The sequence below is a fragment of the Mytilus galloprovincialis genome, chromosome 10 (genome assembly GCF_965363235.1).
Source record: "Mytilus galloprovincialis chromosome 10, xbMytGall1.hap1.1, whole genome shotgun sequence".
Classification (NCBI taxonomy): Eukaryota; Metazoa; Mollusca; class Bivalvia; order Mytilida; family Mytilidae; genus Mytilus; species Mytilus galloprovincialis.
Genome location: NC_134847.1, coordinates 16,426,033 through 16,541,486, shown reverse-complemented (window position 1 = coordinate 16,541,486; position 115,454 = coordinate 16,426,033). Strand labels below are relative to the sequence as shown.

The window sequence follows — 115,454 nt, the reverse complement described above, 5'->3', positions numbered from 1 at the left end:
ATTTCAATAGCCAAAAAATATTCCCCATTTTAAAGCTGATACTAATTTATAATTTCCTTTTGTTACAGATACCCATATATGTTCCACTCCAACGAGAGGGATTTCATGGAAGATAACGCACCAGGATGAGTCACATGTTAGTATTTGCTCATTAAAGTTGTACTTGAAACTATGTTTTACTGTAACAATAGCTTAGAATTTTATGTCAAATTTGGTCTTAAATCAATTTCTTTTATTAAAATTTCGATTCGAATGCGGCATTTTTTAATTAGAATTGATAGTAATTGTAAATTAAGTGTCGCTGATTTAAAATTTGACATAAAACACATCACATTAATTTCAATAGCCAAAAAATATTCCCCATTTTAAAACTGATACTAATTTATAATTTCCTTTTGTTACAGATACCCATATATGTTCCACTCCAACGAGAGGGATTTCATGGAAGATAACGCACCAGGATGAGTCACATGTTAGTATTTGCTCATTAAAATTGTACTTGAAACTATGTTTTACTGTAACGATAGCTTAGAATTTTATGACAAATTTGGTCTTAAATCAATTTCTTTTATTAAAATTTCGATTCGAATGCAGCATTTTTTAATTAGAATTGATAGTAATTGTAAATTAAGTGTTGCTGATCTAAAATTTGACATAAAACACATCACATTAATTTCAATAGCCAAAAAATATTCCCCATTTTAAAGCTGATACTAATTTATAATTTCCTTTTGTTACAGATACCCATATATGTTCCACTCCAACGAGAGGGATTTCATGGAAGATAACGCACCAGGATGAGTCACATGTTAGTATTTGCTCATTAAAGTTGTACTTGAAACTATGTTTTACTGTAACAATAGCTTAGAATTTTATGACAAATTTGGTCTTAAATCAATTTCTTTTATTAAAATTTCGATTTGAATGCGGCATTTTTTAATTAGAATTGATAGTAATTGTAAATTAAGTGTCGCTGATTTAAAATTTGACATAAAACACATCACATTAATTTCAATAGCCAAAAAATATTCCCCATTTTAAAGCTGATACTAATTTATAATTTCCTTTTGTTACAGATACCCATATATGTTCCACTCCAACGAGAGGGATTTCATGGAAGATAAAGCACCAGGATGAGTCACATGTTAGTATTTGCTCATTAAAATTGTACTTGAAACTATGTTTTACTGTAAAGATAGCTTAAAATTTTATGACAAATTTGGTCTTAAATCAATTTCTTTTATTAAAATTTCGATTCGAATGCGGCATTTTTTAATTAGAATTGATAGTAATTGTAAATTAAGTGTTGCTGATTTAAAATTTGACATAAAACACATCACATTAATTTCAATAGCCAAAAAATATTCCCCATTTTAAAGCTGATACTAATTTATAATTTCCTTTTGTTACAGATACCCATATATGTTCCACTCCAACGAGAGGGATTTCATGGAAGATAACGCACCAGGATGAGTCGCATGTTAGTATTTGCTCATTAAAGTTGTACTTGAAACTATGTTTTACTGTAACAATAGCTTAGAATTTTATGTCAAATTTGGTCTTAAATCAATTTCTTTTATTAAAATTTCGATTCGAATGCGGCATTTTTTAATTAGAATTGATAGTAATTGTAAATTAAGTGTCGCTGATTTAAAATTTGACATAAAACACATCACATTAATTTCAATAGCCAAAAAATATTCCCCATTTTAAAACATACTAATTTATAATTTCCTTTTGTTACAGATACCCATATATGTTCCACTCCAACGAGAGGGATTTCATGGAAGATAACGCACCAGGATGAGTCACATGTTAGTATTTGCTCATTAAAATTGTACTTGAAACTATGTTTTACTGTAACAATAGCTTAGAATTTTATGACAAATTTGGTCTTAAATCAATTTCTTTTATTAAAATTTCGATTCGAATGCGGCATTTTTTAATTAGAATTGATAGTAATTGTAAATTAAGTGTTGCTGATTTAAAATTTGACATAAAACACATCACATTAATTTCAATAGCCAAAAAATATTCCCCATTTTAAAGCTGATACTAATTTATAATTTCCTTTTGTTACAGATACCCATATATGTTCCACTCCAACGAGAGGGATTTCATGGAAGATAACGCACCAGGATGAGTCACATGTTAGTATTTGCTCATTAAAGTTGTACTTGAAACTATGTTTTACTGTAACAATAGCTTAGAATTTTATGTCAAATTTGGTCTTAAATCAATTTCTTTTATTAAAATTTCGATTCGAATGCGGCATTTTTTAATTAGAATTGATAGTAATTGTAAATTAAGTGTCGCTGATTTAAAATTTGACATAAAACACATCACATTAATTTCAATAGCCAAAAAATATTCCCCATTTTAAAACTGATACTAATTTATAATTTCCTTTTGTTACAGATACCCATATATGTTCCACTCCAACGAGAGGGATTTCATGGAAGATAACGCACCAGGATGAGTCACATGTTAGTATTTGCTCATTAAAATTGTACTTGAAACTATGTTTTACTGTAACGATAGCTTAGAATTTTATGACAAATTTGGTCTTAAATCAATTTCTTTTATTAAAATTTCGATTCGAATGCAGCATTTTTTAATTAGAATTGATAGTAATTGTAAATTAAGTGTTGCTGATCTAAAATTTGACATAAAACACATCACATTAATTTCAATAGCCAAAAAATATTCCCCATTTTAAAGCTGATACTAATTTATAATTTCCTTTTGTTACAGATACCCATATATGTTCCACTCCAACGAGAGGGATTTCATGGAAGATAACGCACCAGGATGAGTCACATGTTAGTATTTGCTCATTAAAGTTGTACTTGAAACTATGTTTTACTGTAACAATAGCTTAGAATTTTATGACAAATTTGGTCTTAAATCAATTTCTTTTATTAAAATTTCGATTCGAATGCGGCATTTTTTAATTAGAATTGATAGTAATTGTAAATTAAGTGTCGCTGATTTAAAATTTGACATAAAACACATCACATTAATTTCAATAGCCAAAAAATATTCCCCATTTTAAAGCTGATACTAATTTATAATTTCCTTTTGTTACAGATACCCATATATGTTCCACTCCAACGAGAGGGATTTCATGGAAGATAAAGCACCAGGATGAGTCACATGTTAGTATTTGCTCATTAAAATTGTACTTGAAACTATGTTTTACTGTAACGATAGCTTAGAATTTTATGACAAATTTGGTCTTAAATCAATTTCTTTTATTAAAATTTCGATTCGAATGCGGCATTTTTTAATTAGAATTGATAGTAATTGTAAATTAAGTGTCGCTGATTTAAAATTTGACATAAAACACATCACATTAATTTCAATAGCCAAAAAATATTCCCCATTTTAAAGCTGATACTAATTTATAATTTCCTTTTGTTACAGATACCCATATATGTTCCACTCCAACGAGAGGGATTTCATGGAAGATAACGCACCAGGATGAGTCACATGTTAGTATTTGCTCATTAAAGTTGTACTTGAAACTATGTTTTACTGTAACAATAGCTTAGAATTTTATGTCAAATTTGGTCTTAAATCAATTTCTTTTATTAAAATTTCGATTCGAATGCGGCATTTTTTAATTAGAATTGATAGTAATTGTAAATTAAGTGTCGCTGATTTAAAATTTGACATAAAACACATCACATTAATTTCAATAGCCAAAAAATATTCCCCATTTTAAAACTGATACTAATTTATAATTTCCTTTTGTTACAGATACCCATATATGTTCCACTCCAACGAGAGGGATTTCATGGAAGATAACGCACCAGGATGAGTCACATGTTAGTATTTGCTCATTAAAATTGTACTTGAAACTATGTTTTACTGTAACGATAGCTTAGAATTTTATGACAAATTTGGTCTTAAATCAATTTCTTTTATTAAAATTTCGATTCGAATGCAGCATTTTTTAATTAGAATTGATAGTAATTGTAAATTAAGTGTTGCTGATCTAAAATTTGACATAAAACACATCACATTAATTTCAATAGCCAAAAAATATTCCCCATTTTAAAGCTGATACTAATTTATAATTTCCTTTTGTTACAGATACCCATATATGTTCCACTCCAACGAGAGGGATTTCATGGAAGATAACGCACCAGGATGAGTCACATGTTAGTATTTGCTCATTAAAGTTGTACTTGAAACTATGTTTTACTGTAACAATAGCTTAGAATTTTATGACAAATTTGGTCTTAAATCAATTTCTTTTATTAAAATTTCGATTCGAATGCGGCATTTTTTAATTAGAATTGATAGTAATTGTAAATTAAGTGTCGCTGATTTAAAATTTGACATAAAACACATCACATTAATTTCAATAGCCAAAAAATATTCCCCATTTTAAAGCTGATACTAATTTATAATTTCCTTTTGTTACAGATACCCATATATGTTCCACTCCAACGAGAGGGATTTCATGGAAGATAAAGCACCAGGATGAGTCACATGTTAGTATTTGCTCATTAAAATTGTACTTGAAACTATGTTTTACTGTAACGATAGCTTAGAATTTTATGACAAATTTGGTCTTAAATCAATTTCTTTTATTAAAATTTCGATTCGAATGCGGCATTTTTTAATTAGAATTGATAGTAATTGTAAATTAAGTGTCGCTGATTTAAAATTTGACATAAAACACATCACATTAATTTCAATAGCCAAAAAATATTCCCCATTTTAAAACATACTAATTTATAATTTCCTTTTGTTACAGATACCCATATATGTTCCACTCCAAGGAGAGGGATTTCATGGAAGATAAAGCACCAGGATGAGTCACATGTTGGTATTTGCTCATTAAAATTGTACTTGAAACTATGTTTTACTGTAACGATAGCTTAAAATTGTATGACAAATTTGGTCTTAAATCAATTTCTTTTATTAAAATTTCGATTCGAATGCGGCATTTTTTAATTAGAATTGATAGTAATTGTAAATTAAGTGTCGCTGATTTAAAATTTGACATAAAACACATCACATTAATTTCAATAGCCAAAAAATATACCCCATTTTAAAGCTGATACTAATTTATAATTTCCTTTTGTTACAGATACCCATATATGTTCCACTCCAACGAGAGGGATTTCATGGAAGATAACGCACCAGGATGAGTCACATGTTAGTATTTGCTCATTAAAATTGTACTTGAAACTATGTTTTACTGTAACAATAGCTTAGAATTTTATGACAAATTTGGTCTTAAATCAATTTCTTTTATTAAAATTTCGATTCGAATGCGGCATTTTTTAATTAGAATTGATAGTAATTGTAAAATAGTGTTGCTGATTTAAAATTTGACATAAAACACATCACATTAATTTCAATAGCCAAAAAATATTCCCCATTTTAAAGCTGATACTAATTTATAATTTCCTTTTGTTACAGATACCCATATATGTTCCACTCCAACGAGAGGGATTTCATGGAAGATAACGCACCAGGATGAGTCACATGTTAGTATTTGCTCATTAAAGTTGTACTTGAAACTATGTTTTACTGTAACAATAGCTTAGAATTTTATGTCAAATTTGGTCTTAAATCAATTTCTTTTATTAAAATTTCGATTCGAATGCGGCATTTTTTAATTAGAATTGATAGTAATTGTAAATTAAGTGTCGCTGATTTAAAATTTGACATAAAACACATCACATTAATTTCAATAGCCAAAAAATATTCCCCATTTTAAAGCTGATACTAATTTATAATTTCCTTTTGTTACAGATACCCATATATGTTCCACTCCAACGAGAGGGATTTCATGGAAGATAACGCACCAGGATGAGTCACATGTTAGTATTTGCTCATTAAAGTTGTACTTGAAACTATGTTTTACTGTAACAATAGCTTAGAATTTTATGACAAATTTGGTCTTAAATCAATTTCTTTTATTAAAATTTCGATTCGAATGCGGCATTTTTTAATTAGAATTGATAGTAATTGTAAATTAAGTGTCGCTGATTTAAAATTTGACATAAAACACATCACATTAATTTCAATAGCCAAAAAATATTCCCCATTTTAAAACTGATACTAATTTATAATTTCCTTTTGTTACAGATACCCATATATGTTCCACTCCAACGAGAGGGATTTCATGGAAGATAACGCACCAGGATGAGTCACATGTTAGTATTTGCTCATTAAAATTGTACTTGAAACTATGTTTTACTGTAACGATAGCTTAGAATTTTATGACAAATTTGGTCTTAAATCAATTTCTTTTATTAAAATTTCGATTCGAATGCAGCATTTTTTAATTAGAATTGATAGTAATTGTAAATTAAGTGTTGCTGATCTAAAATTTGACATAAAACACATCACATTAATTTCAATAGCCAAAAAATATTCCCCATTTTAAAGCTGATACTAATTTATAATTTCCTTTTGTTACAGATACCCATATATGTTCCACTCCAACGAGAGGGATTTCATGGAAGATAACGCACCAGGATGAGTCACATGTTAGTATTTGCTCATTAAAGTTGTACTTGAAACTATGTTTTACTGTAACAATAGCTTAGAATTTTATGACAAATTTGGTCTTAAATCAATTTCTTTTATTAAAATTTCGATTCGAATGCGGCATTTTTTAATTAGAATTGATAGTAATTGTAAATTAAGTGTCGCTGATTTAAAATTTGACATAAAACACATCACATTAATTTCAATAGCCAAAAAATATTCCCCATTTTAAAGCTGATACTAATTTATAATTTCCTTTTGTTACAGATACCCATATATGTTCCACTCCAACGAGAGGGATTTCATGGAAGATAAAGCACCAGGATGATTCACATGTTAGTATTTGCTCATTAAAATTGTACTTGAAACTATGTTTTACTGTAACGATAGCTTAGAATTTTATGACAAATTTGGTCTTAAATCAATTTCTTTTATTAAAATTTCGATTCGAATGCGGCATTTTTTAATTAGAATTGATAGTAATTGTAAATTAAGTGTCGCTGATTTAAAATTTGACATAAAACACATCACATTAATTTCAATAGCCAAAAAATATTCCCCATTTTAAAACATACTAATTTATAATTTCCTTTTGTTACAGATACCCATATATGTTCCACTCCAAGGAGAGGGATTTCATGGAAGATAAAGCACCAGGATGAGTCACATGTTAGTATTTGCTCATTAAAATTGTACTTGAAACTATGTTTTACTGTAACAATAGCTTAGAATTTTATGACAAATTTGGTCTTAAATCAATTTCTTTTATTAAAATTTCGATTCGAATGCGGCATTTTTTAATTAGAATTGATAGTAATTGTAAATTAAGTGTCGCTGATTTAAAATTTGACATAAAACACATCACATTAATTTCAATAGCCAAAAAATATACCCCATTTTAAAGCTGATACTAATTTATAATTTCCTTTTGTTACAGATACCCATATATGTTCCACTCCAACGAGAGGGATTTCATGGAAGATAACGCACCAGGATGAGTCACATGTTAGTATTTGCTCATTAAAATTGTACTTGAAACTATGTTTTACTGTAACAATAGCTTAGAATTTTATGACAAATTTGGTCTTAAATCAATTTCTTTTATTAAAATTTCGATTCGAATGCGGCATTTTTTAATTAGAATTGATAGTAATTGTAAAATAGTGTTGCTGATTTAAAATTTGACATAAAACACATCACATTAATTTCAATAGCCAAAAAATATTCCCCATTTTAAAGCTGATACTAATTTATAATTTCCTTTTGTTACAGATACCCATATATGTTCCACTCCAACGAGAGGGATTTCATGGAAGATAACGCACCAGGATGAGTCACATGTTAGTATTTGCTCATTAAAGTTGTACTTGAAACTATGTTTTACTGTAACAATAGCTTAGAATTTTATGTCAAATTTGGTCTTAAATCAATTTCTTTTATTAAAATTTCGATTCGAATGCGGCATTTTTTAATTAGAATTGATAGTAATTGTAAATTAAGTGTCGCTGATTTAAAATTTGACATAAAACACATCACATTAATTTCAATAGCCAAAAAATATTCCCCATTTTAAAGCTGATACTAATTTATAATTTCCTTTTGTTACAGATACCCATATATGTTCCACTCCAACGAGAGGGATTTCATGGAAGATAACGCACCAGGATGAGTCACATGTTAGTATTTGCTCATTAAAGTTGTACTTGAAACTATGTTTTACTGTAACAATAGCTTAGAATTTTATGACAAATTTGGTCTTAAATCAATTTCTTTTATTAAAATTTCGATTCGAATGCGGCATTTTTTAATTAGAATTGATAGTAATTGTAAATTAAGTGTCGCTGATTTAAAATTTGACATAAAACACATCACATTAATTTCAATAGCCAAAAAATATTCCCCATTTTAAAGCTGATACTAATTTATAATTTCCTTTTGTTACAGATACCCATATATGTTCCACTCCAACGAGAGGGATTTCATGGAAGATAAAGCACCAGGATGAGTCACATGTTAGTATTTGCTCATTAAAATTGTACTTGAAACTATGTTTTACTGTAACGATAGCTTAGAATTTTATGACAAATTTGGTCTTAAATCAATTTCTTTTATTAAAATTTCGATTCGAATGCGGCATTTTTTAATTAGAATTGATAGTAATTGTAAATTAAGTGTCGCTGATTTAAAATTTGACATAAAACACATCACATTAATTTCAATAGCCAAAAAATATTCCCCATTTTAAAACATACTAATTTATAATTTCCTTTTGTTACAGATACCCATATATGTTCCACTCCAAGGAGAGGGATTTCATGGAAGATAAAGCACCAGGATGAGTCACATGTTAGTATTTGCTCATTGAAATTGTACTTGAAACTATGTTTTACTGTAACGATAGCTTAAAATTTTATGACAAATTTGGTCTTAAATCAATTTCTTTTATTAAAATTTCGATTCGAATGCGGCATTTTTTAATTAGAATTGATAGTAATTGTAAATTAAGTGTCGCTGATTTAAAATTTGACATAAAACACATCACATTAATTTCAATAGCCAAAAAATATACCCCATTTTAAAGCTGATACTAATTTATAATTTCCTTTTGTTACAGATACCCATATATGTTCCACTCCAACGAGAGGGATTTCATGGAAGATAACGCACCAGGATGAGTCACATGTTAGTATTTGCTCATTAAAATTGTACTTGAAACTATGTTTTACTGTAACAATAGCTTAGAATTTTATGACAAATTTGGTCTTAAATCAATTTCTTTTATTAAAATTTCGATTCGAATGCGGCATTTTTTAATTAGAATTGATAGTAATTGTAAATTAAGTGTTGCTGATTTAAAATTTGACATAAAACACATCACATTAATTTCAATAGCCAAAAAATATTCCCCATTTTAAAGCTGATACTAATTTATAATTTCCTTTTGTTACAGATACCCATATATGTTCCACTCCAACGAGAGGGATTTCATGGAAGATAACGCACCAGGATGAGTCACATGTTAGTATTTGCTCATTAAAGTTGTACTTGAAACTATGTTTTACTGTAACAATAGCTTAGAATTTTATGTCAAATTTGGTCTTAAATCAATTTCTTTTATTAAAATTTCGATTCGAATGCGGCATTTTTTAATTAGAATTGATAGTAATTGTAAATTAAGTGTCGCTGATTTAAAGTTTGACATAAAACACATCACATTAATTTCAATAGCCAAAAAATATTCCCCATTTTAAAACTGATACTAATTTATAATTTCCTTTTGTTACAGATACCCATATATGTTCCACTCCAACGAGAGGGATTTCATGGAAGATAAAGCACCAGGATGAGTCACATGTTAGTATTTGCTCATTAAAATTGTACTTGAAACTATGTTTTACTGTAACAATAGCTTAGAATTTTATGACAAATTTGGTCTTAAATCAATTTCTTTTATTAAAATTTCGATTCGAATGCGGCATTTTTTAATTAGAATTGATAGTAATTGTAATTTAAGTGTTGCTGATTTAAAATTTGACATAAAACACATCACATTAATTTCAATAGCCAAAAAATATTCCCCATTTTAAAGCTGATACTAATTTATAATTTCCTTTTGTTACAGATACCCATATATGTTCCACTCCAACGAGAGGGATTTCATGGAAGATAACGCACCAGGATGAGTCACATGTAAGTATTTGCTCATTAAAGTTGTACTTGAAACTATGTTTTACTGTAACAATAGCTTAGAATTTTATGACAAATTTGGTCTTAAATCAATTTCTTTTATTAAAATTTCGATTCGAATGCGGCATTTTTTAATTAGAATTGATAGTAATTGTAAATTAAGTGTCGCTGATTTAGAATTTGACATAAAACACATCACATTAATTTCAATAGCCAAAAAATATTCCCCATTTTAAAGCTGATACTAATTTATAATTTCCTTTTGTTACAGATACCCATATATGTTCCACTCCAACGAGAGGGATTTCATGGAAGATAAAGCACCAGGATGAGTCACATGTTAGTATTTGCTCATTAAAATTGTACTTGAAACTATGTTTTACTGTAACGATAGCTTAGAATTTTATGACAAATTTGGTCTTAAATCAATTTCTTTTATTAAAATTTCGATTCGAATGCGGCATTTTTTAATTAGAATTGATAGTAATTGTAAATTAAGTGTCGCTGATTTAAAATTTGACATAAAACACATCACATTAATTTCAATAGCCAAAAAATATTCCCCATTTTAAAGCTGATACTAATTTATAATTTCCTTTTGTTACAGATACCCATATATGTTCCACTCCAACGAGAGGGATTTCATGGAAGATAACACACCAGGATGAGTCACATGTTAGTATTTGCTCATTAAAATTGTACTTGAAACTATGTTTTACTGTAACAATAGCTTAGAATTTTATGACAAATTTGGTCTTAAATCAATTTCTTTTATTAAAATTTAGATTCGAATGCGGCATTTTTTAATTAGAATTGATAGTAATTGTAAATTAAGTGTTGCTGATTTAAAATTTGACATAAAACACATCACATTAATTTCAATAGCCAAAAAATATTCCCCATTTTAAAGCTGATACTAATTTATAATTTCCTTTTGTTACAGATATCCATATATGTTCCACTCCAACGAGAGGGATTTCATGGAAGATAACGCACCAGGATGAGTCACATGTTAGTATTTGCTCATTAAAGTTGTACTTGAAACTATGTTTTACTGTAACAATAGCTTAGAATTTTATGTCAAATTTGGTCTTAAATCAATTTCTTTTATTAAAATTTCGATTCGAATGCGGCATTTTTTAATTAGAATTGATAGTAATTGTAAATTAAGTGTCGCTGATTTAAAATTTGACATAAAACACATCACATTAATTTCAATAGCCAAAAAATATTCCCCATTTTAAAACTGATACTAATTTATAATTTCCTTTTGTTACAGATACCCATATATGTTCCACTCCAACGAGAGGGATTTCATGGAAGATAACGCACCAGGATGAGTCACATGTTAGTATTTGCTCATTAAAGTTGTACTTTAAACTATGTTTTACTGTAACAATAGCTTAGAATTTTATGACAAATTTGGTCTTAAATCAATTTCTTTTATTAAAATTTCGATTCGAATGCGGCATTTTTTAATTAGAATTGATAGTAATTGTAAATTAAGTGTCGCTGATTTAAAATTTGACATAAAACACATCACATTAATTTCAATAGCCAAAAAATATTCCCCATTTTAAAGCTGATACTAATTTATAATTTCCTTTTGTTACAGATACCCATATATGTTCCACTCCAACGAGAGGGATTTCATGGAAGATAAAGCACCAGGATGAGTCACATGTTAGTATTTGCTCATTAAAATTGTACTTGAAACTATGTTTTACTGTAACGATAGCTTTGAATTTAATGATAAATTTGGTCTTAAATCAATTTCTTTTATTAAAATTTCGATTCGAATGCGGCATTTTTTAATTAGAATTGATAGTAATTGTAAATTAAGTGTCGCTGATTTAAAATTTGACATAAAACACATCACATTAATTTCAATAGCCAAAAAATATTCCCCATTTTAAAGCTGATACTAATTTATAATTTCCTTTTGTTACAGATACCCATATATGTTCCACTCCAACGAGAGGGATTTCATGGAAGATAACGCACCAGGATGAGTCACATGTTAGTATTTGCTCATTAAAGTTGTACTTGAAACTATGTTTTACTGTAACAATAGCTTAGAATTTTATGACAAATTTGGTCTTAAATCAATTTCTTTTATTAAAATTTCGATTCGAATGCGGCATTTTTTAATTAGAATTGATAGTAATTGTAAATTAAGTGTCGCTGATTTAAAATTTGACATAAAACACATCACATTAATTTCAATAGCCAAAAAATATTCCCCATTTTAAAGCTGATACTAATTTCTAATTTCCTTTTGTTACAGATACCCATATATGTTCCACTCCAACGAGAGGGATTTCATGGAAGATAACGCACCAGGATGAGTCACATGTTAGTATTTGCTCATTAAAGTTGTACTTGAAACTATGTTTTACTGTAACAATAGCTTAGAATTTTATGTCAAATTTGGTCTTAAATCAATTTCTTTTATTAAAATTTCGATTCGAATGCGGCATTTTTTAATTAGAATTGATAGTAATTGTAAATTAAGTGTCGCTGATTTAAAATTTGACATAAAACACATCACATTAATTTCAATAGCCAAAAAATATTCCCCATTTTAAAACTGATACTAATTTATAATTTCCTTTTGTTACAGATACCCATATATGTTCCACTCCAACGAGAGGGATTTCATGGAAGATAACGCACCAGGATGAGTCACATGTTAGTATTTGCTCATTAAAATTGTACTTGAAACTATGTTTTACTGTAACGATAGCTTAGAATTTTATGACAAATTTGGTCTTAAATCAATTTCTTTTATTAAAATTTCGATTCGAATGCAGCATTTTTTAATTAGAATTGATAGTAATTGTAAATTAAGTGTTGCTGATCTAAAATTTGACATAAAACACATCACATTAATTTCAATAGCCAAAAAATATTCCCCATTTTAAAGCTGATACTAATTTATAATTTCCTTTTGTTACAGATACCCATATATGTTCCACTCCAACGAGAGGGATTTCATGGAAGATAACGCACCAGGATGAGTCACATGTTAGTATTTGCTCATTAAAGTTGTACTTGAAACTATGTTTTACTGTAACAATAGCTTAGAATTTTATGACAAATTTGGTCTTAAATCAATTTCTTTTATTAAAATTTCGATTCGAATGCGGCATTTTTTAATTAGAATTGATAGTAATTGTAAATTAAGTGTCGCTGATTTAAAATTTGACATAAAACACATCACATTAATTTCAATAGCCAAAAAATATTCCCCATTTTAAAGCTGATACTAATTTATAATTTCCTTTTGTTACAGATACCCATATATGTTCCACTCCAACGAGAGGGATTTCATGGAAGATAAAGCACCAGGATGAGTCACATGTTAGTATTTGCTCATTAAAATTGTACTTGAAACTATGTTTTACTGTAACGATAGCTTAGAATTTTATGACAAATTTGGTCTTAAATCAATTTCTTTTATTAAAATTTCGATTCGAATGCGGCATTTTTTAATTAGAATTGATAGTAATTGTAAATTAAGTGTTGCTGATTTAAAATTTGACATAAAACACATCACATTAATTTCAATAGCCAAAAAATATTCCCCATTTTAAAACATACTAATTTATAATTTCCTTTTGTTACAGATACCCATATATGTTCCACTCCAAGGAGAGGGATTTCATGGAAGATAAAGCACCAGGATGAGTCACATGTTAGTATTTGCTCATTAAAATTGTACTTGAAACTATGTTTTACTGTAACAATAGCTTAGAATTTTATGACAAATTTGGTCTTAAATCAATTTCTTTTATTAAAATTTCGATTCGAATGCGGCATTTTTTAATTAGAATTGATAGTAATTGTAAATTAAGTGTCGCTGATTTAAAATTTGACATAAAACACATCACATTAATTTCAATAGCCAAAAAATATTCCCCATTTTAAAGCTGATACTAATTTATAATTTCCTTTTGTTACAGATACCCATATATGTTCCACTCCAACGAGAGGGATTTCATGGAAGATAAAGCACCAGGATGAGTCACATGTTAGTATTTGCTCATTAAAATTGTACTTGAAACTATGTTTTACTGTAACGATAGCTTAGAATTTTATGACAAATTTGGTCTTAAATCAATTTCTTTTATTAAAATTTCGATTCGAATGCGGCATTTTTTAATTAGAATTGATAGTAATTGTAAATTAAGTGTCGCTGATTTAAAATTTGACATAAAACACATCACATTAATTTCAATAGCCAAAAACTATTCCCCATTTTAAAGCTGATACTAATTTATAATTTCCTTTTGTTACAGATACCCATATATGTTCCACTCCAACGAGAGGGATTTCATGGAAGATAACGCACCAGGATGAGTCACATGTTAGTATTTGCTCATTAAAATTGTACTTGAAACTATGTTTTACTGTAACAATAGCTTAGAATTTTATGACAAATTTGGTCTTAGTAATTGTAAATTAAGTGTTGCTGATTTAAAATTTGACATAAAACACATCACATTAATTTCAATAGCCAAAAAATATTCCCCATTTTAAAGCTGGTACTAATTTATAATTTCCTTTTGTTACAGATACCCATATATGTTCCACTCCAACGAGAGGGATTTCATGGAAGATAACGCACCAGGATGAGTCACATGTTAGTATTTGCTCATTAAAATTGTACTTGAAACTATGTTTTACTGTAACAATAGCTTAGAATTTTATGACAAATTTGGTCTTAAATCAATTTCTTTTATTAAAATTTCGATTCGAATGCGGCATTTTTTAATTAGAATTGATAGTAATTGTAAATTAAGTGTCGCTGATTTAAAATTTGACATAAAACACATCACATTAATTTCAATAGCCAAAAAATATTCCCCATTTTAAAGCTGATACTAATTTATAATTTCCTTTTGTTACAGATACCCATATATGTTCCACTCCAACGAGAGGGATTTCATGGAAGATAACGCACCAGGATGAGTCACATGTTAGTGTTTGCTCATTAAAATTGTACTTGAAACTATGTTTTACTGTAACAATAGCTTAGAATTTTATGACAAATTTGGTCTTAAATCAATTTCTTTTATTAAAATTTCGATTCGAATGCGGCATTTTTTAATTAGAATTGATAGTAATTGTAAATTAAGTGTCGCTGATTTAAAATTTGACATAAAACACATCACATTAATTTCAATAGCCAAAAAATATTCCCCATTTTAAAGCTGATACTAATTTATAATTTCCTTTTGTTACAGATACCCATATATGTTCCACTCCAACGAGAGGGATTTCATGGAAGATAGCGCACCAGGATGAGTCACATGTTAGTATTTGCTCATTAAAATTGTACTTGAAACTATGTTTTACTGTAACAATAGCTTAGAATTTTATGACAAATTTGGTCTTAAATCAATTTCTTTTATTAAAATTTCGATTCGAATGCGGCATTTTTTAATTAGAATTGATAGTAATTGTAAATTAAGTGTCGCTGATTTAAAATTTGACATAAAACACATCACATTAATTTCAATAGCCAAAAAATATTCCCCATTTTAAAGCTGATACTAATTTATAATTTCCTTTTGTTACAGATACCCATATATGTTCCACTCCAAGGAGAGGGATTTCATGGAAGATAACGCACCAGGATGAGTCACATGTTAGTATTTGCTCATTAAAATTGTACTTGAAACTATGTTTTACTGTAACAATAGCTTAGAATTTTATGACAAATTTGGTCTTAAATCAATTTCTTTTATTAAAATTTCGATTCGAATGCGGCATTTTTTAATTAGAATTGATAGTAATTGTAAATTAAGTGTCACTGATTTAAAATTTGACATAAAACACATCACATTAATTTCAATAGCCCAAAAATATTCCCCATTTTAAAGCTGGTACTAATTTATAATTTCCTTTTGTTACAGATACCCATATATGTTCCACTCCAACGAGAGGGATTTCATGGAAGATAACACACCAGGATGAGTCACATGTTAGTATTTGCTCATTAAAATTGTACTTGAAACTATGTTTTACTGTAACAATAGCTTAGAATTTTATGACAAATTTGGTCTTAAATCAATTTCTTTTATTAAAATTTCGATTCGAATGCGGCATTTTTTAATTAGAATTGATAGTAATTGTAAATTAAGTGTCGCTGATTTAAAATTTGACATAAAACACATCACATTAATTTCAATAGCCAAAAAATATTCCCCATTTTAAAGCTGATACTAATTTATAATTTCCTTTTGTTACAGATACCCATATATGTTCCACTCCAACGAGAGGGATTTCATGGAAGATAACGCACCAGGATGAGTCACATGTTAGTATTTGCTCATTAAAATTGTACTTGAAACTATGTTTTACTGTAACAATAGCTTAGAATTTTATGACAAATTTGGTCTTAAATCAATTTCTTTTATTAAAATTTCGATTCGAATGCGGCATTTTTTAATTAGAATTGATAGTAATTGTAAATTAAGTGTTGCTGATTTAAAATTTGACATAAAACACATCACATTAATTTCAATAGCCAAAAAATATTCCCCATTTTAAAGCTGATACTAATTTATAATTTCCTTTTGTTACAGATACCCATATATGTTCCACTCCAACGAGAGGGATTTCATGGAAGATAACGCACCAGGATGAGTCACATGTTAGTATTTGCTCATTAAAATTGTACTTGAAACTATGTTTTACTGTAACAATAGCTTAGAATTTTATGACAAATTTGGTCTTAAATCAATTTCTTTTATTAAAATTTCGATTCGAATGCGGCATTTTTTAATTAGAATTGATAGTAATTGTAAATTAAGTGTCACTGATTTAAAATTTGACATAAAACACATCACATTAATTTCAATAGCCAAAAAATATTCCCCATTTTAAAGCTGGTACTAATTTATAATTTCCTTTTGTTACAGATACCCATATATGTTCCACTCCAACGAGAGGGATTTCATGGAAGATAACGCACCAGGATGAGTCACATGTTAGTATTTGCTCATTAAAATTGTACTTGAAACTATGTTTTACTGTAACAATAGCTTAGAATTTTATGACAAATTTGGTCTTAAATCAATTTCTTTTGTTAAAATTTCGATTCGAATGCGGCATTTTTTAATTAGAATTGATAGTAATTGTAAATTAAGTGTCGCTGATTTAGAATTTGACATAAAACACATCACATTAATTTCAATAGCCAAAAAATATTCCCCATTTTAAAGCTGATACTAATTTATAATTTCCTTTTGTTACAGATACCCATATATGTTCCACTCCAACGAGAGGGATTTCATGGAAGATAAAGCACCAGGATGAGTCACATGTTAGTATTTGCTCATTAAAATTGTACTTGAAACTATGTTTTACTGTAACGATAGCTTAGAATTTTATGACAAATTTGGTCTTAAATCAATTTCTTTTATTAAAATTTCGATTCGAATGCGGCATTTTTTAATTAGAATTGATAGTAATTGTAAATTAAGTGTCGCTGATTTAAAATTTGACATAAAACACATCACATTAATTTCAATAGCCAAAAAATATTCCCCATTTTAAAGCTGATACTAATTTATAATTTCCTTTTGTTACAGATACCCATATATGTTCCACTCCAACGAGAGGGATTTCATGGAAGATAACACACCAGGATGAGTCACATGTTAGTATTTGCTCATTAAAATTGTACTTGAAACTATGTTTTACTGTAACAATAGCTTAGAATTTTATGACAAATTTGGTCTTAAATCAATTTCTTTTATTAAAATTTAGATTCGAATGCGGCATTTTTTAATTAGAATTGATAGTAATTGTAAATTAAGTGTTGCTGATTTAAAATTTGACATAAAACACATCACATTAATTTCAATAGCCAAAAAATATTCCCCATTTTAAAGCTGATACTAATTTATAATTTCCTTTTGTTACAGATATCCATATATGTTCCACTCCAACGAGAGGGATTTCATGGAAGATAACGCACCAGGATGAGTCACATGTTAGTATTTGCTCATTAAAGTTGTACTTGAAACTATGTTTTACTGTAACAATAGCTTAGAATTTTATGTCAAATTTGGTCTTAAATCAATTTCTTTTATTAAAATTTCGATTCGAATGCGGCATTTTTTAATTAGAATTGATAGTAATTGTAAATTAAGTGTCGCTGATTTAAAATTTGACATAAAACACATCACATTAATTTCAATAGCCAAAAAATATTCCCCATTTTAAAACTGATACTAATTTATAATTTCCTTTTGTTACAGATACCCATATATGTTCCACTCCAACGAGAGGGATTTCATGGAAGATAACGCACCAGGATGAGTCACATGTTAGTATTTGCTCATTAAAGTTGTACTTTAAACTATGTTTTACTGTAACAATAGCTTAGAATTTTATGACAAATTTGGTCTTAAATCAATTTCTTTTATTAAAATTTCGATTCGAATGCGGCATTTTTTAATTAGAATTGATAGTAATTGTAAATTAAGTGTCGCTGATTTAAAATTTGACATAAAACACATCACATTAATTTCAATAGCCAAAAAATATTCCCCATTTTAAAGCTGATACTAATTTATAATTTCCTTTTGTTACAGATACCCATATATGTTCCACTCCAACGAGAGGGATTTCATGGAAGATAACGCACCAGGATGAGTCACATGTTAGTATTTGCTCATTAAAATTGTACTTGAAACTATGTTTTACTGTAACGATAGCTTTGAATTTAATGATAAATTTGGTCTTAAATCAATTTCTTTTATTAAAATTTCGATTCGAATGCGGCATTTTTTAATTAGAATTGATAGTAATTGTAAATTAAGTGTCGCTGATTTAAAATTTGACATAAAACACATCACATTAATTTCAATAGCCAAAAAATATTCCCCATTTTAAAGCTGATACTAATTTATAATTTCCTTTTGTTACAGATACCCATATATGTTCCACTCCAACGAGAGGGATTTCATGGAAGATAACGCACCAGGATGAGTCACATGTTAGTATTTGCTCATTAAAGTTGTACTTGAAACTATGTTTTACTGTAACAATAGCTTAGAATTTTATGACAAATTTGGTCTTAAATCAATTTCTTTTATTAAAATTTCGATTCGAATGCGGCATTTTTTAATTAGAATTGATAGTAATTGTAAATTAAGTGTCGCTGATTTAAAATTTGACATAAAACACATCACATTAATTTCAATAGCCAAAAAATATTCCCCATTTTAAAGCTGATACTAATTTCTAATTTCCTTTTGTTACAGATACCCATATATGTTCCACTCCAACGAGAGGGATTTCATGGAAGATAACGCACCAGGATGAGTCACATGTTAGTATTTGCTCATTAAAGTTGTACTTGAAACTATGTTTTACTGTAACAATAGCTTAGAATTTTATGTCAAATTTGGTCTTAAATCAATTTCTTTTATTAAAATTTCGATTCGAATGCGGCATTTTTTAATTAGAATTGATAGTAATTGTAAATTAAGTGTCGCTGATTTAAAATTTGACATAAAACACATCACATTAATTTCAATAGCCAAAAAATATTCCCCATTTTAAAACTGATACTAATTTATAATTTCCTTTTGTTACAGATACCCATATATGTTCCACTCCAACGAGAGGGATTTCATGGAAGATAACGCACCAGGATGAGTCACATGTTAGTATTTGCTCATTAAAATTGTACTTGAAACTATGTTTTACTGTAACGATAGCTTAGAATTTTATGACAAATTTGGTCTTAAATCAATTTCTTTTATTAAAATTTCGATTCGAATGCAGCATTTTTTAATTAGAATTGATAGTAATTGTAAATTAAGTGTTGCTGATCTAAAATTTGACATAAAACACATCACATTAATTTCAATAGCCAAAAAATATTCCCCATTTTAAAGCTGATACTAATTTATAATTTCCTTTTGTTACAGATACCCATATATGTTCCACTCCAACGAGAGGGATTTCATGGAAGATAACGCACCAGGATGAGTCACATGTTAGTATTTGCTCATTAAAGTTGTACTTGAAACTATGTTTTACTGTAACAATAGCTTAGAATTTTATGACAAATTTGGTCTTAAATCAATTTCTTTTATTAAAATTTCGATTCGAATGCGGCATTTTTTAATTAGAATTGATAGTAATTGTAAATTAAGTGTCGCTGATTTAAAATTTGACATAAAACACATCACATTAATTTCAATAGCCAAAAAATATTCCCCATTTTAAAGCTGATACTAATTTATAATTTCCTTTTGTTACAGATACCCATATATGTTCCACTCCAACGAGAGGGATTTCATGGAAGATAAAGCACCAGGATGAGTCACATGTTAGTATTTGCTCATTAAAATTGTACTTGAAACTATGTTTTACTGTAACGATAGCTTAGAATTTTATGACAAATTTGGTCTTAAATCAATTTCTTTTATTAAAATTTCGATTCGAATGCGGCATTTTTTAATTAGAATTGATAGTAATTGTAAATTAAGTGTTGCTGATTTAAAATTTGACATAAAACACATCACATTAATTTCAATAGCCAAAAAATATTCCCCATTTTAAAACATACTAATTTATAATTTCCTTTTGTTACAGATACCCATATATGTTCCACTCCAAGGAGAGGGATTTCATGGAAGATAAAGCACCAGGATGAGTCACATGTTAGTATTTGCTCATTAAAATTGTACTTGAAACTATGTTTTACTGTAACAATAGCTTAGAATTTTATGACAAATTTGGTCTTAAATCAATTTCTTTTATTAAAATTTCGATTCGAATGCGGCATTTTTTAATTAGAATTGATAGTAATTGTAAATTAAGTGTCGCTGATTTAAAATTTGACATAAAACACATCACATTAATTTCAATAGCCAAAAAATATTCCCCATTTTAAAGCTGATACTAATTTATAATTTCCTTTTGTTACAGATACCCATATATGTTCCACTCCAACGAGAGGGATTTCATGGAAGATAAAGCACCAGGATGAGTCACATGTTAGTATTTGCTCATTAAAATTGTACTTGAAACTATGTTTTACTGTAACGATAGCTTAGAATTTTATGACAAATTTGGTCTTAAATCAATTTCTTTTATTAAAATTTCGATTCGAATGCGGCATTTTTTAATTAGAATTGATAGTAATTGTAAATTAAGTGTCGCTGATTTAAAATTTGACATAAAACACATCACATTAATTTCAATAGCCAAAAACTATTCCCCATTTTAAAGCTGATACTAATTTATAATTTCCTTTTGTTACAGATACCCATATATGTTCCACTCCAACGAGAGGGATTTCATGGAAGATAACGCACCAGGATGAGTCACATGTTAGTATTTGCTCATTAAAATTGTACTTGAAACTATGTTTTACTGTAACAATAGCTTAGAATTTTATGACAAATTTGGTCTTAGTAATTGTAAATTAAGTGTTGCTGATTTAAAATTTGACATAAAACACATCACATTAATTTCAATAGCCAAAAAATATTCCCCATTTTAAAGCTGGTACTAATTTATAATTTCCTTTTGTTACAGATACCCATATATGTTCCACTCCAACGAGAGGGATTTCATGGAAGATAACGCACCAGGATGAGTCACATGTTAGTATTTGCTCATTAAAATTGTACTTGAAACTATGTTTTACTGTAACAATAGCTTAGAATTTTATGACAAATTTGGTCTTAAATCAATTTCTTTTATTAAAATTTCGATTCGAATGCGGCATTTTTTAATTAGAATTGATAGTAATTGTAAATTAAGTGTCGCTGATTTAAAATTTGACATAAAACACATCACATTAATTTCAATAGCCAAAAAATATTCCCCATTTTAAAGCTGATACTAATTTATAATTTCCTTTTGTTACAGATACCCATATATGTTCCACTCCAACGAGAGGGATTTCATGGAAGATAACGCACCAGGATGAGTCACATGTTAGTGTTTGCTCATTAAAATTGTACTTGAAACTATGTTTTACTGTAACAATAGCTTAGAATTTTATGACAAATTTGGTCTTAAATCAATTTCTTTTATTAAAATTTCGATTCGAATGCGGCATTTTTTAATTAGAATTGATAGTAATTGTAAATTAAGTGTCGCTGATTTAAAATTTGACATAAAACACATCACATTAATTTCAATAGCCAAAAAATATTCCCCATTTTAAAGCTGATACTAATTTATAATTTCCTTTTGTTACAGATACCCATATATGTTCCACTCCAACGAGAGGGATTTCATGGAAGATAGCGCACCAGGATGAGTCACATGTTAGTATTTGCTCATTAAAATTGTACTTGAAACTATGTTTTACTGTAACAATAGCTTAGAATTTTATGACAAATTTGGTCTTAAATCAATTTCTTTTATTAAAATTTCGATTCGAATGCGGCATTTTTTAATTAGAATTGATAGTAATTGTAAATTAAGTGTCGCTGATTTAAAATTTGACATAAAACACATCACATTAATTTCAATAGCCAAAAAATATTCCCCATTTTAAAGCTGATACTAATTTATAATTTCCTTTTGTTACAGATACCCATATATGTTCCACTCCAAGGAGAGGGATTTCATGGAAGATAACGCACCAGGATGAGTCACATGTTAGTATTTGCTCATTAAAATTGTACTTGAAACTATGTTTTACTGTAACAATAGCTTAGAATTTTATGACAAATTTGGTCTTAAATCAATTTCTTTTATTAAAATTTCGATTCGAATGCGGCATTTTTTAATTAGAATTGATAGTAATTGTAAATTAAGTGTCACTGATTTAAAATTTGACATAAAACACATCACATTAATTTCAATAGCCCAAAAATATTCCCCATTTTAAAGCTGGTACTAATTTATAATTTCCTTTTGTTACAGATACCCATATATGTTCCACTCCAACGAGAGGGATTTCATGGAAGATAACACACCAGGATGAGTCACATGTTAGTATTTGCTCATTAAAATTGTACTTGAAACTATGTTTTACTGTAACAATAGCTTAGAATTTTATGACAAATTTGGTCTTAAATCAATTTCTTTTATTAAAATTTCGATTCGAATGCGGCATTTTTTAATTAGAATTGATAGTAATTGTAAATTAAGTGTCGCTGATTTAAAATTTGACATAAAACACATCACATTAATTTCAATAGCCAAAAAATATTCCCCATTTTAAAGCTGATACTAATTTATAATTTCCTTTTGTTACAGATACCCATATATGTTCCACTCCAACGAGAGGGATTTCATGGAAGATAACGCACCAGGATGAGTCACATGTTAGTATTTGCTCATTAAAATTGTACTTGAAACTATGTTTTACTGTAACAATAGCTTAGAATTTTATGACAAATTTGGTCTTAAATCAATTTCTTTTATTAAAATTTCGATTCGAATGCGGCATTTTTTAATTAGAATTGATAGTAATTGTAAATTAAGTGTTGCTGATTTAAAATTTGACATAAAACACATCACATTAATTTCAATAGCCAAAAAATATTCCCCATTTTAAAGCTGATACTAATTTATAATTTCCTTTTGTTACAGATACCCATATATGTTCCACTCCAACGAGAGGGATTTCATGGAAGATAACGCACCAGGATGAGTCACATGTTAGTATTTGCTCATTAAAATTGTACTTGAAACTATGTTTTACTGTAACAATAGCTTAGAATTTTATGACAAATTTGGTCTTAAATCAATTTCTTTTATTAAAATTTCGATTCGAATGCGGCATTTTTTAATTAGAATTGATAGTAATTGTAAATTAAGTGTCACTGATTTAAAATTTGACATAAAACACATCACATTAATTTCAATAGCCAAAAAATATTCCCCATTTTAAAGCTGGTACTAATTTATAATTTCCTTTTGTTACAGATACCCATATATGTTCCACTCCAACGAGAGGGATTTCATGGAAGATAACGCACCAGGATGAGTCACATGTTAGTATTTGCTCATTAAAATTGTACTTGAAACTATGTTTTACTGTAACAATAGCTTAGAATTTTATGACAAATTTGGTCTTAAATCAATTTCTTTTGTTAAAATTTCGATTCGAATGCGGCATTTTTTAATTAGAATTGATAGTAATTGTAAATTAAGTGTCGCTGATTTAAAATTTGACATAAAACACATCACATTAATTTCAATAGCCAAAAAATATTCCCCATTTTAAAGCTGATACTAATTTATAATTTCCTTTTGTTACAGATACCCATATATGTTCCACTCCAACGAGAGGGATTTCATGGAAGATAACGCACCAGGATGAGTCACATGTTAGTATTTGCTCATTAAAATTGTACTTGAAACTATGTTTTACTGTAACGATAGCTTAGAATTTTATGACAAATTTGGTCTTAAATCAATTTCTTTTATTAAAATTTCGATTCGAATGCGGCATTTTTTAATTAGAATTGATAGTAATTGTAAATTAAGTGTCGCTGATTTAAAATTTGACATAAAACACATCACATTAATTTCAATAGCCAAAAAATATTCCCCATTTTAAAGCTGATACTAATTTATAATTTCCTTTTGTTACAGATACCCATATATGTTCCACTCCAACGAGAGGGATTTCATGGAAGATAACGCACCAGGATGAGTCACATGTTAGTATTTGCTCATTAAAATTGTACTTGAAACTATGTTTTACTGTAACAATAGCTTAGAATTTTATGACAAATTTGGTCTTAAATCAATTTCTTTTATTAAAATTTCGATTCGAATGCGGCATTTTTTAATTAGAATTGATAGTAATTGTAAATTAAGTGTCACTGATTTAAAATTTGACATAAAACACATCACATTAATTTCAATAGCCAAAAAATATTCCCCATTTTAAAGCTGGTACTAATTTATAATTTCCTTTTGTTACAGATACCCATATATGTTCCACTCCAACGAGAGGGATTTCATGGAAGATAACGCACCAGGATGAGTCACATGTTAGTATTTGCTCATTAAAATTGTACTTGAAACTATGTTTTACTGTAACAATAGCTTAGAATTTTATGACAAATTTGGTCTTAAATCAATTTCTTTTATTAAAATTTCGATTCGAATGCGGCATTTTTTAATTAGAATTGATAGTAATTGTAAATTAAGTGTCGCTGATTTAAAATTTGACATAAAACACATCACATTAATTTCAATAGCCAAAAAATATTCCCCATTTTAAAGCTGATACTAATTTATAATTTCCTTTTGTTACAGATACCCATATATGTTCCACTCCAACGAGAGGGATTTCATGGAAGATAACGCACCAGGATGAGTCACATGTTAGTATTTGCTCATTAAAATTGTACTTGAAACTATGTTTTACTGTAACAATAGCTTAGAATTTTATGACAAATTTGGTCTTAAATCAATTTCTTTTGTTAAAATTTCGATTCGAATGCGGCATTTTTTAATTAGAATTGATAGTAATTGTAAATTAAGTGTCGCTGATTTAAAATTTGACGTAAAACACATCACATTAATTTCAATAGCCAAAAAATATTCCCCATTTTAAAGCTGGTACTAATTTATAATTTCCTTTTGTTACAGATACCCATATATGTTCCACTCCAACGAGAGGGATTTCATGGAAGATAACGCACCAGGATGAGTCACATGTTAGTATTTGCTCATTAAAATTGTACTTGAAACTATGTTTTACTGTAACAATAGCTTAGAATTTTATGACAAATTTGGTCTTAAATCAATTTCTTTTATTAAAATTTCGATTCGAATGCGGCATTTTTTAATTAGAATTGATAGTAATTGTAAATTAAGTGTCGCTGATTTAAAATTTGACATAAAACACATCACATTAATTTCAATAGCCAAAAAATATTCCCCATTTTTAAGCTGATACTAATTTCTAATTTCCTTTTGTTACAGATACCCATATATGTTCCACTCCAACGGGAAGATAACGCACCAGGATGAGTCACATGTTAGTATTTGCTCATTAAAATTGTACTTGAAACTATGTTTTACTGTATCAATAGCTTAGAATTTTATGACAAATTTGGTCTTAAATCAATTTCTTTTATTAAAATTTCGATTCGAATGCAGCATTTTTTAATTAGAATTGATAGTAATTGTAAATTAAGTGTCACTGATTTAAAATTTGACATAAAACACATCACATTAATTTCAATAGCCAAAAAATATTCCCCATTTTAAAGCTGGTACTAATTTATAATTTCCTTTTGTTACAGATACCCATATATGTTCCACTCCAACGAGAGGTATTTCATGGAAGATAACGCACCAGGATGAGTCGCATGTTAGTATTTGCTCATTAAAATTGTACTTGAAACTATGTTTTACTGTAACAGTAGCTTAGAATTTTATGACAAATTTGGTCTTAAATCAATTTCTTTTATTAAAATTTCGATTCGAATGTGGCATTTTTTAATTAGAATTGATAGTAATTGTAAATTAAGTGTCGCTGATTTAAAATTTGACATAAAACACATCACATTAATTTCAATAGCCAAAAAATATTCCCCATTTTAAAGCTGATACTAATTTATAATTTCCTTTTGAGAGTGATTTCATGGAAGATAATCTCTGAATTGAATGAACAGCAAATATTCTTTAATTAAAAATACCAATTTAAAACTTTTTTTTTGTTACAGATGCAGCCTATATATGTTACTCCTCGCCAATGAAGATAGTTTCATTGTAGATAGTGCATTAGGATACGTCACGGATACATCACATGTAAGTATTTCTCTTTAAACTATGTTTCTATTTGTTAGGTATTAAAAATAAATTTTCAGTAAGTGAAATACCAGATTGAAACTATATAACAAATTGGTCTAAAACTATTTTTATTTTTTAATAAAAATATCACTAATTGCAAATATAAATTTCCAATTTAGGATTTGACTTAAAACATGCATGCATCACATTGATTTTTGAATTGATTTACAAAAGCAAATCGTCTTGATTTTGAAACTGCAACAAATTTATAATTTTTGTTTCTGTTGCAGATGCAGCCTAAATATGTTGGCACTCCTTTACCATGAAAGATGCTTACATTGTAGTTTAACACATTAGAATGAGTTACATGTAGGTATTTGGTCATTTCAATTGTTCTGAAATAATAAAACAAAAGTTTTTCCAGGAACAACAGTTTGAAACTTTATTACAAATTGGTCCTACATTTCTTTTATTAAATTTATTTACTATAATGATGTATATTTTAATAAGAATGCTCAGTGATAGTAAAACTACTTTGTCTAGTCTCTAATTTCAGAATTGGCATTAAACATGCATCACATTAAGGAAGCTGGCTTGTCTGTTTTAGATTTTTAGTCAGATTTTCGGAATCCTCTGGTTTTATCCATTTGAATGCCTTGATAAAATTTGCCCGGTGACCCCCATTTTTCTTTTTGTTAATCTTTTATATGTATAATGATAAGCCATCTGTAAAAATCTTATAAAATTTTAATTACTTTTTAACAGTTTTTGAGAACTTCAGATTGTCAATGATAAAGCTATGAAAAGTCGAGAGAATATTTCCGGCCAAAATTTCAATGGCTTTTATCTCAAAAACAAGCACGGTGACCTATATATTTTTTTTGCTCTTTGGATTCATTTATTAATCCCCTATCTATATAAACTAGTGTTTTGAAAAGTTAATTACTTTGAAACTGAGAAGCGAACTCCCTTAATTTCTTAAGTGGTTTGCAACTGGAAATAGTCTTTTTTAAAACTGAAATTAAATTATGTATGTTTTTTGTTTTTGTTACAGATACAGCCTCAATATGTAACACTCCTATACCATGAAAGATGCTTCTATTGTAGAAAGCACATTAGGAAAAGTTGCATGTAAGTATTTGTTCATAACAATATTTCTCAAAAATATGTCTACATTTATTAGTTAATAAAACAATTTTTGCTGGAAACAATAAACTGAGCTTACATGTAGGTATTTGAGGGCACTGAAGTAAGCTTTATAACAGACATTGGTCTTAAATTTTTCTTTCATTCAGATTTATTCATGTGAAGTATATTTTTATCAGAATGTATAGAGATTGTTAAAAATATACCTGTCTCCAATTTAGGATTTAACATAAAACATCCATCACATTAATTTCCAAATTGTTTTTGTTACAGATTCAACTTAAAACAGATGATGTTTCAGTCGTAGCAGGTGCAGTTAGGCAGCCAAACATGTTGAACTGATTGTTGTGATGAGACAGTTTATTGCTTTGGGAAATCTAATAATATTGTTTATAGATTTATATAATAAAATTCTGTAATGTTCATAATATTATATGATAATTTGTTAAGTGCCCTCAATATGTCTTCAACGAAATATTAACATGCACAATTGAGGATGCACTGTAAAAAAATCTTCAATATTCTTATTTTTAAAAGTAGGTTCTGATTGTCAATTTTATAAGATATGTACATATTTACCTGAATTTATTTTTAAGGTAATTGGAACAATATGACTATTAAGATTGTTTGAAATTCATGTTGAGTTTCAATCATTTCTGTTCAAAATATATATATCACATTTTTCTGGTTTGCCAGCAACTTCAATTTTTGAAATTAGAAAATGATGTATAGCCAAAAGATCAGTTGAACAATGGTGTTGGTTGCAGTTAATACCAGCTCTTTATAGGATCTTAAAATGCCTAAAATGGAAACAATGTTTAAATTTAACAAGTTACCATATCTACTGATGAAGAAATTAAAATATTGTGTATGTTCCTTTTTTTGTACAAATGGATATCTTTTGAGTAATCGATTGGAACACCCAAACAATAACTTAATCATTTGGTTTTTTTCTTGTATATCCATCATTGTTTTTGTAAGATAAAAACAAAAAGAAAGTAATTTTTTAAAATTATTTCTAATTTTTATCAACACAATTAAAATTCTATTAAACTAATAGTTTAGTTCATGCTCCTTTAATCTATATCTTAAAAGTTTTGTGGTGGGCTAAGCAAATAGCAAATAATCATTTCAGAAATACACTTGATTGCAGCGCTGCATCTTCACTAACATTTAACATAGTTGGTTCTGAGTTACTGAGGTAGTTCCTATTGGTGTGTTTCTTGTTTTTTCAATGGAGGAATCAGTAGTTTCTATGTCTTCGGGATATGGTTTTGTCATTCAAAGGGAACTCGCAATCTCGCAATGTAATTCTGAAATGATATATATTTGATATTTTATTTTCATTGAAAAAGAAACAATATTAAATTTATTGCATGAACATTTGAACTATTTAAACTTTTTAATTCATAATTTTTGGAAATGGAAAATTCATATTGTAACTGACATATTTTGGAAATAGAATTCAAATTGTAACTGACACATTTTGAAAATTGAATTCAAATTGTAACTGACACATTTTGGAAATCGAATTCAAATTGTAACTGACACATTTTGGAAATAGAATTTAAATTGTAACTGACAGTTTGGAAATAGAATTCAAATTGTAACTGACACATTTTGGAAATTGAATTCAAATTGTAACTGACACATTTTGGAAATAGAATTCAAATTGTAACTGACACATTTTGGAAATAGAATTCAAATTGTAACTGACACATTTTGGAAATAGAATTCAAATTGTAACGGACACATTTTGGAAATAAAATTCAAATTGCAACTGACACATTTTGATGGATGGAATTTTAAAAATAAGAACATTTATGTACTTAATTAAAGCACAAGTGAAAACAATTCCTAAATATAAATTTTTGCTTCATTTGGTAACATGGATGTGCAAAATCACTGATGGCTAACAAGGTTAATTCCCTTATTGGTTAGATAATGAAGTATAGTCTACTGGACCCTGTAGACATCCTACTAAATGTATTGATATATTAAATGTTTTTTTTTTATATCTCAATCAATATTTGTACATGCCTCACACAAAAAGGTGCAAGCAGAGTTGCAAGTACTGGACAGAGTCAGCTATCAACTTTCTTTTTATAACAAACCCATTTCACAATCAATATTTGTACATGCCTCACACATAAAGGTGCAAGCAGAGTTGCATGTACTGGACATTGTCAGCTATCAAGTATTTTTATAACAAACCCACAGAACTGGTATCCAGGAAATTGAAATGAATCAACAAAACATTTATATTGTAGAAATGTCCCATCCCTAGATTTTCCATCATCTATCATGGAAAACTTCATGGAATTCCATGGAATATTTTTCCATGGAATTCCATGGAGTATTGGAACCTGTTTTCCATGGAAATCCAGGGAAAATAAAAAGAGAAAAAAAGGAATTAATAATATTTCCATCTGAAACATTTTCCATGGAATTCCATGGAAAATATTTTCCATGATGTTTTTCCATGGAATTCCATGGAAATATATTACATATAATTTCTTTTTCCATGGAATTCCATGGAAATATTTCCATCATTTTCATTTAAAATGAATTGCTCAAATTAACCTTTTGACAATATACCCTGTTTAACAATATCTGTAATAATGAAGATAATAAAAACTAGGTGCCATGCTTTTTTCGGTTTGGTAAGGTCTTTTGAGTCTTACAATGGTCAGTAATAAGCAATAGACTCAAACATCATTTTAACTTTTAATTCAAACTCATCTGATGTATTATAATAAATACAACAAACAAGAAAAAACTTTCAATACTGGTATATGTTTGCACTGCCTTTATATCAAGAAATTAAGGTTATAAATGTCACTTATGTCAGCACCAGGCTTCAGTAGATCCATCTTGTAGAACAGCATTAACCATTAGTTTGGTGTTTCATTTCTTCCTCATGATACCTAAAAATAATTTTACTGTTATAAATAAAGAGATATTCTTTAAATAATGACATTATCAATAATGGTTAACAACTTTAGTCTTTGTCCTAAATATTTTTTTTCATAATTATTATATATAAATGTCTTCATTGGTATTTTCCATATATTTAGAACTTAGTGTTGATCTGCAGAAAAGATACACTTTTTTTTCTTTTATGGATCTATTTTTCATTGGCAACCAATTTCAAAGGATCTTAAATTTTATAACCAAATTACTTCATTAGTGGATTATTAGTTATTATAATACACCATATACAGTTTGTCTTGTCTTAATACCCAATCATTATAAATTTATAATTATAAGTGAAAAATCTACTATAGGTGTTTTCATGATGTTGTTATGTTGAACTAAAGGAGCTTGCACACACTTAAAATGGTAGAATCTAATTCAGTGTACTTACCAAAAAATATGCTCCTAAATCCAACAGTCAATGCAAGTCATCAGAGAATAAATCTGCACTATTCGATGTCAAGAACTATTTGGAACTATTTAATCTAAGTCCAATATAAATTTTGCATTTTGTCCAGGAGAGAAGACATCTTTATTTGTTGCCTTCATATCCATTGCAAGTTCAAATTTTCAATGTGTTGGGGGATGTATGAGGAGTTATCTGATTTCTTTTAAAAGAGCCACAATTGAATACTGTTATTTACCAAAATCTTGGATATTTTATATATATTTTAATAAAAGATTGTCCAATTATTGTTTTTTTACCATTTTTATGTTTTTAGTAATAATAATTGCACAAAAATGTATAAATCCATGTTCTACCCTACATTTGGCCTCACACTGTATGGTCATATCGTTTCCTGTCTTCTACACAAAGAAAATTGAAAACCAGATGGCACTTTACATTTCTTTCACTGTCTAATTGATGATAAAGAATTAATGTATGTAATGTGTGTACATTTTTTCCATGACTTTCCATCTCAAAAATATTCTAAGTTAAGATTCTATAATTTTTCCATGTTAAAAATATTCTAAGTCAAGATTCCATCCTCTTTTCCATCTCAAAAATATTCTAAGTCCACTTTCCATCCTCTTTTCCATCTACAAAGTTTTATTAGTCTACTTTCCATCCCATTTTCCATCCAAAAAGTATTTTTTCCATGGAATTCCATGGAAAGTTTTCCATCTTATCATGGAAAGTTTTCCATCTTATCATGGAAAATGATGGAAAAAGTAACACATATAAGTTTTCCATCTGAGATGAATTATTTTTCCATGAAATTCCATGGAAATTCATGGAAAAAAACGAAATTTCCATCATTTTCCATCATTTTATCATGGAAAAAGTTGAACTGCATGGAAAATCTAGGGATGGGGTATTTTCCCGCGTTTCGGAGTATTATAGCGGGAAAATGTTGTCTAAAAGGAATGTTATATAAGAACAGTATGTTTTTGGCGGGTTTTGTTATGTGTAGTTCTACACGTGGTTACGTGGACCAATCATTTGGATTGTGTCAATAATTATTATTATGTTAATAAGGTGAAAACGGGTTTTTAATTTTCTTGTGTTTGAAAATCATTCTAGTCACAGACGTTCAACACTATAAAACTTGTATTGTATATTATTTTGTTGTTTTTTCTTGTGATGGAGTTTGGCATCAATGTCCCGAGGCGTGCCTTGCACTTGCTCCGAACACAGGTTTCCATATCAATTTCTTTAGTAAAGTTTTTGATGGTTTTTCCTGGGCGGTGAGGTTACGTTAAAGACGGATATATACATAAATACATACATAGAGATATGGGCTCTTATTGATTCAGACTAAACTTGTTTCAGATGTTTATTCTTTCTGTGTACTCATTTGGAATGTATTTGTATTTCATATATGTCATGATTTATAATATAAATATACATTAAACGCCGGCTCTGTTAGTCTGCACGGCTAAATGCATTGCTTTGTGTTTGTTATTATTGTAGTGTAGTTAAGACTAATATATTTCTCATTATACCTTACTTATGATGCAGATTCAAAGATGTACTACAGTGACATAACACTACAAGTTACAATATATTTTGTATTTTTTGTCATGATGCAGATTTTTGTCATGTTATTTTAAACATGGTGCATTACTTTTTTAGAGTTTTCTTTATGTGTTATGACGTATGCTATATTTGCTAAACTTGTATGCATGTTTATTATGTTGATGAAAATAAAATATGATGTCTAGGTTATCAGCAATATGAATATATTGTTTATTTTGTTTAAGCCTATAAATTATTTTGAAAGATTCTTAAATAAAATGTATTTGAAAACCGAGAATGTGTATAGTACCTGAGACTTGTAATACAATTATGTCTGATAGTACTATATGAATCCTTGATAAAACCTATGTAACATCTCATTACCCTCCTTATACGGTGATGTACATATTAAAAAGATGTGGTATTATTGCAGATAGGACAATTCTCCATTAGAGACAAAATGACACAGAAATTAACAACTATAGGTCACCTTATGGCCTTCAACAATGAGCTAAGCCCAAACCGCATAGTCAGCTATAAAAGGCCCCAAATGATAATGTAAATCAATTCAAACGAGAAACTAACGGCCTAATTTATGTGCAAGAAATGGAAGAAAAACAAATATGTAGCACATAAACAAACGACAACCACTTAGTTACAGGCTCCTGACTTTTGACAGGCACATACATATAGAAGGTGTCAGACCACCAATTAAAAGTCCCTATCTGTTCAACCAAATTTTGCAATTTTCATAGCTTTCTAAATTTTTTATCTTAAAGTTTAACCTCTTACAAACCAGGTATATCCTTAATCATTTTTTGGCAAATGGAAAACAATGCAGTACATTTTCGACCAATGACTTGTCTTAAGAAAGAGGAAATATACGACAACGGGAACATGTCTATAAAGTTTTGTAAAACAAACATTCCATAATGGTCAACCAAAAAATGTCATAAATTAAAAATTCATAAACCTTAATACAGACTTCAAGATGAAATGATGTGCTCTGTAAAAAATAAACAATTTTTAATCTGTGCATGGTATCTATTTAAACCATTCATCAAACCAACTAATGAGTCCTTTAACAAACAAGAAGATCACTGCTTTTTATAAAAAAATAAAATAAAATAAAAAAGTAACAAATAAAAATCAACAGTTTGAATTTTCATATACTACTACCAAAACTGGTCCGAGAACACAATTATTTCGTAGTGCATTTCTTTTAGAACATAAATGAAAATTAAAAAAATCCTACCTGCGCTTTCTCAAAGAAACTTTTACAGTGTGTTGTACTACTTTTGGGACAGATTATATCAAAATTATAGAAAACTTCATCGGCTCTAACTCAAAATATGGACAATTTTATGTTTAGGGCGTCTTGAAATCTTTTGACAGCTTCCGAAGTGCTAATTTTCAACCTTTTTCAGCTGGACCAAATCACTACTTTCCTTTAAAATTCTGGACCTAATTTTTTTTACAGTGTTACAATTTCACCCCCCTATTTGCAATTTGAGGCATTAAACATGGAGAAATAAATTTGGAAGGGGTATACAAATTAATGGCAAGTAACCCACTGTCAACACTAGGGACTATATTGAACAACGAAAATCAAGGGACGACAATTGTGGTCTCGGACCAACTCCTTTTCAAAAATATGCGATACTGAAAATAGCGGTGCCCTTATTCGTCGCGGGCATTGACTGGTACAGCACATCTTGTCCCTCTTCGGAATAGTAGGTCACATCTTCCTTTTAATCACTGGCAAATTTTTGTCAGGAAAATAACTGCATCTTGAATGGTGTTCAAATCTATGGGTTCCGCCATCAATAGCGGCGGCGAAGATGTAATATGGCGTTATTCAATTGTGATGTTATATGTTACTAGTACTCTCTCCCCCAGAACTGCCATAGATTTGGAGAAAACAAAAATCTGCCATAGATTTGAGTTGTTTGGCATTTGTAACGTCACATTTGCCATAGATTAGGAATCTGCCATAGATTTGGAACCTGCCATAGATTTGACTCCTACATATATAAAAAGGAAGATGTGGTATGATTGCCAATGAGACAACTCTCCACAAGAGACCAAATGACACAGAAACTAACAACTATAGGTAACCCAATGTCTTTAGCATGGTAAGAGGACATATAAAATAAAACCAAAAATTATTAGAATGGTACTGCTCACTAATGATACCCCCATTATAATCATGTTACAGTTACATGTAGGAGAAGAACACATTTGATGTGAAATAAGAAAGAATATAGAAGTAGTTTGCAAACTAAAAGTTAATCAGAAAAAAATGTAAAAATGCATCACACTATAAAAGCAGGTTTCCTGAAACTCTGATTTAAGGATTCTGAAAAAAAATGTGACTGTAATTTTAATACACAGCTATTATGAGTAAAAATATATATCAGAAATTCCTACTATGGACATATTAGGTAAAATATCAGGGGCGGATCCAGCCATTTTAAAAAGGGGGGTTCCTAACCAAGGACAAAGGGGGGGGGGTTCCAATTACATGTCCCCATTCAAATGCATTGATTGTCCAAAAAAAAGGGGGGTTCCAACCCCTGGAACCCCCCTCTGGATCCGCGCCTGAATATTACCAATCTTTATAACCTGCTTGTTCATGTGGGAATCTAACTTAAAAATTGCATTCAGACTTGACTTTTATATGAGTGACAAAAGAGATGATTTCAGCTTTCCAATTGTGAACTTTCCATTTCTGGGTAGCAACATTCCAGGGTATCTAGAATATAGTATGTGTTTTATTTTCTGTTACTTCAAAAACATGGTCACCATGGCTAAAAATAGAACATAGGGGGTATAATGCAATTTTTGGCTTATATCTCAAAAACTTAATTTAGAGCAAATCTGAAGTGGATAAAAGTGTCCATTAGGTCATGTTCATTCAGCCCCGATACTTTCAGATGAATCTAACAACCCATTGTTTGGTTTCTATTATTTTGTTATTGTCTTGAATATTATTAATTATAAAAATAAACTGCAAACAGCAAAAAATGTTCAGCCAAGTAAGATCTACAAATAAGTGCATATGAGCAAAATTGTCAATTGACCCCTTAAGGAGTTATTGCCCTGTAAAGAAATTCACAATTTGTTCATCTAGTTTGCTTTCTTTAAAAAAATCTTCTCCTTTGAAACTGCTGAATCAATTTCATCCAAATTTTGGCTCTCAAATGAGTTTCAGAGTATCCAGTATAAATTAAAAAACACTATGGCTAAAATGATACATAGAAGTAAAACGCATTTGTTTTGTTTTTGAAAAAAAATAAGACAAAGAAAATTTAAATGGAATTTTTAAACCACTCGTTAATATATATTCCAAAGCAAAGATCATAGATGATCGAAAGATTTAAGCAAAAAATTACAGGTGAGGGTTTCAGGCTCTTAGGAGCCTCTTGTTTTATTGATATTCAAAATGGCAGCTTTATTTTTATTATAAATATTCTGAATCTTAACAAATTGTTAAAAATGTAATTTTGATATTGTCTTTATAATTCCTCTTACATGGTTGAAAGCATTTATCTCGCACAGAAGATTGCATTGTTGCTTATGTGTACAGGTTTAGTTTCAACTTACTTATATAATATGTAAAGGCTTTACCAGGAATGTAAAAAGAGATTATGTCTGTTATAGTCCAATTTTCTGTGTGAAGATGAGGAGGTTAAAGATTATACAAGTGTAAAATATTAGTATTTGTAAAAATTGATAGCTTAATCATCTACAAGATAATATTGTCTAAATTTTTTTAGTGCAATAAAAAAAGTTATGACTTTGTTCAAATGCTGAAAAAGGCTTTGTCTTTTAATATATGCAGTAAATTATGTATGTATGTACATAAAAAACCTATAATTAAAGACCACAACCACAAAAATTTTTTGGGATCGTAAAATGGTATGACGTCGTTGTCTGCATCTTTATCTGAAGACACATTGGTTTCGGGACAATCACTTTATATATATATATATATAATTAGTTTAAGGGTATGGATCTCTATGAAATTTTTTAAGAAGGTTCAGTACCACAACAGGAAGGTTGGGGATGATGGTTCCTACTGTTTGGGAAAAAGGGGCCAAAAACAAACATTTTTCTAGTTTTATTATCATAATAATTTGTGTTTAAGTAGTTTGAATACTCTGAAACACATTGTTTAATACCCTACGTAGAAGGTTTGGATTCATTTTATTTTAGGGGTTATGGGACTAAGAGTTAAGAATTAAGGTCCAAAAAGGGCCCCAAAATAAGTATTTTTCTAGTTTCCAGACAATAACTTGTGTGTATGTGTATGGATTCATCTGACATTGTACCACAAGGTTCCATATCACAAAGAAAAGGCTGAGATTGAGTTTGTGGTTAATTGTCCAAAACATGTAATAATTAGGGGCCAAAAACAAACATTTTTCTAGTTTCCAGACAATTAAATAAACTTGTGTTTAAGTATATGGATCTCTCTGAAATTGTACTACAAGGTTCCATACTAAAAAGGAAAGGCTGGGATTGAGTTTTGGGGTTATTGATCCAGGGGGGGAAGGGAGATTTTTTTCCCCATTTTTTTTTTAGGGAACTCATATTTTTTTCAAAATTTTTCAAATTTCGAATTTTTGAAAAGTTTTAAAGAAGTAATCTCCAATTGTACAGTATTGCGCAATAGATTTGTAAGATCTTTGACCACTTTTTTTTTGTGTCAGAAACCTAAATAATGTCAAAAATTTGTTCACAATCCTAATTCAGACAGTATGAAGCTTGAATATTGTGTCCAAAGTTGCCCCAACTGTTAGACCTCTGCGGTCATATCAGTCTGCACTTAGCGAAGCATTTTATTATATATCATGCTATATGACATATGTAGAAAATAGTTACTACGTCGCCAACAGTGAGAGCAGATAGCTTTACCACTTGACTGAAGGGAAATGGTTTGCGATTTGGTTTACAGCTTGGTCACATTTTGAGATGTAGTATGTAAGCAATTTTAGGAAAGTTCAAGCTATAGAAATACTTTCCTAAGACATAGGCCTCAAACCAGAAATTTACAGACTATCACAAATGTACTACTCCTAGATAATGTCGTCCGTGTACATTTACGCCAAACATTTTTCATTTTAAAATGAAAAATAAATTTTCAAATTGCTCTGAAAATTTTTAATGTAGTTGGTTAGAAAAATGTAACAAAAATCTATTCAAATCACTTTCAAAAAACCATTTTCTCTAAAAGATTTGAAATTTGTTATTCTCATGAAATTACATTTTTGATTTTACGAAGATATTAAATCAAATAACAATAAGTTTGTGTTAAAAATGATTTTATTCTGTCAAAAGTTTAAATATATTTAAACATTTGCAATTGCTTGCTTTAGAAAACAAAACATATTTCAATCTCATTCTTAAAAGCAAATATTGCATGAAAATACTGACCTTTAGTATTTTTCAATTTAGTTTACAATATTGAAAAATGAAAAATACTCTAACGTGGAGCATTTTTCAATTTGACATACAATATTGAAAAATGAAAAATGCTCTAGCGTGGAGCATTTTTCAATTTGACTTAAAATATTGAAAAATGAAAAATGCTCCAACGTGGAGCATTTTTCAATTTGACGTTTGAAAATGAAAAATGAAAAATTGTTGAATTTTTCATTTTTCATTTTACTGTGCAATATTCAAATTTTAAAAATGTTCATTAACTATGAGAACAATAATGAGAACGAATTTGTTTCAATGTAGGCGTTTCGAATGTTTCAATTGTTCACACTTTTTATTAAATATTTTACTATTTCCGTTCTCTTCTTTCTTGTTTAAGTGCAATATATCTTGCAGATCTTTTTAAGGTGTGTGTCACTGTGTGTGTGTGTGTGTGTGTGTGTGTGTGTGTGTGTGTGTGTGTGTGTGTGTGTGTGTGTGTGTGTGTGTGTGTGTGTGTGTGTGTGTGTGTGTGTGTGTGTGTGTTAACTATGCGTGGTATCAACAAATTCCGAACAAGAATGATACACTGACAAGTACGATAATGACAATAAAAAATCATTCTTTCTTTTATATTTATATACCTAGTCGTCTTTGTAGCTACATGTTCATATATATCTTTCGATCTATCAATATGTCATTTATTGTATAATCTATCTATCTGAATTTTGTTTTTGTTTCTTTTTTTTTCTTTGAAAAGTCGGGGTCGAAATCTTTAATTCAGTCCTCTCAAGTGAAAAAAAGTACCTTGCTCACATACATGTACATGTTGTAAGAATGGTATATAACTTTTAGACCATTGATGTTTGATTCAACAAATGATACTTGACGTAAGAACACACCAAGACATTTCTCAACACTTGACTTCTTTAGAAATCAAGCATGCATCAGCACGAACAATAAGTCGTTTTTTGTTCAGAAAACGGAATTACTAGGCGATGCAGCGTAGACGAAGGAGCATTAAACCATAGTTAAAGATAGTCCGAAGGAAGGGGATGATGAATGGCTGACCCGTGATAAGAGAGAGCCATATCTCTTGCACGTTAAAGACACCCTTGTAGATTTCGAAAAAGAGTAGGCTAATGCCGCTACAAGGCAGCACTCACACCCGCAAAGTGGAAAGGGATTTATATAACTTGCAAAACTTGTTTCCCAATCCACTATAAATAAATATGTTTAAACTTATTAAACCATATCGTGGCTGAATGTGTCAAACATGTTAGGAAAGAAGAGAAAATATAAGAATATTTGAAAGTGTCCATGTCACTTTCTGTACATGCTAAAGGAACAGGGTTCGCGGGTGGAGTGGGTGGGGATGGATGGGTGTAGATGTTATATTATTCTGATCATTGCGCTAGTATTTGTCTTCAAATTTGTATTTTTTCTGCATTGTACAGCATTTCCTAATTTTGAATCTGTTTGATACAAACTTGTTTTCCCAAGCTTATAATCTTCACAATTCTCTGTCGCAGAGTATCAAATAAGCAGTATTTTATAAAAGAAAATATGAAATTAACTTGCATGCATGTAGGTGTGGTAAATGTATATTTCGAAGGATGAATGACTTCTTATATTTGCTTTTACCGAAACAAAATTTAGCAAAGACTATATCATAATTATGTGAATAGTATTTCAGCAAACATAAAACAGTTCCTATGAGGTTCTGTTTTATGTACATTCTATTTCCTTTTATTCAATATGATTTTACATCTTTAATATGTGAAAGCAAAACAAGTACTAGTAATATAGGACAAATATGTCGACACAAAAAATGGGTCTCAGTCAGTAACAATATTCTTTTGAAATAAAAGAAAGTAAAAAAAAAAACCAACCAGATCGACACTGATCGACACAAACGTATTCAAAGCCATATGCATTATGTACATGGAACATATACTAGTAAATTGTAGTTACATTTAAAACATGATGTGCGCACAGTGTGTGTTATTTTCAGGCTGGACCCACATACGGTCGGAAAATGATGACAGGCCATTTTTCAAGCAAAGGAGTCAACGTGTCTGAGGTTAAAGTTGGTAAAGCATTAGCGACAGCTAAAAGCAGTGGCGGGTCAAGAACTTTTCATAAGGGGGGCACTGACTGACCTACAGGGCGAGGGAGGGCTCCAGTCATGCTTTAGTGATTCTCTATATAATCAACCAAATTTTCCCCACAAAGGGGGGGGGGCACCAACAGAAATACATAGTGTTTCAACTTCTGCAATGATGACAGCGTATAATGCACATGGTCGACGCTTCTACAAAGAAAAGAAGTAAGAGACGATATCAAAAGTTCAATGTAGGAAAAAAAAACTTGATTCTCATAGTTTTTTAACTGACACCACCCTTTTTCTAAACTAAACTTGAGAAAAATTGATTGTAAAATATGGACATATGTAACATCGATTTTGGATAAACAAAACTCGCAGTGATTTTACAACCCCTCCCCCTCTCCCACCCCAAACTATTTGATTGAAGTTTTTCATCCTACATTCCTTCTGCTCTCGTGACTGTTACCATGATCGGTCATGGATTTTGCGTTTTATTCGGAACATAAATCATCTCTTTTGAATAGCCTTAATTTTTGTTTGCTAGTCAAAAGAAAGGTAAATAAAAAGTTAATATTTAATAGATAAATCTTTTGTCAATGTACAAGTTTTGTGTGTGTGTGTTTGTAAAAATCGTCCTCTATCGAGTCATGTCACTTTTTTCTTATATATCATTATCTTGGTAGCGTTTTGTACGACTCCGAAATGGCATGACAGAGACTTGAACCCGACTAATATTTTAAACTGCAACTTTCTTTTTCTGTACCTGCCTACTACATCCCAAGCTATTAATTTGTATATTTGTATGAATGTATAACAGTTGTGGTCCTTTTTCAATTTGCAGTCAGCTAAAACTTATTTTTTCATCGTTTTATTAAAATCTTGACCGTGGTTTTTTTTCGTTTCTTTTATTGTTTCAATTTTTGGGTTTGTTCGTGCTAATATAATTTTCTATAATAATGATGATAATAAACTAAAAGTTATAATCAGTTTATTTCTCTTCGTCTATCTATTATTTGTTTAGCAACCAACAGTCAATCAATCCAGCGCTTAACTATTTGTTACAAAATATATAATGGTCCTTTCATATTTTTTATAATTATCATTTCTCTGCAGGGAACGATGTTTTGAGAAATTGTTTCATATCATTTTGTGATACGCTTACGGAAACATGATTGTGCAGGGTTAAACTTAATGTAAATGGCAGAGAGTGGATAAACTTGGTAGCATAGCTTTCATTTCTCTCCTTTTTATGTAACAATATATAAAAGTTATTGAACTTTAACCACTGAAGGGTAAAATCAACTGTTTCATACTTTTTACTTTCCCCTGAATTATAAATTATAATAGGATCGAAAATTTGACAAAGAGACAGCAACCCGACCAAAAAGCAAAACCAGCCCAAACCCATTAGTGGGTCTTCAATAAAGCGAGAAAATTGGTAACACGGTTGGACCCTTTACACAAATGTGTACTATTTCATCGAAAATGGACGTCGCATTTAATTGTGAAACATATGAATAAACGTAAATAAATATATATTAACCTTGTTTATGAATAGTTTGTGCAAGCGAATGCACTTTCAGTGTGACTTTCAAAAATAACTTGATAGTTTTCCAGTGTGACTTTCAAAAATAACTTGATAGTTTTCCAGTGTGACTTTCAAAAATAACTTGATAGTTGCTTTAGGTATATCATACATTTCAAACGATTCGGAAGTTGACATGTGATGGTTTATAGGTTGGTATTCGCTTTGAATTTGATTGTGCACATAAAACGATTTAATCCCTAAGAGTTCTATACATGCACCGTAAAGTTATTTTTTCTCGAATCAATTAAATTGTTTGAAATTTTTCATTTTGGAATCTTTTGTAGCTTAATTTGCTGTGCGGTATTGGTTTTCCTCAATGTTGAAGACTGTACTATGAATTAAACTTGCTTACTTCATCATCATTTAATGTCTTGTGAAAAAACATTTTTCTATTGCAATCATACCATATCTTTTATTTTTATGAAATTATGAATAAAACAAACCTAGTATTCACGAATAGAGTAAATGAATAAACGGAGAGCGCGCGGCAGCTTTATATATTTTTATATGCTATACGTATATGAATTTTTATAAATGTACATGTATCAATTGGTTATGCTTGTTGTACTTGCTATAAGGGGAAACTCAGAAAAAATAAGATTGCAACGTTTCTTCGGTATTGATTATTTTTATTGATCGATAACTCATATAAGAAGTCATTTGACCTTTTTGACGTGGATGGACATTAGGTAGAAATTAGCATTCTAATAAAATTGAGAATGAAAACGGGAAATATGTCAAAGAGACAACAACTCGACCAGAGAGCAAACAATATCCGAAGGCCACCAATGGGTCTTCAACGCACGAGAAAATCCCACACCCGGAGGTGTATCAGCTGGCCCCTAAATATAATTGTGTACTAATTCAGGTAAAATGGGCGTCACACTTAACTCCAAAACATATAAATCAGATTAAATTAAATATATATATATATACAAGACTGGCCAGAGGGTCCTGGCTTGAGACAGACGCAAAAATGGGGCGAGGTTAGATATGTTTTGTGAGACCAAACCCTCCCCTATACCTATAGTAAATGTAGAAACACATTTGAAGAAATACACATAGTAAAACTCAAGTTAAAAGAAGTCCGAGTCCGATGTCAGATTAGGCATGTTTTTTACATAAGGTTTTCGTTATTCAAAGCGTTTTTCAATAGACAGCACTATCATTTTATCCCTATGTTTAAATTTTAGCCATGTCGGCCTACTTGGATGGCAGGCAGGGTTATTCAACACAGTTTTTAAACTAGATACACCAATGATAAAAGTTTAACCAAAACTATCAGGGGACTCCCTAAAAGACATATTTTCAATAACATTTGGTCCAGTACAATGTAGTTTCTGAGACCGAGAAATTTTGTAAAAGTTAACAAAGGCGAAATCGGACGACGAACCAGGGCCGTAACTACATTGAGGCAAATGAGGCAAATGCCTCATGTTTTAAATTTAAAAAAAAACAAAATAAATAAAACAAAAGATTGTCTTCATATGATTGTCTTCATATCAAATTGTTTTCACTGAAAGTGTCTTGCAAGAAGCAAGTTTTCTTCACTCTTTGATTTCGCCCCTGCAGATTTTTCGTAATCCATGTTTCTATTTAACTTTTGGTTTTCAGAGTTGATGGTTTATTGTTTGTACTTCTGTGTTCCGGGTTTGTCTTTTGTTCATTTATTGTCCTACTTAATGACAAGTTCGAGTGCTGATTTTCATTTGTAAACCTGTCACACTGTGTAATGTTGCATGTCCACCGCCCGATGTCCAGGCATTATGCGAGAAAATATTTTAAGAATATTCGATGCTACTGGACACAGAAAAAAGAGGTCGTTTCTGCATGGAGAATTATACTTGATATCAAAGAATACGAAACTGCCTTTCTTGTATATAAAACCATACCCAATTTGTCTTAGTATGGATTGAAAAAGTAGATATCACAGAAGTGATAGATATGTATTATAAATATAGAAAATTGAATATCAACAACAAAATTTAAAAAAAATAACTGTATCATATATCCAAGCGCCTGTGGATAAAACTAGATAGCTGACATGGTTTAAATTAAAGTAAGACCACCAATTTCCCGGTATTAAATCATTTGTTGAAAAAAACATCAATGTATTGCCATATGACCTTTTACATTCAAGGGTTAAATTTGCATTAAGTCGTGTTCAGACCCTTTAACAGAAAATAAAGGAATATGAAGTACACGTGCACGGGAGCTAATCGCACACAATGTAAATGTATAGTTAACAAATACAGATAATCAATGGTCAAAGTTTTTATTCCTGTTCTTGATAGTTGCTGGAGGGTCTTCAATAATGAAAGAATCATAAATACCGTAAAAGAAGGTCAATATGGTCCCTAGTGTCGACTTGAGCAGTACCAGTATTTAACGTATATTACTGCACTAATGACTGTCACTATTTTAAATCTAGTCATAAAAAATCTCAAGTCAGCACAATACAAGACAAGAACAGACAGACAGATCCGGTATTAATGATTATGAGAATTATGATTTTTGCCTTATCCTACTTATCGATCTTTTAATGTTTTGAATTTCCCTAAAACTTTAAAGTCTTTTAAAATAACAATGAATCTATGTTTTGGCTTTTGTCGAAAAAATAGCTAAAAATGATTTGCGTTTCTATGTAAGAAAGAGTCGGGGAAACGCGCTCAGAATGCACAATTTTGCGTTATTTTTCTCAGAGCTCTCGCCAAAACTTTTTCGCCTCGCTATGCTCGGCGAATATATTTTGCCTCAGTATTAAAAGGGGCTAGTTACGGCCCTGCGAACACAAAGTGACGGTGACCAATAGTTGTTAATTTCTGTGCCTTTTTTTGGTCTGTTGTGGAGAGTTGTCTCATTGGCAATCATACCACATCTTCTTTTTATATAGTCTCATCATCTCTTGGTATTATTTCAATACTTTATGCTGAAAAATCTTTTATTTTAAATTCATTTCTTTGTTATCAAGTTTCTTTCTTGTGAACATGTGTAAAACTATATAAAACATGCCTATGTAGATGAATAACCAAAAAGAAAAAATGTTTATTCTTTCTGTTTCCGTTTTCAGTTTCCGTTCCGTATTCCTTTCCGTTTCCGCCGTTTAGCAACACCCGATTTTTATCAGGTTATCTCCCATTGATTTACACGCCATCTTTTTGATACGTTTCTTCCAAATTTGAAATTTGCAACTTAAAGTACATCAATGTTTTACGCTATATAAACAATTTTAAATATGGACGACACTAAAGAAGAAGGTGAACTTTCAGATGATGATGAAGTCGATGCCCAACCTCAGAACAATACCGAAAAGACGAAGTCTTACAGAAGTCAGTATGATGACCAGGCAAGATTTCACAAACAACCAGAACATTACAGACATCCAGTGCGGGATACAAGGTCCGAAAATATGCGTCGTACAACTCACATAAATCCTCATTATTGTATGGATTACACAACTCGTTGTGGACCCCCTCCCCGACCACTTCGGTATGATAGAATAAGAGTAAGCCCACAGGAGCATCCAGTTCATATGTCAGACAGAGACCGAAGAGATTTCAAGCATTCTAGAGAAAGAGTTAAAAAGTCCTCTGTACAGAATGTAACCAATACTGGAAATAAAATCCAAATTATTGATTATCAACATCGAAGTGCACCAAACACTGCACCAAACACGTCTCCTGGATGTATCCTTTTTTCTAAGCTTCATAAATTTTTATTGTTCCAGTCTTCATGCCAAGGCCTGGAAAAGTGCTTTTCGTTCAAAACTATCTATACGGGCCAACAAAATCTAACTAAACTTTTCCAAAAATTGACCTTCGAGTCTAGATTTAAGTTTATTGTGAAGACTAGTAGTCACATTAAAAATATATAAATTTGATACATGTATAGGTAATACACCTTATTGCCATTTGTCCGCCATTACTGGATATCACAAAGGTTCCCGTAAAATTTTGATGTCATAGAACAAATATCTGATGCCACAATGGAAAAGTGATTATTGTATGCGTCAAAAGTTCAAGCGGCCGGGTCAGTGATTCAAGACTCTGTCGTGGTTGAACTATTGATGTCATACAACAATCACTTTTCCACTGGGGCGTCAGATATTTTGTATTGTGATGTCAAAATTATACGGGAACCTGTGTGATGTCCAGTAATGGCGAACAAATAGAAATAAGGTGTATTCAGAACTACATGTAGTTAAATGCTTTAGGGCTACAGAAAATAAAGAAGTTGCATGGGTTTACGGATTAAGATAAATTAATGTTTGAATTCAACAGATGACAACCAAACTGTTGCACTAAAAGAGTAACTTGTACAATATCACTATTGTTAAGTATAAAGGAACTGTATCATGCGCTCATGGCACAGCTGTTTATTTCTTCTTGCTTGAAGATATTGATTTGATGTTTTGGTATATTGTTTTATCATGACTTGTTACAGATCAAGTTCGAATTTTGTTTTGCCCTGATAATTTTGTTACATGTATGGTCCTTGTTTTACTTTCATTTTAACCTTAACAATATAAACAGTTTGGGCAAAAAGGAAACTAAGAAATGCCAAGATAGATAAAAATAGTAAGGAATATAAAGAGACAGTAGACAAATATAAATCAGAACTACAAGGTGTGGAAGACAGGATCAAAATGCTAGAACACAAAGACAAGATAAATCAAGAGAAACAAGGGTCATTAAAAACTACTGAAATTATGAATAATATACCGAATGAAAATTCATCTGATTCAAAAGAAAATACAAACAGGAATAATAATAGTGAAAACTTGACTGAGGTAACTGAAGTGGAAGTTGAGACTGAAAATCCTAATTCTCTTGAGTCGGGGAAAGTTAGAAATGAAGAAAGTATAGAAATTTTGAACACAACAGAGGAAAAAGCTGGAGATGGTGATAGTGACGAGGATAAAGATGTCATGATCATCGAACCTCCACCACCAGAGGTCATTGTATTAGATGATGATGATGTCACTGAAGGTCAAGGTCAAGATGATGTCACTGAAGGCCAAGGTCAAGATGATATCACTGAAGATCAAGGTCAAGATGGTGTCACTGAAGGTCAAAGTCAAGATAATGTCACTGAAGGTCAAGATCAAGAGGATGTCACTGAAGATCAAGGTCAAGATAATGTCTCTTTAGAACAGGTTTCAGAAGATGCAGATTCTGAGCAAAAAGTTGTGGCAGATGATGAAATCCAAACAGAGGTTTGCATTGTAACACATAGAGACCCCCCAAAAATAATAAAGATGAAAAATTCATAGAAAAGTCAGTTCAATTATTTATTGCTAATATTCTTTTATCACCATGATCTAATCTCTTGATTTCAGTTATCATATTTTTCAGGCTTCAAGAATAAATCTTGGAAATACATGCATTTAACTTTTGTATAGAAATGGTAAAATCATATGAGAATAAGGAGTACTTAACACAATGTACAACTGCATAATTTTTTAACGATTATAAAAAAAAGTTTAATGTAGAGTTTGATGTATGTATATATGCTTACAATTTCAGTGTGGTGTGATATGTCTTTTTTAGGACGAAGAAGATCTAGACGAGTTAGAGTTGAGAAGAATTGCTTTAGCATCATCACTTTCACAGACAGAAAAGTTACAAGTACAAAATGAAGAGGCCAAAAGACAAAAATCTAAATCTAAATCCCCCAAGAAAAGACCAGAAAATAGTATGTTTATGATTATGACAATGATCAGTAATTATCATGATTATGAAGTGTTCTAAGTAGGTCTTTCCACTTTTCTGTGGAAAGACCTTTTGCATTTCTTCTGATTATTATTATTATTTTTTTTATTTTTCTCCACCAAATTTTGTTCTTGCGATAAATGTTTGTTTCGCAATATGTCGCCTAGATATTTCTCATATTGTATCGTATAGTTAATGCACTTTTTAATTTCACCCTGCTAAGCCGAACCATTTTCTTTGTTAGAGTTATCTCCCTATTCACTGTTTATCATCTGTGTGCATCTCCTTCATAACAAAAAGAGATATCTACAAAATTCTTCGTACAAATTAATTGTTCAATGCTCAGGAATTTTTGGCTAATTTAGATCAAAGTTATTCAATGAAATTTTATAGGAGTTATCTACCTTAACATAATAAATTTGTCGGTATGTGTTTGCAACTCATCAACCATTAACCGTATAACCCTGGAACATTTTTATTTGAGGTCCTTCAGTTCTTACTTAGAAAATGAGGTCAAGGTCAAAGGTCAAGGTCAAGTTCTAAATTTTGATTTTTGCTTATTTTTGCATTATCTCAAACACTTTTTAAGATATATATAAAAGAACAAGTGCAAAATGTTTGCTTTATTGTAATGAAGATATGTTACATTTAGTCTGAAACAATCCAATAGCATGTTATAGGAGTTATTGTCCCTGAAATGTTTAATTATAAGGTTAATTAATTATAACTTTAACTTGGTTCACTATAAAGCCATAATATCTTTTACAAAAGGTTTGGTGACATATGACCTTGAAAAATGACAACCAGAAGTGACCTTGAGAAAACCGGAAGTAGCTATTCTTGCACTTTTTTCATGAAAAAGTACTCGGAATTCATATATTTTGTAATTTAGATAAATTAACCTATCACTCAAGCATTGAAATGAAAAATAGTTACACCGACCGTGCAAGGGCTGTATAGCCATTCAAGGTCGTTAAAATCTGTTTCATTGAAATGACTTTCCATCGAACAGAAGTGGCCAATTATCTCCTGGTTTTTAAAAAGGCTAAAGTATATAGAAACTATATATTTTTTGGAATCAGTGTGAAAGAAGCTATCATATGAGACCGGAAGAGAAATTTTATTCACAGGAAGTAGCAAATTATCTCTCTTTTTTCACTCAGAATTATATTGAAACCATTTATTTATAGCATCAGTATAAAGTACCTAGCTTCTTTTCAATATTTCTGTGATGTGGAAAGGCCTTCAATTGTTCTCTGAACAATTAGTTTTTAATTAGAAATGTTATTGTAAATTTTATGGGGGAAAAAGGGAGATTGCATAATCATATGATCATTGAATAATATACTGTGGATTCATTATTATACCTATTTTCTTGGATTTTACAGTAAAACCATAAATTTAAATGTTCAACAAAGCACTGCTTTTATTTTGGAAGATACAGATACTTAAGTAATGCCACACAATCAAATATCATGGAAAATGCAAGTTTTCCTCAATCCGAGAGAATTGATACACATGAAAATAAAATCAATTCATACTAGTCTGCTAGTACTGTATTTGTTTTGTAGTGTCACATGTATTAGTTATATGTAAATTTTGGTGAGGGGGCAATAACTTTACAATTGATGTAGAATCACATATATATCCCTTGAAAAAATTTAGCCTTTCTCTTAAAAATCGCAAAATTAAAAAAAAAAGTATCTCTAAATTATTTAAAAATTTGTCATATGACATTAATTGGTCTTCTTCCACTGAATTTGACTGTTGGTCTATAGTTTAAACATATTTTATTTGCTGAAATAAAGCAAAATGGATTAGACACAATATAAAAAAGAAGATGTGGTATGATTGCCAATGAGACAACTATCCACAAAAGACCAAAATGACACAGACATTAACAACTATAGGACAAGTAAATCATACTTATGAAGTCTTCTCTTCTTTGGTCTATATATACAATGTATGTGTAGACAAACAAACAGGAATGCCTGTTGTGAAGAACAAATACCTACTAAGTTTCACCGCATTTGCATGAGACTACACATGTTTTTTTCCTAATAAATTCGATCAGAAAATGAAAATCAATTGTCTCACTCGTGTTCTAATGCATGTAAAACAAGTAAAAATAAATATTGATAACAAGAAAAAGTTTAAAAATCATTTGCTGCTTAATTTACATAAAATTAATAATGTTAATTGATATTTTAATTGATTTTACCACATTTTTAATCCACATAAGTGATTGCCATACCAGTGAATTGTGTTCATTGTATATATATGCATCATCATGATCAGCTACATAAAATGCACACAAGTTCTAGATTCTTTGAAATTTTATTTATTGGGAACATTTTGCCAATTTCAACATATTTAAGTCCTCATTTTGCTAACTTATACACCAATTCTTCCTCGGTGGAAAGCTGTATCTATGGTAATCAAACCATATTTTCTTAATTTTTATGTACACCTATTTGAATGAGATTTGCGTGAAAAATTATTTAGCGTTTTTCCCTTAATGGTATCATTTTCCTTTTTGGATATCAATCTGTTTTATGAAGTACATTTTGATTATATGGATTATTTTAAACAGGAAGAGTAGCTGCACAGAGACCTGCAAGAGCACGAAATCAGTCCCAGAGAGTCATCAATCAAATATCACGTAGGCGTTCTGATGAGAGACGAAAGAAAAAAGATAATGAAGAAGTTGATAGAAGAAGATATGGTGATGACAGAAGAGATCATCAGAAACGAAATCGTGAAATCCAGAAAATTCTGACTATAGACGATCCTAAGGAACAAGTTCGACGTTTCTTGTTGATGTTGGGTGATCAGAAAGCATTAGATAGTATTGACCTGGCTGGATATAGAAGGGTTAGTACAGGGTTATCATAATTATCTTTCTTGACTCCATATTTCAAAAGATGTACCAAGATTGTAAAATGATGTATGTACTGGCACTGAGCCATGATATTCTTGTTCTTTTTTTTATAGCAAAAGTCTTAAAATTGGTCAAATTTGATTTAACTTGTCTTCTGTGCTGTATTTTGTCATAGAGATTTGAATTATAGCATTACATTTTTTCTTCTCACTGTTTGATTGGCAAACTAGTTATTTCTATTTTTAATTTCGAGTCTGTGGCTGTGATATAAATACTTAAGCATGTTAAATAGTGACATTTTCTATGAAATTGGGTTCATATTAAAAATATGTTTTCATTTTGTTTATAATCTTTATATGAAATTCTCCAATTTTTTTTTCTTCAAAGGAGTCTACCAAGAGAAAGAGAGTTGACAACAGTGAAGGACAGGTTGTGCCTCCTGTCTTACAAGATAATTATGAACCAGTAGAAATGGATATAGACAGTAACCCAGACTCTCCATTAGATATTGGACAAGGTATGGAAGATTTACAGATGGACCAAGAATTCTTCAATTTTCCACAGCAGTCTCTAATGATGCCGGTATGTACCCACTTTATAAGAAAAAAACATTAGTTAAGAATTTTTTATCTGTCAATAATATTGAGAATGGAAATTTATGGGGAATGTGTCAAAGAGACAACAACCAGCCAAAAGACATGACTGAGTAGACAACAACTGAAGGTCACCAATGTGTCTTTAACACAAGGAGAAAAACCCATACCCAAAGGTGTCTTCAGCTGGCCCCATATAAAAATGTATACTGGAGGGCAAAAATGGACGTCACTCAAAACTTGGAAACTGTAACATATAAATGAACCAAAATAAAAGAATTTATTGCACCACTTTTAATTAGTGTTATTTTCTCTGTAAATGTAGAAAGGAGTAGGTCCGGTAAGGGCCGATTTTGGCCTCAAATTTCAGATTCATCTGACGAAAGATTGTGACCACTTTTTAAACACTTAAGTGTCTATTTCATTTGAATCAATTAGTTTATGTGAAAGATTTTAACTGATTTAGTCATTAAAAACGACCCGATTCAAGCTCAAATATGAAAAATCTACCAAATATGCCGAAAAATGTCACTTTTCAGATGGTTTTTGTCAAAAATGAAAGTGGCCGCATCCGTGTTCATCCTCAATCTGTATATATGTAATGTATTATCATAAAATACACCTTACATTTTAATATTAAGGATGAACACGAATGCGGCCACGTTAGTTTCACACGAAAACCGTCTAAAATTTAACTGAAATGCTAGAATTGTGAAGATTTTAGTAATTTAGCATGACTTAATGGTGCTAATACCCGATATATGTGCATTGTATTGTCAAAAACAGCCCATATTTATGTAGCAGAAGCATTCTACTGTACAATAAATAACTAAAAGTTTACATTTTAACAATTTTGTAAAACTGCTATATTTTGGGGCCAAAAAGGGGTCTTACCGGACCTTCTCCTTTGAAGTAAATTTGCAGATGACAATGGTTTGAATACAGTAACATAACAATAACAAATAAAAAGTTAACACTCCAACACCTGATAAACATGCAATCTCTAAAAAAAAATCTATGACCAGCTTATTAAAGACAGCTGTATTTTAGTATCAATAATTTGAAAGATCTGTTAAAAATAATTACTTCTGGTCAAATAAAATGATCTGTTCTTAAACTATGTCAATAACTGTAAAATATTATTTATATTCATTTTCAGGGATATTATCCTGATTATATACCAGATCCCTCCTTTCAAGCATATGGCTGGATGGACCACAACAGACAGATTCCATTCCTGGAGACCATGCCTCTGATGCCTGTGGAACCCCAACCACCCCCACTTCCGCCACCTTTACCATCAGACTGGCCACCACCACCCCCACCAGAGGAACCTCCACCACTGCCATTAGAAGAATTCCCACCGCTGCCACCAGAGCCTTATTTACTACTACCCCCACCCCCACCACCAGGGCTTCCAATCCCCCCACCCCCACCTGAGGAAGAAGATGAAGTGGATGATGATGAGGAAGCACTGTTACGGGCCAAGCTATTACAGTCCTTGGCAAACAGGAAAATAATGATGGTTAGAGCAATGAATGAAGATGTAAGTGACCATAGTAGAACATTATGTTTTGGTGCCGCGTCCAGTACATAATTTTAGATAAAGTTGATGGCATATCATAATTTTTAAAGCTCAAAGCCACAAGAATTTAACTTTAGTAGGGATTTGTATATAGGGAGTTATGTAAACGGGGGGACAAACGTGCATTCAGTCGCCAAAGGTCAAACTTGTAGAATATAGTATCTGCATGGAAAAATATACAACTTTTTGGTTCTAGGAAATTGAAAAGTTTTATTAAAATAACCTGGAGTTATTCTTTTCTTTTACTATGAGTAAATACTTTACCTTTGTGGCAAAAAAAAAAACAACAAATAATAAAATATTGTGTCATAATAAGAGTTGAAATTCATTTTTGCAAAAGTTAAAGAATGATGATGCAAAATGTGCCAACCTGTGATTTTTTTATTTTGTTTTTCACAGTCATTAGGTGCAACTTCAGGAAGGTCTTCTCCATCAACACCATGTGTCCAATCACCAAGTTCTCAAGTACAGTCACCAAGCCCTAGAGTACAGTCACCAAGCCCTAGAGTACAGTCACCAAGCCCTAGAGTACAGTCACCTAGTCCAAGAGTACAGTCACCCCTTCCAAGTGATGCTGTCAAACCAAGAACAGTTGAGATAACAAGGATAAAGGTCAGTTGGAGAAAAGGGAAAGAACGGACATTAAGGTGGTACCCAACACTTTGACTAAAATTAATTTGGCTCGTTTAATTTTCTTAAAATTTTGACAAAGTATTTACTTTGACCCTTTAACAAAAATATAAAAAATTCAAAAAATTTGAACCAAGCATTTTATTAGAAAAATTACACTGGTTATATAGCAGTTTGACAAACACTAATTTTGATCATTGAGAAGCTTTATATTGCCTTCACAAGGCAATGTAATTAAAACGTTTAGCTGATATTACAAAGTTATCTCCCTGTAGTGTTAGGTACCACCTTAATGTGCTCATTTTTTGTTTTAAAGATTTATTATACGTAATTGGTAGAGTTTTTCATTTATTTAAATTTAAGCAAGCTTAATATTTTGAAAGTATTATTAGCGTAATTATACATGTTATATGCTGTCCTTGTTGAACATGGTTTTACTGCATGAACATTCAATATTTATGTGATCTTATTTTCCTCCATAATGACTCCTTTTGACGCCTGTGTAGTGCCTCAGTTGAAACTTCTTAACTGCAAAAAATCTGTATCAGACCTAATAAAATTTGTATCTAATATAAAAAGGATATTCAAGAGAACATCTGACTGGAATTTCATTAATGAAATATTCCTTTTCGCAATGCATTGATACTTTAAACCTGATGATTTTTTTTTTTATTGAAAAAATCCTATGCGAATCAAGTATGTACAAATAAAATATCAATGGAGGAAAGGGTTAATATCCGGCACTTTGCATAAATTATCACATGATGAAATTAGAAATGCCTCTTAAGTCATAAACAATTCAGTGTTACTATCAATCAATTTAACTGATATGATTTTTTTTGTAAACAGGGTTACTATTCTTTTAATATACATTTCATGAGTCTTCAATTTAAAATACTTATAAAATCGCACTTAAAAATTTGCATTATATTTCCTATTTTATCTAAACAGGTACCAATACATAAACCCATCATTATCAACCCTAATGAAGATACCACTAGTGAAGAGGATGAAGATGAGGAGGAGGAAGAACTGGAGGTACAATCGAGGGTTTATTTATTTTATTGTCATTCTTGAGGCCCGGGTGTCCAAGTAATCATAAATTAATAATCAAATAATGAAAAAACCAGTCCTAAATTATCAAATAATCAAATGATCTTGAAATTTTTTGTCTGGTAATCAAATAATCCCTATAAAACGGTCAAGTCATCACATAATCAAAAAACCCCATTCTTGTCTTGATTAGAAACAAAATGGGATATGGCCAAAATATATTAAATAAATAGATATTGTATGTTTGCCAATGAGACAATTATCCACCAGAGACTAAATGCATGGATGTAAGCAACTATAGGTCATCATACTGCCTTCTACAATGAGCAAAAAATAATTACAAAGGCAAAGTACTTCATGTACTAAGTCATGTCATTTCCAAAGTCAGATAATTTTATTCAGTGTTTTTTTCTCAAATTTGAGTAAGGACTCTCAATACTGATACTAAGATAATAAATCTAATTAGAAAATCTTATTCTTTTATGTTGATGTCTTACTTCAATTGGAGAAAATGGTTTCTTTCCTTTATTGCTAGAGTAATGTAGATAAACTCACCATAGATACCAGGATTAGAGCAGCAACACTGATCTACATGAAATGATCTGTTGCAGTTCCTCAAGTTTTAGTTTTATTATTCTATAATAACTGTTAATTGCATGGTCTTCAAAGCTATTATGGATGATATCAGATGACATTTGTGTTATTTTATGCTTTAGGCTTATGAACCAGGACAAGACCCGTATGAAGCATCTTTTGTAGGTCTAGGTCAGAAGATAGATGCCTCTCCTCTGCAGCCACTACAAAAACCACAATTTCAGGCCAGTGATTTTATTGGAGGGTTAGATTCATTTCTCAAGGAAGCAAGAAGAAACTCTGAGGTAATTTTGGGTCCTGATTTTTCTGCCTCTGCCATAGGGGCAGGGATACTATGGCATAATGGCAGGGATAGCCGCAAATAGTGTTGCCTCACTCATTTTGCTAGTATTTATTTGATGGATTTGGTATTGAATGAAAGGATGATAGATAGCTGTTATACATTTTGAAAGGGAAGTGGATTATTCAGAGTAATATAGAATTTTAAATGTTAAAAGGATGGGGTATAAATAAATGCATCTAGTTAATGACTAAATTTCAGTGAATTGATGTATGCCCAGCAGTATTCCATATTAAATACACATCTGGATTATAATGCACCCTTTTCTGATTGTTTGTTTCTGTTTTATTCGTTGAATACTTAGTTTTAAATTCTATTAGGGCTGCTATTAAAACATACATTTCACGCAAGGAAGGCACTTTAAAAAATGGGATAATCATCTACAGAGGAATTTAAGAATTTCTATTACGTTTTCAGAGTATAAAAAAAACCCACCTATAGATGAGATTTTGGTGTGCCTTCTGAGGCCTTAACAGAACAACCCTATTATATCATGTTTTGAATAACTTTAGTAGGTTACTGCAGCTGATATAGTTATTATTTGAATAACTTATAGTATGTTACTGCAGCTGGTATAGTTATTATTTGAATAACTTATAGTATGTTACTGCAGCTGGTATAGTTATTATTTGAATAACTTATAGTATGTTACTGCAGCTGATATAGTTATTATTTGAATAACTTATAGTATGTTACTGCAGCTGATATAGTTATTATTTGAATAACTTATAGTATGTTACTGCAGCTGATATAGTTATTATTTGAATAACTTTAGTAGGTTACTGCAGCTGATATAGTTATTATTTGAATAACTTATAGTATGTTACTGCAGCTGATATAGTTATTATTTGAATAACTTTAGTAGGTTACTGCAGCTGATATAGTTATTATTTGAATAACTTATAGTATGTTACTGCAGCTGGTATAGTTATTATTTGAATAACTTTAGTAGGTTACTGCAGCTGATATAGTTATTATTTGAATAACTTATATTATTCCATATTGATAAAATTTTAGTAGGTTTTTCTATATGAATGGGATTTTGAATAAATAAGCATATTCACCTGCGGAAAAGGATATTCACCGCGCAAAACGTCGCGTGCTTTTACGTGTATAATTTTGGTAAAAAACGTTTGATGTACAATTGGTTTTGCTAAATATTTTCCATTACATTCATTTCTCTCGGAATATGGAATAAAACATTTACTGTCTTTTGTTTCGGTAAATATGTGGTTTAATTGACTTTTGAAAAACTGATATTCACTTCGGCCGTTGGCCATAGTGAATATCAGTTTTTCAAAAGTCAATAAAACCACACATTTACCTCATCAAAAGACAGTAATTGTATAGTATGTTACTGCAGCTGATATAGTTATTATTTGAATAACTTTAGTAGGTTACTGCAGCTGATATAGTTATTATTTGAATAACTTATAGTATGTTACTGCAGCTGGTATAGTTATTATTTGAATAACTTTAGTAGGTTACTGCAGCTGATATAGTTATTATTTGAATAACTTATAGTATGTTACTGCAGCTGATATAGTTATTATTTGAATAACTTATAGTATGTTACTGCAGCTGATATAGTTATTATTTGAATAACTTTAGTAGGTTACTGCAGCTGATATAGTTATTATTTGAATAATTTATAGTATGTTACTGCAGCTGATATAGTTATTATTTGAATAACTTATAGTATGTTACTGCAGCTGATATAGTTATTAATTTATAGTATGTTACTGCAGCTGATATAGTTATTATTTGAATAACTTATAGTATGTTACTGCAGCTGATATAGTTATTATTTGAATAATTTATAGTATGTTACTGCAGCTGATATAGTTATTATTTGAATAACTTTAGTAGGTTACTGCAGCTGATATAGTTATTATTTGAATAATTTATAGTATGTTACTGCAGCTGATATAGTTATTATTTGAATAACTTATAGTATGTTACTGCAGCTGATATAGTTATTATTTGAATAACTTATAGTATGTTACTGCAGCTGATATAGTTATTATTTGAATAACTTATAGTATGTTACTGCAGCTGATATAGTTATTATTTGAATAATTTATAGTATGTTACTGCAGCTGATATAGTTATTATTTGAATAACTTATAGTATGTTACTGCAGCTGATATAGTTATTATTTGAATAACTTTAGTAGGTTACTGCAGCTGATATAGTTATTATTTGAATAAATTTAGTGTTCTGTATTACAGCTCCAGGAGTTGGATAATAAAAGGCCGGTAGATCCAAAGTCAGTTACTGAAGAAATTCAGAAAAAGATCATTCCAAAGCCAGCCGCCAGACAAATTCAGAAAAAAATAGTCCCAAAAACAGTCGGCAAAGAAATTCAGAAAAATGTTGATCCAAAGGCAACCAAGAAACTGAGTCCTAAACCAGTCAGTAGAGACTTACAATTTGTTGATCCTATGCAATCGGAGAAAACCATCATTAAACAGTTTGAAGATGATATTGTTAAACAGAGGTAGGAAACAAATATAATTGTGGTAGTTTTATCCGAAATGTTTTTTTCAGTAGTATATTTTGTGACAGTTGTTATTCAAAGTTTGTTTGCCAATTGCTGCAAGTTGACAATGGAAACTGGGAAAAGTACATAGCAGTATCATAGGCATATAAACCCTATATTTATTTATTTTCATATTACTGTTGTATGTTATGTAGAGGAATTCAAAGGAAAATATCACATTTCAATTGGATAAAAAATATAACTATATTTACAATATGAAAAGATATTCTATAGTTCCGAAATGGTAAAAACTTCACAAATATGTTTAGGTTCATCAAAAGTTTTTATTTACAATATGGACAAGAACAAAAAAGTAATCTTCCAATACCTATTAATGTAAAAAAAAAAAAAAAAAAAAAAGAAAGAAAATCCACATACCTTTGTAATTGTTAACCTGAATTCCTAGAAAAAATATTGCTAAAAGCAATCAAAGCATGGTATCTTGACGCTGGTTTTATCATGCTACTGGAAGTATTTTTTGTCATAAATTGAAACACACACATCCCATATTATCCAGTACAATGTCCGTTTTATTTTTAATATTAAACTTTTCTTTTTAGATCTGAAATCATAAAAGAGCAAGGCCAATTTAAAATATTGTTGGGTAATACAGCTAAATTCCAGAAACATATGAAACAGTCTCAGGAGAAAGTAGATATGTTGAAAGAGCAATTATCTAAAGCTGATAACTTGTTGACTTTCTTTAAAGAACATTTTGAAAAGAATAGAAAACAGGTAAGTGTTTATTTATAGTTTCATTTATTGAAAAAATATTTCAGTTCAGTTGTGTATTAATTATGAAGAGATACTTGATTTGACAAGATACTAATTCTTTATAGAATAACTGATTGAAGAATTCAAATAGAGAAAAATATTCAACGAGTGACCAACAACACATTAATTCATGAATGCGCGTAGCGCATGAGTTAATTATCAGTGTTGTATGGTCACGAGTTGAATATTTTTCGATATTTGAATTCTTTAATCAGTTATTCTTTTTATAACATTGGCAAACAGCTTTTTTAAAGAAATTAATGTAAAACATGTAAGGGACTATATCTTTTTTCAACGCATTCACAATTTGTTTTGATCCGCCGTTATCGACGTCTTGACAACGCCTATTGTTGTATGTTGTCAGAGAGTGAAATAACCACGTTTATTTCACATGTGAAATTATCGGTTTTTATTTAACTGGGAAATCAATGTTATTCATCGCAACCAATGTAATAATGTTATTTACGTACATGATAAATGTTGGATACACATTTAAGTGTTACATAAATCATATACTTTTAATTTAGATAAAGTTTGATGAAAGCTCAAAATAAAAATATTAATTTTCCTCAACTCGTGAAAATGGTTCCTTATTAAAGAAATTTGAAACCACAATGGTAAAATTGAGAATGGAAATGGGGAATGTGCCAAAGAGACAACAACCCGACCATAGAAAAAAACAACAGCAGAAGGTCACCAACAGGTCTTCAATGTAGCGAGAAATTCCCGCACCCGGAGGCGTCCTTCAACTGGCCCCTAAACAAATATATACTAGTTCAGTGATAATGAACGCCATACTAATTTCCAAATTGTACACAAGAAACTAAAATTAAAATAATACAAGACTAACAAAGGCCAGAGGCTCCTGACTTGGGACAGGCGCAAAAATGCGGCGGGGTTAAACATGTTTGTGAGATCTCAACCCTCCCCCTATACCTCTAGCCAATGTAGAAAAGTAAACGCATAACAATACGCACATTAAAATTCAGTTCAAGAGAAGTCCGAGTCTGATGTCAGAAGATGTAACCAAAGAAAATAAACAAAATGACAATAATACATAAATAACAACAGACTACTAGCAGTTAACTGACATGCCAGCTCCAGACTTCAATTAAACTGACTGAAAGATTATGATTTCATCATATGAACATCAGGCACAATCCTTCCCGTTAGGGGTTTAGTATCATACCATCATAACATATATGAGAAGAACATAACCCGTGTCATGCCAACAACTGGTACTTGCTCTTGAACCATGATAAGATAATACTTTGGATGAAAAATTAATAGAACAAATTATTTCTTACAAAACTGAAAATCACTGTGAGGTCTATTTATTCTAGTTATTCTTGTTTTGTCTTCAGACAGAGTACCACTAGACTCTAAGTATAATTTGTGGTCTGTGCAAGCAGAAATTCACTAACATTACTTAGAAATACCATCAAAACTCGGTTATTTACCATTTAATTGTCAATGGATGATTATGTAAGAAAAGTGAGAGAAAAAAATAAGAAATGAAAGATTTTTTGTAAATTTGCATTTAATTTCTTCAAGATATACATACTACTACTAGATGTTTTAATATATATACACTTTCAAGAAGTATATGATATCCTATGATGAACACATTTTTTACGTTTTTACAGGCAAGGCAGTTTAAAGAACAGGTTCAGAAAAAGATGACAATTTTCAAAGAGAAAGAAAAACTATTATTGGCAATGGGTCAAAGGGTGTATGGAGTATCTTACAAGCCACGGTCAGTAGTGGCTAAAGCAGGTGGCAAAAACCGAGTGGCTGATCTTTCTGTTACAGTTGTAAATGAGGTTAGTGGACCTTTAAGGATGTGCTTAGGTGAGGTTTTGGAATTTGTGTCAAATGTTGGGACTCCTTGGTGTTTTTCCATACAATACAATGTAAAATATTTTGCACCATAACACCCATTTATTTTTTCAAACAAGACTTAAGGTGGTACCCAACACTTTCACTGAAATTAATTTGGCTCGTTTAATTTTCATAAAATTTTGACAAAGTATTTACTTTAACCCTTTGACAAAAATATAAAAATTTTAAAAATTTTGAACCAACCGTTTTGTCAGAAAAATTACACTGGTTATATAGCAATTTGACAAACACCAATTTTGATCATTGAGAAGCTTAATACTCCTTTTACAACACAACGTAATTAAAACGTTTAGACTTTACAGAGTTATCTCCCTGTAGTGTTAGGTACCACCTTTATAGCTCATGAAAAATCATTTACCAAAATTTTAGAAGATTCTTGATTTTCTTTCTTTTGTTTTGAGACCCAAATAATACCAATGCAAATATAATGTAAAGGTCCGAGTCAGCCTTTTCCCGCCATATTTTAAATTTCAAATATCTCGAAAAGGAGTTCCATGACCTATCAATATTTTTAGCTTATCTTTATCCTTAATTGATGCTCTACCAGCTTATAGTATCAATTTTAGTTTCTTAATTTCTTAATTTTTACCTTACCTCACCTAAGTACATCCTTAAATTCCAATTCTTGATTTGATATTACATTTTAAATGTAGGTGCTAAATGTTATCAGTTATGGAAATTTATTACATAGATGATGGTGATTTTTGTATAAGTTTCCCATTGTGATAAATCAGATAATCTCACTGAACTATATCTTGTTGTGAAATAACTTGTTTATTTCACTCTCTAGACTATCTTCTTTTTCGCACTTTCAATCCAAACTTCCAACTGAAGATTTGTGCCTGGATACTAATTAATAAAGTGTGTAACACATCAACAGTTAATAGCCAAGATGCATTTAAAATGACGGTTGACCTCACAATTATTGTAAAAATTTGAATCTCTGCGTCTGTCCTAAGTCAGGAGCCTTTGTCCTTTGTTAGTCTTGTATGTTTGGTTTTTTTTTAATTTTAGTTCATTTATATGAATTGGATTTACTTTTCCTTGTCAAGCTCTGTCATATTAATTTTGTGTATCCATATTTTGTGTTTAACTTTTCAGAATGCAGCAAAAGGAAAAGAAAATATAAACTCTAGGTCCGAAAAATCTAACAAAGATTCATTAGTGAAAGAAAAAGAACGTTTAAAAAAAATGGCTGATGACTATAGTAAAAAAATTCAGGATCTTAAAGATTTACAAGCAAAACGTGATCAATTGATAAAGGAAAGTAGATCACCAGTGAAAAATAAAGCTAAGATTCCAAGACTTGAGAAAATCGAACTGGATTCTAATGTTCCAGATGATATTGTGATACGACCAAATAAGCGGCGCCTTTCTCTCAGGGAAATAAATCCAAGCAATAAACCTAATATAGAAAACAGTGGTGCTAATAATGTTTCTGTGTTAAATAAGACACTGGCTGACAATCAGTGTAAAGGTGCTGGAGATATTACACCAAAATCTAGTCCAGAAAATATCAATCAATTAGGGGTTTTACAACTTAGGAAGTTAAAAACATTGCAGGTATGTAATATATAGATGATATAAAAAAAAAAAAGAAGATGTGGTATGATTGCCAATGAGACAATTCTTCACAAGATACCAAAATTACACAGAAATTAACAACTATAGGTCACTGTACAGCCTTCAAAAATGAATAACGCCCATACCGCATAGTCAGCTTAAAAGGCCCTGAAATGATAATGAAAACAATTCAAATGAGAAAACTAACGCCCTAATTTATATATAGAAAATGAATGAAAACAAATATATGTAACGCATACAAAAATGACAACAACTGAATTACAGGCTCCTCAGTTCATATTGGTGAGAATGTATCCTTGCATTAAAAAAAATGATATCAGGACATAAACAGGAAATGTATATATATATATAACAAGATAAGCAGTTTCATTCAATAATTCTATGTAGGAAAGACAAATATCTTGAGTGGACATGGCTGGATGCACACTGTGGGTGGACAAGGAAATGTTTAATCCAAATAGATTGTATGTTGAGAAAGTTTCACATGGTTTTCACATGTTTATCATGTTTATGGTATTATTTCAGAATAGTAAGTTAATTTTGTGTTTATAATAAATTGTCTATAGAATCTAGTTTTATTTTTGGTAGAATATATAGATTTGTGCTTTATCTTTATTTTCAGATTGAAAATGTAGAGAAGTTCCTAAGTAATGTTGATCTTCCTGATTTATCATCACCCTCTAGTCATCCCTTACTGGTTCCACAGTACAATCAAGTAGGCATTTTTGTAACTTTATCTTTTTATTTAATTCCAATTAAAATCTTTGAACTTATCATTTAATAACGGCATCTTGTCTTACAATTTTAATTCAATATAAACAAGTATGAACATGATGAAAATATTCACATGTGATATAGGCCAAAAAGTCAGCAAACCAGTAAAACATATCAAAAAGAGATGTATAGTTCAATATATTTTTTTTCTTCAATCATATTTTCAATCCCAAACTTCTTGTAATACTCTATTCACTACATAGTAAGCTACAGAGAATTATGTACAGCATCATACAAAGTTGACCATGTGACTTTATTGCAGATTTCGTCTTTCACAGAACATCATATTTTATCTAGAATGAAATCCACCCATTCGTCATCCTCTAGTCCAAAGTTAAAATACAGTAGTCCCTTACTACACTTTAAGTCGTACAGGTATGTAACTAGTAACATTCAAAATGCAGAATCTAAGAAAAAAAAAATTGTTTTCTCTTCAAACAATTTTTGTTTCAGTAAAGTTTAATTGCATCAATGCTGTTGAGAGAGCCTTAAACCAACAAAAGAGTAGGACAAACTTTATAAATTTTTACCTTTTTGAGTCAATTTTTAAAATAAAAATATGTAATGTTTGTATTAAAATAAGGAGATGTCAATGAAAACTATCAATCAGAGACAAAATGTCAGAATTCATATTTACAAGTTTAAAGATACAGGAAATTGGCTATTTTAAGATTAGTTTAAAAGTTTACAAGAATATATATTTATTTTGTCAGCTTTAATGCACTTATAAAGTGGCATATGTATCTGTTGGTGAACAATGTGTCTCATTCAGGTGCTATACTATCCTTCTATTTATGTCATGGCACTTTATACAAATGACAGTGATATATCATATTTAGAAAACAATCTTCAAAATTTGGCAAAACCATGAACATACAATGTTTCCTACTTCCATGGGAATTTGTACCCAAGAAAACATATGAATCAAATATGTAAGAATGCAGGCTCACAAACATTGCACATTTAATTCATATGGATTCCACAAGTCAAGTTAATTTTAAGTATATTATGTAATGATTTATGACCATGATTTAGGAGTGGTGTATGTTTTAGGTTCAGTCCCTACTATAGGATCAAAGAGAAGATGTCTCTATCCTCACCAACAGTAGCCAATAAGATTAATCCAAAGAAAATGTTGTGTAGATTTGATATACTGGGTACATGTCACGATGAGGACTGTGCTGGGTAGGTGTTATATACATTTTACCTTTAAGGTATAATTTGCAATTAGTTGTGCCCTGGGAAAACATGTAGGTTTTGTACCAGTTATCACTTCATTCTGATTGTGACCGAAATCTTTCTTGTGATTGCACTTTACAATTGGCATAATATTTGACTCTGTGATATATTTACCTGGAATTTTAAAGTGGCAAAATATTTGTGTCTGTGACAGCTGGTCTGTGATATTTGTTGCTGCACCTTTAAAGTGGCATAATATTTACCTCCATGATATTTGTGTCTCATTCAAGTGCTATATTAAAGTTGTATTGTAGCGTAAGAAATGTGTGTCAATCACACAATTTTAGTTTCAATAACACACAGTGTTTCTAAAATTCTAGTTTTCATTTGCCTTAGGGCTATTCCAGAAAAAAATGTTGAGGGGGGGGGGGGGGGTTAGAAGGCAGTTTTTGTCAGCACCCGCCACCCAGACAATTGTAATTGAGAATTATAGTGCATTATAGTGTGAAAAGTTGCTCTGATACCCATCACCCATGTATTATTGATAAAATGATAAAATTCTTTAATTTTTAATCAACATTTCATGCTGTTTTCAAGGTTAACATTTGAGTTCAGATCTCATATATTAATTTATCTACAATTATTATTCTTGGATAAATCCATGAACGAGTGGTGAACTTGAGTGTTATATGAATAGAGAGTTACCCTGACCTACATTTTACACTTTATTGACTTAGTCAGAGTTTATTCTTTCTCCAAAAATCACAATAATAAATGCTTAAAAAAATGAACATTGTAAAAAATGATTAAAAAAACATGTTACATTGGAAAGTATTATCTTTATTTCAGACAGCATCAGTCCAACTATCAGATGTCACAAGATGAAATATTACAAGACATTATATCTTATTGTCCGTCTGTAGCAGATATAGATAAAGATACAAACCCTATCCATTATCAGGCAGAAATTGGTAAGATATTTTAAAGATGTTTAGATTTAACAGGAGATATGCAACAATTTAATCCATACACAGTTCATTAAAAAAAAAAGAATGGTCGAATCTTGTTTAAAAGCACGAGGAATTACAGAAACAATTTTGCTCATAGAAATATTGAAAGTGCTTGTTATATAAGTTTTTATGCAGTTAAGCTGCATTATGCGAGCACCCTAGATTTGTGTTCTACCCAATAAATCCTGAAATACTTGCCATTGTTATTATCTAGCCTGCTACTATGTTATATATAACTAATTGAACACTTTTTTAATACTTTTTATTCTGGATTTACAAAAAAAATGACCAGAAAAACCTTAAATGATCGTCGATTTATCCAAAAGTTTTAAAGTTACACATAGGAAGTAGTGCTTATTAAGAATTCTTGTGTAGTTCATTATGACTTGTGCTTTTAACTAAGATGTCAAAGAACAATTGTATGAAATATTTAATCGCCAAAAATCTCTTAAGACAAGTAGTTTAGATTTCCCAAATGACAAAAGTCGTAGGAATATTGTTTGTCATCAATACGTAGTACAACTACGTCAGTTGTCTATTATATAATAAGTTCAACTGTTCATGCTGTTGGCGGCAATTTCAAATTAGAAAAAGAAATTTTCGTAGCTTTTCAATTTGGAGGTAGGTGTGCAAATTAGCGGTGGTCAGAGGTCCGCGACCTTCCACTTTTGCAAGTGGAATTTCGTCTAGGATAGTTGGTTTCAAGCTACGCCCGACGTAGTCACCTTACATTTGAAAGAAAATAAGAAATTACTTTGCAAACCTTTTCACCATGTTCACCAAAGTCTCCAATTAAACGAGCTAAAAACTTATTTTTATCATTATTATTCATGACGGCGATGTTCATTTTGTTCAACCGCTAGCTTTATACAGAAAATCGCCGACAAATATTGTATAAATTCGAGTAAAATCGTATCTGATTGACAAAAACAACATTGTAAACACATAACAATGGCGGCCGTGAAGACAAAATTTTACAAAATCGGATCCGATTCCGGAAGCGGATAAGGGTAATTCCGGGTTTGGCGATCATTTACAAAATAAATCCAAGCAGGTGAAAAAATACATCTATGCATGGTAAATGAATATAAACACTATTCTTGTACACCGAAAGATATATGTAAAAGAAAGAAAAAGCAGAAAAATATTTTATTCAGAAATTCAAAATTACTTTTTGACAAATTTTAATTTAAAAATCCAATACAACGTGACAGCTGGGAACAGTATATCTAACAATATACATGTTCATGATCACAGTCTAAATTTTCTTTATAAATGATAAATGATGATAATGCATGTGAGATGCTTTTAAAGTGTAAACATATTACTGCAATTTCGAGGGGTTATTTGTTTTTTCTCAATTTTGAAGGTTCAATTAAAGTAGCTGAAAATTTCATTCTTTATTTTCACAAATAATGCAACTATATTATATATACCTTAATGTAAGTAAATCATATGATATATAGGTGGCATTTTTGGGCCACTTTACCCCCTCCTGTTTGATAACTTGGAAACGGTCGAGCTCCCCACCCCTAAACCATATGAGGGACAGATCCAGGGTTTTAGGTTAGGAGGGGCGCAAACGTAAATTTTCGCCGAGCAGAGCGAGGTTAAAAAAAATTGAGGTAAAATTATCGGAATATTCTTTATTAAGCTGAGAACAACCCATACTTTGCAAATTTAAGGGGGGTGCAAGCCCGCAATCCTCCCCCGTCTGAATCCGCCCCTGCATATATTCAAGTATAGGACAATATGATAAATAAAAAATGAAATATAGGGGGAATCCCTGGAGTACCCCACCCCCTCCTGTTTGAGAACTTGGAAACGGTCAAGATCCACACCCCTTAACCATATATATTCATGTTTGTGACAATATGAAAAATCAAATGAAATATAGGAAGAGTTGCTAGGGGTCACCCACCCTCCTGTTTTAGAATTTAAAAATGGTCGAGATCCCCATCCCTAAACCATATATATTCATGTATGGGACAATATAACAAATCAGATGAAAGATAGGGGGAGTCCCTGAGGTCACTGTTCACCCTCCTGTTTGAGAACTTGGAAATGGTCAAGATCCTTACCCCTAAACCATATATACTCATGTATGGGACAATATAACAAATTAAATGAAATATAGGGAAGTCCCTGTGGTCATCCCAACCCTCCTGTTTGAGAACTTGGAAACGGTCGAGATCCCCACACCAAAACAATATATATTCATGTATGGATCAATATAACTAATTAAATGAAATATAGGGGGAGTCCCTTGGGTCACCCTACCCCTCCTGTTTGAGAACTTAAAAACCGTTGAGATCCCCACCCCTAAATTATATATATTCATATGTATGGGACAAAATAACAAATCATTTACATTTACTATGGGCAAGTCAGTCAGACCTCACCTTTGATCCCTGTTGTAGTGAACATTTGTCTGATTCGTGTCTCATAACTTTTGTACTATAGAACACAAACTCAGTTTTCTTTCCAGGGAAACCAGTCCATTCATACTATTACATGTTCATACTAAGTCAAATTGAACTTCTAGCAGTCAAATAAAACCAAGGTTAACTACCAAGTAGAACAACTGCAATCATTGGGAACTTGTACCACTGCAGACTCACCATAAAAAATATACATTGATATATGCATTGCTTTTGAAACCTTGATAACATATAAATTATTTGCCTTAATAAATAAATCATTAGACAAACATGAATGTACTATATATGAATGTTTAATGTTGAGGCAACATTGCAACAGTTTTCATAATTACGGTTGCCTTGGTTTTCGATAACTGCCTTCAGCGCTTACAGCGCTTTGATTAAAACAACATGACACAATTTTCTAGTCCTATGAGACATTCTATTCAGAATAGACCATATTCAAGAAAGGGTTTGTAGTGCAGATGTTAATAATTTTAGTTTGACAACTGTATCACTAGCCTGTTCATATAGGGGTTTTGAGTTTGAATCCTAAACATTCTATTGAAAGAAGGAATAGTGTTTACAATAATTTCACCAAGAGTTTGGTGTTCTAGAAATTTTTCCTAAAAACATGTTATAAATACTTATAAATACTATAATAAGTTATTATTTTTACAGGTCGTTACGTAACACAGGTTAGGAAACAGTATGAAGGAATGTTCACTATGGACAGGTTATATGTATTAATGGCCAGTCAAGTAAATGAAAAAGGGGCACATAGTAAGTACAATATGTATTTGTTTGAATGGAAAATTCCATATATTTTTGACTGTTCTCCAAACTGTGACGTTTAATTTGCTAGTATGTTGTGAAACAAGAAATTAATTGAACCTTTCTTTACTGTCTATTAAAATCAAGTTTCAGGGTAAAAAATGGATGGCTGAAAACTTGTCTTTACAGATTGTTTCTATATTTACAATTGCTAATGTAAAGTTGACGATTCACTAAACAGGCAAGCAAACTCAAATTTATTCAAGTTTAAAGTAAAAAATTGAACATGGCAAATTCAATATTTTATTTTGCATGTCTATTCTCTCACATATATTTCATACTCCATGATTCTATGGTAGTTGCTTATTTTAGTTTAAACATATTTAATTATAGTGGATTGGGAAACAAGTTTTGCAACTTATATTAATCCCTTTCCACTTTGGGGGTGCGAGTGCTGCCTTGTAGCGGCATTAGCCTTCTCTTTTTCAAAATCTACAAGAATGTCTTTAACGTGCAAGAGATATGGCTCTCTCTCAACACAGGTCAGCCATTTATCGTCTCCTTCGGACGGACTATCAAAAAAAAATCTGTATATTATAATACATTGTAAAAACAAGATGCTCATTTCATTCATATGACTTTTAAGTACACATTTCAAATAGTTTGACTGCCATTTTTTTCCAATAAATTACAAAGAATTCATTAATATATGGCCTAATTAAGATGTTCTATACAAGAAAAATGTGTTGGAAATTTATTTTATTTACATATTTGTTATTTTAAAATTAATTTTAGGTCGTGAAGATATTAAAATTCGTGAAATGATTACTTCTACATTTCTGATAATTTGGCTATTTTCAGTAAAACCTCATATGATGTTTTTCAAGCAAAGGAAATGGAAACCTGCCCAGAAAGATTCTGTAGCAAACAAGCCAGATTTTATACATAAAGGCTTGGAAGTGGATAAACTAGGTACGTTAATGGTTACAGTAAGGGCTGTTCCAAAATTTATTGAATGGGGATGGGAGACGCTTTATTTAATTCAATATGAGTGTGTGCATTTTTATAACAATTTTATGAGAATTTTTTAAGTACAATGAATTTTTTTATTTTATGGTAAAAAAAAAGGGCTTCCTATCCCCAAATGTGTTTTATTCTGGAACCTCCTTTACGTAAATAACAGAATTTTAGTACTATTTTTGTTGTGGGAGTGTAATTTGTTTAATTCTATTCTTTATGAATTGGAGGAAAAATCATCCAAATTAATTTAAATCTGCTACTAATAACTAGAAATAATTTAATCACAGAAGGCTGTAGAGAGGCACAAGAAAATTAATTAGTGCTGTTCCAAAATTTGTCAAAAAGGGAGGCGGGGAGCAATGAAATTAATTTAATAAGTGCATTATCCTTAGAACTTTGTAAGAATTATAAGTAAAATGGAAATTTCTGTATTATGGGTTCACTTCTGGATCAGCCCTTATGTATTGCTACACTTGTTAATAAACATTAAACAGATGTTATTTCTATTAAGTAAAATTACCTTGATTTTATGCATTTTTTCAAATTAGTGATTTTATAATTCTAGAAGTCATAGCCTTTGTGATTATAAATGAAAATAATACAATTTCAGAATGGAAGAAGCCACTGAATTTCCAGGACCTGGACAATGTGATAAGTGACCAAGACATGAGATACTTTGTCCTATCAGATACAGCTAACATACAGGACTTAGAATCGTCAGTCTTAGACTCTCCAGAAGATGAAGAACTATGGCTTAAACTAGCTTACAAAAAATTACATGATCCACAGAGGTAGGTTGGCTTGGATATAAAGTATTAAAATAGTTGATGGAAATCAAATATAGAAATTAAGAAATATAGAATTATGTTACTGTAAATTCGGGGAAAAAAATGTGTGCATTTATTATTGCGATCTTGTCTTTTAGACGAAATGCAATTTTTATTTTGGCAATATTGAGAAAAAGCCAGTTTTATAGATTTAAAAAATTTCAACAAAATGCGAGTTTAAATTATTGTGATTATAACCTGTATCACATTTTTCGCAATATTTATAAAAACATCCCAATTATTTCTGAATTAACAGTATTTATTACTGATATTTAAGATTAAAACAAAATATTAAGATAACTTGTTTGAGCAATCACAAATAGAGGATAATATCTTGAAACTGTTCAACATATGCACATGAAATGTCCAGATTATTCAATACGTTTATTTCTATTTGCTTATTTTTATTGTTTTTGGTAGTCAATGTTAAGTTTTAAGAACCTCCATCTTTTCTTTCTTAGTAAATTATGTTTTTTGTATACCGGTATGTTGCATTGGTTTTAAGTGGTTTGTTGAAAATATAAGTATTGCTGATAAAAAAAGAAGACATGATTCACCTAAACGTGGCATTTCATCAGGTACTTGATTAAATGTCGTTCATTGGTGATAAATAAACTTAAGAGAAGCACGTAACTTTACAGGATCATTGTACTGGTACATACATTCTCTAGGACAGGTAACCAGTTGTTAGGCTCATTTTTATCATCAGATTATCACCCACATTGTCAATGTAATTCCAAATATATTTACATGTTAATGTAAAATTGAGAATGTAAATGGTGAATATGTCAAAGAGACAACAACCTGACCAAAGAGCAGACAACAGCTGAGAGCCACCAATGGGTGTTCAACCCAGCGAGAAAATTCTGCAACTGGAGGTGGTCCTCAGCTGGCCCCGAAAAAAATTGATTACTAGTTCAGTAAAAATGGACGTCACGCTAAATCCAAAACATATAAATAAACTAAAATTAAAAAACATACAAGACTAACAAAGGCCAGAGGCTCTGGACTTTGGACAGGCGTAAAATTGTGGCGGTGTTAAACATGTTTTGTATCTACGTAAAACTTGTTCATTGATTGATACAATCATTGAGTTCATTTTTTCGTAAGATATTACACCCTGTTAAGTGACTTATGAAAAAATAAAATTTTAAATAATTTCAGTAAATACTTTACCATATGAATATGTTTTGGAAACTTTAATTTAAAATATAAAAATGTCCCCTAAATACTTAAATTCAGCTGCAAAAAGTTTGTACATGTTATGACCTGAGATTTACTACTTCAATGCAGGTCATCACCTGTATTTTCATTTTCTGAGGTTGACATGTATGAAGATAAGGCAAGTCTTATATTAAAATAAAATGAACAAATATTTAACAAGGTCTTTTTCTTTGATTTTAGCCAAGAGAAAGCTAATCTAGACAATGCACTAAATGTTCTGGCACGAGGATTAGAGGAAAATAAATGTAGTTGTGATTTGTGGAAACATTATTTAAAGTTATATAGTCGACACAAGGAGAGTTCAGACTTGGTGGATCTTTGTGCTACAGCTTTACAGTATGCTCAGCATTATGACATCTGGTGGCAGGTAGGTTCAGACAATAGTAGCTTTCAAAAAAAGCTAGGTTTATGTGCCTATCCTAATCTTATACTGTATAGAAGGTTATTTTCTCGGGTTTAAAATTTCATTATTTTTAGGTATCAGGGCTCACACTACTTCAGAATTATAGGGAGAAGTGACTTCTCTTTTTGAAACTGATAGGGAGAAGTGGTAAGATTTGAAAGAGAAGTGCTCATTCGCGCGGGTGCGCTACAATGTTTGGATTTTACAATAGTATAAAGGGCCATATGTAAATAATGTTCTTTTTATGTTGTTCAATTCATATGAGTAAAAAATTACAATTAAAGTAACATTTGAAATTAAAAGTTGTTTAAGTTTTACTAAGGTTCTTGTGAGAAACTACCAACTAAATATCTAGCACTAAAAAAAAAAAAAATATTTTAAAAAATGTAAAGAAATTATATCAATTACAATTTAATTAAAAATTATCTTGTGTATGAAATTGAGTGTTTCTCATAAAAAAATATAAAAGTTATTAAGCTGGGCCATAATATATTGATATTAGTATAATAGTCTCAGAGTTAAGCAACTTTAATCAATAGTTTGAAACATTCATAAAAAATATAGGGAATTATATAAACCAATCAATTAGATGTAACCAAAAGTCTCTTAGTGCGTGTGGGATGCGTAATTTCCCCCTTTGGGATCAATATTCTTCTGTCAGCTGTTCCATGCGTGCGTCCGTAGTAATTATTGTAAAAGTACGGATTTCGGTCATAGCTGGTCCGGTTCAGATCCGTAGTTTAGAAATCGGTCAATGGCGGACGAATGCAAGAAAATTTACAAAAATAAACGATGTTTGACAAGTTATTTAGAAAGGAACATGACGGTTTTAATGCAATAAATGGATTAAACATTAACTGGAGGCAACTTTTATCACGTTTAAATGAAGTAACCAACTTATTTTGCCGCCGAAATTTAGGTTGATTTACGTTTTCGAGGAACAAGCACCGGAATTTGTGAAAATGCACGAAGTGATAAAAAGTTGTATTTTTATCAAATAACCTGATACACACTGCGAAGACAATGCTTCAACCTCTTTTCTAAAGATAATGAATAGTTTATGTCTGAATTTCTTTAATTATCAGTAAAAAATTGATGTTTCATCAACTTGGTAAAAATTGAAAATGTCCGATGACGGAAGCGACTGAAAGCGACTATCGTCAAGAACAGGGCGACTTGTTTTCGCTTTTGGGGGTCAGGGAAAGCGAAGTGACGGTCGGGAGGGCGACTTCTTCGCCCAAGTCGCCTGGTAGCGTGAGCCCTGGGTATACAAATATTTTGGTGGATTAAAAACTTTTATCAATACCTTTGCATGTACACTTTTAATTTAGTCATTTTGTTCTACCTGTGGAAATTTACACCCTGTGAAAATAATCTGTTAAATGGTGTCTCCATCATTTGAGGATAAATTTTAATCCCTTTGTTAACTATAGAAGAATAGCATACTGTGTTTGAAATTATCGATTCATTTTCCCTCTGCGCAACGGACGCAAAATACCAAAGGTACATTCAAACTCTTAGTCCAGAATAAACTGACAATGCCATGGTTATAAAAGTAAAGAGACCAACAAAACAAACAGTAAACAAAACACAACATAACTTAAGACTGAGCAACATGAACACCATGGAAAACTTAGGATCCTTGCACTGGTACATACATTCTCTAGGACGGGTAACCAGTTGATAGGGTGATCTTAGGTGCTCTGGAAGGGTAAACAGATTCTGCTCGGAGGGAATATGGTATCTGTTTGTATACATTGCTAACACACTGACCGTGCAAGGGCTGTATAGCCAGTCAAGGTCCTTTAAACTTCCTATTGATGTTGCTAACACTATTCTGAAGAGACTATTTATAGCTCTCATATTTAGTCGGATATTTGATGTCCTTCTTTTACTTAGAATACACAGAATTAATATTTAATGACTTATAGCATTGGAATTAGAAATAGCACTTTAAAGTGTCATGTAGACTATAACATAATCTATGTGTCTCATTCAAGTGCAACAGACAATAACAGAAACATATCACTAGTACTGATTTACCACAATACTAATCATTGTTTCTGTAACAATTTGTTTTATTGAACATTTGAGTTCATTAAATTTTTACAGGAGTTATGAGATCTCTGAGACTATATGACAGATAACTCTTGTATCTTATTTGATTCTTACCCATCATGGTTTGTTGGTCATATACAGTTGATGTTTTTAACAATTGTTATAGGAAGTAAGAGATTTTGATAATTTTAATGAGTATTGTAATATTGACACCTTGAGACTTTTAGACAGAAAACTCTCATACTTAGTAGATGTTTTGCCAAGTGTAAGTCACCATTTGTTTTTTTTTGCAGTATATGAATGCTTCCAGTTCTATAGTAGATAAACAAACTATCTGTGATATGATTTTGAGCTTCCTGCAATCCCAAGAGTCTCTACAACCAGAGGAGATGTCACATGACCTTCTGGAAACCATCTTATATAAAACCTCATTACATGTTTGGTCTGGAAAACTGAAAACTGCTCATAAATTTCTCCAGGTAAGCATTAAATATGAAAATTAATCATTCTCCAGGTAAGCATTGAATATGTTTTACTCATTGAATAAATAAATAAATAATTTGTTTATTAAAGTGTCACATATTGATTGCAATAAAAATAATTCATACACAATATACATACATAATAAAACAACCAATATCCAGCCAAAAACTGACTTACGAGACACTATATGTTATAGCAAATGCATATTTACAGATTAAAATAGCGTAAAAATAAAATATTAAAATAAATATACGTCTTTTCAACAAATAAATAATCCTGAGCTTGAATCTCTAATAATTAGTTATATAAAACATAATATACTCATTTCACAAAAAATGATAAAAATTCTCATTTCCATTTATAATTGAATATCAGTTTATTAATCACATTGTCTAATAAATAAAATAAAAATTTAACTATTTATAGAATATAAACTTTTAAAAATGTAAAACCCTTATATTTGTCTAAATTAGGCATAAAAAAGAAAAGAAGTTGGATCATTATAAAAATAATTTTCTACGGATAAAAAATTTGTGTAGACTTTTACAAAATTAATGCTGGATTTCAGTGCCATTCATAATACTTAGAAATTTGTCATTAATGTTCATATTGTCAAAATTCGTACTGTGCTTAGAACATTCGTAAAATAAGTCATATCTTAGATCACTATACAAAGGACATTCCAGTAGGAAATGTTTTCCATCTTCAATGGCTCTAGAATCACACAATACACATAATCGTTCTTCTGTAGGCATAGGCGGCCTGGAGTATCTCCCTACTTCAATTGCGAGCGGCAGAGGGCCATAGTTCGTCTTTCCATTCTAGAAATGTTTAATTTAACGTATGTTTCAGTTTTCACAGAGTCTTTATACATACGAAATGTCCGAAGCTTGTTCCCATTTCGTGTGTTGGATCTGTCATTAAAAAGTTCTGTATACCATTCTATATTGTCAAGGTCGATAAGTTTATCACTGACCAATCGCATGGCACATTTTGTTGATATAGATAAGTCATTAACCGTATCTTTAACATGCAACCGATTAATGGTCTTTTCAACTTCGAAAGTCCATCCTTTTTTTCGACGTGAAATCCACTTGAAGATTTTATATGATTTTCTCGTTTCATTAGTACGTGAAAGTCTGCACAAAAGTCGACAAAAGTGTATGCGTTGTTTAGTCCAACACGATGTCCATCCCATGTCACCTCTTGTCGCGATATTTGATGTATGTTTACCAACAGAAAGTATTTACAAGCTCTGTTTTGGACGGCAGTGATACAACTGAACTCCTTTGTGCCCCAAATACCGCTTCCGTACATCAATATCGGTTCTACTGTAGAGGAGTATAGTTTGGTATATACTTTATGCGTCATACCTCCCGTCTCTACTACTTTTGCAAATAACGTTCCTAACGCACGACTAGCAGCCTTTGACAATTCTTTTGCGTTTTTTTAAAAAGTCAAATGTTCATCAAACCAGACTCCAAGTTACTTGTAACTGTCACTATAATCGATTACCTTATCAGAACATTGGAATATAAAATCTGATTTACTGCAGGATTGTGGTCGAAAATGAACAATCTTTAGTCTTATTAATGTTGATATACAATTTCCACTCTGAACACCAATCTGTTACCACATTTAGCATACTTTGCAAACTGTTCTTGTCGGGTGCTATCAATGCGATATCGTCTGCGTACAAGAGAATACTCAATTTGAAGTCATCTATATTTACACCACAGTTAAGAGAGTTTATACGTTCAGTCAAATCGTTTATGTACACAGAAAAAAGTGTGGGCGACAAAATACAGCCCTGTTTCACACCAGCCTCTACTTCGAACCACAGGGTTAGATTGTCATTAACACGAACAGTACATCTTAAATCGTTATAAAGTGATTGAACGGCGGTTAAATATTTTCCTCGTACACCAGCCCTCTGTAGCTCGTACCACAATAAATAGTGTTCAATGGTGTCGAACGCCTTCCGCATGTCAACGAAACACACATAAGATGATTTCCTAGATATTTTTCGGTCATTTAATACGGAGTGAAGTGAGTGTATATGTTCCTCACAGCTGCGACCACCTCTAAATCCATTTTGCTCATCGCATAAAATATCATTTTGGTCAAGCCAAAGACTTAAACGTTGATTTAATATGTAGCAATATATTTTGCACAGAACAGAAATCAGAGATATTCCACGATAGTTTAAAGGTTGTCTGTCGTCATCTGCTCCTGGCTTAAGTATCGGATTGATAATTCCACTGTTCCATTGAGAGGGTACCTTTCCTAAGTTGAAGCATCCGCTTATAATTTTAAAAAGTAAATCAATTGCTGCTTCATTTTTCAGGACCTCGGCAGGAATATCATCTATTCCTGCTGCATTACGAAGTTTAGCATGAATAACGGCTTTTACGACTTCCTCTCTAGAAATTGATTCGTTTAAACATGTCACATCTATTTCCGTATTACATATTGTTGTGTCTAAAAATGCTAAATGCTCATTTATATCTTCGTTACGTTTAAATAAAGTTTCAAAGTCATTCTTCCAGATGTTTAAAACATTGCTTTTGTCATATTCCCACAACTATCAACAACTGCTAATGGAATCGCACGTTTCCTATTGTTCGCAATTCTGATTTTCCCGATCAACTTCCAAAAATCTTTTTGATTCATGTTACTTAATTTGTCTTCTAGCTTTTGCTGTTGTTGTAATTGATATTGTCGCTTATACTTTCTATTCAGTCTGTCAAATGTTTTTCGCTGATGACAATAATCTTCCTTTAATGTTCGCTTTTTGCTGCTATGACCAGTAAAACGCAGCTATATTTTTTCCGTTTCACATATTTTTTTCCAAAGGCTCCCCAATTCCTCATTCCAATAGGGCTTATATTTCCTACGTTTGGTGGTGCCTGCATGGCTTTTATGCGTGGAGAGTTTGTTTTTCATTTCAGTTTTAATCAAAGATTCGAATTCATCGTAAGCGTGCTGAATGTCTTTTTCTGCTATGATATAATTTTCTATTCGCGCTATAGTTTGCATAACATCCTGTCTTATTTCTGCGGACGATAGAAAGTCATGCGGCATTGATTTAATGTTATATTTAGGAGACACTTTGTTGGCATTCGTCTCTATATCCAAGTTCAATGAAATTTTAAAATCACAATATAGCAGAGAATGGTCAGGAATGCTTTCAGGAATGTGAGCGGTACCATTTATTATACTTGTCATAGGTAAAATTTTAAAGTCACTCACATAGTCTAATTCTTCGTATGGAACACAAATGTAGTCAACATGCAGACTTCTAATACGTTCAGGTATTTCACATCCAATTTTTTATGGAAATATTCTTTATAAAGCACAAAGGTGTCAGTATTCACCTCAGAAACTTACAAAACCTTTGAATAGACTTATTAAGAAGGGATATAATTACGATACTGTTGTCAAGTCATTAAAGATTGCATATTTTGGCGTTAATATTGATTCACTTATGGGGTCTTTGCATCGGAACTAAACACATTTATTCTAAAAACAGTTGTTGGCATGACACGGGTTATGTTTTTCTCATATATGTTATGATGGTATGATACTAAACCCCTAACGGGAAGGATTGTGTCTGATGTTCATATGATGAAATCATAATCTTTCAGTCAGTTTAATTGAAGTCTGGAGCTGGCATGTCAGTTAACTGCTAGTAGTCTGTTGTTATTTATGTATTATTATCATTTTGTTTATTTTCTTTGGTTACATCTTCTGACATCAGACTCAGACTTCTCTTGAACTGAATTTTAATGTGCGTATTGTTATGCGTTTACTTTTCTACATTGGTTAGAGGTATAGGGGGAGGGTTGAGATCTCTCAAACATGTTTAAACCCGCCGCATTTTTGCGCCTGTCCCAAGTCAGGAGCCTCTGGCCTTTGTTAGTCTTGTATTATTTTAATTTTAGTTTCTTGTGTACAATTTGGAAATTAGTATGGGGTTCATTATCACTGGACTAGTATATATTTGTTTAGGGGCCAGCTGAAGGACGCCTCAGGGTGGGGGAATTTCTCGCTACATTGAAGACCTGTTGGTGACCCTCTGCTGTTGTTTTTTATTTGGTCGGGTTGTTGTCTCTTTGACACATTCCCCATTTCCATTCTCAATTTTACTACTGATTTTCCTGCTGTAGAAATACATGTAAATTTATTTTCGTTAAAGCGGCCATTTAACATACAGAAATTAATATCACTTAGGAAGTTTGCGAACGAATCTCCGTGCTTATTTTCACTAAAGTCAATAATGCTACGTGCTTTTACTAAATCAACTCCTTCTATGTAGTCGGAATTTAATCCTATTCGCGCATTCATGTCACCACAGATAAACACTTTTCCCTTACGTTGATAGCAGTATGTTTGCCGTAATAAGTTTTGGAAGAATACCTCAGAATCAACAGGTTTACATGTATCAGCTGGCGGTAAATAACATATGGCTACGCAAAAACAAAATGTTGACACCATTGACGAAAATTCTAACCATAATATGCCTTCTATCTCATCATCGATAACGTTAATGTTAAATGTAGATCTTTTATGTCAGATTTACAAGGGAAGTATAATTAGTTCTGACAAGTGATGATTAGGTATCAATTTTAGCAGTGTGAGATTTGTTGAGGGATCTCCTTTACTAATGTCAGAGTATTGATTTCAAGTATTTTATATAGATCAACATTTTATAAAACATGATACATAGGTGGGTTATCTCCTTTGTCTGATAGGTTCTCACTAGATAGCATTTGATTATTAAAGGTCCTAAAAATGTGTGTATTCACGGTTTCTATGCATCATTGGAATAAGAAATAGCACTTTAAAGTGTCATGTAGAAGATTATGTAATCTATGTGTCTCATTCAAGTGCAACAGAAAATAACAGAAACATAATATTATAGTACTGATTTGTTACAGTACTGTTAATTGATTTCTGTAACAACATCTATTACTTGGAATACACAGAATTAATATTCATATATCATTGAAAGTAGGAATTGCACTTTAAAGTGTCATTAAGAATATTATGTTATCTATGTGTCTCATTCAAGTGCCACAGAAAATAACGGAAACATAATATTAGTACTGATTTGTTACAGTACTGTTATTGATTTCTGTAACAACATCTATTACTTAGAATACACAGAATTAATATTAATACTGTATACCATAGAAAGTAGAAATAGCACTTTAAAGTGTCATGTAGAATATTATATAATCTATGTGTCTCATTCAAGTGCAACAGGAAATAACAGAAACATAATATTAGTACTGATTTGCTTAAGTACTGTTAATTGATTTCTGGTACAACATCTTTTCCGTAGAATACACATTTAATATTCATATATCATTGGAATTTGGAATAGCACTTAAAAGTGTCATGTAGAATATTATGTAATCTATTTGTCTCATTCAAGTGCAACAGAAAATAACAGAAACAAAATATTAGTACTAATTTGTTGCAGTACTGTTAATTGATTTCTGTTACACCATCTTAAACTTAGAATTACAGAAATAATTTTCATATCTCATTGAAAGTAGAGGTCTAGGTGGCCGAGTTTCTAAGTAGGTTCTACTCTCAGCACTAGCCAGTCAACACTGAGGCTGTGAGTTCAAACCTCATTCGTGCTGGTGCACTCAACTCCAATCTTAATTGACTAGGATTGTCAGTTTTCTATAGAAGATTATGGTTTTCTCCAGGCACTCCAGCTTCCTCCAACAATAAAAAGTGGCTGCCATGAATTAACCTAAATATGGTGCTAAAAAGTGGTGTTAAAATACTAAAAATCAATCAATCAATCAATGAAAGTTGATTGAACTTTAAAGTGTCATGTAGACAACTATGTAATCTATGTGTCTCATTCAAGTGCAACAGGAAATAGCAGAAATATAACATTACCCATACAGAAAAAATGATCACTAGGCCAACTGCATTGCTCAACTGGCCACCAGTTGAGCTAACAGTTGAGGGCCAGTTGAGGGCTAGCTGGCCTTCAGTTGAGCAAACAGTTGAGGGCCAGTTGAGGGCTAGCTGGATTTTTGCCATGCAAATTAGGTAGCCCTCAACTATCAATGCTCAACTTTATGCAAATTAGTTGAGCAACATTGAGAAAATATCATAGTTGAGGGCTAGGTGTCCAACAGTTGAGCAATTAGAGTTGAGGGCTACCTGGCCAACAGTTGCGGACCAGGTCATTAAAAGTTGAGGGCTAGGTGGCCAATAGATGAGGGCCAGGTCATTAAAAGTTGAGGGCTAGGTCTTAAAAAGTTGAGCATTATGTGGTAATTGTAAACTGATGACTACACATTGTAGAAAAAATAAATTTAAATTGTGTATTTTTATAACCAAAATACTGCTGAAAGATCTTAACTCACAACATACTACATGAATGCTTTATCCTTGCTTTTTAGAAATTATCTAGCAAATAAGAATAAATCTCTAGTTTATACCAAATTTATTATATTAGAATATTCTTATTTTATTAGTAATACTTTCTAAAACAAATTTTCTTAATAATAAAATAAACAAATCTCCTGTCTTACACATTTTGACAATATATGTCTTACACATTTTGACAATATATAAGTTAATGCATTAATATATTGTCTCGTTTTTTTCTTCACTCTTTAAAGTTTATGAAGAAAACACTTTAAATATCACTATTTTGAACTAAAAGACCATCATGACCATAATTATACACTTATTCAAAATGGTGGAAATCAAATCTAATCCAATGTACTTACCAAAAGATGTTTCAAGAAATATGTGTTAAACATCAATCTTCCTAAATCCAAGAGTCATGTCATCAGAAGAATACACTGCACTTTTCAATGTCAATACAGTTTAATATTTGTAACTTTTTTTATCTACATTCATTGTAAAATTCATATTTTATTCATGATAGCTAGAAGACATCTTTGCTTGCCATGTGCATGCTCAAACCCAGTTCAAATTTTAAATGTTTGAGGTTCTTTTGGGTATTGTGACAGTGTGATCACTTTGAGATTTGCCCCTAATAATAACTGTTAATTACCTAAATCTTGAATATTTGATATATCTTATAATAAAAGAAATACTGTTTGTTTTTTATCTTTATGTCAAAGATTTAGTTAAGTTAAAATACAGAAAAATGTATAAAATTGAAAACATGTGCTTCCCTTAATTTTGCCTCAAACTTTGTGTACATTTATAATAATACTTCCTGTCCATTTGCACTAAAGACAGATAAAACAGATGTGCCGCACATAACATTTATATCACCAGGTCATATTTCCAATTGCTCAACTTTTGCTCAACTATAAAAAAAAATATCAAAGTCTGAACGCTCAACTTTTCCTCAACTACAAAAATTTCAAAGTCTGAATGCTCAACTTTTGCTCAACTACAAAAATTTCAAAGTCTGAAAGCTCAACTTTTGCTCAACTATATGAAAACCAAAGATCAATTGCTCAACTTTTCCTCAACTTAATGGCCAGCTTCAGTTGAGGGCCAGTTGAGCGCTTTCTATCCAACATACAGTGCTTGGCCAGGTTTGAGTTGAGCTAAGATGCTCAACACCTAGCCCTCAACTATTTTGCTTAAAACAGCTAGCCCTCAACTGTCCGCCACATGGCCATCAACTGGCCCTCAACTTTTTTTTCTGTAGGGGTAGTACTGATTTGTTTCAGTCAGTACTGTTAATTGATTTCTGTTACAAATGCATTTACTTATAATACACAGAATTAATATTCAAATGATTAAAATAGAAATAGCACTTTAAAGTGTCATGTAGACTGTTAAGTAATCTATGTGTCTCATTCAAGTGCAACAGAAAATAACAGAAACATAATATTAGTACTGATTTGTTGCAGTACTGTTAATTGATTTCTGCTACAAAGTTTTTTACTGAGAATACGCAGAATTAAGATTCATATATCATTAAAAGTAGAAATTGCACTTTAAAGTGTCATGTAGACAACTATGTAATCTATGTGTCTCATTCAAGTGCCATAGAAAATAATAGAAACATAACATGAGTACTGATTTGTTACAGTACTGTTAAGGGCATACGATACAGTTTTGATCCTGTATTTACAAGTTGATGAAAATTTGCATATAGGCTATTTTTTACCTGATTAAATCAAATATGTAATAAAAAATATACCTTCATGTGCTACTTTTATAGTAAAATGAGGTCGAAATTTGGTATAATTGCTCAAAATTCGGATTTGTAGCCGTATTTTCCTTTTCGAAAGAAAGGCATAACTTTTGTGTTTTAAAAGATAAACACAAATTGTTTTTTGTTAAATAATTTGTAATGTCTGTATTTTATAAGTTACTCAAAAATTTATACATTTTTTATTCAGAAATTACTCATATTTATCAAATGTTCATGAATGTAGAAAAAAGCATATTTTGTTGCTGTATATTTATCAAATTAAAAAAATTGCACTATTTACGTTTTCATGAAAATTGGCACACATAATCTTCTCGCGTAATCAAACCAAATGGCATTTTAAAAAGATAGGGTCCATGAACTCGTTTTCAAGTTAAATAAGTTTGAATGATAAAAATCAGTCAAAAACTGCATCTTTTCCCGATAAGTCATAGTTTGACGTCGCGAAAAAACAAATTAAGTTAGCAACATCATTACCTCCCCAGTAACTGTATCGTATGCCCTTAATTGATTTCTATTACAACGTCTTTTATCAAGAAAACACGGAATTAATATTCATATATCATTGAAAGTAGAAATAGCACTTTAAAGTGTCATGTAGAATATTATGTAATCTATGTGTCTCATTCAAGTGCAACAGAAAATAACAGAAACATAATATTAGTACTGATTTGTTACAGTACTGTTAATTGATTTCTGTTACAAAGTCTTTAACTTAGAATATACATAATTAATATTCATATATCATTGAAAGTAGAAATAGCACTTTAAAGTGTCATGTAGAATATTATGTAATCTATGTGTCTCATTCAAGTGCAACAGAAAATAACAGAAACATAACATGAGTACTGATTTGTTACAGTTCTGTTATTTAATTTCTGTTACAACTATTTTACTTTAATAGAATATACAGAATTAATATTCATATATCATTGAAAGTAGAAATTGCACTTAAAAGTGTCATGTAGAATATTATGTAATCTATGTGTCTCATTCAAGTGCAACAGAAAATAACAGAAACATGATTTTAGTACTGATTTGTTACAGTACTGTTAATTGGTTTGTGTTACAGTGTTTTACTTCATAGAATATACATAATTAATATTCATATTCTACATAATTAGTATTCATATATCATTGAAAGTAGAAATTGCACTTTAAAGTGTCATGTAGAATATTATGTAATCTATGTGTCTCATTTAAGTGCAACAGAAAATAGAAGAAACATATAATTAGTATTGATTTGTTACAGTACTGTTAATTGTTTTCTGTAACAATGTCTTCAAGATATTTTTGTTAAAGAATAGGTTAGGAATGGACTAAATATAAAATATCAATACATTCATGATGTTGTATGGAAAAAATTTTGTTTTTCTTCTGGACACAAGTGGATACAGTATTCAGTGGCGTAGCTGGGTCATTTTTACGTGTACGCCCGAACCTTTGCGAGGGATATGAGGGGTGTCAACCGCTCAATGTTAAAGCACCTGCTGGTAGTGGGTTCGAAAGGGACGAAGCCCCCCAAAGCTATCGAGAATGAGATACAGTAATAATTCCTGTCAGTAAAAAAATCATTGATAGCAACATACTTTGGAATCTAAATGGTTTGTTTGTTTTGGTTAAATCTTGTAATATGTTAAGTTAATCGTCGTGTTAAACTGGAATCTAGCCTAATGGTCATTGGTTTTAGAGAAAACGTCCAAACCAATATTACTTTGAAATAAGTTTAAATGGTGCCGTGAGTGAGCATACAATCCACAAAAGCACCTTTCATTGAACACGAAAAAAAAATATCTCTAAGAGGTGCAATATAAAAAAATTCTTGAACCCCTAGGATTTCTTCCCACTAAAAGTGAATCAATTTATCGTTCCTTTAAAGGGATTTAAAAAAAAATCTAAAATTTTCTTTCGATACTTTTTTCTTGATCTGGAATATTTCACGACAATCTATGAAGGTTTATAAATTGAGCATGTAAAACAATTAATTGCGTAAAGAAGAGTCCGGCTATCCGGCTGTCTATCAGAAAAGAACAGAAAAATGAACGAAAAAAATGCTTTCAAAATTTTAGCTTTAGACATAAGTAATAGAAATAGCTTCTTCGGCATTTTCATAAAATTCGATGAAGGTTTGACAAGTAGTTAATGTAATTGAGAAATAACAAAATGTAAGCCCAAACTGCGACCACTTATTAATTTCAGAAAGAAATACATTTTGTTCTTAAAATGTGGGAAAATTAAAGATATAATTGCATTATTACTCTTTTGATCATAAACAGTTTCTGTCCAACTTTCGTTAAATATCATGGAGAGTCATTCAAAAGACTTTATCCACAATCGGAACCTAAATGTTGACGCCGCTTTGTCTAGCTTTTGGGACATAAATCACTGGCTCGGCAAAAATACAAACAGCATATCGAATCTGAAAATTTCTTTAAATATAAGAAAAGTACGTAGAATTCATAGTAGATTTAGACTTTTACAAAAGATTCGAACAAACATATTAAATGATCTATTTGAGTAAATTTAGTCCCTTTTTATTCAAAATTACAATCCATTGAAAAAAAGAAGCACTAGGCTGATCTGCTTTTGACCAGTTTTTCTTATTCTATGTCGAATATTTATTTTATTTTCAAAATTTAAGTGTACGCCCGGGCGTTTTGACGTAAACGTAGCTACGCGCATGGTATTGTTGAGGTTTTTAATGATAATTGATATCCCCTGAATAATAATGAATCCACAGTGCTTTTAAAAAATGGACAAATATTTTAACTATCTCTGATATTCCAGGGTAAACTAAGGAACACAAAAGAAAACACCTGGATCCATACCAACCTTCAGCCTGTTGATAAATGTGTCTTATGGTTGTCATATATCAATCTTAAAGAATTCAAACAGCTACCTCCACAACTCTACAATCCACAGAAACAGATGGCAGGCAGAATTGTCAATAAGGTAAATTATTATGAGGGGCATATAGGGGTATCTGCATGGAAGAACGCGAAATAAAATTGCCATTTCACGATGATTGAACAATTAAAAATTTCTTGCACGTTGATCTTTTTACCGATTTCACAAAACACGGTGAATAACGAACCTTTTTCACGGCTGCATGTGAAATAAAAATGGCAAAACACGTTGCAAGAAAATAACCCTTTACCACCCTCTATTATGTTTGAAATATTTTTGTTTTATTTGAGGCAAATATAAAGATGGTTTGTTGGTGTTTCTATTTGTAATGAAAACAATTTATACACAGATATTTTTTTGTAATGCACAAATAAAAATTAGAATTTTCTAAAGATTTAATATTTGATTCAACTTTTCAAACATGAAATGTTTTAATTTACTTTTAAATGTAATTGTTCTTCAAACCATACCACATTGAGGTTAATTTATGTTGAATGTATCAAAATAACCCATGAGTGAACCAAAATTTTGATTAAAATGACAAATAAGTTTACAAAATCAAAGTAAAATGCTTCTCAAAAAATTAAATTGCTGAAATCCATGAGTAATACATTTAATAGATATAGGAAGATGTGGTGTGAGTGCCAATGAGACAACTCTCCATCCAAATAACAATTTAAAAAGTAAACCATTATAGGTCAATGTACGGCCTTCAACACAGAGCCTTGGCTCACACCGAACAACAAGCTATAAAGGGCCCCAAAATTACTAGTGTAAAACCATTCAAACAGGAAAACCAACGGTCTAATCTATATAAAATAAAAAAGCGAGAAACAAGTAGAAATAACATAAACAAACGACAACTACTGTACATCAGATTCCTTACTTAGGACAGGTGCAAACATTTGCAGCGGGATTAAACGTTTTAATGGATCCAAACCTTCTCCCTTTTTCTGAAACAATAGCATAACATCACAACATAGAAAAACACACATTAAAATATCAATTGGCAGGCTAAACTCAATCAAAAAACGTACATTAATACACTAAACGAATAAATTCGATCTGCGATATCGGAATGCAAATGCACAGTTAATGCATTTAATGTCTGTTTAATGATAACATACTGTAGTAGTGCCAAATTAGATGATTATACTCTTATTACCTTCTTAACCTGAAGTAATATAAAGACACTTATTGTTGATGACTGTAGGCTGACCTCTAGATGTCTGCTGTTGTTTTGTGCTTTCAAATTTTTTGTCTGGTTACTGCCTCATTGAAATATACCGTGGATTCATTATTATTCGTTGGATACTAATTTTCGTGGGTACAGGTTAAACACAAATTTAAATGGTCAAGGAAATACAAATTTCTATAAAGCTGTATCCAGACTTTGGTAGAACCACGAAATAACATATCCACCAAAATGCATGGTTTTCGCAATCCATGAAAATTGGTACCCACGAAAATAAATGACTCCACAGTCGTCTACTTTTGTTTTTATTCTTATTTGAGTTATTTTTGCTATATTTAAATTACTTAGGCCAAATAAAAAGATATGTGTGGTTCCAGTGACCCTACCTTCCCTACTTTTTCGTCTTGAAATTAGCCTACCCTAAAGATTTTATCATCATTTTTCATTAAGCACTGTTAAAATCAGAATGATGCTCCCATAGACTCAATGTAAAAAAAAACATAAAATAAAAAAAAATCCCTACCTACCTACCCTAACTTTTTTCAGATGTAACTGGAACCACACATACTATTTTATTTGGCCTTATAATTACAAGGTTCTGACTGTGTTTTATATTATTTATATTATTAAGTACAGCTCTTTATAAGAGCCAGGCAGAGTGCCATATACATGTGATATATGGGGGGTTCCAGATTTTATCTATAATTGGACTAATAGAAGCAATAAATGAATAAAGCTCAAAAAATAATTTTGAGTGTGAAAATATGAGTGGTTGCCATGGTAACGGACACACTATTTTTGGGTTGTTAAGCATTGTAAAATCATTAAAAAATCTGCTAAATCACCACATTTTAGAGCCTGATTATTAATAGAACCATGCATTTTTCATTAATGTTCATATGTAACATTTATAGATCTTGGTTTAAGTTTCATTTTAGTGAAGATTGCATGTCAACCAAGTTTGTATATTTTTTTTAAAATATTGCGAAAAAATGCATATTTTCAACATTTCTGAAATTGGGATTTTTTCGAAATTATCAAATTTTCTCATTTGTTTTTAAAAAAAGTGCAAATGTGTACAGAATAGTTAGCACTGTAGTAATGAAGTTTGGATACTACTTTACCAAATTAAATAGAAAAATGCGTGGGATTTTTTTTAGTTTTATCACCATAGCAACCGATTTTTTCCTTGGAAACAGAGTTTTTATTTGCAGAATATTGCAGTTTTAGAGCTTAAATGTCCTGAATTGTTTTATAACCAATAAGAAATACATAAAAGCCAACTCAAACTTTAAATTACTATCGTCAAGTGTTGTTGACTTCAATTGTTTCCACGGAAACACATATTATCCATAGCAACATCCACCTAAAAACTGCAAAAATAGAAATTTATGTAAAAAAATACATAAATAGAGGGTGTTTATTTTCAAATTGGAATATGGCTTCATTCTTTGCTTCACTCACAGTCTTGTCTGGGTTTTGTTTCCTTCAGATTGTTCAATAAATGTAATATATAATGTAACATAGGGGTTGGAAAGGGGGGAGGGGGTAGGGGGGTATGTTGATTTTTTAAAATGTTGCATACAAGTAGATACTTAAAAAGATAATTGCATTTGGTCGGACTTTGTTCCGAGTTCATCATCTGATTATCAATTTTTGGAAGTTAGCAGATGATGAACTTCATGGGTTTACAATAACTGGGCCAACCTGGCTTATGGCAAAGGCAAGATAGATATGGCCCTTACAATTGTAAGAAAATTCCTCATTTCTTATTGCACACACCCGTCTAAGATGTTATTCAAGCATAAATCACAAAATTGACCTGTAACGTAATATTAACAAACCAATAATCCATTTGGTCAAAGCATTTCTAAACTGAAACTTAATTGTGATGGACGGACGGATAGACGGACAGGCAAATTGAACGCATTTTAAGTTGGTGGTGACTTAAAAAAAATAATAATAGTCAATTGTTGATCGCTAATATCAGAAGTCCAGTATAATGGAATCCTCTTTAAATATACATGTAGCTATTAACATATCATTAATAACTCCTTTGTTGTACTACTATCCTGCAATTAAAATTCAGGATCTCCGAGATAGACAAATAGAATACATCTGCTAAGTTGGAATTGTGCTTATCCCGGTAAAATAATTATGCTTATAATTACCGGCAAGATTATCATATCAAAATTATCAAGCAAAATAATTGTATCAATTATGAATTATTCCTCACTATGCGTCGTTCTACATACATCTCATAAGTTCAAGATTCCGATAACATTATATCTTGTTGTGTGTGTGTGTGTCAAAAGGAAGGTTGGGATTGATTTTTGGAGTGTTGGTCACAACAGTTTAGGAATTAGGGGCCAAAAAGGGCCCAAATAAGCATTTTCTTGGTTTTCGCACTATAACTTTAGTTTAAGTAAATAGAAATCTATGAAATTTTTACACAAGGTTTGTGACCACAAAAGGAAGGTTGGGATTGATTTAGGGAGTTTTTGTTCCAACAGTTTAGGAATTAGGGGCCAAAAAAGGGCCCAAATAAGCATTATTCTTGGTTTTTCGCATAATAATATTAGTATAAGTAAAAAGAAATCAATAAAACTTAAACACAATGTTTATGACCACAAAAGGAAGGTTGGGATTGATTTTGGGAGTTGAGGTCCCAACAGTTTAGAAATAAGGGGCCAAAGAGGGGCCCAAATAAGCATTTTTCTTGTTTTTCGCACCCTAACTTCAGTATAAGTAAATAGAAATCTATGAAATTTAAACACAAGGTTTATGACCATAAAAGGAAGGTTGGAATGATTTTGGGAGTTTTGGTCCAAACGGTTTAGGAATAAGGGGCCAGAAGGGTCCAAAATTAATATTTGTTTGATTTCATCAAAAATTGAATAATTGGGGTTCTTTGTTATGCCGAATCTAACTGTGTATGTAGATTCTTAATTTTTGGTCCCGTTTTTCAAATTGATCTACATTAAGGTCCAAAGGGTCCAAAATTAAACTAAGTTTGATTTTAACAAAAATTGAATCCTTGGGGTTCTTTGATAATTATGCTGAATCTAAACATGTACTTAGATTTTTCATTATGGGCCCAGTTTTCAAGTTTGTCCAAATTGTGGTCCAAAATTTAACTATGTTTGATATCAACAAAAATTGAATCCTTGTGGTTCTTTGATATGCTGAATCTAAACATGTACTTAGATTTTTGATTATAGGCCCAGTTTTCAAGTTGGTCCAAATTGGGGTTCAAAATTAAACTTTGTTTGATTTCAACAAAATTGTATATTTGGGGTTCTTCGATATATGCTTAATCTAATCATGTATTTAGATTTTTGATGTTTGGGACCAGTTATCAAATTGGTCCACATTGAGGTCTAAAGGGTCCAAAATTGAACTTTATTTGATTTCCTAAAAAATTGAATTCTTGGGGTTCTTTGATATGCTGAATCTAACCATGTATTTTGATTTTGGATATTGGACCATAATAGGTAATGTCCAATTTAAAATTTAAAGCTTTTAAGTTTAAGTTCTGAGACCACATTCATTATGTGTCAGAAACCTTTGTTGTGTCAACTATTTAATCACAATCCAAATTCAGAGCTGTATCAAGCTTGAATGTTGTGTCCATACTTGCCCCAATGTTCAGGGTTCGAACTCTGCGGTCGTATAAAGCTGCTCCCTGTGGAGCATCTTGTTTTAGGTTCAAATTTCAAAAAAAATATTTTGCTATTCTCAACGTTTTTTTAACCTTTACATGAATTTACGCCCCTATTTGCTGTATCTGTCTCTGTAACCTTTATAAAAGACTGCATTAATCCCGAGATTTAGAATGAAACCACTAAGCTGAGAATATTTGCATAAATACAAGATTAATAACAGTAATAATTTGAAGACAAATTCCACACATGGTCTTATTTAATTAAATGCAACACTAGAAACAGCGCAGTACATACCAATGTTATTTTTCTTTGTAATTATCAATGTTTTCTAGTCCCAACAAGTTGTAATCATTCATGAATACAAGACTTTAGTGTCCCATGTGTAAAAAAAGAATAAATTTCCGATGTCCCACGCGTTGTGCACACATTTGATCGATTCAAGGTACAATGGCAAAAACTAAAATAAACACTTTTATGGCCGCGCCGCAATTTGGGAGGGGGGAGGGGGGCGTTGTAGTAGGTTTAATCCATGTCCGTCAGTACATTAGTCGTCACAAAGTTGGTTTCTATTTTGCAATTATAGTTTGCCTCAATCAAATCTTATGAAACATGTATACACAATGCTTATTACCACAAAACAGAGATCAAGTTTGAATGTTGTTGGTTAACTATAAAGAAATTTCTAAAAGTGACCATTTGATCTTAAGATGTGGTATAATTGTTATTAAGACAACTCTCTACAAGATACCAATGATCATAAGATAGTATCCAGAAGTAAATTTTGTAAAAATAAAATTCTATTTTTTTCCGTATTTTACTTATAAATGGACTTATTTTTTTCTGCGGGGAAACATTACATTTACTCTGTGGTTAAAGTTTTTAGAATTTTAATAACTTTCTCAAACTATCCTGGGCATGCTGGGTTTGTACCAAACTTGGACAGAAGCTTATTTATGATCATAAGATAGCATCAAGAAGCAAATTTTGTAAAAAGATAAATCCATTTTTTTCCGTATTTTACTTTTAAATGGACTTAGATTTTCTTCCAGTTAACATGACATACAGTCTGCAGTAAAAGTTTTTAAAACATTTATTAGATTCATAAACTATCCTGGATTTTTACCAAACTTGGACAGGAGCTTCTTACAATCAAAAGATAGTATCAAGAAGAATATTTTTACCGATTTTTTTCCTCATTTCTGTTGAGCCTGCGATTTACAGCAAAAGTAGGCAAGACACTGGGTTCCGCAGAACCCTTACAAATTTATTCTTAAGGCATTCAAATGAATAAAACTTGAGGTTTCCCAAAATCTGACAAAAATCCCAAAACATGACAACTACAATGTACCTTAACTTAGCTCTGAAGCTAAAACCAAGTTATATCGATGTTATATAAGAAATTTTTGAGAGAAAAAAAATGATTCTATTTATAATCAGGCTCGCCGACCAAACGTAATCTTTTCAAAAATCTTTATGTATGATATCTTTAAAAAAATGAACCTACCCCCCCTTTTTTACCTTCTAACCCCAATATTACATTATATATTACATTTATTGAAAAATCTGAAGGAAAAAAAAGAGACAAGACTGTGAGTGAAGCAAAGCATGCAGTCATGTTCCAATTTGAAAATAAACACCCTCTATTTATGTATTTTTTTACATAAATTTCTATTTATGCAGTTTCAGAGTGGATGTTGCTATGGTTAATATGTGTTTCTGTGGTAACAATTGAAGTCAACAACACTTGATGATAGTAATTTAAAGTTTTTATGTATTTTCTTATCGGTTATGAAAAAATCCAAGACATTTAAGCTCTATAACTGCAATATTCTGCAAATAAAACTCTGTTTCCAAGGAAAAAATCGGTTGCTATGGTGATAAAACTGAAAAAAATCCCACGCATTTTTCTATTCAATTTGGTAAAGTAGTATGCAAACTTCATAACTACAGTGCTAACTATTCTGTACACATTTGCACTTTTTTGAAAAACACCAGAGAAAATTTGTTAATTTCGAAAAAATCCCAATTTCAGAAATGTTGAAAATATGCATTTTTTCGCAAAAATTTTCAAAAAAATTACAAATTTGGTTGACATGCAATCTTCACTAAAATGAAGCTTAAACCAAGTTCTATCAATGTTAGATTTGAACATTAAAGAAAAATGCATGATTCTATTCATAAGCAGGCTCTGAATTGTGGTGATTTAGCTGTTTTTTGAAAGATTTTACCAAGCTTAATGACCAAAAAATAGAGTGTCCGTTACCATGACAACCACTCATATTTTCCCACTTAAATTTTTTTTTTGAGCAATATTCATTTACTGCTTTTTCTAGGCCAATTATAGATAAAATCTGAAACCATCATGTATCGCACTCTGCCTGATTCTTACAAAGAGCTGTACTTAAGTATTTTCTATAAATATTTGTTTTTGCAGGACAAACTGATAATTCCTTGGAACAGTTTACCCCAATTAGGTTCCAATGTTGATGTTCTGAAATCTCTTATGTTGAAAGCTGTGGAAGATTGCATGACTTCAGGGAAAACAGTTCTGTCTATAGAAATTCTCTACGTTAATATATTCAACCTACTACAGTCTCAACAAAGGTTGGTTTTATTTTCATTTTGCCTGGGGGCAATGTTGGGGCATGGTGTGGGTAAGTGTGCTTTCAAATGTTCTTAAATTGTTTATTATAATAAAGGTATCCAGGAATTCTAGTTCAAAAAATGCTGGCAACAGAAAATTTGCCAGCTACTTAATAATATTGCCAGTTACTTAATAATATTGCCAGTTACTTAATAATATTGCCAGCTACTTAATAATATTGCCAGCTACTTAATAATATTGCCAGTTTTCAAAACCAAGAGTATCTATTCTCATCCCAATTGAAAGGGCATTAGAGAGTAAATGTTTTAAACCTTTCACTGACAGCTGCCCTCATAGAAGCTTCTCTGACACGATGGCTTCCCTGGCTACTGTGACACAAGTGTGACATCTTCATATTGAATATCGATAAAAACTTGTCTGTAGTTAATTATGTCTTTATTTTATTCACTCGAACCACAGTTTTGTTTAAGTTTAAAAAAAAAATTGTCTGAAAATATCAAATTTGCTATTTTTAACCGGATTTCTATAGGAAAAATAGGTTATTAATTTGGTGATCTACGGCAGGCCAGTGGCAGCCAAATGTTGTCTGTGCATTTACTCATGAAAATGTAAAAAAAATCCAGTTTACTGTCATTCCGACAGCTCTTGTTCGTTATTATAATAGATGAAATTACTAAAATCCAACTTTTTGACCCAAAATTTCCAAAAAATTGTATAAGGTTAGTTTATGATCACATCAACTTAAATCTTTATCAACATATACTGAGCATTCTTTTTTATGCTTTCATTAGCGCAAAAAATGTTGTAATAACCTTTTATTTTTGTCTATTGTTTTACCATCACAATAATAAATGCATGCAGTTCAGTGTTTTCCTTTTTTCACTAATGTAAGGTGGGTGTTTTAAAAAAATAACTTGCAACCGGGTGTTTTTTTTTTTAAATGTCCAACCTTTTTTAATTTACTGTGGGTGCACGTGGGGGTCACGGAAATAAAGATTAGTATAATATTCATATTTTATGGAGTTGAACAAACATCAATAGAAGTAGTCATATTAATTGTCAAATATTCTTTGATTTTATTTTTTCAAAAATTTATATTTTGTCTCTTCTTTCATTTACAATTTTATGCATCAGCATGGATTTAAGGCCTTTCGATCCAGGTTTCTGTTCTGTTTCTTGCTTTTGTGCCGTATTTTTGGCACACAGAACAGTAGTATCCTTCCTCTGTGACTACAAGTCATTTGAAGTCTTGCTCATATTTGTCTTCACTTGCGTGTCTTTTCCGTTGTTTGGTTGATTTTTGTTCAATTTCCACAAATTCAACATTACTATCAATTTTATTTAACTTATTTGGTCTAGTATTTTCTTTATCATCATCGTTATCTTCCTTTCTTTTCCCCCGATTGATTAATGAAAACATTGAAATTTGACGATTGGACGCCATCTTTGTCAATGAAAACAAGGCGGTATTAGTATTCAAATTTTAACGGTACGGAACCGAAAAAAATCCGGATTTTGAAAAAAAAAGCCGACCACCTCCTAAAATCGAAAGGTGGTCGGCTTTCAAAAGAAGGTGGTCGGCACACCCAGCTTAAATGCCGAATGGAAAACACTGCAGTTACATCTGGCCTCACAGTGTTAAAAATGTCATGGAAAAAAACCCAGTGAAAAATATGTTTGTCAAAAGTAATTAGCCTAGAGACTTTTCATAAATCATCAGAACTATTTAGGTGTGGCATTGAAACCATTATCGGCTTAAGCATGTAAACTATAAAAGTTATAGATATGTACTTAAATTCCAGGTGAAGAGGACAAAAAAACAACCTGTTAAAATGCCATGCCTAAAATTACCTGTAATTTATTAATTACCTGTATTACCTAGAGAAACGGAAAGATTAAATTGTATAAAATTGCAGGGTCAATGTTTTGGCGGATATATTACACTTGTTCTCACAAAAATCGGCTTTTAATTGGATTAAGGACATTAATTGTGGCTATGTATAACTAATTAATGGGGTGTATTGATATATTCTTTTTTCTTTCACAAAAAATGCAGACAAATTTCTTGCAGCTAAATTTTTTTTCGCTTCAAAGTTTTATTGCTTGTATCCTGTGTTTATTAAACAGAATTGTCTAATTACTATATGCTTGTTTAAATCAGCAATTTAAAAAGACAAAATTTATTTAAAGTCTTCCCTGAAGAAATTAAAATAATTTACACAAGTGTCAGACTGTGAAATATTTTAATAGGTTCATGCTTTAAATCAGTTTTATTGCACCAAGTAAAATATCCATCATATGGAGTAATTGTTTTGTCTTTGCTGGTACTAATTTACATTGTATATCTGGGGATCAAAAGAACAATTCATAAGAAGATAACACAATGTTTTAGCTAAGGGCTATTCCAGAAAAAAATGTATGGGGGTTGGGGGTTGGAAGGCAATTTTTGTCAGCACCCGCCACCCAGACAATTGTAATTGAGAATTATAGTGCATTATAGTGTGAAAAGTTGCTCTGATACCCATCACCCATGTATTATTAATATAATGTGCCTTCCAACCCCCCCATACATTTTTTTCTGGAATAGCCCTAATTGATTACTGGTAGTGCTTTTATTTGTCAAATTAACCTTTTGACTTTTGATTTGGTCATTTGTTTCATATATCTATACATTACTGAATCTTTTATCCAAGTATAAAGTATAAAGTATAAAGGGATGGGGGTGTTCAGATTTTTTTAAATATTTAATTTAAAAACCATCATGGTTTGACCATAATTTAAATCTGTTTTGTAACATGTTTTGGTGTATTCTTGGGGAAAACTAAAAACCTGTGAGAGTTATCTTTCTTTGTATATATATATGTCACCATGAGGTATTAGATTTCTAACCTTATAACCCTGAAATAGACTGCAAACTAGAGATATTAGTTCAAGTCATAATTAATCAGTAATTATAAGCAATTAAAGCGTAATTGGTCTAGCCTTTTAGATACTTTTTTTCATTATGATTATTGGTAGCCAGTCACGATGGCAATTAAAGAAATATGAAGCTCGTAATTCATTCAAGATCGTTTACATATTTAAATGCACACCAATTTTAAACTTTAAAAATCTTTTGAGTGTTAAAATTGTTGATTTATGTCTTGATTTTTATCTGATTGTAGAAAGACCTTGTGTATAATTGAAAAAAAGAATGAATTAGATAGTTGACCTTTTTCTGTTGGGTTGTCATGTTGCATAAAAATTACATAATTCTGTTTTATGATGAAAAAAGTTTTAAGTTAATAATTGCGTGTCATGTATTGTTGTCAGTTTCGTGTGGTATAACATACATGTCAATGTAGTTCATGATACGAAGTTTTATAGCATGCGATAAAAACGTTGTTTTTAAGTTTTAATAGGCCCAGAGAAATTTAAAGCTATTAAATTGTAGTGTAACATGTTATTTTACTTATGTGGAAAGAAATTTTCAAATATTTTTCAAAAGTCTAAAGAAATTATGTCACATATCCATATGAAGACATTGGTCTTTGTACTTGTCTCTCTGGGTTTTTTTTGTCATTCGCAAATGTATCCTTCCGAATTATTAACATTTAATTTCCTTGCAATTGTTTTCATTTATTTCCTAGTTTTGTGCAAAGAAAAAATTGAGACTACTTCTTCTTTTGTGTATGAATGGGATAAAATAATAAGGAGATATGTTTGTGTAAATAAACAGATAATGATTCCATATACTGTAATTTCAGATATTATTGTGATGTTTTTATTATTGCGAAATGTGATAGGGTTATAATCGCAATGATTTAAACTTGCATTTTGAATTTTTTTAAATGAATTAAACAGGATTTTTCTCAATATTGCAAAAAATTAAATCGCATTTTAGTCTAAATTGAAAAAATCACAAGAATAAGGGATGACATCAAAAGATCGATTTAGGACAAAAAACTTAAATCAAATAGTTTGGGGGGGGGGGGGTTAAAATTCTGCAAGTTTTGTATATTTAAAATCGATTTTTACATATATCCCTATTGGTAAATCAATTTTTTCCCAAATTTAGTTAAGAGGGGGGGGGGGGGGGGGGGGGGGTTTCAGTGAAAAAACTATGTGAATTAAGTTTTTTATCCTACATTGAACTTTTGATGTCGTTCCTAAATGCACACATTGAATTCTGAATTTACAGTATTCCTAACTGGAATAAAAATTAAGAGATGTGTTATAATTGCCTATGAGACAAATATCCCATAAAACTGGAATACAGATTAAGAGATGTGTTATAATTGCCTATGAGACAAATATCCCATAAAACTGGAATAAAGATTAAGAGATGTGTTATGATTGCCTATGAGACAAATATCCCATAAAACAGGAATAAAAATTAAAACTTAAGAGATGTGTTATGATTGCCTATGAGACAAATATCTCATAAAACTGGAATAAAAACTAAGAGATATGTTATGATTGCCTATGAGACAAATATCCCATAAAACTGGTATTCATCGATTAATTTTTGATTGCTTAATGTCCAGTAGCAAATAATTCATGCATTTCAGGACAAGAAAATTCAAAAGACAACACTGATCTTATAATCTGTGAACACATCTAAGCTTCTTTAATTGTTCAACATGTCTTAAAACAATAATATGCTTTGTAAGACTGAACCAATGTAGTTTCTATTATAAATAATGGTTTTCTTGTGAAGATACATGGTTGTACAGAAGACGTTATGTCCAATCAGTTATCTGTTGAGTGTCAGTTTGAGATTCTTGATTCATGGTAGCCAAAATAAGAGATCAGGACATATTTTACTAGATTTAGAGCAGTGATATTGTTGGCTTTTTTCAAAACTACCTCTACTCTTTTTTATTGGGAAAATATGCGTCATTTTCATCAAATTGGGAAATTTAAAATATACCATGAATTTAATTGAAACTTCAATTTACAGACCCATTTTCAAGAGTCAAACCCTGCTTTAAAATAAGACCCCATTTTGTTAGTGATGATACATAAACAGACCCTCAAATGTGCACATATAGTTATTTTTAGGCACGAAAAATGTTTAAATGAGTGTTTTTCAGCATGTATTCATTCACAATTACTACTGAGACTGCACTGTTTGGGATAAAAGTTGTCTTTTTGGGAATAATTTTAAGCCATTTTTTTTTCAAATTGGGATTTTTCTCCAGGGGAAAAAGCCTTTATTCTCCACTAATTTAAGGCAAACAATATCACTGTAGAGATTCTACATGTATCTCATTTAACCTTGCTTGCTTTACTTCATTGGGAAAATAATAGAATTTCTCAATCTTAATGAAAGATATACTGATTCTCAATATAGGCGTGTTAAAACATCATGTCCCAAACAGTTTTGCATGTTTTGTTGAACCACAAAAATGTCATTTGAAGTCTTACTCAGATCTTTTAAGGGATTCAAATTTTGTAATATTACAGATATGAAGAAGCAGCATCCCTCTGTCGTAAACTTTTGATGATGGATCCGACAATGATAGATATTTGGTTGTGTGTGGCAGAGTTATATTCCACATGTGGTGACCCTGTGGCTACTAGACAGGTCAGTATATATATATTAATGTTAAAGGTTGTGTGTGGCAGAATTATATTCCACATGTGGTGACCCTGTGGCTACTAGACAGTAATGTTTAGGGTTGTGTGTGGCAGAATTATATTCCACATGTGGTGACCCTGTGGCTACTAGACAGGTCAGTATATTATATAATAATGTTTAGAGTTGTGTGTGGCAGAATTATATTCCACTTGTGATGACCCTGTGGCTACTAGGCAGGTCAGTATATATATAATGTTTAGGGTTGTGTGTGGCAGAAGTATATTCCACATGTGGTGACCCTTTTTCTACTAGGCAGGTCAGTATGTATATATATATATATTAATGTTAAGGGTTGTGTGTGGCAGAAGTATATTCCACATGTGGTGACCCTGTTGCTACTAGGCAGGTCAGATATATATATATATATATATATATATATATATATATATATATATATATATATATATATATATATATATATATATATTAATGTTTAGGGTTGTGTGTGGCAGAGTTACATTCAACTTGTGGTGACCCTGTGGCTACTAGGCAGGTCAGTAGGTCTATATATGTTTAGGGTTGTGTGTGGCCCAGAGTTATATTCCACTTGTGGTGACCCTGTGGCCACTAGACAGGTCAGTAGGTCTATTTATAGCATAGAACATGATATTGTGGACCATTTGATAGGATCAAACACTCAGCAGTCTTGCATTAAAAGTTTGGGGTGTTCTTAGCTTTACAGTTTTTGATACATTGAGCATCAATCCATCAATTTTTGAATTATCCATGTTTGAATATGTCAGAATAAAAAAAAAATCTATGATTTAGTTGGGCCAATTAACACCATTAAACAATAAGTACTCTCACTATGACTTAAAGCAAAAGCAATGTGAGTCTAATATGACATGGGAAAATTCATCAATGTTAAAATGATCAAAAAGGGTATAACAAGTTTAGAAATATGTTGCAAGTATAACTGTCAGACTTAATAACCATTTTGGGACACTGTCTTAAATTGACTTTGTTGGTTTGTTTTGGATAATGAAGAAAAATAGGAATAAAAGTTATAATTATTTCAGAATGCTTTGAAAAATAATGCGATCTTAAAGACACCATTGGGAACAGTGGCGGATCCAGAGGGGGTGTTTCGGGGGTTGAAACCCCCCCTTTTTTTTTGCCGATCAATGCATTTGAAGGGGAACATGTAGTTGGAACCCCCCCCCCCCCCTCTTTGTCCTGGGTTGGGAACCCCCCTTTTTAAAATGGCTGGATCCGCCACTGGGGAAAAGTGAAACTACCGGTATGTAAGTTGTAAAAAGAAATGATTTTGGCTGTATATTTGTTTTTGAATTTTAATTACCTAAAGGTAGAATAATAGTACATGAACTACATTTGTACAATTGATTAAAAAGTGAATTTAAAATAGTATTTGTATCACACTATAATTGCAATAACTTTAACAATATAATGTATTGAAAACATGATGTCACAAAATTTAAATGTTTACAATAACTGAAGTTGAGAAAAAGTATTGTCATTGCTATTAAAATGTAACAGTTATGTTATAATGATATTGTTATGGCTGTTATACGACACTTTAGAAAAATAAAAATGGCTTGTTCACCTCTTAGGTTAAAGTATTGTAAAATTTGATCATTTAAGCATTTAACTACTGAGGTTAATAAGGCGAAATTAAATTTTTTGAATAAAAATAAAAAATAAAAAAGTACAGTAACTGAAGATGAATTTTTATGAGAAAGTCGTTAACTCTCCATTAAAAACATTCCGTAAGGTTATTTTTCATTGTGAAAAAAAAGAAAGAAAAATGAAACTTTGATTTTTATTTCTTTTGAAGTGTTGTAACAAGAAATAAATTCTCATATTTTAATGATAGATGTTTACCATTTGAAAAAGCAAACCATCTGAGAAATTTCACGGGTAAAAATTTTATTTGATGTTGTTCTTGAGAAAAAAGAGAGTGTTCAAAAAGTCATAAACCTTTGACCTTTAATTATAACATATATTTCAGTGTGCCTTTAGACATTCTCTCTATTGAGATGTTTCATAACCAAGATACAACTCCTGATGAGTAATTACGTTGTTTGAACTTTGTTTGTAGTTTCACTCCTACATGTAAATGTACCTGCAGGTTACCACAAAGTATAGGTCATCATAATATGTGTGTTTGCAGTCCCTTCCTTGCATATGCTAATTCTTAAAGTGCAAATATGTTAAAATTTAAATTGTTGTTAGAACATTGAAGAATAAATGCAGATTAATAGTGATTTGAATTTAGACATATATATATGTTATATGGTGTTAAAACAAATTTGGAAGAATTTTTTGGGGAAACAGAAATTTCACTAATTAATGTGTTTGAGTTTTTTTTTAATTTATGTTGTGTAATGCACTGAACGTTATTTATGTTATCTGAGATGAGAAGATACATTTTATACCCCACTTACGGTAGCTGCATTATGTTTTTGCTCTATGGTCCGTTTGTCCATCTGTCCTGCTTCAGGGTAAAGTTTATGGTCAAGGTAGTTTTTGATGAAGTTCAGCTTGAAACTTAGTACCTGAGATCACCCCTAGTTTTTTGGTGAGGTTCGTGTTGTTTATTCTTTAGTTTTCTGTGTTGTGTCATGTGTGCTGTTGTTTGTTTGTCTTTTTCATTTTTAGCCATGGCGTTGTCAGTTTGTTTTAGATTTATGAGTTTGACTGTCCCTTTGATATCTTTCGTCCCTCTTTTAGTACACATGTTCCCTATGATATGATCTTTCTAATTTAAATGCCAAATTAAGAGCTTTGATCCTAATTTCACAGTCCACTGAACATAGAAAATGAAAGTACGAGTGGGGCATCCATGTACTATGGACACATTCTTGTTTGTGTTTGATTTTCATCAATTTATTTTGTGAAATGTACTGAAACTTATAATATACCGGTATGTGTTTTCGAAGAGTAGCATATAATTTTTATGCTATTTTTATGTGCATTGCATCCAAAGGAAAGGGTTAAGGAGGTACCCAACACTTTCACTTAAAATTAATTTGGCTCGTTTAATTTTTATAAAAGTTTGTCAAAGTACTTACTTCCGTTTTATAAGAAAAATTACACTGGTTATATAGCAGTTTGACAAACACCAATTTTGATCATTGAGAAGCTTAATATTCCTTTTCCAACACAACATAATTAAAACGTTTAGCTACCTTTACAGAGTTATCTCCCTGTAGTGTTAGGTACCACCTTAAGAAATGTAAGAAGTGCAAAGTCAGTAGACCAATTGTTCTACTGCTGTTCTTTTTTATTCTTTTGAAGAATTCAACACCTTCACAGATTATATATAACATTTATAGGGTCACAAGTGCATCATGACCCATTGCAATGTTAAACTTCTGTCTCTCCCAAACATACTCTCCTTTTCTATTAGTCCATATTTTATATTAGTTTTTGTGGTCGGCCCATTTTCCAGACTTACATAATCAATTAATGGTATATTTTATCCAAGTACAGCATAGTCTTGGAAATTTTGCCACTTGGTGTCAGTCAGTCATTCTAGTCTTTTTTCATTCCAAAATTTACAGAACATATATCTCATTCTTGTACTACATGAGTTCAATTATTTTTTATGTGTAAGTTTCATTGATTTTAGTGATTGGCAGGCCTATTTTGTTCTTTTTCAGGTTTTTGCCGATGCCTTGGCAGCTAATAGATTCAGTGCTCAACTCAGTTATTATGCAGCAAGTTATGAAATTCAACAGGTGGGTGTCCGTATAATTATATCATAAATAATCATTTTTGTAAAAGAAGGGGATTTTATATTGTACAAAATTGACCGTCGACATATTTCTGATGGGTGTTCCATGTTTTAACATTCTTCATAAAAACATTTTATTCTGTTTCGAAATAAATACATTACTAGTTATTCGAAATTATGGAAATTTATAATGATGATGCAGTAGAAAAGTAAACAGAATTTATGCATGTTTTGCTGTATTTGCATGTATATTTCATGTTAATGGACATTAAAGGTGCAAATTATGGTTTTTATGAATCTTTTAGTTAATAAAGATGCATAATTTAAGATGGATTGTATTACTCAGTCACACCATGTGTTTTAATGAGGTTGTCGTTGACAAATTATAATTATTTCAAGATTGCTCAGCAAATTTTATTGTTGTATTATTTTCAAATTTCATGCTTTAAATATGAAAAATGAAATTTATTGGACTTTAGTTGTTGCATTTTCTCCTAAATTACTATTTATTAGATATTTAAAAATCATTTATTTGAATTGTTTAAAATCATTCTCAAATGGGAAGAGTAATATTTATTGTTTGAGAAAAAATAACATTGTAATGCACCGTTCAAATTATTCATGCTGTTAAAATTTTAAAAGGAAAATGTTGAAATTTTTGATAAATAAATGTCTCTCCTGTGTTTGGTTGGTAAACATGATAAAGGAGAAGTAATAATTAAATTTGAGAATGGAAATTGGGAATGTGTCAAAGACACATATACTGAACAATTATTATATGCATTACACATACCTTACTGGAATCCTAAATATCATCTGCATAAACTTATTATGAAATGAATACAATTTGTTAGGAAAAAATTTAGTAAAAATATTTTTTAATTTCAATATCATATTTGATTTTATTTCGCCAACCTTTGTCCTAAAGTTGGTCAATTTTGACAATTTTTCATCCTTGTTCTTGACCCTGAAGACTCAGGGATCCAGCTGTAGTCTGCATGTAGAGTGCACACCAGTTAAAAAATTGACCCCAACAGTTGTAAGGTGGGAGTGAATCTGAAATTGGTTCAGCAGTATAAAGAAGTTCATTTGGACCCAAAATATGGGATTTTGCGATTTTTTTCAGATTTTTGACTTGTACTGGAGCTGAAACCAGAATTTATCGTTTCCTATCCGTATCTCAATAATAATCAGGATCAGTAGTTATATGCCTGCTGGTTTGCACTATTTTTGGAAGTTTTGGGCCTCTGAACTTCCTGCATAAGACACCGAAGTGAATCCCACCCCCTCCAGAAAACCCAGTTTTATCAAATTTTAATTTTCCAAATTCGTAATTGAGCTCAAAATGCTATTAATACATGAGAAACATGACAATAGATAGATCGGGTTGAGGAAACATGCATAAATTTTGAATTAAGTATCTAACAGTTGACTTCTAAAAGTATGGAAAGCCATTGGAGCCAAATAACAGTGGTTTCAGTATGCCTGTCATATGACGGTCACAGCATGGTTAGGGTTAACATCCTTTGTGTGTTTTGTTTATAAGGTCATTGTTGCTTCATTTTGATGGTATAACTTTCTTCACAGGGTGATAATGACAAAGCTTTGGAAGCATTGGAGATGGGTGCCATCAATTACTTTGATGTAGATATTAAAGACAAGAGATCTGACCCTAACCTGTTGTATTGGTAAGTTCTTTTGATAGACAAAAAAAAGAAGGGTATAGTAGACTCCCTCTTCTTATTTTTGGAAACATATTTTCACAGTCAAGCAATGTTTTACCTTATGACAATATGTGTGTGTCTGTCCCAAGCCAGAGGCAATATTCAGTGGTTGTAAATAGTTTTTGTTTGCTTAAATTGCAAAATGGGGAGCAAGATATGAAATCTATTGCTTAGTTTCAAGATGTTTTTTGTTTTTCCGTGTTGACCAGTACAAAAATGATTTTTTTTATTATTTTCTGAGGCTCCCACAGGGTACCCCCCTCAGGTCGCTTTTAAATTTTGTCAAGAGGTCGTTTTTAAGGGAAATGTTCAGGTCGGAGGTCGTTTTTCCCAACACAGAGGATGGAAGTCGGTCGGAGGTCGTTTTTTTTCCAAATTTTACAGGTTGCATGTCGTTTTTGGAAGGCCCTCAGGTCGGAAGTTGTCTCTGAAAAGCCCAGAGATCACAGGTCGTATTTGATCCTGCGGGAGCCTCATTTTCTATATGGGGTTCTTCATACTTTATTTTTTAATGTCATTTGATGCACTCTTTTCCCAAAGTGAAAAATCAGTCTTAAATGTTTAAAAGCAATCTGTTGGCACCTTTTCATTTTTCACCAAATCCTCTGAACAACCATACTGTAACCCATGCATCCAGTGCATTCTCAAGAAAAGCCAGTCATATTTTGTCAGTGGAAAGAGTAAATTTAATCAGGAACAAACTGTATAGCACATAGGCATGCACATTTGTAAGAATTCTGAAGAAATAGATAGATAGTTGAGCACTGGGACATTAACAGAATCAAAAGAGACCACTCATACCTTTTAAATGTTAATTTTAGATTTGTTTTCAGACCAGAGCTAATGTGATTCAGTGATGATTTTGGGGTTGCAGAGTGGCTGCTCCAACGTTTTTGTGCAATAACTTATGAACCATTCAACTAATGTTATTGAAGTTTTAATATTTTACTACTGTGGGCAAGTTAGATATTGATGATTTTCACTTTTGCTGTTCAGGAGTTATGGTCCTTGATTGATTAAAAATGATCCTTGCTATTATTGCAGAATAACCTTTCAACCACTATGTTTCAATGATACATGCATTGTTAATGATGATCAAATGGAGTTCAAATTTAGTATTGACTATTTTCCTTGTTGCCATCAGGTGTTGTGGTACCGGGTACTTGATTGCCTTTTCCAATTTTAATATGTTGCTCATAATGACATATTTGAAGTCAAGTTCGACATTGACTATTTTCTATTTTGCTGTTTTGGAGTTATGGCCCTTCATTGCGTTAACAATGCCATTAACAATGAGACCAAACATACTATATGGTCATTATGAATTGATGTGAATTGAACATTTGGTAAAATTCAATGAAGTTTGCTATTTCAGAGATACAGACTTCTTGGAGCCTCTTGTTGTTGAAATCATTCTACCTTTTCTCCATCATTAAACATTATAATGATTAAGTATTTTACAGTTTACCTGTCTCTTCCCAAATTAATTTATAGGATTTAACAATATTATAAATATTTAATTATTAGATAATGCAATTGATATGTTTCTAAATTGAATATATATGTACAATTTATCAGGTATTAATTATACTATTTACTAAATCAGAGTTATGGGAACTAGGTTTTATTTATTTTGTCAGCGGAGTGTAAATGAGAGTTTAAAATGAAATATTTTGATCACGTAATTGGTGTAATTATCAGTCATATATTATAAATTTTAAAAATACTGTATCAAAGTCAACAAATAAATTATAATTTGTGACATCGTTTGTACTTAAAAGTTTAGGTGGAAATTTTCATTTCTGCTCAATCATTGAATAGTCTTAAAAAAAGACAAGATATATTTTATGCTTGAAATTTGTTAAATATTCAATTTTGGATAATTATCAATAGATAAAAGTTAAATTGATTTGATCATAAATTCTTTTTAAAATCATTTGAAAATAACAAATATGTGATAATTGCCACTTAATAACTTGATTACTTATATATGACTCAAATTTCTCTTTTATTTTCTCACAAATAAATTTAAATCTGAAGCTGTTCCACAGTTTAGTGACTTAGACTTAAAAGTAGTTTTCATAGTATCCTGCTGATTTTTTTAATTATAATTTACAGTGATTATGTAGGAAATAAAATGACCTATGACCCTTACCCAGTTATGTAATTAAGATTCGAAAAGAAATCTTTTCATTATTTGAAGGATTTCAAGTCACTTTGCAGTTTGCTAATTTTTAATCATAATTTTCAATTTATGTGAATTCCTTATCAATCCAGGTGGTCTTTTAGAAAAACAAATAAGAATTTATTGAACACATAAATAACCTTCAGAAAAGAACGTTTGTGTAATCTTTAATTATGAGAAGGTATAAATTTTCCCAGACAGTTTGTTATAAAAATGAATCTAAAAATATTTTTAAAGTCATAAATCCAGTTATGCTGAAGAGTAAATTATTTATTCTTATTGTACTATATATTGCACATAAATTAAGTGGGGAACTGTAAAAATGTTACCTGTTCTAAAAATGTCAGTAAAAACAGAAAAAAAAAACAGAAAAAAGTTAAAATGTCATAATTTTAATATATGTCTTCATCAGGTGAACCCCATGTAACATACTTGTATATGTTGTCATAACAAACTTTACTGAACTGAGAATATATTTACATGAAGATACAAGTACGTGTATGTTTTTAGTAATATGTAATGTAAGAAATGCATTCTCATTGCCCTGAATTTTTTTTCATCACTATATTTGGAATATAGAAACATGAGCTATTTTAGGGACGACATCAAAAGTTCAATGAAGGATAAAAAAAACTTAATTCACATAGTTTTTTCACTGACCCCACCCCCCTCTTAATATCTAAATTTGGGAAAAATTGATTGACCCATATGGATATATGTAAAAATCAATGTCGGATAACCAAATCTTGCAGCAGTTCAACCCCCCACCCCCAAACTATTTGAATTAAGATTTTTATCTTACATTAATCTTTTGATGTCGTCCCTTATTTTAAATTCATGTTGACCGACAAGTCAACATAATCACTCTATTCCCTTGACCAACTCTTACCTATCAAAAACTGTGTGAAAAGTACATTGGTTAGTTTCATTTCTGAAGATGACCAGACAAAAATGCCATAAAAAAATGCTGTATTGGTTTTTCAGTACTTTACTAGATGAAGCTGTGCCCCTACAATATAAGCCTCCTGACTTCAAGGAAGGTATCATGCCCGAGTCAATAGAGGAAGAGATTGTATATGTATGGATGAATTACAGGTAAATCTAAATAGTCAATTAATTCTCTACAATATAAGCCTCAGAGCAGTCCTGACTTCAAGGAAGGTATCATGGCCGAGTCAATAGAGGAAGAAATAGTCTTATGTATGGATGAATTACAGGAAAATCTAAAAATAGTCAATAAGCTCTTTTTTAAGCAGTTTATTTAAAAATCATATCATCACCTTTTTGAGGGGGAGGGGTTAACATGGAAGGTTCTTTTCTCTCACTTAAATCACTCTAAATACTGTAAATTCAGAAATTATTGTATGCTTTTATTATTGCGATTTTATTATTTTAGACTCAAATGCAATTTTAATTTTTGCAATATTGAGATAAATCTTGTTAAATTTTATATATAAAAAATTTGAAAAAGAGAGTTTAAATTATTGTGATTATAACCCTGTTGCAATTTTCACAATACTAAAAACATCGCCATAATTTCTGAATTTACTGTACATGGTAAATCAGTAAAGAGTTATGTAGGATGACATGTATGTATTTTACAAAGAAAGAAGGATGATTTAACAATGGAAAGTTTGTATTATTTTGATAGGTTCATATGAAACACAGATTAGATTTGTTTATAGTAACATTCTGAACTCAGTTTGTAGAATAACATACAAAACATATAAATGCATTTATAAAAGTTGTTACAAGGAATGTATTTACACTAGTTCTTGTGTACCACCTGTGTAATGTATTGTTACCTCAGGTAATTTGGCAGGTAACTGCACATTCTTGTTATGACTTTGCCTAGAGTCAGTTATCAAAATACCGCAATTATTTTGCAAATAACAATCAACGAAAATTAAGATTTGAAGATTTTTATTTGGAGATTTAGCCAAAATTGTTGTAACAATTTATTCCTGTCCTTTTTACCTGTGCAATTTAAAAATTTGATAATCAATAGTGCATGCCATCTTTAGTTGACTTCATATAAAATAAGTAATACTGTTTTACCAGTAGATAGATGCTGTGAAAGCATTAGGTTGGTAGGGTACCAGATTTCATGAATTATGTGATTACACAATCTCTGTCCTGGGAGAAGTTTGTTTTTTTACTCTGCAAAATGCATCATTTCTTTCGCAAATATTAACACTTTAAAACCAAAAATCCAACAATCCTTAATTGGTTCATTGATCTTAAAAATTTTAAATAACAAACTTCACATTTTTGCATGATTTAATAGAAATTTGGAAAAAATCTTATTGTTAATAAATCAGAATTTTAATAAGAGTATTTATGATGCAAATTAATTTTTTAAAGGAGACAGATAGTTAAAATTTCATTACATGTTAGTAGATATGACCCTTATCATTTAATGTTAATTTTGATTGGATTGCACAGAAATTATTTCAATATTTAATAAATGCAAGCATTATGGTAGAATATGGATATCAAAATTGAAATGTGTATCATACTGGCCATTTTATGTAATTATTTTACAGTTTGTTATTGGAACTACAAGGAGACAGTACACAAGCTGTAGAGATGTATGAGACGGCTCTCAGTAAACTGGAAAATGTTAAAGATATTACAAAGATATGGACTAGGTAATGTAATCTCCTCATGTAGTTCTTGTGTAAGAGTTACCTCCTATTGAAAAGTCTGAAAACAAATTTATTTTTAATCATTTACTTATAGTGGATTGGGAAACCAGATATTGCAACTTATATTAATCCCTTTTCACTTTGCGGGCGCGCATGCTGCCTTGTAGCGGCATTAGCCTGCTCTTTTTTGTTAATCTACAAGGATGTCTTTTACGTGCAAGAGACATGGTTCTCTCTTAACACAGATCAGCCATTTATCGTCCCCTTCCGACGGACTATCATCATTTCTCAAGACCATTTGGAAAACAAATTTATATTGCAATATGATGTTAAAGGGAAAAAATGAGTGGTCAAATATATTATAAAAAAAAAAATTTAGAAAGAGAGAAAAATAAAAATAAAAATTAGAGAAACACGTTTACTGATGTTATTTCCTTTTTTTTTGTGTTTTGATCAAAGGTGATGACTAATGTCAAAGGATTGATCATTTATATATTTCTCCTAGGTTAAAAGTAATGACAATGGTTACAAATTATTTGTCATAGTGTCTAGAGGTTAAATATTTGGATAGTAGGATTGAAAGGTGATGGCTATTATCACTATTTGTAACCTTTTTTGTCCTTGGGTTAATAATATATGATGATGTTGAGGGTTGGCCTGGTCTGAACTATTGATTAATAACATGTATGTTCCCTGCTGATGTGATACATTATGAACATACTATTCTTAAAAGTTTGTCATGACACAGGGGCGGATGCAGGAATTTTCGAAAGGGGGGGTGCTAACCCAGGGCAAAGGGGGGGTGCAAAACATATGTCCCGATATGTCCCGATACAAATGCATTGATCGGCAAAAATAAAGGGGGGGTGCGCACCCCCGGAACCCCCCCCTGGATCCGCCACTGATGACAGGAATTGAAGATTATGTAAGTGTTCAAGATGAAAAGGGGAAAGAAGTCCTGACCAAACAATTTTTTGGGGTTTACTGCAACAAAAGCCTGATGGACTGTTTCCTTTCAATTTTGGCATTCCAAAAATATATATATTTAGTTTTAAATATATACATTCTAAAAAAAGAGAACAGAAATAGAATCTGAATCTATTAAAGCATGTTTGTGAAATTTCAGGATAAAAACAATTAAATTTAAATATTGCAGGATAAAAATTTAATTCATTTAATTGAGACAGAAAATATAAAAAAATAAAGATTAGATTAGTCTTGACCTGTTTCTTGAACTCAAATGAAAAATACAGTTTCTATTTCATGTCAATGTATGTAAAAGTAATATGTATTTTATTCCAGCTATTTGCAATTTCATGCTAGACAAGTTCTAGATAATAAGACTAATAAAGAAGCAGCTAAAACATTTACCAGCTTGGTCTACAGGGCTGTCACGTCTATACCTACCAAATTTGACTGTAGATTTGTGTGGGACAGTCATTGGTATAATTACAATCATATCAACACAGTCTTAGATTTGTATCTGAACAGTCTTCCCAAGGAGTTACTCCTGACAGAATATGAGAGACTTATTACCATAATGCCTTCTAATGTTCAACTTATTCTGAGGTAAAGTTCAAGTGAAATTACTCATTTAAAGAGAAACTTAATATTTTTGGTAAAATTAAAATATTCAAGTTTTAGTGAAAATATTTGATTTTTCAGAATTGTAGAAAATTGTTCCGTTAAATGTGTCATGCACACAAAGTGTCTCATAATTCTAATAATGAGACAAGTTTGCTCAGATCCTAAAGTTTTTCTTTTGTTACTGAAATTTAATTTGGTTGAAATCTCTTTGACTGCCAGCTGTCTTAAAATTATTTAATTTCACAATTCAAATGACATAAGTTTTAAATCAATTGTATATAGATAAATTCCTAAAGATTGCTGTTCCATGCATAGTTCATTATTTCCAAGGCTCTTTGTACATGCTTTACTTACAGGGCATGCCATGAAGCCATATCTCAAGATGACCTTCAGCTAGCTAAGAGTTTCTGTAATGCTGCAATCTATGACAATGTGGGCCACTTATCACTTTGGAAGATGTAAGTTAAAACAAGCCACAACTGTAATTCAGGTGAGCTAGTTAATTAGGACAGTGTTGTACAAAGGCTAACAGTGAATGTTGTGAATGCTCTCCACTGTATTTTAATACTTTCAGAAAAATTGTCTGAGGAATAAATAGGAACTATCATTGTCTTATTATTGTTATTTTTTGTTGCTCTATCTCTATCTCCACTTTTAACCTCTAATTGCATCTTTTTGTGAGGCATTTCAGATGAAACCAGTACTTATGTTATTCAACCTACTGAATGAATCTTTCTGGGAAATTCCTAAAATGATTTTATGGATATAGTATGAGCCATACAGGATACCTGTACTATTTGAAAAAGTGTTACTATAGTTTTATAGAATTTAGTGAAACTTTTAACAAAAGATAGGTTGCTATGTTAACGTGTGCATGGACAGACATTTTTGTTACACTAGAAGTTATCATGTAGGGGAGCAATTTTCTAACCAGGGAGCATGGGGTATAGATTTGTAAAAAAATTCTAATAGTATCTTCAAGAATATTGGCTTCAAATAATAGTTTGATAGGTGTTGCATTTATTATATCCATAAATGTGTTTAATAATCTATCTTTAGATTTAAATTTGTTGCCAATCATATGTACATCTTATTCAGTGACAAACTTTTACCAATTCTGTTGTAAATTTATCACTGTCCACAATTATTTTATGTACGCCATTGAATATTTGTCCTTGTTTGTTCAACCTAGTCCTGCTTGTGTCTTTGTTTGTATGTGAGAAAACTGCTTTCAAATTAACTGAAAAATGAAAATTTCTTTTGATTCTTTGACTGTTATTTGATTTAAAATTTCATTAATTAAAATAAATTATACAACATCATACATTTCAGGATGATATCGTTAACCGTCAAACTAGAGAATATCAGAGAGGTTAGTCTTAGAACACAACTGTCGTAATTAGATTGATATAAATTTAATGGAAGTATTTCTTAACTTAGTTTTACATGTACAGTACTAACAAAACTAACTGTTGTAATTTGATTATTTTTTTCTTTGATTTCCAGTGTCTTTTGAATGTAGCTAATAATTCTTAAATCTTGGGCTGCTTTCATACAAAATGAAAGCATGTGATGGAATCAAGTGATTTGTCTTAGCCAATAAAAGATCAGCATTTGTATGAATTAAACACCTAATGTAAAGATTGATAAATGGCCTATTTTTTTTACAGTTTACATTGATATGTAGTCTTAGGTTCAGGTTATTTAGACATTAATTACTTTGTCAAACCTTCAAGGAATTTTATAAAAATTAACCAGCAGATTTTTCATGATCAAAATATTGCATCCAGCACATAACTTCAATTAATTTTCTTTCATTAATAACTTAAAGGAATGTGTCTAAACAAGATACAAGATTCTTCTTGTCAAGAATTTGCATCAGAATTTTTTTTTTCTTTTTTTTTTTTTTTCCCCCCTTTTCTGATAAATAGATTAGTTTTTGGCAGTAGCTAATGAAGGGAAATTAAATATATAAGAAATTTAAAATTTTCTGTAGTTTAAAGTATGGAAAAACAGTTTCTTTTAAAAAAATTAAAAGATCGGAATTTTTTTATAATATTTTTTTTCTTTTCTGTTGTAGGCCAGAAAGTTATACCAGAGAGCAGTCCAAGTTCTACCTTACTGTGTCACCTTGTGGAAAGATGTAAAAACTTTTTCATTTCTATCAAATTATTTACTTTTTAACCATTTTACTATTCTTATCCTTATAGAAATTTACTCAAGATTTTTATCTAAAAAGTTTTCAGAATCAGAAAATTTATCATTCTGCATACACTCAGATATTGTATTAAAGAGACAAAAATCAGCAGCAAATTAAACGATATATAAAAGTTTGAAATATTATTACACAACAAAAGCCACTTTAATTCATGATTTTATTTTCTCTATAAACTTTTATAAAATACTGTTTATTGAATAGAATATTAACATTCGTGTTTTGTTTCTGTTTTCTGATTTCAGTATCTGATGTTTGAGGTTTCCCACGGCTGTAAGGAGATTGTTCCACAGATACTGTCTAGATGTCAGGAGCTGGGGCTCAGTTTGGATGAATATGTCAATTTTATTATAAAGGTCAAATAAAAGGTCTTTGTAAGCAAATTGACATTCAAGGAATTGTGATATTCTTGGGAATCCAAGATACTATTGAAAATCGTGATTTTAAAACGTACAAAAGTGAAATTTTTGTGTTTTCCAAAATATTAAAATGCCAAAAATTCCTCAAAAATGTAGCATATGACATGGAGTTCTATGTGCTATGTGTGGAGGAAACGGATGTATCATATCAAAAATTGCCACGTCGGCAAATTTGAATCCGAAAATTTTCAAAGTAAATGCCAAACCATGGTAAGTATTAGTATGAAGCCTTTGACATTAGTTTTATGATTAATTATCATGACAATTATCGTGACGAACCTAAAAAGAAATCACCAAAAAAAAAATGAAAGTCTTTGTTAAAGGCTTCATTTAAATAGAGTGAGTTTTGTATGTTGTTTTTCATCTTTTTGTTTTCTCTACTTCATTTATTTTTATTTGTTGTTGTGCATTATGTTGCTACTCAAGGGAGATTAAAATACTCCCAAAGCTTTGCTAAAGATAGGATGTGGAATTAGTGAACAGAACTCTCCAAGAAGGAAGCAGAATTAGTGGAGTATTCAGTAATGAACCATCCTAACCATTAGGGAAAATTGTGCATTACCTAGAATAAGGATTTGCCAAAAGTGTTTAATTATGGAGATAATCCTGTTAGAAGCAACTATGATTATAACAAACATTTAAAATGATGATAATATAATGTTGGTCTCATCTTAGAAATAAAATGGTGGCAGATAGGATTCATGACAGCCTCCCTATACCTGTGCATGCTTAACCTTTAACACCAATGTCAATTTCATATTGTTTATCATGGTTGTATTAAATATCGTAAACAAGACTCCTAATTACATGAACAGAAAATCTAAACTTATTATTGAACGAACTAGAAAGGGATATCTTACGACACATATGCCATATTGTGTGCTGTTAATTCCAAACAGCTGAACAATAACGGCTGATTGTCAAGTTATCTAAAGCAAATTCTGGTGACTTGAATTCACAAGTCTAGTGAAATTTTTAAGTTTGGAGGGGTTAGAATGAAATTTGTGTGTGATTTCTTTTGTACATTTTAACTGAATGAAATATCAGATATTTTGAATTTATTTTCCTAACCATTTACTTGGATTTTCTGTTCAGTAGATTCCATACACCATATATTTTATATCATGTCTTGAAATTGCAATAATCAAGTCCCTAACAACTTTTATACATGTGATAAAAAAAAGTATTTGCAATTAATTTTTTTTTGTTTCATTTCAATGTAATTTTTTTATGCATATTGTTACTTCTTAGTTGTTAAAATTTCTTATTAAATAATCAAATTGAATTATTACATTGTCATATTTTTCTTTTATATTTTCATTTGAAAACAAATATTGATATAAGAAGATGTGGTATGAGTGCCAATGAGACAACTCTCCATCCAAGTCACAATTTATAAAAGTAAATTATAGGTCTTCAACACAGAGCCTTGGTTCACACAGAGCCTTGGCTCACACAGAACAGCATACTATAAAGGGCCTAAAAAATTACTAGTGTAAAACCATTCAAAAGGAAAAACCAATGGTCTATAGCTTTTTTATTCTATTCTTCATCACAAAGTCACAGTGAGGTCTTTAACACTGAGCCAAAAACTCTCAACTCTCTCATACCCACTTAATTGTTACAGCAGAAATTTCATTGGTTGATGTTTATATCATGAATATCTGAACCAAAAGCACTGTTGTCAAATCCTTGTCCATGAAATGTGAACTTTAATCAAATTGTTCTCTTGTGTATTTGGTTTCTGATTTGTTTCTGTGGTTGTGAATATTTGACACTTTCTGTTGGAATTGTCTTTTAAATTAAACAAAATCTTCTGATGGGAAATGACAGAATGTGCTAACTTTGTTGACACAACTGGCTTCAATTCATTTAGAGTTGAGATACTTGCCACTGCTTTTACTCAATGTTGGTCTATCTTGACCTGGATTGATGTAAAAATGTGGTATGATTGCCAATAAGATGACCAACCACCAGAGACGAAAGGAGGAGGATGGAAATAACTGTAAGTCATTAGATGGCCTTTAACAATGACCAAAATGTGAAATAATTCAAAAGATAAAAACAGCATGATTTAATTGATGAAAATTTAAAGTGATGTTGGTATTCTTTCCTTATGATACAGGACTAACAGGTTGAATTCTATTATTAGAACTATTATGTTGTCAATTCAGGTATCCTGTGTTTCTGAGTCAATTATTCACATAATATTTACAAAACAAAGGCAACTAAAAATCACAATTTAAAGTAAAACATACATTACCATGACAAACAATACAAAAAGAAGA

General features: G+C 30.8%; 1 protein-coding gene and 1 long non-coding RNA gene across 3 annotated transcripts; both read left to right on the top strand.

Moving 5' to 3' along the window:
* Positions 1–26,881: 26,881 nt before the first annotated feature.
* On the top strand, positions 26,882–28,975 carry LOC143049923 (uncharacterized). Its single transcript, XR_012970364.1, has 4 exons — positions 26,882–26,973; positions 27,246–27,324; positions 28,010–28,086; positions 28,375–28,975. It is a non-coding gene; the product is annotated as an uncharacterized LOC143049923 (long non-coding RNA).
* Positions 28,976–45,277: 16,302 nt separating this feature from the next.
* Positions 45,278–114,454, top strand: LOC143049929 (zinc finger C3H1 domain-containing protein-like). Of its 2 annotated transcripts, XM_076223708.1 has the most exons (34): positions 45,278–45,842; positions 46,689–47,371; positions 47,706–47,850; positions 50,461–50,741; positions 51,136–51,330; positions 52,501–52,887; positions 53,326–53,538; positions 54,508–54,594; positions 55,326–55,487; positions 57,775–58,043; positions 58,646–58,820; positions 60,506–60,682; positions 61,863–62,324; positions 62,968–63,060; positions 63,382–63,494; positions 64,173–64,304; positions 65,148–65,269; positions 68,410–68,511; positions 69,364–69,474; positions 70,133–70,313; positions 71,754–71,940; positions 74,328–74,513; positions 85,484–85,648; positions 92,898–93,067; positions 98,517–98,637; positions 102,315–102,392; positions 103,976–104,076; positions 107,282–107,392; positions 108,844–108,948; positions 110,248–110,514; positions 110,889–110,990; positions 111,865–111,904; positions 112,613–112,675; positions 112,993–114,454. In XM_076223708.1, exons 1-34 carry the CDS (start codon positions 45,392–45,394, stop codon positions 113,110–113,112), a joined length of 6,357 nt encoding a protein of 2,118 aa, XP_076079823.1. In that variant the 5' UTR covers positions 45,278–45,391; the 3' UTR covers positions 113,113–114,454. The 2 variants fall into 2 exon arrangements, 1 of the variants encoding a protein (XP_076079823.1); XR_012970366.1 differs by lacking the exon at positions 112,993–114,454 and having other exon boundaries at positions 110,889–111,022; positions 112,613–112,630.
* Positions 114,455–115,454: the final 1,000 nt, after the last annotated feature.

What these genes read in the sequence shown, in the direction of transcription:
- LOC143049929 (XM_076223708.1), top strand. Translation starts at nt 45,392, where the DNA reads ATGGACGACACTAAAGAAGAAGGTGAACTTTCAGATGATGATGAAGTC. An exon ending in TGGTTCCACAGTACAATCAA is followed by an intron (nt 63,061 to 63,381) that starts GTAGGCATTTTT and finishes ACTTTATTGCAG; the next exon opens with ATTTCGTCTTTCACAGAACA. An exon ending in AACTAGAGAATATCAGAGAG is followed by an intron (nt 111,905 to 112,612) that starts GTTAGTCTTAGA and finishes TTTCTGTTGTAG; the next exon opens with GCCAGAAAGTTATACCAGAG.